The sequence below is a fragment of the Brassica napus genome, chromosome C5, assembly GCF_020379485.1.
Source record: "Brassica napus cultivar Da-Ae chromosome C5, Da-Ae, whole genome shotgun sequence".
NCBI classification, from domain to species: domain Eukaryota; kingdom Viridiplantae; phylum Streptophyta; class Magnoliopsida; order Brassicales; family Brassicaceae; genus Brassica; species Brassica napus.
In genome coordinates this window covers 54062656-54204678 of record NC_063448.1, presented here as the reverse complement: position 1 = coordinate 54204678, position 142023 = coordinate 54062656, and the positions used below count along the sequence as shown (strand labels likewise).

The 142023-nt window shown below is 34.1% G+C and overlaps 18 protein-coding genes and 1 non-coding gene across 24 annotated transcripts in view; 4 read left to right on the top strand and 15 right to left on the bottom strand.

The window, feature by feature from the left end:
- BNAC05G45750D overlaps nucleotides 1-34 on the bottom strand; it is an 884-nt gene extending 850 nt beyond the window's left edge. The window contains exon 1 of the mRNA XM_013840929.3: nucleotides 1-34. This exon is cut by the window's left edge and continues 263 nt beyond it. The gene's annotated coding sequence lies outside the window, so the exon portion shown is untranslated.
- A 3331-nt stretch (nucleotides 35-3365) lies between these two features.
- LOC106401886 (protein trichome birefringence-like 10) lies at nucleotides 3366-6333 on the bottom strand. The gene is made up of 4 exons (XM_013842495.3): nucleotides 5518-6333; nucleotides 4740-5129; nucleotides 4497-4655; nucleotides 3366-3951 (listed from the first exon to the last, which is right to left on the bottom strand). Exons 1-4 carry the CDS (start codon nucleotides 5967-5969, stop codon nucleotides 3573-3575), a joined length of 1380 nt encoding a protein of 459 aa, XP_013697949.2. The 5' UTR covers nucleotides 5970-6333; the 3' UTR covers nucleotides 3366-3572.
- A 6384-nt stretch (nucleotides 6334-12717) lies between these two features.
- Nucleotides 12718-14537, bottom strand: LOC106400195 (probable aquaporin NIP7-1). Its single transcript, XM_013840584.3, has 5 exons — nucleotides 14356-14537; nucleotides 13856-14080; nucleotides 13481-13678; nucleotides 13267-13328; nucleotides 12718-13089 (listed from the first exon to the last, which is right to left on the bottom strand). Exons 1-5 carry the CDS (start codon nucleotides 14491-14493, stop codon nucleotides 12894-12896), a joined length of 819 nt encoding a protein of 272 aa, XP_013696038.2. The 5' UTR covers nucleotides 14494-14537; the 3' UTR covers nucleotides 12718-12893.
- An 811-nt stretch (nucleotides 14538-15348) lies between these two features.
- On the bottom strand, nucleotides 15349-15419 carry TRNAG-GCC. Its single transcript has one exon. It is a non-coding gene; the product is annotated as a tRNA-Gly (tRNA).
- An 85-nt stretch (nucleotides 15420-15504) lies between these two features.
- LOC106399111 (dual specificity protein phosphatase 1B) lies at nucleotides 15505-16861 on the top strand. Its single transcript, XM_048759416.1, has 4 exons — nucleotides 15505-15765; nucleotides 15870-15990; nucleotides 16126-16271; nucleotides 16566-16861. Exons 1-4 carry the CDS (start codon nucleotides 15540-15542, stop codon nucleotides 16613-16615), a joined length of 543 nt encoding a protein of 180 aa, XP_048615373.1. The 5' UTR covers nucleotides 15505-15539; the 3' UTR covers nucleotides 16616-16861.
- Nucleotides 16862-19235: 2374 nt separating this feature from the next.
- On the top strand, nucleotides 19236-22164 carry LOC106399995 (transcription factor MUTE). Its single transcript, XM_013840420.3, has 3 exons — nucleotides 19236-19791; nucleotides 20240-20677; nucleotides 20786-22164. The coding sequence occupies exons 1-3, from the start codon at nucleotides 19696-19698 to the stop codon at nucleotides 20864-20866; spliced, it is 615 nt and encodes a 204-aa protein (XP_013695874.2). The 5' UTR covers nucleotides 19236-19695; the 3' UTR covers nucleotides 20867-22164.
- A 9719-nt stretch (nucleotides 22165-31883) lies between these two features.
- LOC106402020 (heavy metal-associated isoprenylated plant protein 32) lies at nucleotides 31884-34151 on the bottom strand. Its single transcript, XM_013842652.3, has 4 exons — nucleotides 33919-34151; nucleotides 33654-33803; nucleotides 33488-33563; nucleotides 31884-33357 (listed from the first exon to the last, which is right to left on the bottom strand). The coding sequence occupies exons 2-4, from the start codon at nucleotides 33681-33683 to the stop codon at nucleotides 32030-32032; spliced, it is 1434 nt and encodes a 477-aa protein (XP_013698106.2). The 5' UTR covers nucleotides 33684-33803; nucleotides 33919-34151; the 3' UTR covers nucleotides 31884-32029.
- A 2611-nt stretch (nucleotides 34152-36762) lies between these two features.
- On the bottom strand, nucleotides 36763-38670 carry LOC106397019 (probable E3 ubiquitin-protein ligase LUL4). Its single transcript, XM_013837555.3, has 3 exons — nucleotides 38042-38670; nucleotides 37234-37723; nucleotides 36763-37137 (listed from the first exon to the last, which is right to left on the bottom strand). The coding sequence occupies exons 1-3, from the start codon at nucleotides 38521-38523 to the stop codon at nucleotides 37012-37014; spliced, it is 1098 nt and encodes a 365-aa protein (XP_013693009.2). The 5' UTR covers nucleotides 38524-38670; the 3' UTR covers nucleotides 36763-37011.
- Nucleotides 38671-41867: 3197 nt separating this feature from the next.
- Nucleotides 41868-42722, bottom strand: LOC106397020. Its single transcript, XM_013837556.3, has one exon. It carries the CDS (start codon nucleotides 42618-42620, stop codon nucleotides 42000-42002), a length of 621 nt encoding a protein of 206 aa, XP_013693010.2. The 5' UTR covers nucleotides 42621-42722; the 3' UTR covers nucleotides 41868-41999.
- A 1442-nt stretch (nucleotides 42723-44164) lies between these two features.
- On the bottom strand, nucleotides 44165-46746 carry LOC106401438. The gene is made up of 2 exons (XM_013841955.3): nucleotides 46471-46746; nucleotides 44165-46237 (listed from the first exon to the last, which is right to left on the bottom strand). Exon 2 carries the CDS (start codon nucleotides 46235-46237, stop codon nucleotides 44381-44383), a length of 1857 nt encoding a protein of 618 aa, XP_013697409.2. The 5' UTR covers nucleotides 46471-46746; the 3' UTR covers nucleotides 44165-44380.
- A 161-nt stretch (nucleotides 46747-46907) lies between these two features.
- LOC106400473 (mitogen-activated protein kinase kinase 8-like) lies at nucleotides 46908-49811 on the bottom strand. The gene has a single exon (XM_048759415.1). The coding sequence runs from the start codon at nucleotides 49111-49113 to the stop codon at nucleotides 48160-48162; it is 954 nt and encodes a 317-aa protein (XP_048615372.1). The 5' UTR covers nucleotides 49114-49811; the 3' UTR covers nucleotides 46908-48159.
- Nucleotides 49812-50201: 390 nt separating this feature from the next.
- LOC106399113 lies at nucleotides 50202-56875 on the bottom strand. Its single transcript, XM_048759414.1, has 7 exons — nucleotides 55761-56875; nucleotides 55050-55510; nucleotides 53975-54592; nucleotides 52653-53481; nucleotide 52544; nucleotides 51093-51184; nucleotides 50202-50723 (listed from the first exon to the last, which is right to left on the bottom strand). The coding sequence occupies exons 1-7, from the start codon at nucleotides 55806-55808 to the stop codon at nucleotides 50292-50294; spliced, it is 2481 nt and encodes an 826-aa protein (XP_048615371.1). The 5' UTR covers nucleotides 55809-56875; the 3' UTR covers nucleotides 50202-50291.
- A 23365-nt stretch (nucleotides 56876-80240) lies between these two features.
- On the bottom strand, nucleotides 80241-81416 carry LOC125587358 (F-box protein At5g65850-like). Its single transcript, XM_048757625.1, has 4 exons — nucleotides 80975-81416; nucleotides 80831-80855; nucleotides 80630-80747; nucleotides 80241-80540 (listed from the first exon to the last, which is right to left on the bottom strand). Exons 1-4 carry the CDS (start codon nucleotides 81414-81416, stop codon nucleotides 80241-80243), a joined length of 885 nt encoding a protein of 294 aa, XP_048613582.1.
- A 1150-nt stretch (nucleotides 81417-82566) lies between these two features.
- On the bottom strand, nucleotides 82567-85986 carry LOC106399115 (guanylate kinase 3, chloroplastic-like). Of its 4 annotated transcripts, none has more exons than XM_048759413.1 (7): nucleotides 85010-85986; nucleotides 84446-84903; nucleotides 84135-84273; nucleotides 83714-84066; nucleotides 83558-83630; nucleotides 83335-83461; nucleotides 82567-82889 (listed from the first exon to the last, which is right to left on the bottom strand). In XM_048759413.1, the coding sequence occupies exon 1, from the start codon at nucleotides 85847-85849 to the stop codon at nucleotides 85013-85015; it is 837 nt and encodes a 278-aa protein (XP_048615370.1). In that variant the 5' UTR covers nucleotides 85850-85986; the 3' UTR covers nucleotides 82567-82889; nucleotides 83335-83461; nucleotides 83558-83630; nucleotides 83714-84066; nucleotides 84135-84273; nucleotides 84446-84903; nucleotides 85010-85012. The 4 variants fall into 4 exon arrangements, with proteins under 4 accessions (XP_048615370.1, XP_048615368.1, XP_048615369.1 ...); XM_048759411.1 differs by having other exon boundaries at nucleotides 84824-84903; nucleotides 85010-85951; XM_048759412.1 differs by having other exon boundaries at nucleotides 83714-84047; nucleotides 84824-84903; nucleotides 85010-85951.
- Nucleotides 85987-86282: 296 nt separating this feature from the next.
- LOC106400930 (BTB/POZ and MATH domain-containing protein 2-like) lies at nucleotides 86283-88670 on the top strand. Of its 3 annotated transcripts, none has more exons than XM_013841334.3 (4): nucleotides 86283-87011; nucleotides 87088-87436; nucleotides 87908-88184; nucleotides 88265-88670. In XM_013841334.3, the coding sequence occupies exons 1-4, from the start codon at nucleotides 86629-86631 to the stop codon at nucleotides 88444-88446; spliced, it is 1191 nt and encodes a 396-aa protein (XP_013696788.2). In that variant the 5' UTR covers nucleotides 86283-86628; the 3' UTR covers nucleotides 88447-88670. The 3 variants fall into 3 exon arrangements, with proteins under 3 accessions (XP_013696788.2, XP_022559310.2, XP_048615365.1); XM_022703589.2 differs by lacking the exon at nucleotides 88265-88670 and adding an exon at nucleotides 87596-87682 and having other exon boundaries at nucleotides 86295-87011; XM_048759408.1 differs by lacking the exon at nucleotides 88265-88670 and having other exon boundaries at nucleotides 86295-87011; nucleotides 87596-88151.
- Nucleotides 88671-88763: 93 nt separating this feature from the next.
- On the bottom strand, nucleotides 88764-90771 carry LOC106400929 (serine incorporator 3). The gene is made up of 5 exons (XM_013841333.3): nucleotides 90478-90771; nucleotides 90055-90291; nucleotides 89870-89981; nucleotides 89354-89766; nucleotides 88764-89283 (listed from the first exon to the last, which is right to left on the bottom strand). The coding sequence occupies exons 1-5, from the start codon at nucleotides 90650-90652 to the stop codon at nucleotides 88994-88996; spliced, it is 1227 nt and encodes a 408-aa protein (XP_013696787.1). The 5' UTR covers nucleotides 90653-90771; the 3' UTR covers nucleotides 88764-88993.
- Nucleotides 90772-113805: 23034 nt separating this feature from the next.
- Nucleotides 113806-115092, bottom strand: LOC106400280 (probable galacturonosyltransferase-like 4). The gene has a single exon (XM_013840655.3). The coding sequence runs from the start codon at nucleotides 114865-114867 to the stop codon at nucleotides 113821-113823; it is 1047 nt and encodes a 348-aa protein (XP_013696109.1). The 5' UTR covers nucleotides 114868-115092; the 3' UTR covers nucleotides 113806-113820.
- Nucleotides 115093-116770: 1678 nt separating this feature from the next.
- On the bottom strand, nucleotides 116771-124896 carry LOC106401707 (SAC3 family protein B). Its single transcript, XM_013842267.3, is given in 22 exon segments — nucleotides 116771-117061; nucleotides 117063-117312; nucleotides 117315-118743; nucleotides 118872-118989; nucleotides 119066-119723; nucleotides 119726-119951; nucleotides 120052-120144; nucleotides 120225-120318; nucleotides 120395-120486; nucleotides 120568-120795; nucleotides 120895-121104; nucleotides 121206-121306; nucleotides 121472-121719; nucleotides 121805-122017; nucleotides 122217-122429; nucleotides 122659-122781; nucleotides 123077-123241; nucleotides 123587-123679; nucleotides 123840-123932; nucleotides 124095-124187; nucleotides 124325-124405; nucleotides 124669-124896. Coding segments are annotated over 22 exon segments (4962 nt in total). The 5' UTR covers nucleotides 124770-124896; the 3' UTR covers nucleotides 116771-117021.
- A 176-nt stretch (nucleotides 124897-125072) lies between these two features.
- On the top strand, nucleotides 125073-127092 carry LOC125587958 (prolyl 4-hydroxylase 2-like). The gene is made up of 7 exons (XM_048759407.1): nucleotides 125073-125382; nucleotides 125463-125520; nucleotides 125625-125729; nucleotides 126085-126142; nucleotides 126247-126422; nucleotides 126506-126575; nucleotides 126643-127092. The coding sequence occupies exons 1-7, from the start codon at nucleotides 125240-125242 to the stop codon at nucleotides 126936-126938; spliced, it is 906 nt and encodes a 301-aa protein (XP_048615364.1). The 5' UTR covers nucleotides 125073-125239; the 3' UTR covers nucleotides 126939-127092.
- Nucleotides 127093-142023: the final 14931 nt, after the last annotated feature.

The following is a 142023-nucleotide window of genomic DNA, read 5'->3' as shown; positions in this document are numbered from 1 at the left end:
GTTGAGGGTGAGAGAGAGAGGCTAGAGAGAGAAGTGCATGTGGGAGAGTGGGGCCAAAGTAAAGATAGGAGAAATATATAAATGGATCATAAATGGATCACGAAGGAAGGTTTGCACAATGATGCTTTTTTTTTTGTAAACTATACAATACAATGATGCTACTACTTGCAAATCCTTGAGATATTAAATCAAAAGTTCACAACTCACAACAAGAACAAAACACCCATATCTATCTCAACTTATATTTTTCATTATACGTAATAAAATTATAAAATCTCATCCACAAAACCCATCCCTCTCAATCTAGCGTCTAAATCGAACTTCATTTTCTTGTATGGCTCAAAGTTTATAGTTCAAATAATCTCCAATTATGGATGGAACTCCTACACCTACCTTATCCATTGACTTTCTTAGTCAATATCTTCAGATACAAAAAGATAATAATCATATATACTTCCCCTCGTAATATAAATAGGAAATGAAAAGAAAATGTAATTAGTAAATGACCTGCGTAGAAATAAAAACTAAAACTCTACGCAATAAAGACTGAAACTCTATTAGACTTGTTAATCCAAAAGTGTGGGCGACTGTGTGTGCGTTTGATCTAAAATAAGAAAATGTTAATTGTTAGAGCACCTGCAACACAGATTTAAAATAATTCTTAACTGTTCAAAAATTAATAAAATAATTATGTAGGACCCGTGTTTTTAGGTTTTTGTGTCACCAAAGTTTCAAATAATCTTTGCTTAAGGATTCATTCTTATGCAATATCGTCACTGTTTGTGTACCTCGAATGATCATCTCTTTTTTTAGCTTAAAAAATAATAAATAACAATAAAAAAATTTTAATTACTATTTCTAAGAATTTGTGCACAGGTTCACGGTTGCTGATGTCTTTAGAGATAAAAATTTCGCATGACCGATTTGTATAAAATTCTCTTTTCTAAAGATTTATATATATAATAACATAATACATCTGCAAATATATATATATATATATATATTCGTTTTCCAATTTTTTATTTTTTATATTGGTTTTGGAACACACCGTCTAAAAACTTTGAGACTGAATGGAGCGTGGTTGCTTCACATGTTAGTCTTAACTTTATAAGAAGGTGTAATTTTGCGGCCATTTGCATTTTACATCCAATAAAAAAAACGAGAGCACATGTCCACGATGGGTGACCAATATGCATATACCAAACTATATGAAACCATGGGGTCACATTTGATTTGTTTTAACTATTTATCGACATTCAACATGTTAGGAGAATAAAGCAGTAACCTTATTTAGCTTCTGAATTGGAAATACGTTGATGGTTCGTTGTTGGCCTCATGAAGAAAATATTTTCAAACTTTTCTTCAACGAATATGATTGACCTAATAATAATATATACAAACAAGGTTGTCAAACTGCTAATTTGTACCACTTCTTTGTTTAACTAAAACTGCTCATTCAAATTACTCAAAGAACACAGTAACGAAATTGAGGATGCTATGATGTGAGGATTTGGATAGTTGGTGAACTGAATTATGAGGAAATTCACGGGTGAGTCGCATCTGAAGTAGACAATTACGAACATTAAGAATATATATTTTGTGAAGATAAGGAGAAAGAAGAAAACAAAGAAGAATCTATCTACATGATTTGATTCAGTTGGAGTTTTGTTGATACTATTAATGTTATGGAAGTGGGGTCGCACACCGGTCAAGTTGGTCACTTAGAACTAACGATTCCCAGTCAAGGTTTTACGCGAGTCCTCCATTTCTTTATATAATACTCAATAGTTGCTTAATAATACATATTTCAAATAGTTTTCGTCTACGGCTGGAATATTAGAACTAGACTAATCTCTTCAAATTTACGGTCGTCATATAACATCTGTAACTATTAAGACTGAATAGTTATACAAAAAACGTTAGTGTCTTTTTGTATCTATATCTTCTATACGATACGTTCACTCATGCGTACGAGTAACCATTAAAGTGAGAATATGTACATAGATAAATGACATCAACTAAGAAGTGATCACTATTAGACTTCTTGACTCTAACTAAAAACCATGGTACGTATATAACTTGAACGACGTTTGTATTACAGTCAGAGAAACTTATCCGATATTGGATGTGTGTTTACATCATTTACACCCACATAAATATTAAAAGGAGCAAATAATAGAACACCACAAGGTTGTGTCATAGATAAGCTATACTCTACCCTACACCAACACATCCAACTTGCATACTTCACCAGATAAGGCCCAGAAAATCAAACCTAATAAATTGCAGATTAAAGTGAAGTAAGTTTTATCTCTATGTTTTTTTTTCTGTAACTGAAGTTTTATCTCTATGTTTACTCCACCATCCCCAAACGGCCAACGGAATTTGAAAGGGATAAGGGTATAGTATCTGAGAAGAGAATCACTTGGAGAATTTTCAATCTCAGAACACTCACGAGCTTCTTGCTAAGGCTCATGTCATGTCCCGATCACCGACTTGGGTTTTTTTTTCTAGCCTCACCGACTTGTCCTTTGCGAATCATAATTAATGACTAGATTCACTTAAAAGGCCGCTTTGTGATAATTAATATTATATTATTATTATACTATACGAAAAAACAAACATAAAACTTATCCATAAAAAGAAGTCTGGTGCAATTAATGGAATAATTGATGACACAACAAACACTCTTTCTAAAAAGTAGTAATCGAGTAGGGTAAGGATGTTGTGCCGGTGGAAGATCGTGCGGCTGAAGTGGTATGCATGTCTCGTTTGAAATGCAATTAGTTGTATGATTTGAAAGATATTATTAAGCACTACAAGAGAGAACAAAGTGTATCTATTAATATTTTTTATTAGCTACATATATACATGCAAAGTGGAAAATCTGAATCTAGCTAGCTTTGTTAATACAAAAGCATATGCATGTCACTCGTTATGTTCGCACGTAAAAGAAACACCTTTCTCGACAAATGGAAGTGGCCAGAGAGGATACATGCACATCTTAGTCGTATCTCGAACCTAGAAAGATTTACCAGACACAGATCAACATGATCCAGACAGAATCCTTATCTGTTCTTGTAATCAGTTCACATCTTGAATGTTTTCATGAACAAATGTTCAGTTTGAACGTTGTTTCATGAGCCAACTATAGATGTAGTGGATCTTAAGAACTTCATAAATTGTGGGCTAGGCCCAAGAAAAATACCTTCTTTTTTTTTGACACAAACCCAAGAAAAATACCTTATTATCATCTTTCTTGCAATCACATCTATTACTTTAAATAATTGTAAAACTTGCCCTGATCTTTACAATATTTGCGGTCTTTCCCCAGAAAAATGTAATTTATATGAGGTAGCTCAATCTTTGTGTATGAAACTTTAATATCGTTCGAGATTTAATCTTTACAAAGATTGTCAACCTAATTACATATTCCCATCCAATGAAAAATAATCCCTCCATCAAAAAAAAATCACAAACCCTTGAGATCTTTTGAGCTTAGCATCTCCAAGAAAACACTAAGTGCAGAAGGAACAAGAGCTTGTTCTTTGTTCCCCTTGTTCTATCCAACGTCATGACACTGTGACATTTGCTTCCTTGACTCTTCTAGAAGAAGAAGCTTCTTGTTTCATAAACAACGCATACATGAGCTCGTTCCACGTGTCAGGAACACCGGGAAGGCACCAGTGGCTACAGTCTTGGCGATGAAGCGGTGCGGGACCAAGAGGGCCGAGATAGTAAATCGACGGGTGGCCATCTTTTCTTTGAGCAGACATTGCTGTGATGTTCAACGCTTTCAACTTAACAGTTTCTGATCTGTTGGAGTAATGTGATAACGCATCTCCTAGGATCTTTAACTGTTCCCATGTCTCTGATGAAACCAATGAGGTAGTTCCAATCTCAGGTAGTGTCTCCATGTTACATGTTCCTCCCGTTCTCCAATCTCCTCCCCTGTTTTCATACAACGAAGCAGCGCACAAATTGAAACTAAAATCAAAACAAGGAACTGACTTATTACAAGGAGTCCTAGTAAAGTGATATTTAGTTCAGGCCTGCGATTTCGGTTTCGGACCGAACCAAACTTTTGGTTTCTGGTTAACCAATTTTTTTTTAAATAATTCTGAAATTAACCGAATAACATTTTGGTTTTCAGTTTTCAAAACCGAAATTTACCAAAATTTGTTTTTTAAAATGAAAATTCAGTTCAACTCGGTTAAAGTTGGGTATTTTTGGTTAACTTTGGTTATCTTGGTTACGTTTAATTGATTAATGATTAATATCTGTCCAATTTTGGTATATACCAGTTTAATTTGAATATAATTTTTTTAAATAATAATTTGGTTAACTGTTCAGTTGGTTAAACCGAACTGAACCGGTAACCAAATTGATTTGAAAAGCCTTCTGAACCAAAGCGATTTCAAAACCGAAGTGAACCGAGAACCGAAAATTTTGGTTCGGTTCAGAATCCGCGGGGCTCTATATAAAAGTACACAAACCTGAAATGCACAGGGGCGAATGTTCGAAAGAAGACTCGAGTTTTATTAGAATCGACTTCGGTATGTATCCATTTCATAACCGTCTCCAAAGCTCGCTTATACGCATCATCCACATTCATCTTCAACTTCACTTCTCCTCCTTCTTGAAAGTAACATCCCCTGTAAACAGCATTTCAAGATTATGGTCACTGGAAACAAAAAAGAATCAAATAAAACGCTAGAAGATGATGATGAGAAACTCACGTTCTAATAGTCTTCCCATAGTTCCACCAATGCCCCGTATTAAACACCAAAACATCCGCACCTCTCCATTTGCTAGAAGTCCATTCCATAGTGTCCAGCTTCAAAGCTGTCTTAACCTTCTTGTGTGAACCTCTCGGTGGTCTGCCTTGAGGAACCAAGAATGGAGATCTGTAGTACTCCACCGTGCAGTTGTAGTCCTTGAATCTAAACACTAAGTAACCTGTGTGCTTTGTGATGGGACTCCCATTCACTTCATAAACCGAGCTCTCGTTCTTGACAGCAGAAGAGAGTAGACAGAGAAGAGACTCCCATTGGTTCCTTCCTATCGAGTCTCCAACAAACACTAGCCTCTTGTCCCTTAGCTTCTCCAGCATCAGTTTAGCATCAAACCTGTTTCATTAAAGAGAAGTATACTATGAAATGGAAGAGGAAGAAGGGACCATTGTAAAAGATCAAATCAAGAGAAGAAAAGAACAAAAAGGTACTAGCTTTAACAGCTAAAGATGATGACTTTGTTCGCGAGATAAAAAAAAACAGAGCTGACCCCCAAGATTGATCTTATCTTAAGCCGTGACTTTCGGACACAACTGGAGAAAGAGACCATAGACAACAACAAACAAAAAAACTCAAACAAGGCTCTCACTTCACTAATCTAAGATTCAATAACCCTTTTGGTTTCAGAGTCTATAATCTCTAGTAGTAAGGGATAAAGCAATCAAAGAGCAGAAACAGAGTAAGAACAGAGAGACAAAAGCAGAACAGAGTATTCTTCTCTCACCTAGGCAAATCACAGTGTCTAGGTTGCCATCTCCACTGAGTATAAAACAAATCAGACCTACCAAACTCGCTACACCTAAACCCTTCATCGAGAAATCTGCAATCTTTGGATCGATACAGAGGATACGACTCGTCCCAGACCCAGTCTCCGTCGAAGACATCGCACACATCTCCACTCTCCTCTAGAAACCCAACTCTGTTTGAACTAATAGTAGTGCTACTCTTGTTGTTTTCGAGTTTGAGCCAAACGAATCTGTCTGATTTATCAGAAAGGTTGTAGCTTTTCGCCGCGCTTCTGTAATCGAAGTAGAAGAAGCTCCATACGAGACAGAGACCGACTAAGAAGAAGCCCAACACTCCTAGAGACGGCTCGAGGACGAGCCTCGACCTCTTGAATCTCTTCAGAGCTTCGGAGATTGGCTTCTCTTCTTCGACTGGTGAGTTCTTGGACATGTTTTTTGGAGAAATTCAATAAGGCAGAGGCATGTCGAGGATTGTTAATGGCTGAAGCTGCTTTGCTTGGTAACTCAGTTTCGTCTTCTTCTTCTTCTTTTTATTTAATTATGACGAATGATGCGAAACACATGTGTCAAGGAAACGAGGAAACACTCTCATGGGTGGATGAATAACGCTTTTTTTTTTTGTTTTGGAAAAAAGTTTTAATCTTTCTGAAGAAAAAAAAGAAAAAGGTTTGGTTTTTTTTTGTCAGAAAAGAGAAGGCGAAGAAGAGACCAGAGAGCAAAAACAATGGCGATTCGGTTCGAATTCAGACAGGAGGAGGAAGTAGAAGAGAAAAGTCTCTTGTTGTCTTTTTGTGTTCACATTCAACAAGGAGAGAGAGGGGGAAGACGAGTGGCTATTGGTTGAGAATCGTGGGTGTTGAAATATTGATTCATTTATTTCTTATTTAACAAAAATCCAAAAATTAATTAATTCAATTTAGGGAGATTGATTATTTTCTCATTGAATAATGGAAGTAAATATGTGCTAATGTGGTAAGTTTGGATTTTTTTTTAAAATATGGATGTGAATGTTCAAAACTATTTAAGAAGTCAACAGCTAATAATATGACTAGATGCAGTATAAGAGAGTAAATACAGTTGTCACTAGTTCAACAAGACAAATATTCTTGCAAATCTACAAGCAGTAATGGCAAGTTTTTGTTAATTGTGTGTTTAGTCCAGGATTTGGTTTGATATTTTTCCTATATAGATTAACAAGCAGTCAAGCATAATATGACCGAGGTTAGTATAGAACGGTTTAGTGTTTTTATTTATTATTTATTTGAATCTAGATTTTAATCAAATATGTTTTTCATTTCCGTAATATATTATACATACAGTCTGTATGTTTTTTTCATTTGAGTCGAACTTAGTTTAGTTTTAGAAGAATAACCATTTTATTAAAATCAAATATATTTTAAATTGAATCATTTAAATACGGTTAAAGATCCTATCTGTTTTAGTAATCAAAATATATTACTACTAGGATAAGACATGCGCAAGCGTGAATTTATTTGTATATATTATCGATATCTTTATATATATTTGATCATTTTATTTATATATATGCAATGTTTTTTGTTGTTATTATATAATTTATTTCCGATGGACCAGACCAATTTTTATTAAAAATTGTGGAACTAAACTATAATTAATATATTGTGGATTGATCAGATTGGACATTAAACAAATTATGACACAAAAACATTATTTCTTTCCACCGAACACATTCTTTAAAAAAATGAACAATACTGTTTCTACAGCTAAATTATTTTGACATTTATCTTCTATATGGTTTTAAAAGGTTTAAGATCAACCATCGAATTGATACATGTCATTTTAATAGTTTTGTCGTATGCTTAAGGAAAACTTACATTTTTGTAATTTAAAGTTGCTTTAAAATTTTCAAAATATAACATATAAGAAAAAATATAACATATAAGAAAAACATAACATATAAGGTTTCCTCATTTTTGTAATTAAAAGTCGTTTAAAAAAAAATATATAACATGTAAGGTTTCCTCATTTTTATAATTTAAAATCGTTTTAAAAAATTCAGAATATAACATACAAGAAAAAAATCTAATTTTTTTAATTATATGGTTAATACGATTATTTATTTTTTTAATAATATAAAATTAAACAAAAATAAAGAATGATCTAAAAACTGTTATCAAATCTTTATTATTCATAGCCATTAATTATCATATATATATTAATCATATTAGGTAATTCCGTATTTTTTATTTAAGGAAAGAATGCACCCTTCTTATATTTTGGGTTAATATAATGTTCCTTAGTAATTAGATTTGTACCAATATTAAACTGACACGTAAGCTAAATTGATATTCTAATTAAGTGATACGTTTTTTTTAATTAATACAAAGTTAAGGTTACAACTTTTTAAATGATCTTCAAATAATATATCGGATATTATTACTTCGGAGGGTGCCAATATAATAGTTATCGAAGTTAATAGAATACAATATACAACTTACTGACCAAGCAATTAAGCATTTGATCCCCGTATAGTCCAAAGGTTGTAGGGCCCCGGCCTTGACGTTTGATTGCCAACGGTCTCATGCCTTTTGCCAAACAATTTGTTTTAAATACAAGCGTGAACAAGGTTATTGAAAGAGATTTGTCGCCTTTGACCCTTTTCTAATAATTTAGATAAGCATTTACAAGGTGAATTAATGTAGCAAATAGAGGTAGTTGGAGGATGAAGAGTAGCAATTCAACAAATAGAGGCTGTTGATACATACTCAAAACGTGGAACCATATTGAACCCAAATTCTATAACTCAGTGATATTCTTATTTGAAAACACCAAAACCCAAAACTGATATCAATTTAATAACGACTTTTGTGTAGCTAAACTTACATGAACATAGTTTGGTATGCCCAACCTAAAACTATTAGAAAATTAGTTATACACTAGTTTGCTATACCGTACCTAACATTATTGAAAGATTACTATTATTAGGGTCATAGGGTGTATAACAACTCATATATTATTAGTTTAACGAGGAAAATATTTATGTGAAATAAAAGGTGTAGGGACCAATTTAAGATAATGTAATAATAATCAATAGCGTTAAGCATCAAATCATTTTTGAGCATTTTTCCTCTACTCTAGTTCTATCCTCGGAGCAACATTATCCGTGTCCCTAATTTTTAGGTCCTTAGATTAGTTTAATCTTATTTTGATGTTAAGAACAAAAGTTAGGAACAATCCAAAATAATAGGATTAGTGGTAGAATTTTTTTGGTGTATCTTAGCAAATTAATTATTTATTTTAATTAATAATAACATATAAAAGATAAATTTAAAATAAAACATATAACATTAAACTTGAGAAAATTACAGAGGTGAAAAAAAAATTACAAAAAATGATAAAAAAATAAACAAACATTTTATTGAATTCATAGAAACTTAAACATTGTAGTTATTTGGGTGATGTCCAAATTTAGTCCATATATTTTCAACCAAATCTTTTTTTAATTGTTGATGGCCTTGTCTATCCCGAACTTCTGCTCGACGACCCATTGTATTACCGAGATTACAATCAGGAAGCATCGTCACAACAAAAAATTACAAACCATCACAATTACAAACCATCACAATTAGAAAGCATCGTCACAGCAACAAAAAATATTAGTTTACTTTGCGCAAGTATAACAAGCTCTTAATGCAATTCACATGTATATGAACAGATTTAGTCAATCAAAACTATGAGAGAATTATGAACAATTAGCATAAACGCATGAACAATTTTGTTTACTCAATCAAAAGAATTCACATATGAGAAATTTAGCATTAAAACCAACCATACAATGAGAAAAAAAATTACACACCATCACAATTACAAACCATCACAATTAGGAAGCATCGTCACAACAAAAAAAAAAAATCAATCCCAGACGGAGATAGATCAACTCATCAATACTAAGCTCTATATCACAAAAAAAAAATCAAACCGAGACGGAGATAGAAGAAACACAAACCTCGTTTCGACTGGATCGCCGTCGAGAGAGAGAGAATAGGGAGACGCCAAGAATGATTTCCACACCGAAACTCGTCTTTCCCCTACAAACACGATGCATGCAACGAAATCGTCACAACAGATACCAATCAAACCCACATATAGATCGACTTTTAAATCGCAAAACAGATGACAGAGAAGAGCACATACCTCGTCTATATTTGATTTGGTGGAGAAGTCTTCGATTAAACGACTGATCGGTGTCGTCGCGTCGAAAATTGCCGTCGTCGCGTCGAAATCGAGAGAAAGGAGTCGAGACCAAGATTATTCGAAACCGACCTTCGTGTTTCCTCTACCCCTTTCGGGTTTCCAATCAAACCGTGCCACGTGCTCCTTAAGGACGAGGTTGGACACTTCTTAATTAACCCACGTCTCTCTTCTATTCTCTTATTTTTGATTTATTTTCGGCCCGTTTCGCCTAAGGACGGCATGCTGGGACGCCGATAATGTTGGCCTTATCATCACCTATCACTCCTTCCGTCCTTCGCCTTATCAGCTTCGTGAGTCGTCACCTTTGGGCTTTGGTACTGGTGGTGGGATCGCGTTACTAGCTTATGAAATTGTTTTATTTATACCAATATCTCCGAAAATATGTTTATTCGATTTGAGTTTTTGCTATTTCTGGAATTTAACATAAACGAAATGGACCAAACATAAAAATACATAATAAGAAAAAATAATTTTTTTTTAATAAAACACTTCAAGTTATGGTCACATTTCTGTTTTTGTCACATTTCTGTTAAAATCCTATAAAACTCATTGTGCATTTAGTTTATAGTTTATACACATATTTTAAAATATTCAAACACCTATTATAATTTTGATAATTCATGAGTGATTGATTTCTCCAAATGAGATGGAACCATTCTAATAATAATATATTTTACGCAAATAAAATATTAATTCTAAGAAGCTTGAAAATGTCCATGCCCTTTGTCTTAAGGCTTTGTAACACAGCACAAGTCATTTTTTCTTCGGAACAATGGATCACGCGGAAGCAGGGCCGGTCCTGGGCAAAATCGGATGAAACTTTCGCCTAGGGTCCCCAATTTTTTTGAAAAAAATTACATATACATAAACTTTCAAATTTTTTAAAAAAGTCCCAAATTAAAAAAAAAAAAATTCAATAAAATCTGTACAAAAATCGCCTAAGGCCCCCCCCAAATCTCAGGCCGGTCCTGCGCGGAAGCATAGAAAAGAAAAGGAGAGGATATTGCGTATTGGTGAAGCTCAATAATGTATTTGATTTTGATGTTAATAATAATATATGCAAAAAGCATCGTTAATACTTTTCTTAAGCAATGATCTAAAGTTTTCTTCCTTTACTTTTTGTATTGATTTTCCCAAAATCCTAAAGTAATGACAGAGTAGAGGACGGATCTCAATGCTCAATTTCAACACAAGGGATTACTACTCAATTTTTTTTTTGTAACTTATTTACTACTCAATTTTCACTTCAGAAAAGTGGTGGATAGATAACATATGAAAGGGTGTTTCAAAAAAAAAAAGTGTTTCAAAAAAAAAGATAACATATGAAAGAGCCTCCGTTTCTGCTTCCCCTGAGGCTGCTATATGTCTGACAACGGTGGTCGATGGGTTGCATAATTCCAAGTTAACAATTACTATCCATACTCGCAAGAGTGCATGCATATTTTAGTATGCTCTATTCTCATTTTCCAAAATTGTCTACTTTTACAATATGAGCGATCAGATTATTAATACAATTTACTTCTCTATAAATATTCCCACCCATAACATTAATGTTCTCAACCGAGAATTACGTACAGTTCTCAGAATTATTTATAACAATTAAAAGGAGAAGAGAAACTAGATAACTTTTACTCAAGTTAGTGTCATACTATTTTTATAATTGCTTCTTATGATTGAACAATTTCTAGAAATCACCATCTAAATCAATATATATTTAGTCGAAAACTAGTATACATATTCTACCTAAAACACGTGGTTTAAAGATAAAATCAGACTCAGGCACATCATCAATTGATGAGATTTTACTTTTCTTCTTAAATTAGAAATTCTGAAATAGAACTAAATACAATACAGCAACCTAAAACATACTATTCATGGACTACTCACGCTGCAAAATATGAAACAGTCAACAAAATATGCAATAACTCACGTAGAAACAAAAAAATTAATAACATGCATGCATTCATATATAATTGATCATTGTTGAGAAAAGTTTAACACGTAGTCGATACATAGCAGGAAGATGGATATGAAGAAGCTTCTTTAAAGTTGTGTTCTTCTGGATCACTTACTTAACGTGTTCCCTTTCCATGGCTACTTATCATGGTTGTGGTCCTTGTGGAGAAGTTTCAGAGAAGACAATGAGGATGAGTGTGATTGGTGAAGCTTCAAGAAACAAGTTTGGGAACGACAAGAACAAGGTGAAGTTTTCGTTGGGTCGTAAGTTAGTTTATGGTCCACGTCGTAGAGGCTATTAGGGATAAATGTCCCACATCGAATATTAGAAGGGATCATTAGTAATATATAAGATGGATGGACCACTCCACTTATCACAAATTGGTTTTAGGTTGGAAACTCATATAGCTTAACATGGTATCAGAGCCCGATCCATGCAATCCAATCCGATCCATTATCGATCCTACCCAAATTCGGCCCATCGATCCTTGCCCGAACATTCCGAGATTGACGCTCAAAGAGCCATCATCTCGTGGGGACGTATTAGGGATAAATGTCCCACATCGGATATTGGAAGAGATCCTTAGTAATATATAAGATGGATGAGCCACTCCACTTATCACCAATTGGTTTTAGGTTGGAAACTCATCTAGCTTAACAGAGGCTGCGGCCACTAAATTTATAGATGAGGTAATAAATATTTGTATTATAGTCTCGTTTATGTTTCTTGGTATCGTTTAATTCAAATAGTACGGGCACTGTAATAGATTCTTATAACCTAGTGAAAGGATTGGAGGTTTGATATGGATTTCTTGTCATTTATAAAAATATGTAAGATTATTTAGTTCATTGCTTTGCGCGAAAATAAGATGCTCTATGTTTTCATTTGCCTACCTTCTGCATATCATTCTCATTTTTATAAATATGTCAATTTTAATACAAATGCTCTTATATCATATATATTTCAAAATAAGAAAAATGCTTTCATGCATATAAATGGATTCTTGTAAAATATGAATATCCAAGCAACACTAGAATTTAGTAGTAGTCTCAATCGAGGTCCAATATAGACATAATGGGCTATATTAAACGTAGAGTAAAAGTGTTTATTAGTAGAGTAATTAAGGTTAACTTAATTAGATACTGTAGGCTTTGAGCTGAATAGTTAGCGTAACAGGGAAGAGACCGGAGGGGAGTGTGGAGAAGGCCTGCTTTTGAGGCTAATTGTTCTGTATGTCAAAACCCCCATGATGGCTCCGATCACTGGAGCAGTCATGTAAACCCATATGTACTCAAAATCCCATGCCACCACCGCCGGTCCAAGTGATCGTGCTGGGTTCATCGATCCTCCTGAAATCGGTCTGACCATATCGTACGAAAAAAAAACCTTTTAGCATTGTATTCGACTCTATATTGAAAAATAAAGTTTTTAATACAAAATTTTTAGTTATAAATGTACACAAACACAAAATGCAAATTAATGTAACGTCGCATGCAAACGCAAATACATCACACAAACAACAAAAACATATTGGTACCCGGTAATAAGCACTCCAAGGGATATGACTGCTCCAATCACTAACCCCGTCAAGTTACTCAACTGTACAAAAAGGAAACTAAATAACATTAACATACACTTCTTTAAGTGGAGAATGTGGATTTTGAAAGCATACATTATGTACTTTTCTCCAGACCGCATGGATCACAATACTATTTCACTGAACTCATCAGTCTTTTGATCTGGTCACTTACATTTTGATGAGGACCACAATGCAACGCGGATGCTAGAAACACGACAATGCTCGTAGCAACAAGTTCAACGAAAAACGCAGAAACGCAGCTTAGCGCAGGTTTTGTGATCATTAGGTCAGGGTTTACTCCGTAAACTGACACCCCAGCTAACGTTGCCGCCGTTGCCCCCAGCGTTTGCGCCATTATATATAACGGAACCTGACGATAACAACCACGTTCAAGAGCTACTATATGCTATTTATTTTATATTGAAGCGGTGACTTTAATTTAAAGGTATTGACTATTAGAAACTGCTGCTGGTTCCTGCGTTTGCGTTTGCATGTGAAATAGTAGTTCAACGCCTGATGTAAACGAATATGGAGGCATTAATAGTACCTGAGACCATGGAAATCCACCAAAGAGGGCGAAAGCAATGGTGATGGAAGGGTTGAGATGGGCGCCGGAGATGTGTCCAATGGAGTAAACTACGACAACGACCGATAAACCAGCCGTCGCGGCGTACTCTAGCAGTCCGACATGACCGCCGGATAACTGAGTACTGCTTATGACCCCACACACGCTGAACATTAGAATGAACGTCCCCACCAGTTCCGCTATTACCTACGCATTATTGTTGCGGATAAATTAGCATTTATATATTAGAACATTTGTTTTATTTGTCAAATGATTTTGTTTAGTTTTATGCTTTAGCAAAAATATGGGATATAATGACATTTTTTTTGTTTTATGTTTTAGGACATCTAAGTGATATATCAATGTGTATAATATAAATGAACATATAGAAATCGGATCCAAATCTTTGCATTTTCTTATTAATTAGTTTTTGACTTTTTGTGAATGTAACGTGTATATATGTATAAATGAATGAATCTTACAATGCGTAGGGGATTGAGATCTAATTCATAAGGGAGACATCGGAACACTCGTTGTGTTGACGGATCAACATCTCTTAACGAAGATAGAGTTGAGCCAGCTTCTTGGTCAAAGACTCTTGACCGTACCTCAACATTCATGGTCTTCCCTCAAGATGGTGATCAAGGATCGACTGAGGACAGTCACCTGGACTGGCTTTATGAATGATCTGATGGAACAGAAAAAAAGAGAGACAGAGAGAAAAACGCAAAGAAGATGGAAAACGTACTTTTGGTTAAGGAGTTTGCAAAGGAGAGGAAGGTGTTCAACACTTTTCTTGTGTTAATCTTTTTAATCCTCTTTACCAATATTTCTTTGTTTAAGTTTGGTGTTTTGTAAGTCATTCATTTTTCTTATCAAATTATTTTCATTTTTAAATATTATTTGACTCATAAGCATATATTATTTTCCTTAAAAACATAGTATCTGTGCCAATATTTCTGCCTTCAGTTTGGTGTTTTGTAAGTGAACCAAGAAAACAAATTCTTGATTATGAATTTATTAAGATCAAACAAAATGACAAGTGGCTCAAACAAAATTGATGGAATCTTTGAACATTTGAATCCCAAAATATTCGATTTCGAGATCTCACACAAGTCAATACATAGACCAGGCTCTCTTGGTTCCACATCAAACCTTACTTAGGTTTATATAGACAAACATAGGAAATTAATCTATGAGGTTTGTATAACTGTTCTACGAGAAGAATGCTCTTATAGCTCTAGTTCATCATGTCAACCATTTTACAATGTTAGAATTCTGATGTATGTATTTGAGATTGGATTCATTCATCATCTACTATCCATTAATGAACCCTTTTGACATAGTAGTAGTAGTAGTACATAGGCGGCCTTAAAAGAAATTTATCTGGGTCTAATAAATACATGCAAAAAGAGTCCATTGGTTTTGCAGTAAAATGAACGGCCCAACAAAACCAACAATTAAAAAAGAAAAAATGCACCAGCCGGGAATCGAACCCGGGTCTGTACCGTGGCAGGGTACTATTCTACCACTAGACCACTGGTGCTTGTTGTATCATTAAAACACGACTCATTTTTATTAATATTTATTTTCTTTTGTTCGCCTATTTGTTCATATAATCTCGGGGAGTTGGTGAAAGAAAGTAAGACAAGTGGAGCTAGAGAAGATGGAGAAAGTGGTAGATCTCTTCGGAGTGGGAGAAGCCAATACCCAGAAGCTACTCGAAGGAGGCAACGATCTCAGCCAAATCCAAGAGGGACTCTTCATAGGTTCAGTAGCTGAAGCGAACAACAAAGATTTGCTCAAAACCTCCAACGTCACTCATGTCTTAACCATAGCTGTCGCCTTGTCCCCTCCTTACCCTGATGACTTTGTCTATAAAGTCCTCGAAGGTGCCTCCTTTTGACTTTTTTTTTTATTCTTCATTGATCGTGTTCCTCTTCTTGAACTGTAACGTTGTAACCTTTGTTTCGTTTGTTTGTGATTTTGAGGTTAGTTGTTGACAGATCCGAGACGGATTTGACTGTGTACTTCGATGAGTGTTATAGCTTCATCGACCAAGCTATTGAATCTGGAGGTGGTGTTTTGGTCCATTGCTTCATGGGGGTTTCAAGGAGGTGACTTTCTTTCTTTCTTTCTACAACAAAGGGTGTGTCTTGTGTCTTGTGTGTGATATGAATCTTCTAGTTTGTTTTTGTATGTTATGGCAATGAACATGTTACTTACAATTTTTTTTTTTTTTTTTTTTGAAGTGTGACTATAGTGGTGGCTTATTTGATGAGAAAGCATGGGATTGGTTTCTCTAAAGCTATGGAGCTTGTAAAGAGTAGACGACCTCAAGCAATGCCTAACTTTGGTTTCGTTTCTCAGCTGCAGCAGTTTGAAAAATCCATTAAAGGTATATGTGATTGTTTTTTTTTTTTCTCTTTATATTTCGAATCCTTTTGAGATATTTCGTACTGATTCCTAGAGTAGACTCTGTTCTGTGGGTAACATGTTGGAAAAACATAGACTGAAGTCAATTTTTCGTGTTAGTTGTATGGAAAGGTTACAGAAAATTTTAGAAATTTCGATAAATTTTCAGTCTCAGGAGTATTAAAAAACGCTGATTCGGAGATTGAAATATCAGCAGCATCTCATTGTAATCCAACTCGTATTGATACAATCTATGTTTTTTCTTGGTTACACGCAGTGCATGATGAGGCTTCTTCTTCAGTGGATAATAAGGAGATAGTAGTATGAACTCTCAAGAGATTATGAAGAAGTCTCATAATTACCAAAAAATAAAAATAAATCATTGTTTCGTGATTTGAATGATTTTTATTGTGAAACAATTGATGGTGAGTTGAGCTATTTGCCATGTCCATTTGCCTATTGAAATAAATGAAAACACAGTCTATTACAGTCAATATGTTTGAGGATGATGTTGAAATGCACTTTAACCAATCCCAAACCAGATTGAATTAGTTTGGCATTTGGTTTTCGACCCTTGCATATTTCATTACATTCATTGTAAATGTCATTGGATTGTCATTACATAGTTACATATATCACTGACATAAACAACGTGAATTTTCCTAAGAATTAAATCGAAAAAATGATAATCAGAATTTCATAATATAAAGCAAAATGATAATCAGAATTTCATAATATAAAGCACTCTTACTTAAGCTTTGAGTTTCAATTTGTCAAATAGAATACATACTATCAAATTCTCTATGTTTGGTTGGATAAGTTAATAACTGTATACTTGCTTCTTATTGTGCAAACACGTATCTTGAAAATTTGGTTTTTTTTCTTCTGGATTTTCTTATTCTTGCATTGTCAATGAGTATTATATAACGTGATATACCATGGACAAATTGAATAGCGATGCTGGAGTTAAATTACTATACTCCTGAAGTTAATATTTTAATTAAATGGGGGCATGCACCTTTGCATGCCGTATACATATTGTAGCATACAAACATATGTCAAGAATATTTCTTTACAACTTCTACATTGTTGGGACTTAATTAGGGTAGAACTAGTTTTTATTTTCCCCTTACATCTTTTGCATTTGTTATTTAACAATAGCATGTTGCATTCAGGAAAAAGCTATTACGATAACAACATTTTGGTTTGGTTAATGTCACTATAACAACAGTTTTTGGTTATGTTAATGTAGAAGCCGGAAAACCGGACTGACATAAACGATAGAATAAAAAACGATGTTAAGGAAATAAACGAATGTAAAAAACGAATACAAGAACGATAAGAAATCGTATTCGCAAAGAGACATGGAGTCGAGATATGATCTCTTTCCTTAACTCAAAATATTCGCTCCGTTAGTGAGACGGGACTGTACGAATATAGAGTCCCAGGATACAACCATGGCAGACGAATCACGCCTCACTCGTGATCGCCCTATCGAACTATAAACTCTACGAAACACTCTCTAGACTTACGTTGAGGGATCTGGTGATTTTTGTTGCGTAAAAACTTAAAGAAAAATGAAGGAGGAGACGAGTTTTTAAAGAAGAGAAGACGAGCCATTTTCCGTAACTAATGCCGCACGTGCGCACGTTGGCGGAAATCTCGCGAGGATCTCGGAGGCGAGGCGTTACGAAACTTCCTCCGCAAGATCTTTTCTCGTTTAAACTTATCGTCAAGAAGAGAGACAGCGTGTTGTTTTCTAAACGAACTAGATGTTGTTTAAAATAAAATGCATGTCGTTTTTCGGGAATTAAATGGCAAAACGTTGAGCTTAACTTGGTCCAAAAAGAATATTCTTATCGGGCCGGAGGCCCTCCACCAAGGCCCTCCACCAAGCCCAAGCCCAAGCCCAAGCCCAAGCCCAAGCCCAAGCCCAAGCCCAAGCCCAAGCCGAGCCGGACGGCGGCGGCGGCGCGCGCGTGGGGAGCTCTCTCTTCCTCTGAGCTGTTTAACCTCTCATGTCATGAAGACATATATATACTCCTCAAAATCAACTCTCCCAACCAATGTGGGATGTTGTTAACTTCATTTCATTAAAGCCAACAAGGCTTTTTATAAGAACCCATAGGCCCATTTGTTTTCACATTTTGCCATATATTATTTGAGCCACTAGGCTAAATAATTAGGCCCAACAGTTAAAACCTTGTAAATGAAGTCTGGAACATGTATACTTCACAAGTTAAATAAACGAAGCCGAAAATTCAGAATACATCTTTCATTAAAAACAATAAAAATAATAAGAATATCAGTTTTTGGGAGGAATCTTAATGAGCCGTCGAGGTAGCTGAGACTCATGAAAAACCTTGGACAACTTAAGTTTGCTACAAAAGTTATATCATTTATTCTTTCTTGTAGAGTCTATTTCATGCAACTGATCCATAAAAACATTAGCATGGCGTTCCAATTGGATCCACAACGGAGAACGATGGGATCATATATATAGTCAAATTAATATGTTGATTGTACTAATCTTACAAAACCATTGGACAGATGAATCTAGAGTAGGTATCAAAGAATAAGAAAATATAAGCCAGAGATTTGGACGATCATGATGAATCACTTCATATAAAAAGTTACATCATACGTTACTGCTTCTAAATCGTCTGATCTTGGGAGAACTTAATACTTTAACTTTGTTTACATAATGAAAACGTTCAGAGCATGATTATTTGGAGGTTCTTAGGGTGAAGTTCTTAGCGGAATATAAAAACCCGTCTCTTAACTTTTAACTAAAAAAAATAAAAAACGTCACTTAAAACTCTTATTTAAGAGTCGGTTCTTAGTTTTTTTAGTTAAAAGTTAAGAAACGGATTCCTATATTCCACTAAGAACCCCAGTCTAAGAACCTCCCAATAATCATGTTCTAAGTTTCTTTGTTTTGGTAAGGAAATGCGGTTTAAGAATTAAAAAAGAGGCACAAGGGTAGAAACTAGAAGTAAAAGAAGATGGTTCAAAGGCATGCACTCTAGATGAAAATACGATATGTATAAAATCATAAAAGACTTCACGCAGTGAATGTAAATGTAAATGTAAATGTATCCAACTTCACAAACGTGACGTATCTTCGCGTATGCATACCTTTCTCTACTTTGTACTTATACATATTGATTGTAATAAGAAAGAGAGAGAAAGTTAGTAAAGAGACAAAAGAATGTCACGAGACAGTGACATAGTGCATTTATGAATCCTTGGAAAAGAAACTCCGAACCCTAACTCTCTCTCCTTGTTGCGGCTGTATAAATACCACATTATTTTGAAGCATGTGTCAACAAACGTGGAAAGCGATCATCTTCTTCTTTATAGATAAGAACCGTAGAACAGATTTAATTGAATATTAATCAACGATCATGTCTCACATCGCTGTTGAGAGGAACCGAAGAAGGCAGATGAACGAGCATCTTAAATCCCTTCGTTCTTTGACACCTTGTTTCTACATCAAAAGGGTAAGTTTCTTGTTATAAGATCCTTCCTTTCATCATACTCGATTGTATCCAGATTGGGGATTTTTTTTTTTTTTTTGATTAATGATCGGTGATTTTAGTATTGACGTAATTTCAGATGGTCTAATTTGAGATTCTTGAAAAAATTGATTTTTCGGATACTCGAACTTTCTCGAATAGATTCTTTTTCAAGACCGAAAAAAATGATTTGTATTCAAATCAGAAGTTTTAATTTGATTCGTAATGGATCATGCATGGTCATCTTTCTAAAAACGGATATTCGGAACTTACCGATTTTGGTGAAATATATATGTTGTACCTGCCATACTACATATATTCCATATTTCTTCTCTTTTTTTTTTGGTAAAACATATTTCTTCTCTTGTCCTCGAATGCACCAATCTATTCAGATATATATATGATATTGTTTTCGTTGATTGATTGGTATTAGGGAGATCAAGCTTCAATAATCGGAGGAGTTATCGAGTTCATCAAAGAGATGCAGCAATTAGTGCAAGTTCTCGAGTCCAAGAAACGTCGCAAGACACTAAACCGGCCTTCTTCTCCTTATGATCACCAAACAGTCGAGCCATCCATCTTAGCTGCCACCCCTAACGCAACCACCAGAATGCCGTTTAGTCAAATCGAGAATGTAATGAGTCTAATGACAACAAGCACTTTCAAGGAAGTTGGAGCATGTCCCAACTCCCATCATGCAAACGTTGAAGCCAAGATCTCAGGCTCTAACGTTGTATTGAGAGTTGTCTCTTGGAGATTTGAGGGCCAGCTGGTGAGGATCATATCCGTCTTGGAGAAACTCTCTTTTCAGGTTCTTCACCTCAACATTAGCTGCATGGAAGAGTCTGTCTTGTACTTCTTCGTTGTCAAGGTACATATTTATATGTACGTGAATACATATATAATCATAGAACATTAATTTGCATGTGTTTTTTTCTTATATAATTTTGGGCCTAACTAATTAAATTTGCATATGCAGATAGGACTGGAGTGTCACTTAAGCTTGGAGGAGCTAACCCTTGAAGTTCAGAAAAGCTTTGTGCCTGAAGCCATTGTCTAAATCTAGCAACTAAAACCAATGTACTAATTAATGTGCTTCGTTTACATAAGCACATGCACTTAATACTTTGCTAGAAATAAGCTCCTATACCCTTATCACACTTGTATGTTTTTGTTGTGTCCCAACTGAATCGAAGTTGTAATTTTCCACAAATAAATCATCAAAAATTATGCTCACCAGTTTTATGCTTCCATCATGTAACGGAGTCTAATCATTAAATTGAAAATATGATCATTTTTATTAAAGTATTTTTTAATTTTCTTGTTTTTTAAAACGATACACGCTAGTATACACATTATGGTGTTTAAATTTTTTTACTAGTACGCGGAGTCTTATAGTATATGTTTCTAATTTTGTAGGGCGAACAAAAAGATAACAAACTTACGCAAATTATGAATCGTATGGACTTTTAAAAAAAAAACAGAATGTGTGAAGAATTATCTGTAATTCAACAGGATGTCTTCTGCATATGGCTGAGCTTGTGCGATGCACGCATCCTTATTGCAAGCCTCGTCGATAATTTTCCAGCTGAACTCCATGTCTTCTTGGATTGTCAAACTCTCGTAGTCAGGCTACTAGTTTTGGATTAATTCGACGACATTCCCTGGGATTGATTGTCAAAACTTTTCCTTGATCTCTTTTAATTCTATTCATCGTTTAGCCAACTCTTTGGAAGATGCACTTCTTATGCCTCTTCCTTACTCTGTTCGTCGTATACTTGAGCTACAATATGAATTCCATGACACAAAAAAAGGAATCGTGGGTAAGAAAAAAAACATACACAATAGCATGATAACATGTTAAATATCAGTAGAAACTAAATATAGGGATCTCTTTCTTTCGTGTACATGCACGTGATCCCCTTTAATATCTAAATAAATTCGGAGCAAACAAACGATGTTAAAATTACATTGTCTTAATATTCTAAATAGATCAGTACTGTAATTGATCTATGGAAAAATATTGTATATGATGGTTATCTCTTTCTCATTCAACATAATTCGATTTGTTTATCCAAATTAGCCATCCTTATCTAGGATTTTGCTTTTTAAGATGACCAGAGAGTATTGATTAAAAAGAAGAGTCAGTGATGAAATAATAGTTGTTATATTATAAAACACGAAGGAAAAAGCATAGAGAGGGCATAATTAAGTTTTTTATATATAGGGCTTTACCTAAGCTATGCATTACGAATATAATACAGAGTTCCAAAAAGAAAAAAAATGTAATAAGTGACACATTGTATGTGTTTGAAGTTGTTAATGATAATATTCAGATGACAAAAAAAAAAAAGCGCATAAACATAGTAGTTATTGTTATGAAAGTCAGACATTTCCAACGCCGAAAATGTTCAAATAATTAAAAATATGAGTCTTACTATCACTATTTGCACAGTAATTTTTCTTCTATAAATATGGAGTTTTCGATCATTTGTAAAAACACGATTACACCATCCCTTCTCCTTTAATAACACATCCTCTCTTCTTATCAGTGTTATCTTCTTCGTACGGGTATAAAATTTTGCCCTTATTTAAATTCCTGCGATATAATAAAATTTCAGTTCTTTTATAACACGTTATCAGCACGATCACTCTGCGATTCGGTAAAATTTATTTGTATCATTTATACCCTGTTATAATGGTCGGTATATCGCCTCTACTATTTTTTTATATCATGTTATAATGGCCGGAATACCGGCTATATTATTTACTAGTAATTTAATTTATTTATTGGTCGTCAGAGCCGCCTCATATTCTGTTTATTATTTATTGGTCGGCCGAACCGCCTCATATTTTGTTTATTATTTATTGGTCGGCTGAGCCGCTTTATATTCTGTTTATTATTAATTGGTCGGCCGAGCCGCCGTATAATTTATTTATTACTCTGCATTGATCGGCTGAGCCGTCGCATGATTTGTTGTCATAACATAAATATTTTATTGTCATATTTTTTTTTACTTTTATGAAATTTTATAGATTTGATTGACCGTTTAATACGATATTTTCAGACTAATTTTTGGTGCACTCGATTTAACCCCAACGGTCACAAAGAAATTTTTTTCAAAATTTTCCCCTTTCTCCAACGGTTATGAACAGTGTTTTTCACCTATAAATACAACTCATTTTCACTCCATTTCATCATCCAAAACATTTCATCTTCTCTCAAAAATTTCAAATCGCTCTCCTCCGATTTTCCATTTCAAGAAAGATGATTCGCGCACTTTTGTTTTTATGTGCCATTTTTATTTGTGTTTCTATTTATGGTTTATTCGTTGGAGAATTTACTCCGAGTGAATTTAAGATGAATATCGGTTTAATTTTCTTTACATCGCTTCTCCTTGTAATTGCTTGTATGATTAATGTAAACAGTTTTTAAATTATGAAGTTCTAATAAAATTATTATTTTGTGTTTTAAAAATACAAATGGCAAACATCGAGAAACTCCAGTTCCCGGCTCTGAAAGTAACCGGCGAAAATTATGTCAGATGGGTCACAAAGGTGAAACCTTATCTTGTAATAAAAAAGATAACCGAAGCGATAGAAGTCGGTAACAAATCGCCACCCGAGCATATAGCCGAAGCGATTATCTTCCTGAAGAAGCATTTAGATGAGAATCTAACTCACGACTATGGAGACGTTGAGGACCCAGCCGTACTATGGCAAGCCTTGAAAGATAGGTTCGATAATCAAAAGGAAATCAATCTCCCTCACGCTCTTGAAGAGTGGAAAACCCTGAGGTTTCAGGATTTCCAAAGGGTTAGAGATTACAATTCCACTATCTTGAGGATAGTTGCACAATTAAAATATTGTGGTAACCCTGTCACCGAAGCAGAAATGCTTGACAAGACATATAATACTTTCCACAAAGAACACAACGTCTTATCCCGAATTTACAGAAAATGTGGGTACACCAAATTTTCTGAATTGATGGTAACACTCATGTTGGCTGAAAAGAACGATGAGTTACTAATCAAAAACCATAATTCCCGACCTACGGGAGCCAAGGCATTTCCCGAAGTGAATGCTACGGCGGTAGAATATTCGGGAAGGAGAAACCAGACCAACCGAGGTCGTGGTCGGCGTTTCAACAACAAACGTGGAAAGCCTTACTATCCTAAAAGTATTAGATCTAACAAATGGGTTAGATCTGAACAACCTCCTAAAGGCAAAGAAACCGAAGAGGATACCACAAAGAAAAGTGAGACTGTATGTTACAGATGTGGATGTAAGGGACATTGGTCCCGTACCTGTCGTACTCCCCCACATTTGTGCAAGTTATATCAAGAGTCCATAAAAGGAAAGGCTAAAGAGGTGAACCTCACAGAAAATGTTGAAGGGACTTCATACCTTGAATCCTCCGACTTCGCTAATGAGCTGGACTAGATTACTCCTGAAGAGAATCGAAATGCCTATGATAAGAGTATTGAATAGTTTTCAGTATTACCATGTATAATTATTACATTTCTTGTTTTAAACAAATAATGATGTTTTAACATCACCTTATTGTATAATTATTGTGTTTTTCCTTACATGAATGAATTTTATGTTTCCTTTTATATTTATGACAATTTCAGAAATGGATCAGAATGGTAATGAAGCAAAATCCAAGAAACGGATTCGTGAAATATGCATACCAGATAGTGGAACAACGCACACTATTCTGAGACAAAAGAGATATTTCTCTGATATAAAACCAACAAGAATTGTCGTCAATACAATATCAGGTCCTGCAGACGTGATTGAAGGAACTGGTAAAGCAAACTTTACTTTACCGAATGGAACAAAATTTTCCATAAATAATGCTCTATATTCTCCAAGTTCTAAAAGGAATTTGTTGAGTTTTAAAGACATATATCTTCACGGATATGATACTCAGTCTGCAACTGAGGATGGAAAGAAATACATGTATGTAACTTCTGAGAAATGTGGCAGAAAACACATATTGGAAAAGTTTCCAGAGCTTCCTTCGGGGTTACATCATACTTATATCGATGAGATCGAATCAAATCTTGTAGTAGAACGGAACCCAGAAGAGTTCACGTTATGGCATGATCGCCTTGGCCACCCAGGAACTACAATGATGCGTAAAATCATAGAAAGTTCACATGGTCATCCACTGAAAATCCAGGAGATTTCTCAAGGGAATAAAATGACATGTGTTGCATGTTCTCTAGGAAAATTGATCGTAAGGCCATCGCCAACCAAAATCGATAAAGAATCACCAAAGTTCCTTGAAAGAATTCAAGGCGATATATGTGGACCTATACACCCACCTTGTGGACCATTCCACTATTTTATGGTATTAATTGACGCATCCAGTAGATGGTCACACGTTTGTCTATTATCATCTCGAAATGTGGCATTTGCGAGATTTCTAACTCAGATAATCAAACTGCGAGCACAGTTTCCTGATTATACTATTAAAAGAGTTAGACTAGACAACGCTGGTGAATTCACATCCCAAGCATTCAATGACTATTGTATGGTAATGGGAATTGAAGTTGAACATTCGGTTGCTCATGTTCATACGCAAAATGGTTTGGCTGAATCTTTAATTAAGCGTCTGCAATTGATTGCAAGACCATTGATCATGAGATCAAAACTTCCAACCTCTGTATGGGGACATGCCATTTTGCATGCAGAAGCACTCATTCGGATCAGACCGAGTGCATACCATAAGTATTCCCCACTACAGTTAGCGTTTGGTCGAGAACCAAACATTTCCCACTTTAGAATCTTTGGTTGTGCGGTATATGTGCCTGTAGCACCACCACAACGTACAAAGATGGGACCACAAAGAAGATTGGGAATATATGTTGGTTTTGATTCCCCATCAATTATAAGATACCTAGAACCACAGACTGGTGACGTCTTTACAGCACGTTTTGCTGATTGTCATTTTGACGAAAATGTATTCCCAGTTCTAGGGGGAGAAAACAAAAATGTTGGAAGTGATATAAAATGGAGTGTACCATCATTGTTATATCTTGATCCTCCTACTAAAGAGTCAGAACTAGAAGTTCGACGAATTATGCATTTACAGAGTATAGCTAACCAGCTACCTGATGCATTTGTAGATACCAAGACGGTAACTAAATCTCATATACCAGCTGCAAATGCTCCTGCTCGTATCAAAATGCCAAATGAACAAGAAAAGGAGGATGACACACGAGAGCCAAAAACACGCCTGAAGCGTGGTAGACCTGTTGGTTCTAAGGATAAGAATCCTAGGAAACAGAAGAAAGCTGAAATATATGATGCACCCAAAATAGCAGAAAATATTTTGGAAGAAATAAATGATAAGGATTCTGATGAATCAGAGCATCATGAATCAGAGCATCATGAATCGAAAGATAATCATGAGATTTCTATTAATTACATCCATAATAAAAGGATATGGAATAGAAATAAACAAAATGACCTTGATGATGCTTTCTCATATATTGTGTCAAGTGAAATAAATGAAGAAATCGATGATCCAGAACCAAAATCTGTCTATGAATGTCAAAAGAGACATGATTGGGAACAATGGAAAAATGCAATACAAGCTGAACTTGATTCGCTTAATAAACGAAAAGTATTTGGATCTATTGTGCTCACACCTGCAGATGTGAGACCAGTTGGGTACAAATGGGTTTTCGTTCGAAAGCGAAATGAGAAAAATGAGATTACGAGATACAAAGCTCGTCTAGTGGCTCAAGGTTTTTCTCAAAGACCTGGAATCGATTATGAAGAAACGTATTCTCCAGTTATGGATGCCATTACATTTAGATTCTTGATGAGTCTAGCAGCTGATAAAAATCTAGAGATGCGTCTCATGGATGTTGTTACAGCTTATCTATATGGATCATTAGATACTGATATCTACATGAAAGTTCCTGATGGATTTAAAATGCCAGAAGCATTAAGTTCCAAACCTAAAGATGTATGTGCAATAAAATTGCAAAGATCATTATATGGGTTAAAGCAATCTGGACGTATGTGGTATAATCGTCTCAGTGATCATTTAACAAAAGAAGGATATGTGAATGATCCTATATGCCCATGTGTTTTCATCAAGAAAACAATATCCGGATTTGTAATAATCGCGGTATATGTTGATGATCTTAACATCATCGGAACTCAAAAGGAAATACAAAAGGCATCAGACTATCTCAAAGGAGAATTTGAGATGAAAGATCTTGGACAGACACAGTATTGTCTTGGCCTACAAATAGAACATTCACAAAATGGTATATTTGTGCATCAATCCACATACACTAAAAGAGTGTTGAAACGATTTAACATGGATAAATCAACTCCTCTTAGCACCCCGATGGTCGTTAGGTCACTTAATATTGAAAGTGATCCATTTAGACCACCTGAGGAGAAAGAAGAGATACTTGGTCCAGAAGTACCATATCTAAGTGCAATTGGAGCGCTGATGTACCTTGCAAATTGTACACGGCCTGATATATCATTTGCTGTGAATCTTTTGGCAAGATTCAGCTCATCTCCAACTCGAAGACATTGGAATGGGATTAAACATGTTTTTCGTTACCTCCAAGGGACCATTGATTTGGGCTTATTTTATCCTAAAAGTTCAAAAGGTCAAATGGTTGGTTTTGCAGATGCAGGATATCTTTCAGATCCACACAAAGCCCGATCGCAAACAGGATACGTTTTTACGATCGGAGGCACTGCTATATCTTGGCGTTCCCAGAAACAAACGCTCGTGGCTACTTCTTCAAATCATGCTGAGATAATTGCACTACATGAAGCAAGTAGAGAATGTGTATGGCTGAGATCAATGAGCCGACACATCTGTTCAAGCAGCGGGATTGGCGAAAATACGGAGCCAACTATTCTATATGAAGATAACGCCGCATGTGTTGCTCAAACGAAGGAAGGATATATCAAAAGCGATAGAACGAAGCATATTCATCCGAAGTTCTTCTCATACACTCAAGAGCTCGTGAAAAAGAAAGAGATTGAAGTAAGATATGTCCAATCATGCGACAATGCAGCTGACCTCTTCACAAAATCACTTCCGACTTCGATATTCAGAAAACATGTTCGTAACATTGGAATGCGTCATCAGAAGGATCTATGACTGCTCATTCGAGGGGGAGCTTACGTAGTTGTACTCTTTTTACCTTACTATGGTTTTTCCCATTGGGTTTTCCTAGAAAGGTTTTTAACGAGGCAACAAAGACGTTAAGCGAGAGCGGAGAGTGACACCGGTCCCCAAGGGGGAGTGTTATGAAAGTCAGACATTTCCAACGCCGAAAATGTTGAAATAATTAAAGATGTGGGTCTCACTGTCACTATTTGCACAGTAATTTTTCTTCTATAAATACGGAGTTTTCGATCATTTGTAAAAACACGATTACACCATCCCTTCTCCTTTAATAACACATCCTCTCTTCTTATCAGTGTTATCTTCTTCGTACGGATATAAAATTTTGTCCTTATTTAAATTTCTGCGATATAATAAAATTTCGGTTCTTTTATAACAGTTATACATTAATGGACGCATTACTGAGTCAATCATACACATTACAACAACAAAGTCTTTTGGATCATAAAATAATAGGTTTAATACAATGGTAAGATACATAATAATTGACGCATGAACATATAATGTATTATTTAATGCAGAACGAGCATAATGTTGATCATTATCCCAAAATGTGCCACATTTTGAGTTGCTAAACAAATATTATTTATATGCTTTACATAAATCAATATTGACCCAACAAAAAATCTCACTTCCTATCATTATTAAACTCATGTTCTTTCTAAATCCTACTTTTATATATGTTTTACTTGCGCCGGTGACCGCGTTCGTGTCCTTCTGTTCACTCTCGCTCAAATTTCGTTATAAGGAGTCTAAACTTTAGTGGATATATACAAACGAAAAATGATATTAGCACCCACACCCTTAACTTTTCGGCCGTTACTAATTAGCTTGTATATTGAATTTCTTTGTGTCTACATATAAAAACGTGTACGAGCTTATATGCGTAGATTCTTCTTGAATACACCCACATTCTTCTTGGATTTTAGTGTCGGTGTCCATTTGCAATTTGCATAATCAAGTGAACAGCAAAACCCATAACAAGGTATTTTAAGAGCACCTCCTTGGAACGGTGTTCTACCCATTGAAATTCTAAATTTGTATATATTATATATGTGTATATAGTTGTAGAGTACATTATTTGTTTTAAGAGATTTTAGAACTTCAATGAATAGAATCCCACATATACAATATATACATATAATATATGTAAATTTAGAACTCCACAACTACATACACATATACAATATATACATATAATATATGCAAATTTAGAATTCCAATGGGTAGAACCCCATTGGAGTTGCTCTATGTTTAGCCAGTAAAGCCTTTAATAAATGAATATTGTTGAATTTCGACAAAAAAAAAAAAAGAATATTGTTGAATTTCCTATTACTTCGTTAATGAGGATTATTAGGTAGAGGAGATTAGTTAACATGCATGTGAGAAAGCGTGTGGCTCAATTATTGATTTGTCATCAAGGTTAAGTTTAGGCAGTAAAGCCTTAAAGTGGTCTTTGCTCGCTTCTGATGCTACCTTCACATGAGCAATTCAATCTTAATTTTCATCAACTTTGATGTTAATCAAGTTCACGAACTAAGGATTTATACATATATCAGCTTGGGAATAAATTGAGGAATATGGACAAACACAGTGAATGTCAAGCAAAAGAAGGCAAGAGGAGAGATAGTAAGATTTTCAAATTTGGACCAGTAACTTACTTTTGTAAAGCATCTTTCTATATAACTTTTTATATTCCTTAAATAGTGATTGATATTCAAAACGCATCTTTTTAAAAACTTTGTCAACGTGATGAATTTAGGATTTATCAACAAAATGGAATTTGTATATGACGCTGTGTAATGATTGAAGATGGTGAAAATGGATAAATCAGGTGCTCGACAATTATTAAAACAAAACTAGTTGAGCCTGGTTCTAATCATTGTTTAGTTTTGAAACTTAGTGCTAATCGAACGGCTGAGATTCAGAGTTTACATGCTTAAACATGCGGATGATTAACAAGTCACTCACGCTGCTGAGTTGACAACACATTAATGATATTATCGGCTAAATATTTCAGTGAGATGTCGATAACAAAAGGAGGAAAGTAAATAAATAATTAAAAGGTGTAATTGCTTTGATCAAAAAAGGTGTAATTGCTTTGATAAAAAAAAGGTGTAATTTCAAACTATTGGCCCAAAAGAGGAAAAGGAGAAAATGATGGGTGGTTTTGTCAAATACATGTACAGGGTTATGATTAAGAAACAAGAGTAACCGAGGCTGGGGGATAGAATTAGAGCTGAAACCAAACAACGGATGAACAAATGTCGAATCTCGAGCTGCTCGCACACTTTGTCGCTCACTTTTATTACTTGTCTTCACTTTTCAACTCTAAAAGCTCAATTTCGGGGGATCTAATCAATGCAGAGTACTGGAAAAGTATAGGATACCCTGAACACACTTTACTATACAATATACAATACAAAAGAAGTATTTAAAGAAATTTCAGTAGTTTTTGTAAAGGTAACAAGACAACCTTGTAAGAAAAGAAAACATTCAAGTTTAAAAGTTACATCTGATCATATAAATGTTTTTTCATTTCCATGTATTTTTATATTTTTTCTTATTTTTGGAAACATAAATTTCAATATAAGAAAAATACATCCAGGAAAATATATCTATATAGTGTATTTATTGGATCAAATCACTAGTAGTTTTTCATATATTCCCAGTATAGTTTAAAAAATCACTTCAATTTGCTTTTGTCGGTATATGTATTTCATGTTTGATACATCATCTGCGTGTATGTATTTCTTATATCAGCATGAGAAAATAGATCTATACAAGATAAAAAAGTATGTCAGCCAAAAAGAAAAAATGTAAGCGTAATAAGCAGCAGCCAAAAAGAAAAAAATGTAAGCGTAATAAGCAGAATCTAAGGCGAATCCAAATAAAAAATCTGCATCAGTAAGTTTGTGTGTTATGTAAACGAAGCATAGCGAAGATAAGACGTACGCACTTCTGAACAACTCTACTGACGCTACACTTAGCTGCCACATAGCCTTTCATTTAACTCCTTCAACTGTTCTCTAGGCGGGCCCCATTATCATCAATGTGACATCATGCATGATATATAATCATCATCATGATCATGCATGCATGATGATGATGGTATCTCTCTTCATCTCCTATGTTTAGTCTTGGAAGAAAGTTTGAATACTTAACTAGTAAAGATTGAAGACTATCACTCCACATAACGCATAATTTTTAATATTTTGTGGAGTAAAGTAATGATTGTTATTGATTTGGTTTCTCTATAGTGATCGATAAGCTAACCAATAACCACACCGCCCAATAGTGTACCGTGACTAACAACGGTTACGTCGGACGTGAACTTGTGATAGAGATTGATGACCAGTTTTTATGTACTAGGTAGACAAATGTAACGTGATCACGACTCAGTTCTTATTATTATTATTCACAAAATTAGTTATACGTCGTTGTAGTCAGATTATTATTTACCTTGTTTTTCTTCTTTAAAGAGTATTCTTTTTTTTCCAGTAACAAAAAAAAAAAGAGTTTTCCTTTTTAACTTTCCAGTTAGAAATGCAACCAATAGGCTGACTTTTCCTCATCACTTTCTTTTTTTACCTTAAACTAATTCGTCTATTTAATTCAGAACTAATTAATAATAACAACAAGAAATTAAAGCAAGATCCATATATAGTGGAGGAAAAGGATCTTTATTATGTAGTCCGTGGGACACAACTCCAATTCCATTATGACTCCGTATCTTCTTATTTTATACGACTTTTGTCAAATATAAAAATATGTTAACAAATACCAAACGTATGAATATTCATATCTAATCATGAACCAAATCTGCTCATCGCAATTCCGTGTGTTCGTTATTTTATTGATCAGCAAATAAAAAGTCACCATGAAAGGAGAAAACAACTTCAATATAACTTGATCATATATTATAATTCTACAAAACTATCACAAACTTGGAAAACACAAACAACCTAAAAGAGAACTTAGGATTTGATCCGTTGAAGACAAAAGAAAGGATACACAAGTTTTATTTCTGGATAATTTTTAATCTCACATAATATCGCAGCTTGACGTGTTCTCATCGCTAAAGACATGAGAGTACTGATCATTCCCATGAGGTGGATATGGATACGGGTACGGATACGGGTTTGGATATTGGTGCGGCGGGTGCGGTGGCATGTAGTTAACTGCCGGTGGCGGCCTTGCGTACATCATTGGTTGGAACCGCTCGTTTCCCATGGCACGTTGCTGGTTCATAACCGCTGCTAAATACTGTTGCTGTTGTTGCTGTTGCTGCATTTGCATAGGGTCTGGCCCGGCTCCTTGGAAATAACCAGGTGGTACGCCACCGCCTGGACCGGTTGCCGGTAATCCTTGAACCGCCGGAATATTACCCATCGGACCACCCATACCCATTGGACCGCCCATTGGCATGCTCATGTTTTGTGGTCCTCCGCCTCCCATGGGACGGAAACCGGCTGGCAGTCCTCCCGCCATGGGTCCACCACCTCCACCTCCACCTCCGCCGCCATTACCCTTCTTTCCGGCGTTTGGACCACCGCCATTTTTACCATCTTGTGGATGTCCACCGCCACCACCACCGTTTTTACCACCGTTCTTGCCTCCGCCCTGGTTTTGATTCCCACCGCCACCAGGAGCACCTTTTCCACCGCCACTGCCTCCGGGACCACCTTTACCACCGCCGCCGCCGCCGTTTCCACCGCCGGGACCACCTTTACCGCCAAGATTAGCGTTCTTCTGAGCGTTCATCATCATCTGCTGAGCGTTAGGCATCATCATGTTAGGCTTCATCTTATTAGACGGAGGAGGGAGATCACCAAACTCGTCGTCATCAAACTCGTCGTCATCGTCAGTGAACTCATCATCAAACTCGTCGTCATCAGTGAAGTCATCATCATCATCATCCTCAGGAACATCAAACTTCACTCCTTTCTGGTTCTTGTTCGGAGGAGGAGCAGCGCCCTTGGAATCCTTCAACTGTGGAGGAAGCTTCAGATCTTGAAACCCTTTCATCTTCTGGATCTGTTGAAGCTGCTGAATCTGTTGTGGATTCAGTTGCTGTCCCATCTTCGGCGCATTACTGTTACCTCCGCCTCCTCCTCCACCGCCACCGCCGTTCTTTGGACCTTTATTGTTGTTGTTATTGTTCTTTCCACCGACACCTTTTCCATTGTCTATCTGCATCCCTTTCATCTGATTGGCCAACTGATTCTGATTGTTGTTGTTACCCTTTGGAGCTCCCCAGACTTCGGCATGTTTACCAGATTTTGCAAGCTTTTTGATGAGAACTGAAGGATCTACGTTCCCGGAGACAGTCACTTTCCCTTGGTCTGAATCAATCTTGGTCGTGAAAACACCTGAGTTTTTTTTTTTGTTTCAGACAAAACACAAAATGAGTTTCAAAGACTTTTGGTCAACAATCTTGACAAAAATCTAAAGAAAGTCAAACGAGATTTTTTTAGTTTGATTATTTTTTGTTTCTTTTACCTTCGATTTTCTGCAAGATTTTCTTGACTTTCTGCTTACATCCATCACAGTGTATGTTCACTTTAAGAACACAAGTCTACAAATAAAAATTCACAGATTCATGAGAAGATTATTTTGTTAGAAAAAAATAATATTCGGAAGGAATCAAAGAATCGGTTAAACGAACCTGGATCTTCATAAACTCTTCTTTACTCATTTTTTCCTCAACAGTATGGTGAAATAAAAAAAGATTAGTGTACTGATGAAACTCAAATCTCTTTCTCTCTCTTTATTACCAGATCTGAGAAGACTACTCCTTGTACTTCCAAACTAAAATCTGGACAACATAAAAACCAAGAAAATGTTATTTTAGCACATTCAAGGACACAATAAGGGAACACATCACTGCATATACAAAAATATTCAGATTATGTGACATCTGAGGAAGATACCTTTCCTTGAAACAAGAAAGAAACAGAGAGCGCGAGAAATGCGAGAAGAACTTGAAAGAAGGAAGAAAATTTTAGACTTTGCAGCAAGTTGGTGAACATTAACTTCTCCACTTCATCTTTTTCAGAGTCAGAGAGAGAGAGAGTGGAGCAAAGTCTGCTTCGGTTTAATAGAAGAAAGAAGTGAACAATAGTATAATATTATCTTATGTATTTTGTTAGCTTAAGCTTAGACAAAAAAAAAATATTTCACGCAATTCTTTCTATTAAATAAGAGAAAATTCAATTTTTTTTATTAAATTAACTTTATATGTAATAGTCATGTACAGACAATAATATTTCCTAAATCTTAAGCAAACTAGACATGTGTATATTTTCTAATTTTCTAATTTTTATATATATATAATCACAACTATAGGTTGGAAAACCTAAAAAACGAATGACAAGATAGAAAATTAGTTAAACTATACCAAACACAACAAATATCCGCAATTATTCTGGTAATTAGTATAAGCTGAATACATTATAAAATATTACTTGTAACGAAAAAACAACCTTGTATGAAATTAAGTGTTAAATAGAAGTCTACATTGAAAAACAAATTTGGTTATAATATAAGAATAGAAAACGGAGAGTGGGTCTGGGTTTATGATGAAGGCCTCGTATTTCATATACTATTGTAGACATAATCACGTTTTCTGCCAGATCTCAATAGGTTTCTCTTATTTTAAAGTGTACATCTCAGTTACTTTTTGATATAACATTCATTATTCTAGCTACGATATACATTTTTATTTTCAGATACTTTTCTTCGACGCATTTACCACTATCATTGCTCCTCGTTGTTGTTAAAGGCTAAACATAACATGAAACACAACTCTCTTGCCTATCTTTTCTTTCCTTTTGGCTTATAATAATACTATCTTTAAGAATTCACATTTTTCATATAGATGAGCATTTAAAGTGACCTAAAATAAAGTTGATCGTCTAAAAAATATAATGATTTTTCCTTTGGTAAAAAGAATGGAATGGTTTTCTCGGTGAAATATACTTGTATTTATTTGATTTTATTACTATCACGTTTTTGACTAAATCTGATCAAATAATATAAAATTTTAAGATTAGGATCTCTAACCCTTGTTTGATATGATGGTTCTTCAATTATTGATAGCAAAAAATTAAACTATAAGAAGCATAATATGCACATTCGGAAAGTTCCAAAAAAACATTGGGTTAAAAAAACTGGCATGTTGAGATTAATAATTGGTTTTTGTCGTTTGAAGTTTTGCCTAATCTAAATAGCTGTTGATCACATGAGTGTCTCTGCACATGACATGGCTCTTCTTCTTCTTATTCACAAAATGACATTATATTCTCTTGAAGCTTTTGTCCGATTCTCTTCTCGTGCTACAATCTTTTCCTTTGGATTCGTTTTCAGTCTCATATATTGGGAAAGTGAATTATTGTACGTTTGGGACTCTAAAAGGTAATATTTCTCATCGACGTCACCCTTGATAACAATTTATTTTAGTCATTTAGTATGGAGATAAAACAATTTACATATTTAGATTAAAAAATTAATACATGAACTTTCTATAAGAAAAACAATTTACATCAACCAATTGACTGTTAGTAAATATGATTATTATCTATATATAGTTCAGATTAGTCTAGCTTTTTTTTGGGTCGAACCTTTCATTACTTGCATCAAAAGAAAAGAGTTTACACCAAAGGTGGATTAAGAGATACATTAAGGGCTGATTTAGCTAATCTATCAGCAGCTTCATTCTGAGTACGAGGAATAAAAGAAAAGGAGATAGAGTTCAAGGATCGACTTATCACGCCAATGTCGTGGAAGATGCCTTAAATAACAGTCACAGAAGAGTTTCATGTGATGAGATCCGTGAGACTTTTACAATCTGTGACACAAAATAAGTCTTTGAAACATGCATTAATAGCATAGGAGATGGCATCTTTCATGGTCAGTGCTTCTGTTACCATAGCTGAGGCGACGAAGCGCCGGTGAGAAGAGCTCTGGAGCAGTGTAGCACCTGACTGGCTCTTTGTGATCCATCACATTCCTCCCCTACCAGTCGCATCATCCCAAGCACCGTCAGAGAAACATTGCACGGTTGTATTTTAGGTCGGTCACAAGACGACGGTTCTGAGATGGGCGGGCGGGGGGGGGGGGGGGGGGGGGGGGCGGGCTTTGATGTTGTTGTCGAAGGCTTGAGAGGCTGAGCCAATTGTCATTCTCGGCCATCTTTGATAGTCTTTATGATAACTTTATTTTCATTAAAAATCTTTTATTCAAATTCCATTTGGTTCCTACTTGTCCATAAGCTCCAAAGTACCCAAGGAAACAGTGGTTTGAGAGATTTGAGGGGGAGGGAGATTTACCATTCGTTGTCCATAAGCTCCAAAGTTCTGATTAAACTCGCTAATACCAACATATAACTAATCAAAATGAAGACTTTTCTCATTTCAAAAAAGTTCGAACATTCTCTCAAAAGAATGGAACTACAATTTTTTTAATTTATTCAAAGGGACCTTTTTTTTTTTACTTTTAAGCATAAACTCAGTGGGAAACATTCTTTTTCATCCGCCAGCTTTTCTCCAATGAATGTTTTAAATTTATAGCTTAATAGGCTAAAAGCAGAAAATGTTCTTCCTCTTCAGCTTCAGCTAATGTTTTAATCTCTCTTCTTTTTGAGTTTATGCATAAGACCAAAGTTTTTAATGTTCTCTACTAATCTTTGACTTTCTCGAGAAAAGGGTTAAATGATAACAAACATATGAAAGTATATAATTATAACAAACTCTTGTAGAATTATAGCTAAGTAACTCTACAAAACCATTCAGTTACACACAGAGTTGATTGTTGAGAGTGTGTGGAATTTATCCAAGAAGACAAAGATAATACATGAAAGCTGTTCTAGCACAATAGCTATACATATACTAATATTTATAATTTCCACATACAAATCTTTAACACAAACAAATCTATATGCGGTATGAAAGTTACACAACAATGATCCAAAACACATATTCGGATATAGAAGACTTCCAAAAAAAAGAAAGGGAAAACCTTCTCCTTCAAGTAAAGTGTTGTTCATCACTACTGTTCACGTTGATCTCTAAGAGCTCCTCGATAGGGTGTCGACAAATCGGACATTTGTTCGACTGAAGCCTCAATTCTTTCGCACAGTCACTACACATGCACTGCAAAGACCAACGTAAAGACACTATTAGACGTCAGGACAAAGCAAACTCGAAAGCACTTCTCTTGAAACTTAATTGTATAAAAAAAAGCTTTACCAAGTGTCTACAAGGCAGCACAGCTGTGTCCTTAGCCTCAGTCATGCAGATAACACATTCTTTACCCGAACCACTGTCCTCTAACCCCGAGGATGCACCTTGATTACTCGATCCATACAGCTCACGAAGTTCATACCGAACTCCTTCGATCCAAAGAATCTGCTTCACAACTTTCACTCTGAAAGATCCGTCCCTATCTTTCTCAAGAACCGCTTGAGTGACTTGCTTATGAACTGATGACTGCTCTGACATTTGATTTTGAGAGATTAACGTCTCAGCTGATATAACAAGCGGGTACACATCTTCTTCTAAAGGTTTTGAAAGATCGTCAAGAGCGAAGAAGCTCAGGTCGGATCCTGTCCCTGAAGGCTGTAGAAACTTCTGTCCAGGACCTTTCTGAAAAGAGAACCTTGTCGGTGGATAAACCTCTGGAAACTGCGGGATAAACGTGCAGTTTGGTTCCTCCTTTGCAAAGAAGGTGATAGTGAAACTGAAAAATGAAATGAGAAGTCTCAATATAATCTTTAAACTGATCAATACCATTGTTCTAAAAATCGGACCTAACCGAAACATTTTTCAGACGATTCCGTCTACGCATTAAAAAAATAATGAGATAAACCGTCTAACTAATGCCTAGCGATTTTTTTTTAACATTGATCAATACAAATCATATAATTTCGTCCTAATTATGACTCTATTTTTTTTTTTGAACAACCATTATGACTGTAACACCTAAAAATTCAATCACATTTCATGCTAATTGTCATGGATCAACTTATAACAAAGCCAGATCGGGAATATTATATACCTGCCGTGGAAAATGGCATCAAAGACGAAGGAAACTAGATGGTGGCCAGGGACTAAATCGTCTACTTCGAGCCTCACCGTATCTCTATGCACGTTGACATCGTTCCTCACCTTCTTGGCGTTCTGATTCTCCACGTAAGGAGGTGGAAGAGGCTGCATTTGCGTTTGAGGCTGAGGGGGACAGACAAATCCAGGTCTCATCGTTGGACCCCACCAGTTGGGTTGAGCTGTGGTGAGATACTGAGGATGCTGAGGGTAGTAATGGTAAGGATGACCGTAGGAACAAGAGTTGATCTGTGGCGGTGGTGGTAGAGGTGGAGGGATGTGGTAAGTGGAGTAGTTGTAGTCATAATGCGGTGGAAATGGCTGCGGCTGAGGAGGAGGAGGAGGGTCGAGGTAATAGTAAGGCGGTGGAGGATGGTGGTGGAGGAGGTGACGGCGGTTGTTCTGTCGTCTTCTGTTGGTGCTAAAGGAGATTCCCATCGGTGATAAGAGTCACAAGACAGAAAAGCAGAAGAGAACTGAAGAAAAAAGATTTGGAAGACAGACAGATGTGTAGTTGAAGTGTTGAGATTTGGTGATGCCTTTTTGACTTTTTTTGGTTTTTCTTTTACTTTTGTCTTTCTTTTTTTTAAAACCGATGGGATGAAACATGTGTTCTGTTCGGTTTGTTTTTTAGCTTTGGTTTGTTGATTGGTTTTGGTTTATGAAAGGGTAATATCATTCATTATCATAATCTTATTGTATTTTGTTAATTTTACTAACTTAATCTGTAATATTTATACAATGATCTAATTCTTAGTTTTCTTTGCCTACCAGCAATGTGTTTTGGTAGCCAAATGTTTTATTGTTGTAATATTGATAGTGTTAACAACAATAATTTTACTAACTTAATATGTAATATTGTTGATGGTTTTTTATTGTTGTTATATAAATAACTACGATGAAATTACAATTTTAGATTGTGGTGAGATTCAAATATGCAACAATTAGTATTTACAGTTGTGTCGGAATGGATTGTTTACAGTAAAATTACAAACAAAAAATGTTTTTGTGGGAGCTGATATAGAATCTCGTGTCAACCATTGAGTAACAAACATTCTTAGTTGTTTTTTTGTTCTTTTGGTTAGTACTGCTAGTCTGCTAATAATTCAGTGGAGAAGCTTTCAAAAAGTAAATGGATAGCTTTCAAAGAAAAACTGTAGATGGAGCTGGAGAACAGACACACTACAAGCAGGTATTCCTCTTTCATGTGGATTTGGTTCTTTATTCATTAACATGTATTTCGATTATGAGATGGTTTGATCTCATGTAATGATTTTCTTAAGAGTTTAAAGATAGTATGACAGCTAAGATTGAACCAATCATAACGGTCTGCAAGAAGAAGAGTGAACGCTGAACGAAAGTCTCTTTCAAACTGGATTTAAACTAGGTAATATTCGCCATGGCTTGTTTAGACAAGGACGTGGTTGCGGTGATGAGTAAAAGAGTGTTTGAGATCACTAGTTGTTTCAGGAGGATAAAGGGGCATTACATGGTGAAGGTTATGCTAAATGGAAAACAAATCGAACTGAAATCATTTTCTCAGTTTGTTGATCGATACCTAACTCCAGCCAAGGAAAGGTATGTTGTTGTATGAAAACTCATTCTTAATCATCTATACTGCAATAAATACCATATGTGTCTTACAAATTTGTTTTGATATTTTGATTTTTGTGTGAATTATGGTATATATGGATTGAAATGAAAGATAACAGATTTATATGAGTTTAAGTGAGAGAAATTTTCAACATGTATGTAATTTAAAAAAAGAAAGAAATTCTTAATGATGTGTTTACTTATGTTATAAAAAGTCAGATTTTTTTCAACTGCATAGCCAAGACCAAGGATGGCACACACATTGATTATGTGACTCGACAAATGACAAACTACATTAATTGTGTCTTACTTGAACAAAGCTAATGAAGGCACCAATCTTCAGCACAGTGATGTGAAGGAAGCTCTCCTGTTATTTGTTAACTGCCTCATTAATATCCCTCTTTGATTCTCAAACAAAAGAGTTACTAACTCTTGCATACTTTCTAAGAAAAGGTTTGTTATTCATCTATATTGATATTGTCTTTGTTTCTTTATCAGTGTTATATTGCCTTTGTTTCTTCATTTATTTTTTTGGCTATGCAATTTGCTTTGCTTTTATAGATATAAATATGTTAAACTTTTATGTTCTTCATCATAGTGGCAAATATTGTGGCTAAGCATTCGCTATCACGAGGAAATTTAGGGCAAAGAAACTAGTTACCTAAAAGCCACCAAAAAAGCTAAGAGAGTCCAAGTTGAGAAATTAGAGGATACAAACGAAGCTTGGAGGGAAGAGCTCCCTAGACTGTACCTTGATTTTGTCCCAAGGCAAATCTGCTAAAACCATAACTATAAGTGGATTTGATCTATCACATACACCTCTTAGTTGTTACTTTCTCATCCGTGATGGTCCTTGAATGTTCAGATTGCAAGACTTTGTGTGGTGGGTCTCCTTCAAAGAAACTTAAACCATGTGTTCTGGCTAGTTTGGTTTTCATTTTCGGATTGTTGATTGATTTTGGTTTATAAAAGGTATAACATGTGTAGTATATATACAAATATCTAATTTTTAATTTATGTTTCTACCAGCAATGTGTTTTGGTAGCCAAAACTTTCACCGGACTTTCCACTGGTAATGGTGTTTCATTGTTGTTTTGTTCATTCGGTTATATAGATAACTGAAGTTACACTCTTAGATTGTGGTGAGATTCAAATATGCAACAATTAGTATTTACAGCTGTGTCGGAATACATTGTCTACAGTATAGTTTTAACCAAAGAGATGTTTCTATGGGAACTGATATGGATCACATTCTTAGTTTATTTTGGTTAGTACTGCTAATAATGCAACGGAGGAGCTTTCAAACAGATAAATGGTTAGGTTTTTAATTTTCTTGGCAACTTTGACTTTGTAAATTTTCCACCTAATCTCTCACTAACTATCGTGTTGATGTTACTCAAAAGTCAACTCTACAACTATAGAGAATATGTATAGATACTATAATAGAGTTATGTTTTTCCAAGTCTGAACTTACATCTCATGCGGAAAATCGATTTTTTAGAACTTTAAATATGTAAGTCTCATCAGCCATCATGCATACAAGTTGCACTGATTCTTTGTTGAGCTTAAACCGAAAGTATAGTGCATCAAACATTTGACGTCGGATAAAATATAACATGGCACGATTGAATTAATTTATTAGTGCTCTACCAAAGTGGAGAGGATCTGAAGAAGGTCATTATTTTGCCTGCCATCAAAGCACCTCATCACTGAGTTTTGTTGCCTTTCTCCAACGAGAAAACAAAAAACAACACAACGCATTATTGATATCATCGAGAAATGTGTAAAGATAAGATCTCTCTAAATATTTGTTTTTCAACAAGAAAGAAGACCAAAGACACCTAGAGGAATAGTCTTCACTATTTCATCACTATTAGGAACTTAAAAGAAACTTTCTTGAATTTTTTTATGAACCCTTCATAGATCATTTGTGTGATTTTTTTAACATAGTTCAAACTTCAAAGATTATTCATGGACCATTCATGTGAATATATCCGTAACACTTATACTATTAAACTATTAACCAAGTTGTGTTAACTTGCTGTCATCTGTTTGTTAATGTTTTTCTTTCACTATATATATATTCCTCAACTACTACACAGTCCAGCTAAGTAGATCTAGTTACCTCTTTTAGTAAGAAACTAATTAGTGATGACATTGTGTAATCCAATAAATCCAAGATCAACAAGAGTCAATACTGGAGATGGAGTTTCATATAGATGGATACATGCATCATGTTTCATACAATGAAATACATATTTAGTTATTATATGTGGTACTCATAATTATATAGAAGTAATCAATAATGAAAAATTTCAAAATCAACACAAAGCAGAAGCTCTGTCTCTCTTCTCAACAGAGACACAACCTCTCTGTAAATCCTTAAAAACCCTAATCTCCGAGCAATCCCTAAGATCATCGAGACTCACGTACTGTTGCTTCACCATCTTTGACAAGTCCGTACCGGTCTCATGAACCCATACGTACGGTAAACACGTGTCGTCGTAGTACAGCCATCGACGTCCTTCCTGGTCAGGAACGTAGGCTCTGTGGAGGCTACTGTGCCTGAGCTTTTTGGAACGTCCCGGTTTGAGAGTGTGGACACGTTTAAGGATCGACCCGACTCGAATCTGAAGCTCCACGGGACGATCAGAGAGGTTCCAGAAGCGGGTGGAGGAAGTGGTGATAGAGCAAGGGAGTAAGTGTGCCCGGTCTCCACAACCGCCGTAACATTGTCGGAGGAAGAGGAGGAGAAAGCTGAGCCTTGGGAGCTTGTCTTTGATAGACTCTATCATCTCTTTTGTGAACTTCGCTTTTGTTGTTTTCATCGTATCCATTTTTTTTGCTCTCTTTCTTCTCTTATGGTTCACGAGAGTGTGGTGTTGGATTTTGTGGTGTGATATATATGCGTGTGCTAAATAGTAACGCAAGAGTACTAACATCACTGTGTTCAAATCTGAATTATTAGAAAAAAATATATTGTTCGTACTATTGATTGTTAATAATTGAGTAGTACCAAAATTATAAGTTGAACAAATGGAACTTCCGTCGAACCAAAAACTAAATTTAGTGTGACAATTCGAGCGAACTTATCTAAAGTTTTGAAATATTATTATGATAAACTTTACACTTTTGAATTTCTTTTTTTCATCTAATTCAAAATTCAACGGAACCAACAAAAAATGCTGAATTAAATTGAACAAAATGACCGATATATTTCAGTTTGGTTTTAATTTTTCTTGAATCAAAAACCATAGTAAACATGATAGTCGAGTGTCCATTCTTGTTTTAGTCTTATAGACCATATCTAATTCTCAAGTCTTATATCCCAGATTAGTATAATTTCGACTCAAAATTTTCGAACAACGAAAAACATTAAAATACAATTTTAATATTTAAGATTCAGCGACGTTTATCAGAAAAAGATGCTTCTCATATCAAGCCATAAAATCTAAGAATACTTATCGCAAAGATTTGGAAACAGATTAGATTCATGTGGCGAAGGAAAATGTGAAAATTGGTGTGTGGGTAGCCGGCCAATAATCAAAGGACGGCGACAAATACTTCGTTGTTTCTCTTTAAAGAAAACAAGTTGATATACCTCGCTTCCTCCTTATGCAAAAGAAAATAATATATATATTTTTCTATACAGCCACACACACAGCATAATGAAGCAAGGAAACTTTAGTCTCTCTTTTGGTTTCTAATTATCTCCTTTTTATTCTAATTATAGGCTTTACAATGAGAAAGATTGTTCATCTGATCTGACCCAAACCGAAATGATTCATCCCCTGCATTATTATTCTTGACCAGTCCCTGATTTTTCGGCTCATCCTTTGTTCTTTTTCTTTTCTCGTATATTGCCTTTAACCCTGGAGAGTATTATTATATGTAAGAAATAATGATTCTATTTTGTTTTCCCTCATTTTTTTTTCTATATTTTATACAAACCAACAAAGCAACACTTACTACACCTTTGCAGTTTATACTATACATAAACAATGAAGTTAACATTAGTGACACTATCATTTCCCTGATGATCAATATCAGGAAGGAGCATCTGTTCCAAACATTCACTAATTTTGATATTTTTGTGTGGGGGGAGGGGGGGGGGGGGGGGGGGGGGGGGGGGGTAATTTAAAGAAAGCAGTTAATGGAATTACCATTATATGTGACCAAAGATTAACTATGCTTGATAAAATCCGAAGAAGATCAAATCGATTTCGATGCAACTGACTGAAACAGTGTAGTCCTCCAATTTGGCAAGACAATTAAAGTTTTTCCGATCCTTCATTTGAATTCTTTTATCAACCTACTGACTGATTGTCACTTGGAAAGCTCTAAATCCTAAATGTCGATTCCTAGAAGTTCGTACTTTCAAGTCCAATACATGTATAAAAACAAGAACAGGCTGATGAAAGACAGACAAGCTACTTCCAATTTCAAAGCCAGTTTAAAGATGTACAATGTTCAAGACTAGTTCCACTAATAAAATTTTGAAATTTTTATTACCAGAAAAAATGATTTACCAAACATTCGCTGTTCCAATCTCTCTCGCTATTCATACATTATACAATACAAACTCAAAGCTTCAGTTGAGTTATTCCAAATAATATTTGATCTATACTCCAAAAAATAATATGAAAAAGTTTACACATAAATAAAGAATCCGCCTCCTAAACCCAAGCTTTAATCATCATCCCTATCTCACACACAATGCATTCAGCAACACGTGAATAAGCATCACGTCCACAAAGTACTGATGCCCAATCTCCCCATCCCTCCACCGCATTTTCGCCGGAGTTCTCCCGTAATGAACTCCATCGTTACACCTATTATCATAATGCCACGGATAAGTCATATCAAAGTTATCCACCACGCTTGTGACCAACCCCGCATCCCTCATCTTCTCCAAAAACACACCGTTAAACGCCTCCATTTTGCTCGGATTAAACGCCAGCAATCTAGCGTAACCACCCGTCGCGATCGTGTTCCTAAAAATCACTTCAGGCGGCTTCAGTCCCCTGCTTTTGACCCCGTCGAACACTTCTCTCCAAAACGCAGCTGCCGTCTCAGCTCCCTTCTCAAACGCTCTAATGCTATGCCAGTGAATCCCATCGTGCAGACCAGAGTTCACGAACATAGCATCCGGAACACGGTCTTCTTCGGAGAAGTACTTCTTGAGCAGCTCTCTAAAGTCTTGGTCTTTGAGCGAGTCAAGTCCCTGATAGTTCTGCGTCTCGTTCCAGTGACCGTTGAAGATACTCGTGATCCTCACCGTCTCTGATTCATTCTTCGGGTTGGAGAACTTCATGTCAAACCTCCTCGGCACAGCGGGGATCTCCGGATGACCCAAAACAAAGTTCAGCATGTTTCTAATCGAATCGACATGATTTGAATCCCCCCAGAAGAAGAGCCACTTGTTCTTCAAGCAGCCCCAAGCCGTCTCCCCGGAGAACATCTTGAAAGAGCAATGGGTGGAGTAAACCCACCCATTGCTCTCTAAACCTCCAACCGCCCCTTCGCACCACGGTTTCCTGCAAGGGAAACCCGCGGGGAGACAGCGGTAACGGCCGTCGTTGCTGATCTGGCAGCTATCGTTCTTCCCTAACCTTATCCATCGTCCTGACCAAGCGTCTCTAGTGAAATCGGATCTTTTACACGACCGGAGCTCCGGGAGAGAAACGTCAGGCTTCTTGACGAAACGTAACCGGACGTCGCGGAGCTTCTTGTCGAAGCCTAGACGCGCGGTGCTGAACTTGAGTCCTTGGTAATGACGGAAGAGTAGAATCACGGTGAGGTTGAATTCTCCGGCGAACTCGGGATGAACCTGCAGCGACATCGAGTAGGTCCCGTTGCCGAAGTCTTTCACCGGCGGCCTCGATTTCCAATTCTCCCCGGATAAGTCTGTCTCGAAGTAGTCCCCGCCGATGCAGACGGCGGCTTTGGATTCGTCTAAAGCTTGGAACGTGAACACGTGGATCTCTCCGGCGGTTAGAACCACCGGATCAACCCCGTCGACGCCGGGGAGGGAGATCTCGACGGTCTTCGCTTCCCTGCACGGCGCTCCTCCCGGAGCCAGCCAGTTTCTCATTAGATTCGCCGTGAAATTTTTCTCCGGCTCGGCGGTTATCCACCGGAGTTGGACGCGTGTCGAGTTCTTAGTGAGATTCGCCGTGAAATTCTTCTCCGGTTCGGCGGTTATCCACTGGAGTTGTTGGACACGTGTCGAGTTTGTAGTGAGATTCGTCTTCTTCACGTTCAGAACCGTCGTGAGGTTTTGTCGGTGAGGTTTGTCGGAATCTAGAAGATGAGGTTTTAATGACGGCGAAGGGGAAGGGGAAGGAGAGGGAGAAGTGCTGACTCGAAGGGAGTATGCGTTGAGTCTCCACGGCTGCACGAAGGTTTGGATGGAGCAACCGTCGATGCTCCAGACGACTAACATGAGGAAGAAGACGAGTGTTGTAAGAGCACCGAGACGCCATCGAAGGAGAGGACTCGGGCGTAGTGTCAGTAACTGGCTCTGAACCGGAGATAGAATCGCTCCTTTCTCCGGCATCTTGAAAGATCCGACCAAAAACAAAACAATTTAAGTAAATAAATCTGAGAAATAAAAAAAACTCCGACCAAACTAGAAATCAGTTCAACGACAAAGGTTAGTTCCAATGTGAGTTCTTTTCTTTAGTAAAGGTAAAGCTTACGGTTTTAGATTCTCTATGTCTTAGAAAACATTAAAAGTCAAAAAGCCTTATTAGTTTAGAATAAGATTAAACCAAAACATTAAAAACTTACTCTAAATGCTTCAATGATGGCTACTTTCTCTTCTCAACTCGTAGAAGACTGATGATGATGAATGATTCACGCAATCCACAAAAGAACAAAACTGGGTCACCTAGATTCACCAAGAACTGCAAATACTCCCAGTAGAGCTTTTAAATCGTCTTCACAAGTGGTAAATTCTCATCTAAACATATCAGATATATCATTTAAAAATTAAAAAAGGGAATAAACAAGGGAAATTGAATATTGGACAGCTAAAAGTTTGATCTCCAGAAAAATTTAGGACATGACAAGTGCAGCCAAAAAAGCGTTTTAATGGAGGTGGAGAGGGGAGAAAAAGACAATCTTTGTGTCTGGACGATAATATCCTTGCTGTTCCAGTGGAATTACCATGACCATGGGCCGATGAACGCGCTAGATAATGGACCAGCGAGGCAGCGACATGTGGACAACCAAGCGATTTCAGTAGTCGCGTCGGTGTGGTGTTGGGGGTGTTTTTGTCATTTCCGTTTGATATTTAATTTGTGATGTATGGTGGTGATTGGCGTCACATGCTAATGTTTTGTATTGTCATTGGCCGCACCGCCGCTCCAATTTATCTGCAGGAGGCAACTTATTATAAAATTCTATAGAAAAGTAATTTGGGAATAAAAGTAGATTTGTTTTGTTTACAAAATTGGATCATAAAATAAATAAGAGGAGATTGGGTAAAAGAAAATCAATTACTTCCAAATATAAAATCAAACAGTAATTATTTTATGACAAATCCAATTTAGATATTTTGGCTAAAAGGATTGAAGCATGATGTTATAGTTATCGAAAGGTATTATAACAGTAGGTGTCTAGCATTACCTAACAATTTTAGATACGATAATATAAAAATATGTTTTCCTTACCTTAGATTAGTATTGGTTTATTTTTCAATACATTTTAGCTTAATGAAGTGTATATTATCTGGGATTTATATTCTGAGATTGGTTCATGAAAACTTTCTTACTCAATATACTTTTAGGTTGGTTTACATAGACATTTGTTTTTTACCATTCCCTGTAAAAAAAACTATAACCATATACAGTATAATAAAACAATGTGTAAAGAATAAACGGATTTGCATGGCGTCTTGGTCTTGAGCTAACAAGTCAGCCCAAGAGAACAAAATCATTCACAACCTTGAGAATGTGTTAGCATTCAAGAGTAACATTCAAGAGTAATTTCACATATATTCTTAAAACATTCAGTATGTGGGTTATTGCAAAGAGAATTTACTCACATAATAGTAAAATTGACATAGTTGTATTGTATCAAATACAAAACATAGTAACATGGGAAACCATACAGAATAAGGCAGTATTATTGAATAAGCTTGTCACTGCATGAGTAAACCAAATCTGAGAAATAATTTTTACTCACAGGCTTACAGCCCTTAACTAGTGTTTGGTTTGTTAGGAATAAACTATATGAATCTGAAAAAAATCTCATTCAGTAAAGACCATTGTTGTCTTTTTCGTTTGTTATCATGTTTTTAAATAAAACTTGAAGAAACCTAAAATATACAAAGAGTGCAGATCTCCAATGTGGACACCCTTATAATATACATCTTTTTTACAAGAGTAAAATCAAAATATAGGTCTGATTGACCAAGAATCTATTGAGTTCTTCTCTTAAATAAAACACAAGAACTTCATAGATGTATCCCTAACCCTAATCTTGCTGGAGAAGAAAAGGGTGGCCGAGAAGCTGTGAAGCTGTCCATCTCTCGCTAGGTTTCTTGCGTAAACAACAATCAATAAAACTCTTCAACTCTTCAGAGCATTCCTCAGGAGCTTTCGGTGATTCTCCAGAGCACACAGCGCACATAAGCGTGGCCCAATCTGGTTTCTCTCCATGAGGAATCAGAGGGAAGTGACCGACCAAGATCTCCAGCATGGTCAGACCAAAACTCCAAATATCTCCAGCGTAAACGTTTGATTTGTCTTCCTCCGAAACATCAGCAGCTTCACTGTCGAATCTCTCGGGGCTCATATAGGCGCACGTGCCGGTGAACGTGTTGCTTTTGTCTAACGACTTGACCATGATCTTGCTCACTCCAAAGTCTGCGATCTTGACCTCTTCTCTCGAGTTACGTAGCAGGTTCGCTGGCTTGATGTCTCTATGAACAATCTTGAGCCCATGCAAGTAACTTAACCCTTTCAAAACTTGACGTGCGATCAAAGCTAGCTGTTCCTCTTTGACGACGTTGCCACGTAGAGACTCTAGCGTGCCTAGGTCCATGTACTCCATCAGAATAGATACTTCTCCGGAAGGTTTCTCGTAGATGTCGTGACACTTTACAACGTAAGGAGAGTCGACAAGGCGGAGGATCTCTATCTCGCGTAGGAGTTGGTGGCGGGAAGTAGAATCCATGTCTTCTTTGACCTTCTTCAACGCGTAGGTCGCCGAGGTTGTCTTGTGGCTGACTTTGTAGACGGTTCCACCGCTTCCAAAGCCTAGAACGTTGACTCTCTCCAAATCAGAAGCAGAGACGGTGTTGCTTGTGTTGGACGTAACTGTTGTGGAGGCTGTTGCGATGGGGATGAAGCAAGGGAGGGAAGTGGAAGGAGCTTGTGGAAGAGAAAGCTTGAGATTCATGAATCGATTGTTTCTAACCAAAGCCATCGTGTTTCTTGTTGTTTAAGGATTGATGATCTTCGAGAGGCTAGGGCGTGTAGTGAGTGGAGACTTTGTACATGAGAGTGGCTGGCTCTTAACTAGTTGTATATAAACAAAACATGTTTCCTTATTTTCTTAGTGATTTTGTTATCTAGTTTAGATTTTTCAGTATTATCCTTACATAATAATCGTTTTGATATAACGGAACATAGAATCAGATTTTTATTACATTTTCCTAGATTCAGGTTAGATTTAGAATTCAGTTTATTTTAAACAATATTTTTTAACCAAAATATTAGGATTCTCGAAAATCTAAGAAAAACACGAAAAAATGTCAAGTTAAAAAGCTTTAAATAAAAGAATGTCAAGTTTGTTGAGTTTTGTTGTCATATAACTATAAAGATATAGATGATGTATTTCGTAACAATTTAAAGCTCTAGTATTACCTTCGGACAATTTTTTGTCATCGAACAAATGTTTTTTTTGGCATAAAAAAATATTGTTTGTAATTAATTAAACGTATGAATTCTTAATGAAGTTCTTAAAATATATTCATTAGATTAATTTATAAATGCAAAAAGTAATAAATAGAATAATACACGAGTATTTCAAAGAAGAGAAAAAGACAAAATAGCACTATATCATGTTTTTGTTTCCAAACTAGCACTCAAAGTCAAAAGTCACAAAAATAACACTTAATGTTTTATCAAAAGTCACAAACTTAGGGTTTACAGTTAAAGGGTGGGGTTTAGGATTTAGGGTTTAGGGTTTAGGGTTTAGGGTTTAGGGTTTAGGGTTTAGGGTTTAGGGTTTAGAGTTTAGGGTTTAGGGTTTAGAGTTTAAAGTTTAGGGTTTAGGGTTTAGAGTTTAGGGTTTAGAGTTTAGGGTTTAGGGTTTAGAGTTGAGAAATGAGGTTTTGGGGATAAGATTTCAAATTTTGAAAAATAAAAAAATTAAAATTTTCAAAGGATAAACTTAGAAAAGTGTTATTTTGGTCATTTTAGTTTTTGAGTACTATTTTTGTGATATAAACTTAGAAATGTGCTATTTTGGAGATTTGCCCTAATACTCATGTAGAAGTAAATAAAAGAATATTTTCATAATTATCGCATTTTTTCTTCTTACAAATATGTAATAGTTATAGTCATTGGTCCCGAGAGTTTCCAAACAAGAAGATATGATACTTATGGTTGATCTTCCTTGAGCAATGTTACAGCCAACTCAGCCAACCAATGAACCGTTCTGCTATGGCGGCTCACACCAACCGTGCCCGAGAAAACGTCGAAGTTCTCAAGCTCAGCCGTAGTTTCAAGAACCTTCTCCAGCTCTCTCTCCATACCCAAATCTCTAAACATCACAACGTTCTCCACGTCATCTTCCATCATCCATATCGCCAGCTCAATCACAAACCTCCTAATTCTTGGAACTTTAATCGCTGGCTTGTCATGTTTCTTCAGAATAGCAACCAGCGAGTTCGCCAGTTCTTGCTTCTTGATCCCTGAATCTGTCAGAGCAACGTGTGCTTCTTCTGAACTCATGAACTTGAAAACTTGTGTTGCTAACCCTAGCATCACTTCTTGTAGTTTGTTGTCTCCTGATGTTATTGATTTCAACACCTGCAAGAAAATAAAAACCTTTTTGTGAGATTTTAGCGGTGATATAACATATTGAAAAATGCATTTTAATAGCACCAAATCAATTTTTTTTTTCAAAAATTAGCATGCAAAAAAGAAAATTCCCAAAATAACATTTATTAAAAATCATAAATAAATATATTTATATCTATTTAGATTTAAAGTTTAATGATTAAAGTTTAGGGTAGTGTTAAAGTGTAAAAATTAGGAAATGAGGTAATTTTGTGTGTTTATTGATAATAAATGTTATTTTGAAAAACAAATCTCTTAATTTCCGTGACAAAAACATAAAAAAATGTTGTTTATGAAACTTGCTCGAATATATTATTCACACTTTGGGCACATACTCACCGTGGGAGCTGCTGCTTTAATGAACATCAGGTCTATAAAGCATTCATGTCCTGAGTACATGCACAAGTTTCTCAACACTCTCGCAGCATTGACTAGGGATGTTAATATGGGCTCAACGTGACAGGGTTAGCCCTAACCCTGCAAACCCATTTGTAACCCTAACCCTCATTTTTTAAACAGGGTTTAAATAGGGTTGGCCCTAATAGGACCAGGGTTTAAATTCTAACCCTTTTATTTTGATTCACACAACTATTATACAATATTTAATAATGTTTTTCATCAAAAAAAACTTAAAGTAGAGTTTTCTCGCCAAAAACTGAACAACGAAATTTTCCGTCGAAACCGCAAAATCGAGTTTTCAACTAAAACAACAAAATCGAGTTTTCCTTCCAAAAACGCAAAATCGAGTTTTTCGTCAAAACTTCGAAATCGAGTTTTCCCGCCAAAAAATCAAAATCGAGTTTTTCGCCAAAACCTCAAAATCGAATTTTCCCGTGAAAACGTAAAATTAAATTAAGTTTTTTTGGAAAACCCGTAAAACTCAATTTCACGGTTTTGGCGGGAAAACTCGATTTGCCGGTTTTGTAGGGAAAACTCGATATTGCGGTTTTAGTTTTGGCGGAAAAACTCGATTTTGCGGTTTCAGCGGAAAAACTCGATTTTGCGGTTTCAGCGGAAAAACTCGATTTTGCAGTTTTGGCGGGAAAACCTGATTTGTCGGTTTCGGCGGAAAACTCGTTTTTGCTGTTTCGGCGGGAAAACACGATTTTGTAGTTTTCGGCGGGAAAACTCGATTTGCCGGTTTCGGCGGGAAAACTCGATTTGCCGGTTTCGGCGGAAAAACTCGATTTGCCGGTTTCGGCGGAAAAACTCGATTTGCCGGTTTCGGCGGAAAAACTCGTTTTTGTGGTTTTGGCGGGAAAACTCGATTTTGCGGTTTTGGCGGGAAAACTCGATTTTGCGGTTTTGGCGGAAAAACTAGATTTTACGGTTTCTGCGGGAAAACCCGATTTGCCGGTTTCGGCGGAAAACTTGATTTTGCTGTTTTGGCGGGAAAACGCGATTTTACAGTTTTGGCGGGAAAACTTGATTTGCCCGGTTTTGACAGGAAAACTCGATTTTGCGGTTTTTGCGGTTTTTGCGGGAAAACTCGATTTTGCGGTTTTGGCGGGAAAACTTAATTTTGTGGTTTTGGTGGAAAAACTCAAATTAGGTTTTGGCGGAAAAAAGCACAATTTTTTTTTTGACGGAAAAATTTTATTCTTAGTTGTGGAGCAAAAACTCGATTTTGCGATTTTGGGAGGAAAACTTTTGATTTTGATGCTAAACAAATTGGAGGAAAGAATCATATGATATCTTAATTTTTCTAGTTTTATCTTTAAAATTTAAGAACAAAAATAAATGAAATATTTTTTTCAATTAAATGAGTTAACCCTGGTACCAGCCCTAACCCTTGATTATAATAGGGTCAAAATAGGGTTGGGTTAAAATAGGGCTGGGCTTATAATAAACAAAAGAGGGCTGGGCCCTAACCCTGTAGTTAACATCCCTAGCATTGACACGGACCAAAGGAACCTCAAGTGCATCCACAAGTCTTACCAACACTCCAAGCTTTAAAATGTGGACGCAGTTGCTTCTACTTTCCAAAGCAAGCATAGCTATAGCTTCACCTGCAGTGATTCTAACCCGGCTCTCATTCACATCCCCATGTGCCTTGCTTTTCAAGAAAATGTTGAATAGCTCTTTCAAGACACCTCCAGTTACACCAATTCTCTCCCTTGCCTCTGTCTCAAGAGCGAGGAAGCTCAGAATCTCAATCCCAAGCTTCTGAAGTTTCGGGTATCTCACTCCATGACGCAGTACATCTCTCAAGTTACTGACTGTGAAAACGATCTCCGAGATTTCTCTCCTAAGACACCTCCCAGTGTTCCCACTCATGCTTACCAACATTTTCACTAGCTGCAAGGACCGTTTCACTGTCAAGACTCGTGACAGAACCATCTCTGCGTTCTCATCTTTCAAGAGTGTTGCATCGGTGTGCATGAAGTCAATAATCTTTGGAAGAAGTCCTCTCGTGTTGCCTATTTTTCCACAGTTGTCATGATCTCTGGATAACTTCTTTAGAATCAAGAGGCCTAAGTTGTTGAACCTACAGTAATCGTACTGTAGATGATGGTCGTGTAAGATTTTCTTCTCTCCAATCTCGTCAGGAGCTTCACCTAAAGATCTTGTGTTCTGCAACAGTGATGATATCGATTCCATGGCACCAGAGATTCCAGATACTCTTAGAGAGTTCTGTTTCTTGCCAGCTAGCTTTGATAGTATCTCAGCTGCTGATCTTCTAATCTCTTCTTCTTGCATGTCTTTCCAGTTCAACATCTCCACCAATCTGGACAAGAAAACTCAAACTTAATACTATGAACAAATGACTTTGGGTCCGGTTCTTCCGATTTTTCGGTTAATTTAAGTTAAAAATAGGATAATTCTAGTGTTTCAAAAAAATAGATATCCCGGATTTTCAGATAAAAAAATATCATACAATTCAGATAATTTAAAATATTTTGGATAACAAAAATATTCAGACGATTCATTTTTTGGTAATTAGGTTTATAAATAATAAATTTGAAATATTTGATTATTTTGAATAGAAATATAGTTAATATTTACAATTATATATCTATATATTATAAAAATTCAGGTACTTATTCGGTTCGGTTCTCAATTTAGTTACGATTTGGTTATGTTTTTCAGTTTTAGAGATATAGGATATGCTAGAACATCCAAATCCGAACCCAATCTTGTTCTTCGGTCCCGGAAAATGTGTACATGCCTAATTTTAAGTATGTAAAATGCATGCAATCTTAACATGGTTCAGGTCAAACCTTTCAATGACAGGCAAGTTGATTCCTATCTTCTCAAGCGTATCCTCAGCAAACCGCTCATTCACAGCAAACTGCCTGAGAATTCTTGCACCTATGAGCTGTTCATCTGGGCAGCTAGAGCCCAACAGTTCCATAGCAAAGCTGACCATATCCATCTTAACCCCATCAAAGATGCTCCCATTCACAGACTTTGAGTAAGCATCGTAGAAGAATCTCTTTATAGAGACCAACCCAGTAACACCAAAGCCACAATCTTTAGTCACATTCTCAAGCAAATTACACACACTGACCTGCCACTCCCAGTAAGCTTTCTCCGCAAGAAACAGCAACGCCTCGGCAAGGGCCAGCGAGTAGAAGATGCTTAGAGCGGCTTTTCTGTTCCTTTTGTCCATCTCTCCGTCATGAACCTCTCCGTAGTTGTGTCTGACGAGCTTGTATGAGGACAGAGCCACGCAGGCGGTGGCTGAGAGTAGCTGGAGCCAGTAGAGAAGACGGCTCACGTAGGTTGAGATGTAGAGCCATTTCGCGTAGGGAAGCAGAGGAACATCTGAGTTTTTCCATGTCCGAGGGGTTTCTTGGCTTAATCTGCTTTCGAGGATTGGCTTCAAGACTCCTCCACTACAGAGTAAACAACAATCTTGACTCGAAATCAAATGTTAAACCCAATGTTCTAAAATGTGGCATAGACTCGGTATAATCAACCGTATCATTTTATAATGTTTTATGTAGATTTAATGCGAATAATGACATTTAGACCGACTAAAGCTATTAGTTTAACTTTTTGAAAATTAATATTAAATTTGTAAATTTATCACTTATTAATTTAAACATATTTTTTTAACTTTTATAGTTTGAAACTATTTTATATTGTTCAATTATATTTTTGTACATAAAAACTTATATTTGAAGTATATTTCATATTCAGTTTTCTAAAATTAGTGTATATATATTAATTTATAATTAGATTTTATGTAAAAATATATGTATCAGCATATGAATAGGTGACAGAGGTTTACGTAGAATATTAGTTAACCGTAAATTGGAGAGTCGGTTCAAGTTCGGTTAAGCAACAAACCTGATTCGTTTTAAATTCCTGAGAAGCGAAACAGAGCTTGCTTGTAACGCACGGAAGCTACTGATTCCGACGCCAGCAACAGTCCACGTGGCCTGGTGCTGCCACTCGAGCTCGTGGCTTCTGCTGAAGATGCGAGTGCCTTCGACGAGGAGGATGACGGTGATGAACCAGAAATCGGATTTCTCGAGGGTGATGGCGAATCCGCCTAGCAGAACCACCGTGGCCCAGATGAAACCTAGTGTTCCGAGGCAGGTAGCGACTTTCTCGATGATCGCAAGGCGGAGAGCGAATAGTGTGAGCTTTTGCTCAGGCGGGGATGATGATCGGTGGAACGCGATCGCGGAAGAAGCAGGGGTAGCGTCTGCGGTTTCGCCGCTGTCTCCTTTCTCGACGCTGTTTCTGAAATCTAATACGGTGTCGCTTGAGCCTCGCGCTTCCTCCAGCTTGTGGAGCTCGAATACCTGTTTATATATTTAGATTTTTATTCAAACTTAAATCACATAGAAACATTATTCTACAAAAGAATTACATAGAAACATGCATAAGTGGTTATATACGACTTAAAATTAAGATTTTTGTATACAACAAAATATTAATATTTGCTACATTCCGAATTCTATTGAGATATTACTTGTGCTTATATATGATTTATATTGATGTTTAAAATATAGCAAAAAACTTTTGTTTTTGTAATATTAAGAAAATAAACACCTGCAAATGGATGCTCCGATCGTCGTCTCCAAATTTCTCGGAACCCATTAGACCTTGCGATAATATTCCTATCCGTTTGACTGTTTTTTATATATCTTTTTATTTTGTGATTAGTTGATAATGAATACAAACGAGAAAAGGCAGGACTATATATATTGCACATGTTTGTGTGTAAGAGAGATTATGACGAAGAAAAGGCAAAGAGTGGAGATGAAGTTACCAATGAGGCAATTTTTGAAAAGGAAGAGTACAAGAAAGTGTAACTTAGGATTGCTGTTTATTTTTCTGTCACTTCCTTTTATAAGTTAATGAGAAAAATGTTTCTAAGCTTTGTTCCAATCATTATATCAAGAAGATATTTTTTTATTTTCTTCCATTGAAAAACGTCAACTAACTTTACGAGTATGTTGCTTGACTTATATATCTATCATTAAAGCCGCCTCTAAGCCTTTTATGTTGCCTTGTGTCACATACAAACCAATCTTTAACTCGTTATTGTCCTTAACAAGCAATAAAAACTGATTAACGTATCCACACCACTAGAGAACTATGTTATCATCTTTATACAGATATATCAGGTAGCTAGTAAGCGACTAAATATTTCTTAGTTTGAAGAATGTTCGGTAAAATTGCATGTTGCTAATTAATTTCTGTGTCATGGGTCTCTTTCTGAGACTTTCGATTTGGATCAAACTGTATAATCTATTTAGGAGAGGAGGTTTCTGATCATATGCATCTCATAAATAAAAGGTAAAGATGAACTGTAGCCTCCAATCAATGTAATAAAATTGGATATTTAATATTTTATGTTCAGATAAATCACGAATAATTGGAAATTTAAAGAGTTGACGTACGCAACTAGAATAGTGTTACTATTAACTAATCATAACCAAATTATTAATTGTTAAGTACTTTGATGATGGTTTATGGCGGTGACTTGGCAAGTCCAAGTTCCAGCACAACTCTTGCTGTGTCAAGCTCAAAGGCATTTAAATTGGGTCATCATCCTTACCATACTAAGCTATGAACATCCTCAACCTTTGTTCTATGAGAAAATTTGTCAGAGTACAATAAACAAGGTTCCGAAATTGATACTACTATTCAAGGTTAAATCAATACTAATTGATACTACTATTCTCCACAATGCTCAAGAACATTTAAGTAACATGATTAACAAACCAATACATTTTTTACTCAATCAATCTGAAAAATCAAACAAATCGAGACTCAATCAACAAGTCAAAAGGCTAATAATATATGTTGTTAAGAGGCTCAAACAAAAGAAGACAGCTAGCATGAGCAACACCATGACCTAAACCACCAGCTGCAAGCAAATGACTTGAATAGTATTAGCTAGGAACTTCGATAAATAAACAAGAATTGCGTGTAGTTATATAATAATTAGAAACATAAGTTTCCTCTCTGGCCCGATTATCGAGAAACCAGATCTGAGAACAATTTTCGACGCCGGCGGCGCTCGCCGGCGTCGTCTTTGCTCCTCCTCCTCTCTGCTTTGCCCCGACGACGCTCTCTCCTCACTTTGCTCGTTTCTACACTCTGCTTTTGTCATAGTTCGTTCTCTTACATTAATGGCGACAACATAATTTATGGTTGTTGAGCGCGTAACCACCGGAACAGGTGGCTTCTCCTGGGATTCCGGGAAGGCCTTGTTACCTGGTCCGTTATCTCTCTGCTCCACCCCGTCTGGTCTCGTCATCTTCGCGACCCACAGCCACCTCCGATTTGAAGAACTTCTTCGGCGCCTCCCCTCTGTTCATTTGCAACACCATTTCACTGCCTCAGCCTCCATCGAAAAGGCCCTCCTTGTCCGTGAGGGTCCACTGATTCGCCGACCAGATCCGAAAGATTCCGGCGAGGACAATCCCTCAGCAACGATTGTCTTTTATCCCTCCTCCGCCAGCAACTCCACCATCTTCGACAACCACCTTTGCCTCGCCACGTCTTGTCTTGCTTGGTCGGATGTCGACAAACAAGATTCAAAAGTTTGGGCCATGCCCATTAAGAGTGTTCTAAAGATTTCGGTTGTGTTCTCTGAGGTCTACTGTTCAAGCTTTATGTCATATATATCTTTATTGAAGATTTTACCGGTCATTGCATCGGAACCGTTACTATCTCGACCACCCTCCTCTTCCGAGGAGAAGACCTTACCACCATTTCCTCTTCCAATGGAAAGAGATGATTCCTTGGCCTCGTTGCCGAGCGTTTGTTTCAGTTTCCTCATCGGCTTGCTATCTTGCGGAGCGGTCTCTACGGGACCAGAAGATGCAACCGAGAGTATTTCGGTATCTCTCGTAGATGAGGTCTGGACCTCAACGTCACATTATGTGACTATTATACTGCTGTCCGACGTTGTCGTGAAAGCTCCCTCGGCGCATTCAAGCATCGTTTTGAATTCGCTGTCATCTTCGGTTGAAGACCTATCTTGTTTAGTTTACTTATGTGTTGTATTTTCGGCTTATGGCCAAAGAGGATGGATAATTCCCTCTTTCTATTGTATGGAAGAAGTTTAAAGTTTGAATGAAAGTAAGTTGTGTTTCAAAAAAAAAAACAGCGTGTGTTTCAAAAAAAAAAAAAAAAACAAGAATTGCGTACCTAGGTCAATCCGCAGCTTCTTAGTGAGAGAATTTGAGACTCAGCGAATGAATACAAGACATCCTCAAGCCTCCCTCAGTATAGTAACAACACAGTTTTTAAAAGCAAGCCTATACAGCCAATCTTACTTTCATACATGTAAACCGCAAGATCAGATTAACAAAGGACAACAAGGCAGATATATTCCAATTACGATGTGCCAGTGTACATAGCTAAGTCCAATATCAAAAGTAAAACAATTTGTAGCTATTGTCGAAAAGTGTAATTAGTGGTTAACCAAATAACAGTGTGGGAAGTAGACAACAGTTTCGAAAACATAATCTAGAACAATCATTGCTCCATAACCACTGAAACAAGAGCAGAGATGAAAAACATGGTAGTCGGTAGACAACTGAAAATATTCATTCCGAGAACTGAAAAAGTTATAGAAGACACACAAAAGCAGTTGAAAGATAACTAAGACCACATGATCGACAAGACAAGAACTTAAGAGCTAGCACCCGTTACAAAATCCTAAAACAATTCCATAATCTTGGCGTCCTCGACATGGTTCAGAATTACGTGAGCTTCGGAATCCTTCTTAAACGCTTCAATTCCCTGGATTTCAACTCTTGATATATCTTCGCTGACGAAATTGTAGTAGTAAAGGTAGGATGGAAAGCGCGGTGACAAAACAAATTAATTCATTTGTAGCAGTAACTCCAACAAAGTCTAAGGACTCCTCTACAGCTCCGTCCTTCCACATAGGAAGTAGATTGAAAATACGTCTGGCCCATTCATGTTTTTCAGGGTCTTTTAGAATCAAAACTTTCTTCACTATCAAAGCGTCTGGACCTTACTGAAGCCAATTTACCTTGGAAGTTTATCAGCTTAAACATTCCTCCTTCCGGGGGTTTAACAAAGCTGTACTTCTCAGATCTGACATCAAAGCAAACCAGCATTCGAACAGAACTGGAAACCGCAGTGTAATACAAAACCCCATTGATGCATAAACCTTCTTCCCGCGGAAAAGAATGAGGTATGCCACATTCAGCCATCCTCCATGTCATGTTCCTAGTTCCCAACGTGAGAACCTGATGCTCCTCTACCATCTCGGTCAGTCATTGCCAACACCTTGTGTTGTTTCTTAATGGGATCATGATGGAACCCAAGGACTTAAAAAAAACAGGTAATAACAATTTTCTCTTCATATATTTTCATAAGACAATAGTCTCTTAAATACATTAGAAGTACGTACAATAACTGTAACTAAACAAATGGGAAACGTGAATGAATGGGAGACAATCCTAGAATATAGGAGACACACGTTACCACATCCACATCTCTAACCAAGTCAATCTTGATTTACTTTGGTTACCCTTTGGTTATGATCTTATCAATACTCCACCCTCCAAAGAACCTTGTCCTCAAGGTTCAACACAGCATGAACAGCTTTTAGGAACATGTTATGTTTCTTCTCCATAGCAACATCGGACTGCTCAAACTTCTTATCACGTAGTGGTGGTGGTCTACCAAAGACTGGTTCATCTTTGATGACACATGCCTCGACGTCACTGTTACGTCCACGATCAAATGGGTGTTTCCCATAATTACCAAATGAAACAGGCCGTGTAGGGAGCTGCAAATAACTGAATCCACACCCATGCTTGCAAGAGTTTGACCGGTTAAAGATTGTGGCCAGAAAAGTGTGATGGTGACGTCTTTGTTCCGGTGGTGATGTCTTTGATTGACCGATTGATAGAATCGGGTAAGACGAAACCGTTTGTGACGAACGAGATGCAGTACCATCACTGGCTCCTCCATCACCAGCTTTCATCTTTCTCACTATCTCCACCATATGATTTATGGTTAGCCTCAAGAATCCTAAAACTTTCAGTCATAGAAACCTTCATTTTTTGGAACTCAGTGCATTTGGTGGAGGAGATTGATCTTGAATTCTTCAATGCACTCTCGTGTGTTTCCCATATATATATATTTTTTTTTTTGGATAGAAGTTTTGATACCACAAATTGTGATCCGGATCAAAACAGAGATAGGAGTTTTTGATACCACAAAGTGGTCCGGATCAAAAACAAAAATGTGCTTTGATGCCAATTAAAGCCCCTCCTCAAAGCTAAGAGAGTTTGCTCTGATACCAAATGATGGAACTCAAAGACTTAAAAAAACAGGTAATAACAATTTTCTCTTCATATATTTTCATAAGACAATAGTCTCTTCAATACATTAGAAGTACGCACAATAACTGTAACTAAACAAATGGGAAACGTGAAGGAATGGGAGACAATCCTAGAATATAGGAGACACACGTTACCACATCCACATCTCTAACCAAGTCAATCTTGGTTTACTTTGGTTACCCTTTGGTTATGATCTTATCAGATCATACCCTAGAAAGCCTGTAAACCTAGTCCTCTTCGTTGTCTTCATTTTGGGTAAAGGACTGTCTCGTGATCAATAGCTGCGGGCGAGCCAGCGATCTGGTGAAGAACAAGTCCGTGAAGTCTTGACGGCGAACTATTGAAGCCCACCGCTTCGACACAGCGACATCTCGCTATAGACTGTAGTGGCAACCTCGAAAATATCTCTATGACTACTTCGATTGGGATCTCCGACCAGGATTCCTCGTCAGCATTAAGTAGTCGTGGGCTGTGCCGAGTGATGGTTTGAGGAACTTCCTCCGAGAGGTTGCGCCGCCGTGATTTCATGGAGGGGAGAGACACTTTGCTTTTTCAATCGTAAATATGAAAGTTACAGTTCGTGCCGTTTTAGTTTTGTAGGTGGGGGATGTCATTTAAGATGGTTTTGGAAAGTGGCAAAGCTTCACGACGACCAAGACCGTCGTTTCTTGCATAACAGACACGTGTTAACCATTGCCGTCCCTATTAGTTGTGAGGTTTAAATGCAAATTAAGGAAATGACTAAACCCTCATCAGAGGCAGTGCTTATGGCTTTGGAAAAAAACGCAATGGCCCCATCTTTCCATCAAAAACTAAGGGCCCCAATTTTTCAAAATGCATTGGTGGTATGTATACATTTTATTATTTATATATAAGTATTCTCTCTTTAAAATTATGTTCTTTTAACTTTCATATCATTTTTCTTAATTCATTTAAAAATATATATACTGTAAATGATATTTCACATTGTAATTTACATTACACATTATAGATATAGTAGAAACTGAAAATTATAATAAGATTATGCATATTTTAATAATTCAAATGAAAATTATTTTATAAAATTAAAATATATAATGAGTGATAAATTTCTCTCTCTTGTAATGATATTTTTTTAAAACAAAAATCACAATACGATTTTATTATTTTCTAATATGAACTGTATTTTTTTAAAAAAAGATATTTATATTATTTTATTTATTTCATTTTTGGTATAAGATATATGTTTTCAAAACTTGCCTTAGGCCCCGACAAATCTAAGCAGGACACTGTAAACACTGGTCACGGCACTGTGATCTTTTCAATATTCCACATTCTCCCCTATATCAATCTATGTGAAGATATATTTTGTGTCAGAACGTAATTACTATTCCCATACGCCTAATAACTATTCACTAAGACTACTGAAGAAAACAAAAACCTTGGTAAATGAATCGTAAAGGCAGCCGTTTTAGATCTCAAAACACATTTACTAGGAGTAGGCCTGGGATTTAAATCTAAAATCTGTTATTTGATTCGGGATCCGTTCCGATCTGGCTTAAAAAACAGATATCCGGAAAGTCTGGATCCTAATTCAGATAGTGATTTTTACAGATTTGAGGGAACTAGATACGGATCCTAATAGTAAAATTATAGGTCCCGATATCCGGATCTAGATCCGAACCTATTATATATTTTAAAATATTTAAAATTTAATTATACTTATATATGTATAATATATATATTTTTATATAAAATAATTTAAATTTTAAGTGGTGTTATTCAATTATGTATTTTAATAGAGTTTAAATATAAGTAAAATTTACCGTTATTCGAAATGATTATTCTAAATTATGTTTTAAAATATAGTGTTATTAGATATGGAATTTACAATCTAATTTATAATTTGGTGTTATTTAGTGAAAGATTTAAATTCAGTTTTTAAAATCTAATGTTATTCAACTTCAAATGATTTGTGGTGGATTATCATGAACAAATTATTGAAATCAAAATCTAAGGTATACTGCAGAGATTTTAGAATTCTTTAACTAAAAGCTATGTTTAAATTTAAAATTCTGATAGATTACAAAACTTGACAACTGATTTTAAATGACTGATTGAATAACACCCCTTTAGTTTTATTCAATTTCAATATTTTTTATTTAATAAAAAAATAAATAGGTTAAATAAATTAAATAAATCGCTTAGTAACTAGTTTTTTTTAAAAAAAAAATTAAATAAGGATCTGGATATCCGGGAGTATTCAGATTTTAATCTCGATATCCTAACCTCAGATATCTGGAGCGCCCAAATCTGGATCAGTATTGCAATTTTACGGATCCGGCAAATCTAGATCCCAATCTGAATATCTCAAAATACTTCAGATATCTCATCCGTTTCAGGCCTAACTATGAGTGAAGAGGAAAACGAAATATGACGGAGCAATACGGCGAACCCACCACTACCACCTTCTCTTGTTTCACCATCACCACCTTCAACTATAGAAACTCCAACTAAGAGCATCTCCAACTATGACACCAAATTTTGCTTGAAGGCTTAAAGCACATTTTTTACGTGCATTAAAGGTGGAACGGGCATGGTGTCAACTATGTGTCTCGGGAAGCTTATTGAATTTTTCAGTAAATGATTTATATACTAAAGCCTATAATATTTAGTGTTGTTTTAAAATTTCTAAACACATTCTACATTTGTATTAATGTATATTAAACTCTCTTGACATCGTTTTATTTTTTTGTCAATTAATTTAGTAAAACTTCATAATACTCCCAAAATTGGTGGATTAACCACTATAAAATCGCTATTTTCTATAAAAACAGAGACAACAAAGGTTTCAAACCTCTTTGACCTTCATCATATGTTAGTGAAGAATGCAACTATGCATTAAAACAGTATTTTCATATTTTTGAATTTTTCTCAAAATTTATTTGTTAACCCCTTACGAAAATATTGAGTATTTCGGTAAATGTTCTATGTACTGAAGCCTATGATCTTTAGTGTTGTTTTAAAATTTCTAAACATATTATAAATTTGTATTAATGCATATTAAACTCTCTTCATGGTACATGGGCATCGTTTTAATTTTTTGTCAATTAATTTAGTAAAACTTTATAATAATCCATAAATTGGTGGACTAACCACTATAAAATCGTTATTCTATAGAAAAACGGAGACAACAAAGGTTCCAAACCTCTTTGACCTTCGTCATATGTTAATGAAGGATGAAACTATGCATTAAAACATCGTTTTCATGTTTTTGAATTTTTCTCAAAATTTATGTGTTAACCCTTACGAAAATATTGAGTATTTCGGTAAATGTTCTATATACTGAAGCCTATGATCTTTAGTGTTGTTTTAAAATTTCTAAACACATTTTACATTTGTATTAATGTATATTAAACTCTCTTTCATGGTACGTGGACATCATTTTAATTTTTTTTCAATTAATTTAGTAAAATTTCATAATACTCCCTAAATTGGTGGACTAACCACTATAAAATCGATATTCTCTAGAAAAACGGAGACAACAAAGGTTCCAAACCTCTTTGACCTTCATCATATGTTATTGAAGGATGCAACTATGAATTAAAGCAGTATTTTTATATTTTATTTTTTTTTCTCAAAATCTATGTGTTAACCCCGTACGAAAATATTGAAATTTTCGGTAAATGCTCTGTATACTAAAGCATATGATCTTTAATGTTGTTTTAAAATTTCTAAATACATTCTAAATTTGTATTAATGTATATTAAACTCTCTTTCATGGCACGTGGGCATCTTTTTAATTTTTGTCATTTAATTGAGTAAAACTTCATAATACTCCCTAAATTGGTGGATTAACCACTATAAAATCGTTATTCTATTGAAAAACAGAGACAACAAAGGTTCCAAACCTCTTTGACATTCATCATATGTTATTAAAGGACGCAACTATGCATTAAAACAATATTTTCATTTTTTTTGAATTTTTCTCAAAATCTATGTGTTAACCAACCCCCTACGAAAATATTGAGTTTTTCGGCAAATATTGCTCTATATACCGAAGCCTATGATCTTTAGTGTTGTTTTAAAATTTCTAAACACATTATACATTTGTATTAATAAATATTAAACTCTCTTTCATGGTACACGTGCATCGTTATAATTTTTTGTCAATTAATTTAGTAAAATTTCATAATACTCTCTAAATTAGTGGATTAAACACTATAAAATCGCTATTCAATAGAAAAACGGAGACAACAAAGGTTCCAAACCTCTATGACCTTCATCACATGTTAGTGAAGGATGAAAATATGCATTAAAACAATATTTTCATATTTTTGAATTTTTTTTTCAAAATCTATGTGTTTAACACCCCTACGAAAATATTGATTTTTTCGGTAAATGCTCTATATACTGAAGTCTATGATCTTTAGTGTTGTTTTAAAATTTCTAAAAACATTCTACGTTTATATTAGTGTATATTAAACTCTCTTTCATGGTACGTGGACATCATTTTAATTTTTTGTCAGTTAATTTAGTAAAATTTCATAATACTCCCTAAATTGGTGGACTAACCACTATAGAATCGCTATTCTCTAATCAAAACGAAGACAACAAAGGTTCCAAACCTCTTTTACATTCATCATATATTAGTGAATGATGAAACTATGCATTAAAACAGTATTTTCATATTTTTGAATTTTTCTCAAAATCTATGTGTTAACCCCTACGAAAATATTGAATTTTTCAGCAAATATTGTTCTAAATACTGAAGCCTATGATCTTTAGTGTTGTTTTAAAATTTTTAAACACATTTCACATTTTTATTAATGTATATTAAACATTCTTTCATGGTGCATGAGCATCGTTTTAATTTTTTGTCAATTAATTGAGTAAAACTTCATAATACTCCCTAAATTGGTGGACTAACCATTATAAAATCGTTATTTTCTAGAAAACCGAAGACAACAAAGGTTCCAAACCTCTTTGACCTTCATCATATGTTAGTGAAGGATGAAACTATGCATTAAAACAATATTTTCATATTTTTGAATTTTTCTCAAAATCTGTGTGTTAACCCCGACGAAAATATTGAGTTTTTCGGCAGATATTGCTCTATATACCGAAGCCTATGATCTTTTGTGTTGTTTTAAAATTTCTAAACACATTATACATTTGTATTAATGTATATTAAACTCTCTTTCATGGTACACGGGCATCGTTTTAATTTTTTGTCATTCAATTTAGTAAAATTTCATACTACTCCCTAAATTAGTGGACTAATCACTATAAAATCGCTATTCACTAAAAAAAACGGAGACAACAAAAATTCCAAACCTCTATGACCTTCATCATATTTTAGTGAAGGATGCAAATATGCATTAAAATAATATTTTCATATTTTTGAATTTTTTTTCAAAATCTATGTGTTTATGATCTTTAGTGTTGTTTTGAATTTTTCGGCAAATGGTACTGAAGTCTATGATCTTTAGTGTTGTTTTAAAATTTCTAAAAAAATCTACATTTGTGTTAATGTATATTAAACTCTCTTTCTTGGCACATGGGCATCGTTTTATTTTTTTATCAATTAATTTAGTAAAATTTCATAATACTCCCTAAATTGGTGGACCAACTCTTATAAAATCGCTATTCTCTAAGCAAAACGGAGACAACAAAGGTTTCAAACCTCTTTGACCTTCATAATATGTTAGCGAAAGATGTAACTATCCATTAAAATAGTATTTTAATATTTTTGAATATTTCTCAAAATCTATGTGTTAACCCCTACAAAAATATTCAATTGTTTGGGTAAATGCTCTATATACTGAAGGCTATGATCTTTAGTGTTGTTTTAAAATTTCTAACACATTCTACATTTGTATTAATGTGTATTAAACTCTCTTTCATGGTACATGGGCATCGTTTTATTTTTTTGTCAATTGGTTTAGTAAAATTTCATAATACTCCCTAAATTCGTGGATTAACCACTATAAAATCTCTATTCTCCAAAAAAACCCAGACAAGAAAGGTTCCAAACCTCTTTGACCTTCATCATATGTTAGTGAAGGATGCAACTAGGCATTAAAATAGTACTTTCATATTCTTGATTTTTTTTAAAAAAAATCTATGTGTTAGCCCCTACGAAAATATTGATTTTTTTGGTAAATGTTCTATATACTGGAGCCTATGATCTTTAGAGTTGTTTTAAAATTTCTAGAAAAATTCTACATTTTTGTAATAATGTTTATTAAACTCTCTTTCATGGTACATGGACGTCGTTTTTTTTTTTTCAATTAATTTAGTAAACCTTCATAAAACCCCCTAAGTTGGTGGACTAACCACTATAAAATCGTTATTTTCTAGAGAAACATAGACAACAAAAGTTCCAAACCTCTTTGACCTTCATCATATGTTATTGAAGGATGCAACTATGCCTTAAAACAATATTTCATATTTTTGAATTTTTCTCAAAATCTATGTGTTAACTAACCCCTACGAAAATTTTGAATTTTTCGGTAAATGTTCTATACACTGAGGCCTATGATCTTTAGTGTTATTTTAAAATTTCTGAACACATTTTAAATTTGTATTAATGTATATTAAACTCTCTTTCATGTTACACGAGCATCGTTTTAATTTTTTGTCATTTAATTTAGTAAACCTTCATAATACTCCCTAAATTGGTGGATTAACCATTATAAAATCGCTATTTTCTAGAAAAACGAAGACAACAAAGGTTTCAAACCTCTTTGACCTTCATCATATGTTAGTGAAGGATGAAACTATGCATTAAAACAATATTTTTATATTTTTAAATTTTTCTAAAAATCTGTGTGTTAACTAACCCCTACGAAAATATTGAGTTTTTCGGCAAATATTGCTCTATATACCGAAGCCTATGATCTTTTGTGTTGTTTTAAAATTTCTAAACACATTATACATTTGTATTAATGTATATTAAACTCTCTTTCATGGTACACGGGCATCGTTTTATTTTTTTGTCAATTAATTTAGTAAAATTTCATACTACTCCCTAAATTAGTTGACTTAACCACTATAAAATCGCTATTCACTAGAAAAACGGAGACAACAAAGGTTCCAAACCTCTATGACCTTCATCATATGTTAGTGAAGGATGCAAATATGCATTAAAACAATATTTTAATATTTTTGAATTTTTTTTCAAAATCTATGTGTTTAACCCCTACGAAAATATTAAATTTTTCTCAAATTCTATGTGTTAGCTAACCCCTACGAAAATATTGAATTTTTCGGTAAATGCTCTATACACTGAAGCCTATGATCTTTAGTGTTGTTTTAAAATTTCTGAACACATTCTACATATGTATTAATGTATATTAAACTCTCTTTCATATTACACGGGCATCGTTTTAATTTTTTGTCATTTAATTTAGTAAACCTTCATATTACTCCATAAATCGGTGGATTAACCACTATAAAATCGATATTTTCTAGAAAAACGGGGATAACAAATGTTCCAAACCTCTTTGACCTTCATCATATGTTAGTGAATGATGAAACTATGCGTAAAACAGTATTTTCATTTTTTTGATTTTTTTCTCAAAATCTATGTGAAGGATGCAACTATGCAGCTACGAAAATATTGATTTTTTCGGTAAATGCTCTATATACTGAAGCTTGTGATCTTTAGTGCTGGTTTAAAATTTCAAAACATATTATACATTTGTATTAATGTATATTAAACTCTATTTCATAGTACATGGGTATCGTTTTAATTTTTTATCAATTAATTTTGTAAAACTTCATAATACTCCCTAAATTAATGGACTAACCACTATAAAATCGTTATTCTCTAGAAAAGCAGAGACAAAAAAGGTTCCAAACCTCTTTGACCTTCATCAAATGTTAGTGAAGGATGCAACTATACATTAAAACAATATTTTCATATTTTTGAATTTTTCTCACAATCTATGTGTTTAACTAACCCTTACGAAAATATTGAATTTTTCGGTAAATGTTCTATATACTGAAGCCTATGATCTTTAGAGTTGTTTTAAAATTTCTAAACACATTCTACATTTGTATTAATGTATATTAAACTCTCTTTCATGGTACGTTGGCATTGTTTTAATTTTTTGTCAATTAATTTAGTAAAATTTCATAATACTCCCTAAATTGGTGGATTGACCACTATAAAATCGATATTCTCTAGAAAAACGGAGACAACAAAAGTTCCAAACCTCTTTGACTTTCATCATATGTTATTGAAGGATGCAACTATGAATTAAACCAGTATTTTCATATTTTATTTTTGTTGTCAAAATCTATGTGTTAACCATAACCCCCTACGAAAATATTGAAATTTTCGGTAAATGCTATGTATACTAAAGCATATGATCTTTAATGTTGTTTTAAAATTTCTAAATATATTCTACATTTGTATTAATGTATATTAAACTTTCTTTCATGGCACGTGGCATCTGTTTAATTTTTGTCAATTAATTTAGTAAAATTTCATAATACTCCCTAAATTGGTGGATTAACCACTATAAAATCGTTATTTTCTTGAAAAACAGAGACAACAAAGGTTCCAAACCTCTTTGACCTTCATCATATGTTATTGAAGGATGCAACTATGCATTAAAACAATATTTTCATATTTTTAAATTTTTCTCAAAATCTATGTGTTAACCGCTCCTACGAAAATATTGAAATTTTCGGTAAATGCTATGTATACTGTAGCATATGATCTTTAATGTTGTTTTAAATTTTCTAAATACATTCTACATTTGTATTAATGTATATTAAACTCTCTTTCATGGTACATGAGCATCGTTTTAATTTTTGTCAATTAATTTAGTAAAACTTCAAAATACTCCCTAAATTGGGGGATTAATCACTTAAAATCGTTATTTTCTAGAAAAACGAAGACAACAAAGGTTCAAAAACTCTTTGACCTTCATCATATGTTAGTGAAGGATGAAACTATACATTAAAACAATATTTTCATATTTTTGAATTTTTTTCAAAATCTATGTGATAACCCTACGAAAATATTGAATTTTTAGGCAAATATTGCTCTATATACTGAAGACTATGATCTTTAGTGTTGTTTTAAAATTTTTAAACATATTTTACATTTGAATTAATGTATATTAAACATTCTTTCATGGTGCATGAGCATTGTTTTAATTTTTTGTCAATTAATTGAGTAAAACTTCATAATACTCCCTAAATTGATGGATTAACAATTATAAAATCGCTATTTTCTAGAAAAACGAAGACAACAAAGGTTCCAAACCTCTTCGACCTTTATCATATGTTAGTGAAGGATGAAACTATGCATAAAAACAATATTTTCATATTTTTGAATTTTTCTCAAAATCTATGTGTTAACCCCAACGAAAATATTGAATTTTTCAGCAAATATTGCTCTATATACTGAAGCCTATGATCTTTAGTGTTGTTTTAAAATTTATAAACACATTTCACATTTGTATTAATGTATATTAAACATTCTTTCATGGTGCATGAGCATCTTTTTACTTTTTGTCAATTAATTGAGTAAAACTTCATAATATTCCCTAAATTGGTGGACTAACCACTATAAAATCGCTATTTTCTAGAAAAACGAAGACAACAAAGGTTTCAAAACTCTTTGACCTTCATCATATGTTAGTGAATGATGAAACTATGCATTAAAACAATATTTTAATATTTTTTAATTTTTCTCAAAATCTGTGTGTTAATCCCTACGAAAATATTGAGTTTTTCGGCAAATATTGCTCTATATACCGAAGCCTATGATCTTTAGTGTTGTTTTAAAATTTCTAAACACATTATACATTTGTATTAATGTATATTAAACTCTCTTTCATGGTACACGGGCAACGTTTAATTTTTTGTCAATTAATTTAGTAAAATTTCATAATACTTCCTAAATTAGTGGACTAACCACTTTAAAATCGCTATTCACTAGAAAAACGTAGACAACAAAGGTTCCAAACCTCTATGACCTTCATAATATGTTAGTGAAGAATGAAAATATGCATTAAAACAATATTTTCATATTTTTGAATTTTTTTTCAAAATCTGTGTTTAACCTCTACCAAAATATTGAATTTTTCGGTAAATGTTCTATATACTGAAGTCTATGTTCTTTAGTGTTGTTTTAAAATTTCTAAAAACATTCTACTTTTGTGTTAATGTATATTAAACTCTCTTTCATGGTACATGGGAATCGTCTCAATTTTGGGTCAATTAATTTAGTAAAATTTCATAATATTCCCTAAATTGGTGGACTAACCACTATAAAATCGCTATTCTCTAAGAAAAACGGAGACAACAAAGGTTTCAAACCTCTTTGACCTTCATAATTTGTTAGTGAAAGATGTAACTATCCATTAAAACAGTATTTTCATATTTTTGAATTTTTCTCAAAATCTATGTGTTAACCCCTACAAAAATATTCATTTGTTTGGATAAATGCTCTATATACTGAATACTATGATCTTTAGTGTTGTTTTAAAATTTCTAACACATTCTACATTTGTATTAATGTATATTAAACTCTCTTTCATGGTACATGGGCATCGTTTTAATTTTTTGCAATTGATTTAGTAAAATTTCATAATACTCCCTAAATTGGTGGACTAACCACAATAAAATCACTAATGTCCAGAAAAAACAGAGACAAGAAAGGTTACAAACCTCTTTGACCTTCATCATATGTTAGTGAAGGATGCAACTATGCATTAAAACAGTATTTTCATATTCTTGAATTTAAAAAAAAAAATCTATGTGTTTGCCCCTACGAAAATATTGATTTTTTGGTAAATGTTCTATATACTGGAGCCTATGATCTTTAGTGTTGTTTTAAAATTTCTAGAAAAATTCTACATTTGTAATAATGTATATTAAACTCTCTTTCATGGTACATGGGCGTCGTATTATTTTTTTGTCAATTAATTTAGTAAAACTTCATAAAACACCCTAAATTGGTGGACTAACCACTATAAAATCGTTATTTTCTAGAGAAACGGAGACAACAAAAGTTCCAAACCTCTTTGACCTTCATCATATGTTATTGAAGGATTCAACTACGCCTTAAAACAGTATTTTCATATTTTTGAATTTTTCTCAAAATCTATGTGTTAACTAACCCCTACGAAAATATTGAATTTTTCGATAAATGCTCTATACACTGAGGCCAATGAACTTTAGAGTTGTTTTAAAATTTCTGAACACATTCTACATTTGTATTAATGAATATTAAACTCTCTTTCATGTTACATGGACATCATTTTAATTTTTTGTCATTTAATTTAGTAAACCTTCATATTACTCCATAAATCGGTGGATTAACCACTATAAAATCGATATTTTCTAGAAAAACGGAGATAACAAATGTTCCAAACCTCTTTTACCATCATCATATGTTAGTGAAGGATGCAACTATGCATTAAAACAGTCTTTTCATTTTTTTGATTTTTTTCTCAAAATCTATGTGTTAACCTCTACGAAAATATTGATTTTTTCGGTAAATGCTCTATATACTGAAGCTTGTGATCTTTAGTGTTGGTTTAAAATTTCAAAACATATTATACATTTGTATTAATGTATATTAAACTCTATTTCATAGTACATGGATATCGTTTTAATTTTTTGTCAATTAATTTAGTAAAACTTCATAATACTCCCTAAATTAGTGGACTAACCACGATAAAATCGTTATTCTCTAGAAAAGCAGAGACAAGAAAAGTTCCAAACCTCTTTGACCTTCATCAAATGTTAGTGAAGGATGCAACTATACATTAAAACAATATTTTCATATTTTTGAAATTTTCTCAAAATCTATGTGTTTAATTAACCCTTACGAAAATATTGATTTTTTTCGTAAATGTTCTATATACTGATGCCTATGATCTTTAGTGTTGTTTTAAAATTTCTAAACACATTCTACATTTGTATTAATGTATATTAAACTCTGTTTCATCATACGTGGGCATCGTTTTAATGTTTTGTCAATTAATTTAGTAAAATTTCATAATACTCCCTAAATTGGTGGACTAACCACTATAAAATCGATATTTTCTAGAAAAACGGAGACAACAAAGGTTCCAAAACTCTTTGACCTTCATCATATGTTAACTAACCCTACGAAAATATTGAATTTTTAGGCAAATATTGCTCTATATACTGAAGACTATGATCTTTAGTGTTGTTTTAAAAATTTTAAACACTTTTTACATTTGTATTAATGTATATTAAACATTCTTTCATGGTGCATGAGCATTGTTTTAATTTTTTGTCAATTAACTGAGTAAAACTTCATAAAACTCCCTAAATTGGTGGATTAACAATTATAAAATAGCTATTTTCTAGAAAAACGAAGACAACAAAGGTTTCAAACCTCTTCGACCTTTATCATATGTTAGTGATGGATGAAACTATGCATTAAAACAATATTTTCATATTTTTGAATTTTTCTCAAAATCTATGTGTTAACCCGTACGAAAATATTGAATTTTTCAGCAAATATTGCTCTATATACTGAAGCCTATGATCTTTAGTGTTGTTTTAAAATTTCTAAACACATTTCACATTTGTATTAATGTATATTAAACATTCTTTCATGGTGCATGAGCATCTTTTTACTTTTTGTCAGTTAATTGAGTAAAACTTCATAATATTCCCTAAATTGGTGGACTAACCACTATAAAATCGCTATTTTCTAGCAAAACGAAGACAACAAAGGTTCCAAACCTCTTTGACCTCCATCACATGTTAGTGAAGGATGAAACTATCCATTAAAACAATATTTTCATATTTTTGAATTTTTCTCAAAATCTGTGTTTTAACCCCTACGAAAATATTGAGTTTTTCGGGAAATGTTGCTCTATATACTGAAGCCTATGATCTTTAGTGTTGTTTTAAAATTTCTAAACACATTATACATTTGTATTAATGTATATTAAACTCTCTTTCATTGTACGTGGGCATCGTTTTAATTTTTTGTCAATTAATTTAGTAAAATTTCATTAAACTCCCTAAATTGGTGGACTGACCACTATAAAATCGATATTCTCTAGAAAAACGGAGACAACAAAGGTTCCAAACCTCTTTGACCTTCATCATATGTTATTGAATGATGCAACTATGAATTAAAGCAGTATGTTCATATTTTAAATTTTTTTCTCAAAATCTACGGGTTAACACTCCTACGAAAATATTGAAATTTTCGGTAAATGCTCTGTATACTGAACCATATGATCTTTAATGTTTCAAACTTCTTTGGCCTTCATAATATGTTAGTGAAAGGTGTAACTACCAATTTAAACAGTATTTTCATATTTTTGAATTTTTCTCAAAATCTATGTGTTAACCCCTACAAAAAATATTCAACTGTTTGGGTAAATGCTTTATATACTGAAGCCTATGATCTTTAGTGTTGTTTTAAATTTTCTAACACATTCTACATTTGTATTAATGTATATTAAACTCTCTTTCATGGTACATGGACATCGTTTAAATTTTTTGTCAATTGATTTAGTAAAATTTCAAAATACTCCCTAAATTGGAGGACTAATCACTAGAAAATCGCTATTCTCCAGAAAAAAAGGAGACAACAAAGGTTCCAAACCTCTTTGACCTTCATCATATGTTAGTGAAGGATGCAACTATGCATTAAAACAATATTTTCATATTCTTGAATTTTTTTAAAAAAATCTATGTGTTAGTCCCTACGAAAATATTGAATTTTTTGGTAAATGTTCTATATAGTGGAGCCTATGGTCTTTAGTGTTGTTTTAAAATTTCTAAACACATTCTACTTTTGTAATAATGTATACTAGATTAAGATCCGCGCCTTGTGCGGGATAAACATTATATATATAAATTATTTTATGTATTATATGTTCTTACATATTATGAAATAATAAATATATATTGAATAATTAAAAGTCAGTAACTATTGCATGTATAATTAAATTGGTACGAACTTATAAATCAAATTTATTAATCCAATCAATTTTTAAAAAAATTTGATAGTATATGTAATTAAATTTAAATGATATTAACATACATAGTATATTTTTAATATTAAAGTCTATTAAATGATGTTTTATACTCATATGTTTTTTTGATCATGTGTATCTTTAATAGCAAAAACTTTAAATTACTGATAACAAAATTTTCATTGTGCGATTAATAATTTTTATAATTTATAATTTAAAAAAAAATATCAATGTTAGTTCAATACTTTTATCAAAAACAATTATTCAAAGTAAATTTTGAAATTAAAATATTTATTAATTCAATATGGTTTATAGTTTAATTTAGAATGATATATATACATATCTATTTTAAATCTTAATGATTAATTAAATTAAACTTTTATTTATAGGATTTTGTAATCATTTGTATTTTGTCATAACAAAATTTTTTAATCATGGATCGCAAAATTTGAATGTGAGACTTTTAATAGTTTTAGTAATTTATAGTCGTTTTTTAAAATTCAAAATATAACATATAAAGAAAAATCTAAATTTTTATAATATGGTTATTGTGATTTTTTTAAATTATTTTAATAGTTTCAAATTAAACAAATTTGATAGAAGATACATTATTTTTTTTATCAGATCTTTATTATTCAAAATTATTAATTGTCATATATATTTTAGTCACATTAGGTAATTCTGTAATCTTTATTTAAGAAAATAATAAATGACCTTAATAATGAATTAATTATTAGTTTAATAAAAAACTTATTATATAATTAGATGGACCAACATATTTCTCTAATAATTCTAATAATCATCCTAGTGATGACACGTGTCTACAAAAATAAATTGTAATGTTTCACAAATACTATATAGGGGATTAAACTCTCTTTCATGGTACATGGGTGTCGTTTTAATTTTTGGTCAATTAATTTAGTAAAATTTCATAAAACTCCATAAATTGGTGGACTAACCATTATAAAATCGCTATTTTCTAGAGAAACGGAGACAACAAAAGTTTCAAACCTCTTTGACCTTCATCATATGTTATTGAAGGATGCAACTATGCGTTAAAACAGTATTTTCATATTTTAAAATTTTTCTCAAATTCTATGTGTTAGCTAACCCCTACGAAAATATTGAATTTTTCGGTAAATGCTCTATACACTGAAGCCTATGATCTTCAGTGTTGTTTTAAAATTTCTGAACACATTCTACATTTGTATTAATGTATATTAAATACTCTTTCATGTTACATGCACATCGTTTAAATTTTTTGTCATTTAACTTAGTAAACCTTCATATTACTCCATAAATCGGTGGATTAACCACTATAAAATCGATATTTTCTAGAAAATGGAGATAAAAAAGGTTCCAAACCTCTTTGACCTTCATCATATGTTAGTGAAGGATGCAACTATGCATTAAAACGGTATTTTCATTTCTTTGATTTTTTTCTCAAAATCTATGTGTTAACAACCTCTACAAAAATACTGATTTTTTTCGGTAAATGCTCTTTATACTGAAGCATGTGATCTTTAGTGTTGGTTTAAAATTTTAAAACATATTCTACATTTGTATTAATGTGTATTAAACTCTCTTTCGTGGTAAATGAGTATCGTTTTAATTTTTTTCAATTAATTTAGTAAAACTTCATAATACTCCCTAAATTAGTGGACTAACCACTATAAAATCGCTATTCTCTAGAAAAGCAGAGCCAAGAAAGGTTCCAAACCTCTTTGACCTTCATCAAATGTTAGTGAAGGAAGCAACTATACATTAAAACAGTATTTTCATATTTTTGAATTTTTCTCAAAATCTATGTGTTTAACTAACCCTTACGAAAATATTGAATTTTTCGGTAAATGTTCTATATACTGAAGCCTATGATCTTTAGTGTTGTTTTAAAATTTCTAAAAACATTCTACATTTGTATTAATGTATATTAAACTCTCTTTCATGGTACGTGGACATCGTTTTAATTTTTTTTGTCAATTAATTTAGTAAAATTTCATAACACTCACTAAATTGGTGGACTGACCACTATAAAATCGATATTCTCTAGAAAAACGGAGACAACAAAGATTTCAAACCTGTTTGACCTTCATCATATATTATTGAAGGATGCAACTATGAATTAAAGCAGTATTTTCATATTTTAAAGTTTTTCTCAAAATCTATGTTTTAACCCCCTACGAAAATATTGAAATTTTCGGTAAATACTATGTATACTGAAGCATATGATCTTTAATGTTGTTTTAAAATTTCTAAACACATTCTAAATTTGTATTAATGTATATTAAACTCTCTTTCATGGTGCATGGGCATCATTTTATTTTTTTGTCAATTAATTTAGTAAAACTTCATAATATTCCCTAAATTGGTGGATTAACCACTATAAAATCTTTATTTTCTAAAAAAACGGAGACAACAATGGTTCCAAACCTCTTTTACCTTCATCATATGGTAGTAAATGATGCAATTATGCATTAAAACAGTATTTTCATATTTTTTTTAATTTTCTCAAAATCTATGTGTCTACGAAAATATTGAATTTTTCGGTAAATGTTCTATATACTGAAGCCTATGATCTTTAGTGTTGTTTTAAAATTTCTAAACATTTTATACATTTGTATTACTGTATATTTAACTCTCTTTCTTGGTACATGAGCATCGTTTTATTTTTTTGTCAATTAATTTAATAAAACTTCATAATACTCCCTAAATTGGTGGACTAACCACTATAAAATCGTTATTCTCTAGGAAAACGGACACAACAAAGGTTCCAAATCTCTTTGACATTCATCATATGTTAGTGAAGGATGCAACTATGCATTAAAACAGTATTTTCATATTTTTGAATTTTTCTCAAAATCTATGTGTTAACTAACCCCTACGAAAATATTGAGTTTTTTCTGTAAATGTTCTATATACTGAAACCTATGATCTTTAGTGTTGTTTTAAAATTTCTGAACACATTCTACATTTGTATTAATGTATATTAAACTTTCTTTCATGGTACATGGGCGTCGTTTTAATTTTTTTCAATTAATTTAGTATAACTTCATAATACTCCCTTAATTGGTAGACTAACCACTATAAAATAACTATTCTTTAAGCAAAACGGAGACAACAAAAGTTCCAAACTTCTTTGACCTTCATCATATATTAGTGAAAGATGTAACTATCCATTAAAACAGTATTTTCATATTTTTGAATTTTTCTCAAAATCTATGTCTTAACCCCCTACGAAAATATTCAATTGTTTCGGTAAATGCTCTATATTCTCTAGAAAAAACGGAGTCAACAAAGGTTCCAAACCTCTTTGACCTTCATCATATGTTAGTGAAAGATTCAACTATGCATTAAAAAAGTATTTTCATATTTTTGATTTTTTTTTTTCAAAATCTATGTGTTAGTCCGTACGAAAATATTGATTTTTTTGGTAAATGTTCTATATACTTGGAGCCTATGATCTTTAGTGTTGTTTTAAAATTTCTAAACACATTCTTCATTTGTAATAATGTATATTAAACTCTCTTTCATGGTACATGGATATCATTTTAATTTTTTGTCAATTAATTTAGTAAAACTTCATAAAACTCCCTAAATTGGTGGACTAACCACTATAAAATCGCTATTTTCTAGAGAAACGAAGACAACAAAAGTTCCAAACCTCTTTGACCTTCATCATATGTTATTGAAGGATGCAACTATGCCTTAAAACAGTATTTTCATATTTTTGAATTTTTCTCAAAATCTATGTGTTAACTAACCCCTTCGAAAATATTGAATTTTTCGGTAAATGCTATATACACTGAAGCCTATGATATTTAGTGTTGTTTTAAAATTTCTGAACACATTCTACATTTCTGTTAATGTATATTAAACTCTCTTTCATGTTACATGAGCATCGTTTTAATTTTTTTATCATTTAATTTAGTAAACCTTCATATTACTCCATAAATCGGTGGATTAACCACTATAAAATCGATATATTCTAAAAAACGGTGATAACAAAGGTTCCAAACCTCTTTGACCTTCATCATATGTTAGTAAAGGATGCAACTATGCATTAAAACAATATTTTCATATTTTTGATTTTTTTCTCAAAATCTATGTGTTAAACCCTACGAAAATATTGAATTTTTCGGTAAATACTCTATATATTGAAGCCAATGATCTTTAATGTTGTTTTAAAATTTCTAAACACATTCTACATTTGTATATTAAACTCTATTTCATGGTACATGAGCATCGTCTTAATTTTTTGTCAATTAATTTAGCAAAACTTTATAATACTCTAATAAATTGGTGGACTAACCACTATAAAATCGATATTTTCTAGAGAGACGGAGACAACAAAAGTTCCAAACCTGTTTAACATTTATCATATGTTTGCGAAAGATGCAACTTTGCACAAAAACAGTATTTTCAAAATATTGAATTTTTCGGTAAATGTTCTATATACTGAAGCATATGATCTTTATTGTTGTTTTAAAATTTCTAAACACATTCTACATTTGTATTAATGTATATTAAACTTTCTTTCATGGTACATTGGCATCGTCTTAATATTTTTTCAATTAATTTAGTCAAAATTCATAATACTCCCTAAATTGGTAGACTAACCACTATATAATTGATATTCTCTTGAAAAACGGAGATAACAAAGGTTTCAAACCTCTTTGACCTTCATCATATGTTAGTGAAGGATGCAACTATGAATTTAAACAGTATTTTCATATTTTTAAATTTTTCTCAAAATCTAGTGTTCCCTACGAAAATATTGAATTTTTCGGTAAATGCTTTATATATTGAAGCCTATGATCTTTAGTGTTGTTTTAAAATTTCTAAACACATTTTACATTTGTATTAATGTATATTAAACTCTCTTTTATGGTACATGGGCATCGAGAGATTCAACCTTATTGACTCATCTGAAATGTTAGGTTATACCAAAAAACCTTAACATGAAATTCATAATCCTGAGAAAGTGTATTATGAATTTCATGTTAAGTTTTTTTGGTATAACCTAACATTTCAGATGAGTCAATAAGGTTGAATCTCTCGAGTCACAAATGTTGCTTGACATGCTTATAATATAGCCCCCAATCATTGTAACAAAATGGATATATAATACACTAATTGAATGTTCAGATAAGTCGTCATAAATAACTGGAAATTCAAAGAGTTGACCTACGCAGCTAGAATAGTGATTATGTTATGGGGGCGGTGACCTGGCTGTGTCAAGATCAAAAGGCTTTTAAATTAGGTCATCATCCTTACCATACTGAGTTATGAAAAATCTTGAACCTTGAAGATATCAAGTACAAATAAACATGTAAAGTTAAGGCTAATTCAAAACTAACTGATACTACTATTCTCCACAATGCTCCAGAACATTTAAGCAACATGATTAATCAAATTGTGAGGATGATCATACCATAATCTATCCATGTAAAGTGTAAAGACATGATAAGATAAATCAAAACAACATTCCTTGTAAACACAGCGAGAGGATTCACCAGAATTTTCATTTGCATAAAGATACCAGAATTGAATCTTCTGTGATTAAACCGTATCAGAATATGTGCCACAGGCAATAGATACCTGCAATAAACCATCATGGAAAACATTAAAACACTACATAAAAAAACATGTGTTAATAATATCGCGCAATTCCGACAACATAAGTTCCTAAAGATACCGTACCTTCACACACACCATCAAATCCTAACAACCCTCTGGTGAACTCTAGATTTCTCCGCATCGATAATAGCTTCCACGCGGCTAACCGCATCATCAAGCCTCCCTTTCGCATTAACCACAACGTAATCAAAGCTCTTCAAATGCCTAAACTCTTCTCTCGACGTCGCCACTCTAACAAGCAACTCCTCCTGACAAGCTTTAAGACCAAGGCAAACAAAAATCTTAATACTATTCTTGATCGAGATACTGTAAAAGCCCATTAATATCATATCTTCTTTTTCCAGACAGAAAAAGTCCACAACTGTGTACTGTCCTACCTAATAATATATATAGACTAACACAACAGCAGCAGTCAACCTATGAATTTTAACTAAGAACATTCGATAAATAAACAGGAATTGCGTACCAAGGGCAATCCGCAGCTTCTTAGTGATAGACAGTCGAGGCTTTGAGACTCCGCGAATGAATACAAGAGATCCTCAAGCCTCCTTCGGTATAGTAACAACACAGTTTTCAAAGCAAGCCTGTACAGCCCATCTCACTTTCATACACGTGAACCACAAGATCAGATTAACAAAGGACAACACGGCGGATAGATTTCAATTACGATGTGCCAGTGTACATAGCTAAGTCTAATATCAAAGTAAAACAATTTGTACATATAGTCAGAGAGTGTAATTTGTGGATCACCAAATAATAGTGTGATACAACACTTTGGGTAGAGTAAAGGATTGTCTAGTGCTAGGGTTACATATCACAGTCACACGTTGTTTTTTTCTGGTAATGGTTTCACTTTCCTTTAAGATCCGATCATAGCTTATACAGAAAAATCCATTGAGAGGACTAGATATATGATGGACGCTCACATGATGATCGACGGTTATAGGAAGAGACGTATTCTCACGTGGCTGAGGTGAGGAGAAGAAGAGAAACTCACTCTCTTTTGGTAAGGCGAACAATAGCTTCGGTCGAGCCAGCGATTTGGTGAAGAACAGGTCCGTGAAGTCAGGACGGAGAAGTATCGAAGCCCAATGCTTTGATACACAACGACATCTCGCAATAGATTTTAGTGGCAACCTCGAAAATATCTCTATGGTTAGTTCGATTGGGATCATCGACGAGAACTCTTCAGCATCAAGTGGTTTGCTGATGGTTTTAGGATCCCCCGCGACGTTGCGCCGCCGTGATTCCATTGCTGGAGGGAGACGTTTGATTCTTCCTACGATCGTGAGATTGATTAATTAAAAGTTTAAAACCCATCCGACTTTATATACATGTGAAAGGTACACTTCGTGCCGTTTGGTTTGATTGAAACGACGTGTCGTTTGTCAATTTACAATACAAAACGGTGCAGCGTTTTCTGACTTTAAAATGGTTTAGAAAATATAAGTGTATTATGAATTTCATGTTAAGTTTTTTTTTTGGGTATAAGCTAACGTTGATTGGCTTTACTCTTTTCAGATGCGTCAATAAGTGTCTTGTTCGTTTGGTTGCCGCAGTTTTCGGCGTCGGTGTCAGCGTCGGCGTCGTTTGATTGTTGTTCGTTTTGCAGACGCTGACGCCGATGCTGACGCTGCCGCAAATTGTTGTTCGTTTCGAAGCCGCAGGAAGTTGACGCCGACGCCGATGCAGGAAGCAGATTTGGGTTGTTCGTTTGACTAACGCTGCGGCTATTTTCATTTATTCATATTTTATTTTTAAAAAATTGTAAAATTATATTTTAAATAAATAAAATGTAGCTTAAATATATTTACATCCATAAAAATATTATATTTACTTGGTAATATATTTTGGTCAAATAAACATGTATAACAATATTTTTTGTCTTAAATCATAAGCTAAATTAAAACAAAAATAATACTTCAAAATATTTATCACAAACAAAAGCTAAATAATACATGAAGTTGGTTGATCAAAACAAAATACATCAAGTCTTAAATAAATATCATATATAAATGATAATCAAAGTTATAAGCAAAGAAAAACCAAATCATTAACTAAAACATTCAGGGGGTGTATTGAATAGTGTTTTGGTTTTGTTTTAAAATTTTCTATTTTTCAACTAACAATTTTCTATTTTTATTGAATATGACATTTATCTAAAGTCACTTAAAATCACCTTCAATCCACAGTTATTCAATTAACAATTTACAAAAGCAAAATCAAATCCACTATTATTCAAGGATAAACAATTTTAAAAAGAAAAAGCTATGAAAAGGATTTGAAGTAAATAACATGTGAGAAGCAGCTAGATAATTTTAGATGATCATTGGTTCGAATCTATTTTTTTGTTAGATTGCAGTTGCACATCTAATAATACATGTACGTTTCATCTAAAAAATATTGGTCATAATCTATTCTTGAGATAAAAGTTTCAATTATTTTACCATAACATACACTGATACACACAAAACCAACTTAATGTTTAAAACATTCATCTCCCAGAATCAGCTATAGATCCACCCGTAAACCCTTTAAAGACAGAGAAAGAATATGACATCCCTAATTCGCTAAACCCGTCTTGGAGCCCAAGTATCATCCCACTCCCAGAAAAGTCCAAAGGAGACAAATCAGGTAACTTTGCATCTCCTCTTAGATATTATAACACTTGTCTCATACTTGGTCTAGCCCTTGGGTCCGGGTTTGAACTTGAGAGGGTCTGAGACCTGAAAAAAAAAAAATAGAAAGAATAAGCAATGAGACCTTACAACTTCACAATCAACAGACCTTTAGAACTGGCAAATGACAGTACACGTTTTGTGATTTAAAACCACTCGGAAAGAAAGCTTATCAGACAGTACAAGTTCAACGGCAGTAATCATCATAAATCCATCAACAGAAGAAAGGAAGCTTACGAAAGTAATCATTTGAGTTATCAGACACAAGTAATCATTTGAGTTACCAGACCATCACTAGCATCAATGTTTTAGAATATATCTCAGAACACAAAAGGTAGTGTGAGCTATCAGAGAAATGACATACATTTGCAATAGCAACAGTCAACAGCTAGGCATCACAGGAACCAGCATCACGAAATCAAGAAACAAATAAACAGAATCATACATCATGGAACACAGAAACAGATAACTTGTAATGGTTCTCGGATGTTACCTAGAAGTACTTGTAATGCTGTAAAACCGTGGGGCAGTTGCAGACTTTCTTTCTTTGCAACGAACTCCAACACCTTCACTATCTGGAAACAGAGAGCTTCTGTAACTTGGACGATCTGCTGCTCAAGCTGCAACAAACAATACAAGAATCATTCATGAATGAATTCAAAAGAAAAAAAACTATTGTTTCTTTCACAGTTTCTAATAATCCTTTTGTCACTTACATTGAACAAATCCTGAAGCTTTGCCTTCAATGACTTGTACTCAATATCCACCTGCTGCAAACATCTCACACACCTGAAACAAAGATTGTTCCCCAAATTAGTCTCAACAACAAAAACATGAACATAGCAGAAACATGAGATCCGAAATGAGCTTACCCTTATGAGAGTAACAACACTCCTTGAAGGTAACACAAATCCTCGAGAGCCAGTAGTTCTGAGAGAGTCTGAGCTTCAGAGGGTTGTCCAGAGAGGGAGAGCCTGAGAGGTCGAGCTTGAGAGGTTCGTCGAGAGGGAGAGCTGAGACGAGAGAGATGGAGAGAGGCTGAGACCAGAGAGGTCGATGAAGAGATTCGAGAGTGAGAAGAGATGGGTTTTCGTCGAGATCGAGAGAGATGGAGAGAGGGGTCGAGATCGAGAGAGATGGAGAGAGCTCAAGCACAGATCGAAGGATGCCTCAATGGAGAAGAGGCTGAGACGAGATATCCGAAGGCTGCGTCAAAAAGGTAAAGCTGCGTCTAAATCGAATTAGGGTTACGTAAATAATAAAAAACATTAAGGGTATATGTGTAAAACAAACCTCAGACGCTGACTTTTTATCGCACGACACTGATTTTTTCGGCGTCTGACGCGAGAACGCAGCGTTTAGACGCAGACGCAGTACCGGCGTCAACGAAACGAACAAGATTTTTTTAAAAGATTGACGCCGACGCAGGTACCTGCGGAAACCAAACGAACAACAGTAAGGACTACTCTCTTGAGTCACAAATGTTGCTTGACATGCTTATAATGCATTGTATCCCCACCCCCAATCATTGTGACAAAATGGATTATATATAATACTACAATATGTTCAGATAAGTCATTAATAATTGGAAATTCATGACTTACCCATGAACCAAATAATTAATGGTTAAGTACTTTGATTATGGTTTGTGGGCAGTGACTTGGCAAGTCCAGATTCCAGTACAGCTCTTGTTGTGTTAAGAGCAAAAAAGGCTTTTAAATTGGGTCATACTAACCTATATTGAACCTTGAAGACATCAAGTATACAAATTAATAGGGCCTGCCATCTTGTAAAGTTAAGGCTAAATCAATACTACTATTCTCCGCAATGCTCAAGAACATTTAAGTAACAGGATGTAACCAAATTGTGAGAATGATGATAACATAATCTATCCATGTAAAATGTAAAGATATGATAGATTAATCAACAAACAAAACCAAAAAAAAAAACAATCCTTGTAAACTCAGTGGAGGTAGTATCACCAGAATGAAAAAAAACTTTTTGTTCTGTGATGAAATCATATCTGAAGTCAGCGAGCAATACGCCACAGAGCAATGGATATCTGCAATAAACCATCATGAAAAAACATTAAAAAAACATGTGTAAATCTCGTCGCAATTCCGACAATCATAAGTTCCTAAAGATGCACACTTAAACAAGACACACACCAGTCAAATCCTGACAACCCTCTGGTGAACTCTAGACTTCTCCGCATCAATAATAGCTTCCACGCGGCTCACCGCGTCATCAAGCCTCCCTTTGGCATTCACCACAACGTAATCAAAGCTCTTCAAATGCCTAACCTCTTCCCTCGCCGTCGCCACTCTCACAAGCAACTCCTCCTGGCTCTCCGTCTTCCTATCGACCAACCTCTCCACCATCGCGACCTCGCTCTCCGCCACCAAGAACACAAACACCGCGGAGCTACCGAGTATCCTCCGCAGCGTCTGCGCTCCCTGGATGTCGACTCTGAGGACGATGTCCTCCCCTTTGGACATGGACTCGCGGATCTGCTTCTTGGGGATGCCTTTGTACTCTCCGTAGACCAAGGCGTATTCTAAGAGCTCGTCGTTCTCGACCATGGAGAGGAAGTTGTCTCTGGTGACGAAGAAGTAGTCTTTGCCGTCGACTTCGCCGGGGCGCATGGGGCGGGTAGTTGCGGTGACGACGAAGTGGAGACGTTCGCGGGATTCTCGGAGCTTGTTGATGACCGCGTCTTTGCCGACGCCGCTGGGGCCGGAGATGACGATGATGAGTTGGTTGGGAGGGGGGATGATGGGGGAGGAGGTGAAGGGGGAGCCGAGGTGGGATTCGAGAGAGCGGAGGGTTTCTTGTTTGGTCGGAGATGGGATTGGTGATGGATTGGTGTCGGACATTTTGAAGGAGGAGAAGGAGAGAGTAAGAGGAGATCGACGGAGGGAGCGAGGGAAAGGGAAAGGAGGAGACTTTATGGATTTGGGGAAGATGACGGAGGAGCGAGAGAGAGAGGAACAGAACCGGTGAAACATTAGAGGGTTAAAGGAGAAAGACTTCTTCTCGATGCTTCTTCTCTTTAGCAAAATATAATCTAGGGCTTTTACTTGTTCAATTGTCTCTTCTTTATACTCTCTGTTGTTCCATCAAGATTTAGTTTTTTTTTTAGTGTTTATACATATTTTTGACCCAAAAAAAAATGTATAAACATTTTAGAAAAATACATTAAATTACTGTAACAATTTTTGATAATTTCTAACCAACAATAATTTAATAAATTTCAATTAATTTTTTTAAAAAATTACAATTTTTCATTAGAAACACACAAAAAATGTAATTTTGTGGAACACTTTTTTTTAAACAATTTTTTTTAGAAACATCTCTTCTAATTTTAGTTTTTTTTTCTTGGTTATTTCACAAATTCTCCCTTTTTAAAAAAGCTTTTATTTCATTTTTTTTTTCTGTTTCAAGTTCATTTATATATCTTCTAACCTACCAAATGGATGTGGTGAAGTTAAACACGATAATCAATCAAAAGTCTTCCTCTTTCGCATTCCTCTCGTCGCCGTCGCGATCCGCCACGATTCAGCTCCGATTACCGGCGATTGAGTTCTGATTCCGTTAAAGCCCCCATTTCGTTTCTCGTTCTTCGCTCTCAGCTTCTCTAATTCGAGACCCTGATCTCGCCTATCATCTCCGATTACCGGCGATTATCGGCTTCATCCGAAATTCGAAGACTTGGGTCCTGCAAGGATACTTACTCCGACGAAGAAGATCGACGAAAGATTCAATTTTGCGGTCTCGGATTTGTTCGATGGACGCGATTAGGGTTTGCGCGGAGGTTCCCGGATCTTCGAAATCGACCACGGAGACCATCAACGGCTCGCACGAGTTCAAAATCAGCGGATACTCTCTGGCCAAAGGGATGGGGATAGGCAAATACGTGGCCTCCGATACCTTCACTGTCGGTGGATACTCGTGGGCGGTTTACTTCTACCCAGACGGGAAGAGTCCAGAGGATAACTCTCTCTACGTGTCTCTCTTTATAGCGCTTGCTAGCGAAGGAGCTGACGTCAGAGCTTTGTTTGAGCTGACGCTCGTTGATCAGAGCGGTAACGAAAGGCATAAAGTGCATAGCCATTTCGGTAGGACTCTCGAGAGTGGGCCTTATACTTTAAAGTACAGAGGGAGTATGTGGTGAGTGTAAAGTCTCTACCTTTGTACTGATTTGTTTATGTTTTCTTCATTGTTAATTGGTGGTTACTTGGTTTAGGGGTTACAAACGGTTTTTCAAGAGGACGCTGCTTGAGTCATCTGACTACCTCAAGGATAATTGTCTTTTGGTTCGGTGCTGTGTTGGTGTGGTGAAGTCGAGCACGGAGGGGCCGAGGAGTTATAATATCCCTGTGCCGGTTTCTGACTTGGGTTATCAGTTTGGGAAGCTTTTGGAAAGTGGGAAAGGAGCTGATGTTACTTTCCATGTTAATGGAGAGAGGTTTCTTGCTCACAGAGTGGTTCTCGCAGCTCGTTCTCCCGTTTTCAGGGCGCAGCTTTTTGGACCCTTGAGAAACAAAAACACCAAACGCATTAATATAGAAGACATTGAAGCCCCCATTTTCAAGGTCCTTCCTATTTGACTTTCTTTCTGATTCAGTTCTGTTGGTTCCTTAGAATGTGTCTTAGTAGTTTTAGTTCCAGTTGTTATAAGGTCATTATAGGAAGAGATAGCTTTTCTTTGTTCCTTGCCTTTTTCTCGGGTGAGTGATTGTGATGTGATACAGGCTATTCTGTTTGCGAGTGTACAACCCGGGACCTTTTCTCCTGGGGCGCTGCTCTTGTTCTCAAATATATAACTCACCCGGGATAAGGTTTTATCTTTCTGCTTCTCTTCTGATTTGCATGAATCTCTGTTTCTTATTACATTCCTTAGACTTACTTGACTGCAGAATCTTCAATCTTCAGATTCTAGTAATGCCTGCTTTGCATTGTAACGTTAGTCGATGTGCTGAGTTTAAGGTTGAGGGTGCAGACTGTTATGCTGATACGAAAACTCTTCTCCTTTTCCTTTTGTTATGTTGTGCTTTGGTTTGCAGATGTTCCTTCATTTTATCTACTGGGACGAATTGCCTGATATGGAATACTTAATGGGCACAGACTTGAAATGGGCGTCGACTCTCGTGGCTCAGCATCTGCTCGCGGCTGCAGACTGTTATGCTCTCGAGCGGCTTAGAACAATCTGCGAGTCAAAACTCTGCGAAGTAATCAGCATTAACACGGTTGCAACCACCTTGGCTTTGGCAGAGCAGCATCATTGTTTCCAGCTGAAAGCTGCATGCCTCGAATTCATAGCTCTGCCAGCAAATCTGAAAGGTAAAAAGCAAAACATCATCACTTTGATCATATCATCATTGAAATCTGAAACGGCCCTTTATTTGTTATTTTTTTTTTAGCTGTGATGGAAACGGATGGGTTTGATTATCTGAAGGAAAGCTGCCCGGGCTTACTAAGTGAGCTTCTGGAGTATGTGGCTAGGCTGAGTGAGCATTCTTTAGCATCGGCATGGAATCGGAAAGAGTTTTATCCTGATGGTTGTGACGTAAATGGGAGACGCGTCAAGCAGCGGTTACACTGAGGGAGAGAGACTGATGATGTTGGAGCCATTTGGTAAACAGGATTGTAGAAGAGTCCACAGAAGATTTGTGCATTTTGTCATTTGTAAAAGGATTAGTGATTGTTCTGTACGTGTTGTTCAGCAAGTAGAGTGAAATGTCCGTTTTTTGTATTTTTAGTTCTTTGGCCCCCAAAAGATTCTGTAACCAAAACCACTTCTCTCAAGGAAAAGTTCTTGCAACTTAAGTGATGAATCAAGAGCTTGGGTTGGTTCTCATTAACAGAACATAACAGTATGACAAAGCTTCCAAGAACACTACCAACATTCAAGAACAATCATAAACAGAACCATTCACTACATAAGACAAAGGTTAAAGGTTCCAAGAACACAACCAACATTCAAGGTCTTTTACTTCATGTTTTTAATTACAAGTATATAGAATATGATAAAAAAGCTACATACACTACCATTACAAGACCATACCCATTTTTAAGTTGCTAATACATAAACATATACTTACATTCACCACATTATACAAGTGTTGCCCTTTACTGACCAATATTGCAATTTAGTAGAACTCACGATCCGGAAGGATGAGCGGTGCGATGAGTGTCCAGATGTAGAGTGCAGCCGTGACCCAACCGGTGCAAATCCTGACCCAAACCGAGGTCCATCCCACGTCGATCAGAGACGCGCTCTCTGATGAGTCAGTCCATCCAGATAGAAGCATTGCCGCGTACATGCTTGCCAGCGCAAAGATTATATGGAAGAAAGAGTATGAGTAACTCACAGGCCGTGCCTCGGCTTCACCGTTCTTCTTCCCATCCTCAGGGTCTTCTAACAATGCCTCCTTCCCACCTGGACACAACGTTTCAAGCAAAACAGAAGAAACTAATGCCTAAGCGTATTGAGGAGTTTGAGGAAGTACCTGCTCTGGGAGATGATGGTGGTGAGAGGAATGTGGTGGAAGAGCCAGCTCTGAGGGCGGAGTAGAGAACAGAGAGAACTGTAGTGAGCATTCCGAGCGTTAGAGTACTAGCGGTCACTGCCTTGGATCTGTTAAGTCCATTGCACACGTAGTCGTGTGGTTCGCTAGAGAGACCCGTGTAACAGATATAAGCACAGTAAACGGATATAACCGAAGCCGGTAAAAGGCTGCCATTCACCGCAGGATGTAAGGCAACAATGGCGAAAACAAAGGCAAGGATCATCGTCATGACGATGAAGAAAACATTTAGTCCACAGTCATGACCAGACGGGTTGAACCACATGAACAGGACTCCTGAGAAGGCGTATGTGGCAAGGTAACACACGATAGATATGACAAGCAGAGCGATGTACCTACATAAAGAAAACCATTATGTCAGAAATTTATCATCGATCAAACTTCAAAAAAGGCTAAATAAAAGGATAATGGTATAAACACAGGGCAGGTTGAAGATACCATTTCCTTTCATCCTTCTCGACCCAAGAATCATTCCAGCTATGTGTAGCATCTAACAACAAGACCACTTGAACCAACAGAAATGCTCCAGCACCAAACTTTGATAAGATTCCTGAAAGAATGTATAAGCACTGAGATTAACCGCATATATGGCCTTTCTCTCTATATATAAACAAAAGACTTACCATAAACTGAGATGATAACATTTGGGACAAAGAACATGAGGACAACAAGAAGAAACCAGACAATCATCTTCACAGGCCATCCACCATGATGCCACGAGTCACGCCTATCGTTCTGGTCTTTCACACCAATCATGATCAAAGCGTAAATCGCAAAGAAGAGGAAGTTCCCAAAGCTCACGCGAAGAACCGCTTGCTGCTGATACCATTCTTTAGTATATGAATCCGAAGTGTTTATCCCTGCCCAAAAACAGAGATTCACATATCAACCTGTTGCAGCTACAAAGAAACGAAATTTCTAGAAACAGAGAAACCCTAATTTCGAAATTGATGGTTTCAATTCCAAATCATCGAGTCTCTCTTAAGCTAAAAGGAGGCTACTTTCTACAAACCCAGATGGAGAATTGAAAGGATCAGAGAGCGTACAAGGGAATTTCTCGAGGAGCGGAGCGGCGGTCTCGCGGAGAATCCAAGAGACGACAAGGGAGGCACCGAAGAGGCCACAATAAGCGATCCTCGCCGATTTCCTCGAGATCCCGGAAGCCACCGACGAGCACAACCCACACGTCGCCGACGCACAGCAACAAGCTAAGCACGACATAGTTTGATTTCCGAGGATTTATTTTTTTGTTTGTGATTTGACTATCTTCTTCCTCTGTTCTGTTGCTTGTGTGCCCAAAGGAAGAAGAGATGAAAAGTTTCTGGAAATTACATAATCAGACACTAACAAATGAAAGGATCAATTTAATCCATTTTCCCATAAACTTCATGTGCACGGTTTGACGAACCGGGATATTAGGATTGAATCGGTTTGATAAGACCGAGATCAAACCCAAAACCCGGAAATTAACGAAATTGGTTTGGTATATGAACTTTAAAAAATTTAGAGATTTTATAGTTACTAGGTAATTTTTCTGTGCTCATGCACGGGTATAAATATTTATAAAATAAATATATTATAATAATTGATTGTTATTTATTTTTAATTTTAAATTAATTTATAATTTGTATGCATAATTTATATTGATAATATTATATTACTTTAATTAGACATATGATTTTAGATATGTTATATCTATTAGGTTTTATTATTTTTACAGTCAATTTAGTTATCATTTGAGTATATTAGATTGCATATTTTTTTCTAAATTCAACTATAATTATTTTTTATTTTAAATATATTAAAATTGTGATTTTTCTTATTTGCATTTACGTTGGTTGTTATTTTAGATATGTAAATATATTTAAGGAAGATTATGTATAACTTAAGATATATTGTACTTAGAATGAAATATAAAATAAACTAAAGTGTTTGATTCCAAATTACGTAAATTAATATAACGATAATATTCTACAGTCTCATGCATATATATAAATTTTACAAAAGAACTAAATTATAACAGTTAGTTAAATTTCTATTTTCATTTGTTAATATGTTTTGAGTCATCCTATAATTTACATTTATAAAATAAATTATTATTATAAAATTATATATATATTATTATTGTAGTTAAATCTATGATTTTGTAAGTTGGATTGGTCGAGTCACTCATATTGTGAGTATATTGAATTATATATATTTTTTCAAATTCAAACTGAAGTATAATTATTTTATTATAATTAAGTAAACCAAATTAATTTTATGTATCATTTAAATGTGCATGTAGTTTCATAATATTTATCAAGTTATATGCTGATTCTTTTTAAAAAAAATATCAGAAAATAAAACGATGATCAATATGAAGTTACATACATAAGTAACAAATATATTTGGAAGTTCGTGAACACATATTAATATTTAAAATAATTAGAATATTTTATAAATTCTAAATAATTTTATGCCTTAAATTTATTAAACGGTAAACATAAATTAATTTTAAATAATTGAAAAATGAGGATTCAGATTTGCTTTGGTATTTTAATTATAGTCATATTAAGTTCCACAAACATAAAAGCATAAAATTTAAAAGTAAATTTAATATTATGAAAACAAATAATTTTAATAATTATAAAATATAATATATCTACCTTGTTAAAGTATATAGTGTTGTGTTATTTTAAGATCAAAAGATGTTTATTGTTAATTTTTTTTTTAATATCTCCTAAAATAAGCATTTTAAAAAAATTGTGTGATTGTATTTTAAAAATCATATTATATAAGTAAAATATAATTTATAGATTTCTTTTTGCTGTAATTGAAAGATATTATAGTCAACTAAATATGTGAAAAATAAATAAAACATTTCAATAATAATAATTATAAACTATTGTTTTGTCAATTAAACATATATCAGTTTATGTTACTTAATTATTTTATGTAATCATCTAAGAAAATAGATAGATATATAAAAATTATTTCTATTACTTTGAAAATATATATTTTTGTATTGTTTAAAATTATGTTTTAAAATAAATAATATTTCTTTGAAATCACATTATATGCAAATATATATTTTCATCTAAGAAAATATAGATATAAAGAATATTTTATTACTTCAAATGTATATTTTATGTTATTGAAAAACATTTTTTAAATAGAATATTTCTATTTTGTGAACTTTCTTTTTTAATGAAATCATATTTTATATACATATATTTTCGTTTTTAAATTTGTTTTTAAACCTTTATAGATGTTTCCTTTTTTATTATATATGTTATTTGGAAAATTTAAAAAAGGAAAATATACAAGAAATTCAATAATAGTATTTAAATGTAATATTTTAATTCACTAAAGGTATCAGTGTAATCAAACCATCGTGAGAGTTAACGCGAGCGTAACACATAAGAAACTGAGTTGTCAAATAATATTATAGAGATTGGTTCTAGGTTCTTAGTACAATTCATTATTATTGGTTAGTACGTTTCTAAAACTGATTGTTATTGTTTTGCAAATTTATTAGCGTCATTGCTATTGGTTTGAGTTTTTTGTAAAATCTTTTCAAATCCATTTCATTCGAAAAGGTTTTTTTAGTTAATTCTTTAATTTTAAGTAAATGCATTGTAAATTATATTTTATTACAGAAAATTCATGCTTTAAAATCCCAGATCAGAATCTATATGTAATTATTACTAGAATATCAAAGGATGCATAAAAGTAGGAAAAAATATGTATTACCTAAACATGTTTATATATCCTAATTAGATTATTATACTAATAAACTAGGTGTTTTGACTGCACATGCGGGCATAATCATCTTACGAATATTTATTAGTTTATATTTTATTAATTCAAATTTTCTTGAAAAATTTAAATCAAACATCAAATTTTTTTTATATGACAAAGTTTCTCATCAAAAAAAATATGCTTATCATTGAGTCAATTTTTTTTAAACACTCACATATTAAAAATCTTTTAAAAATCTTTATACAGATGTTTTTTTTAATTAACATTTAATTATAATTTTTAACTTTATAATAGAAAAAATTATTTCCAAATAACAACAAAATATATATATAGCAATAAAAATAAGAATTATTTTATTTTTTTAATTTTAATTTACAATAAATCAATAATTCCACCAATGTTTAGAAAATGTGTAGGAGATCTCTTTTTTAAAAAAAATATTCATAATTTTTTCTTTATAAGTTTGTTTCTTTGTATGTTTCTCATACGACATATAATCGAGTATTTCTTTGGTATCGATCGAAAATAAACCTGAGCTTTTGTGGTAACACATATTAGCATAATTTACAATTGTTAGAAAACTTATTTTTAAACTAAATACTTAAATAAATAAAGCAAAATTTATTTAAACTAAACACTTAAATAACAATTGTTAGAAACGTATTTTTAAACTAAATAAAATTCAAAAATATGTAACTTTTTAAATAAATAAAAATATATAATCTTTGCATCACATATAAGAGAAGAATCTTTTTATATAATATTAATAAGATAATATCAAATAGTTGTGTAGAGATGACAATTATCATATTTTTCTTAAAACGGTTTATTATTTAATATATAATATTATTAAAATGTATTTCTTAAAATTATTGACTCACCTAAAATGAAATGTAATTTTTATATAATAATAAATAAAATAATATCAAATATTGTGTATCTGAAATATTGTAATGATCATGTTTCCAAAACTGTTTATTATCAAAATATATATATATGAAAACTATTGACTAGGCCTAAAATTATAGAGAAAATGACAAATCGGCAAATTCACTTATCAAATAATAGTATAGATAGATATTTTTGTTTTGACCTTTAATTGCGCAGTTAATTTGGTCAAATATAATTCTAATGTAATTACTAAGGATACAAAATATCTTTGTGTGTCTCCATGTATATATACAAACAATGGTGATGAGAAAATATTCAGCACGAACTAAACAAAACAATTCACACAAGAAAGCATAAAAGTCATTTATTAAATTTTGCATCATGAAATCTGCTACTTTGTTTGTGGTTTCTTGTGTTCTCATGTTCTTCGTGCTGCATAATACAAAAGGTAATATATATATATATATATATGTATTTTTTTTTTCGATTGGTTACTCACGTAATTAAAAAACATTGTGAAGGAAAACGTTTTATACAAACTTGTATTTATTGCATTATCAATTTCCTTATCCACCAGCTAATCGTTTGTTGTTGATATATAAAATAGTGGAGGCAAAAGATCGTGCCCCTGAAATTGTTGTCCACCTTACGAAGGGGATATGTCATGAAGATCCAACCATAGCTGCCAAGCAGAGCCGGACCTGTACATAGTGTTACGAAACATTGGGATGGGGCCCCCACTCTATGGGCCCCCACTTCTAAATTTTTTCTATATGTACATGTATGTATATTTGTATAACTAATGTGATGTATACAACGTTGATAACAGAAGTTTAGTTGTGGAGATGTCAATGGAATATTAGGTGGGCCATGGGTAGTTATCGTTTTAGTGATAATAAATCATTTTCTTCTCTCTTTTTCCTCCTGGACCAAACGTACTCAGGTAACATTTCACTAAAAAAGTTAAAAAAACTGAAAAAATTCTTGGTTTTTAGGTAGAATTCAAAATTGTAACTGATTTTAAAGTAAACACTTTCTTGTCTATTAAGATGTATAATAATCAAAATCTTTGTATTTTTTCATGGCAGTATTTCATAGATAATTTGATGTAAATTATACTTTATATAAACAAAACATATATGCTTTATTTACCACACAACCAAAGTAATTAGAATTTTGTAGAATGAATACATCATCAATATCCAACCATCTCATAGCGTATTGTGATCTTTATATATAATAATTACTTAAAAAAAATTTTTTTTAAAGAACCTGCTAATTATTTTAACTATGCAATTAAAACCAAACTAGATTTTGACCCGCACTTCGAAAGCGCGGGTTTTATGGGTTATATACGAAGTTGGATATGAGATAGTATTTTGAGTATATTGTGTATTATTATGTTATAAAGTCGTATTATATCGAATACAGAAATTTGTTTAAAATTATATAACTTATGAATAAGTTTATTCGAGATTTTTTATAAACACTCTTATGTAAGTATGAAAATTTTACCTAAATTTGATAAACGAACCAAACCAATACGAAATACATGTTGAGATTCGGGATTGGGAAAAAGTACCTATTAGATTTTTTTGAACCTGCGGGTCTCTGTTGGACTCCGAGTACCCAAAGTACCTAGAATGTTTTGTTCATATTATGTATATTTGAGTAATTCATATATGTTCTCAGTATAAAAATATTATTGTAAATTTTGGATTCGCGTTTTCTGCTATAGTTTCAGGTTTTGGATAAAATTTCAAATTTTAAAAAGATATTTAAAATATTGGATATTTTTGGTTCTTGGGTAAGATTTTGGTCTTTTAGATATTTAGTTATTTTTGATATTTGTTTGATTTTGGGTATTTTTCGTGTTTTGATTTTTTTGGCTTTTCGGATTCTTTAGATCTTTTTGTTCTAAATACTTGAACCAAGCTAGGCTCATTACATAGACAAATTACATAGTAAATTTACAGATACTTGAATTATTGATTCAAACTGACCCGATCTGTACAAAAAAAAAATTCAAATACCTAGTTGGATATAAATACCCAAGACCCAAAGAATTTGGACCTGAAAGAAACCGATTTATATTTGACCCGAACCCGAATGCCCAAATCTAACCTTTCATTATATTTTTGTGCATTTTATAAAAGTTACATTTCTTCAGTTGGTGAAACTTAAGATTTATTTGAGAAGTTTTTGGCTAATTTAATAGTATAGATTTGTAGGTTTTTTGTTGAGCAGTAAAAAAAAAATTTGTTGGGTTTTTGATAATTTCAAACTTACCTTAAATACTAAATTGTTATTTATCAATAAAAGAAAATTAGCATAATATATAATTTTTAAACCTATCTTAATTATGAAGTTAATGAGACATATTTAGAGAAGAGTATAATAAAGTGTACGTGATATTATATTTTCGTGAACCAAATTTATGTGGTCGTATATATATATGGTATAATCTTTTCGTTTACAAAAAGATATGAGTCTAATAAATAAAAGTTTTGACTAAATGATTGTTAGAAAAATTTAGGGTAATATATTGTTTGTCCAATTCAAAGCAATACCAAAATATTATTATTTAATGAAAGGTTCTAACAATCTTTTTAAGTAGATTTATTTAAACTCTTTCCCTTTTAATAACATTGATTATTTTTAACACGTGGAAGATGATTGTTAGGCACAAATAAACCCAAGAAAAAATCTGTTGGATTAGAGTGCGAACTGGTTTCTGGTTTTCTATATTTCGATTTTCGGCTTTAGAATCAAGTTTTCTTATGTTCCGGCTTGAAAAATAAAACTTCTAGTTAAAATAATTTAACCAAAATTCTGCCAAAGATCACCTATATCAACAAGCTGAAAACCTATAAGAAGGAAGACTATTTGAAATACACGACTTTTACTATAACCAGACAACTCAATCTTAAATTTTTTAACTCCAAAACTATTACGAAATGTTAATTTGCCATCGTGGGCGTTGCCGTTGATCTCGATATGACGGATGTTGACTCTGATAGTTAAATCCCACAACTCGTATTTATGTGTAATTTTAGCAAAATAGTGATACATGTTAGGCGGTTCATTGAAGATTTGTTTTGTTATAGATTTATTTTTTCAGAGAATCAACTTTTTGTATGCCTTATTTCATTTATCTTATGATTTATTTCGCTTTTTGCCCATTTTTATAAGATTTAACATTTAAAATGTCATTATATCTATAAGATATGCAATAAAAAAACCTAATGAACAAAATAGCTATTGTAAACAAATCCAAATAATGTCTAAAAACCTAATTCATTATATTTATATTTTATCTATATAATTATATTTTAATTAATTATATTTTTATGATTAGCTAAAATAAAAATAATTTAATCCATAAAATTAACACATAGTTAAACTATTAAAATAATATTTATTTTATTAGTATATATATATCATTATTGCTTTGTCTTTAGCAAAGAAAAAAAATTAATAAAAATCTAGAGAATCTATAGCAATGTATATAAAACATTGATAAAAATTTATAATCAGAATATATACTAGAGAATCAGCGTCACTTTTAAAACTATCTAAAACTTTTTAAAAATTCAAACTCTGCACACAAGAGGCAGCCACGCACTAATGGAGACAGGGCCGGCCCTGAGATATAGGGAACTGTATGCGGTTTTTAAAAAAATTCCAACTAAAAATTTTTTTTGGTAAATTTTAGGAGTCTAAAAAAAATTTTTGAGGGCTTTTTTCTATGTAACTTTTTCCAAAAATTTTGGAGGTCTAAGGTCAATGTTTCGTTAGGCTTTTCCCAGGACCGGCCCTGTGGAGATTACGATGAGTGAAAGCCGGAGAGAAGATGACAAGGAGGAAGCCTCACCGGAACCTGACGAACTTCCTCCAGAGATCATCGAAGAAATTCTTATCCGACTTCCAGCGAAATCAATCGGGAGATTCAGGTGCGTGTCAATGTATTTTAAACTCTCTTTCACGGTACATGTACATCGTTTTAATTTTTTATCAATTAATTTAGTAAAACTTCATAATTCTCCTTAAATTGGTGGACTAACCCCTATCAAATCGCTATTTTCTAGAGAAACGAAGACGAGAAAAGTTTCAAACCTCTTTGACCCTCGTCATAAGTTAGTGAAGAATGCAACTATGCATTAAAACAGTATTTTCATATATTTAAACTTTTCTCAAAAAATATGTGTTAACCCCTACGAAAATTTTTCGGTAAATGCTCTATATACTGAAGCCTATGATCTTTATTCTTGTTTTAAAATTTCTAAACACATTCTACATTTGTATTAATGTATATTAAACTCTTTTTCAAGGTACATGAGCATCGTCTTAATTTTTCGTCAATTAATTTAGTAAAACTTCATAATACTCCCTAAATTGGTGTACTAACCACTATAAAATCTCTATTTTCTAGAGAAACGGAGACAACAAAAGTTCTAAACATATTTGACATTCATCATATGTTATTGAAGGAAGCAACTATTCATTAAAACAGAATTTCATATTTTTGAATTTTTTTTCAAAATCTATGTGTTAGTCCTACGAAAATATTGAATTTTTCAGTACATGTTCTATATACTGAAGCCTATGAACTTTATTGATGTTTTAAAATATGTAAACGCATTCTACATTTGTATTAATATATATTAAACTCTCTTTCATGGTACATGGGCATCGTTTTAATTTTTTTCAATTAATTTAGTAAAACTTCATAATACTTCCTCAATTGTGGACTAACCACTATAAAATCGCAATTCTCTAAAGAAACGGGGACAACAAAGGTTCCAAACCTATTTGACCTTCATCGTATGTTAGTGAAGGATGCAAATATCCATTAAAACAGTATTTTCATATTTTTGAGCTTTTCTCAAAATCTATGTGTTAACCCCTAAGAAAATATTGAATTTTTCGGTAAATGCTCTATATACCGAAGCCTATGATCTTTAGTGTTGTTTTAAAATATGTAAACACATTCTATATTTGTATTAATGTATATTAAACTCTCTTTCAAGGTACATGTGAATTGTTTTAAAAAAAATTTCAATTAATTTAGTAAAACTTCATAATACTCCCTAAATTGGTGGACTAACCTACTCTAAAATCGCAATTTTCTAGAAAAACGGAGACAGCAAATGTTCCAAACCTCTTTGACCTTCATCATATGTTAATGAAGGATGCAAGTATGCATTAAAACAGTATTTTCATATTTTTGATTTTTTTCTCAAAATCTATTTGTTAACCTCTACGATAATATTGAATTTTTCGGTAAATGCTCTATATACTGAAGCCTATGATCTTTAGTGTATGTTTAAAATTTATAAACACATTATACATTTGTGTTAATGTATATTATACACTCTTTCATGGTACATGAACATCGGTTTTATTGGTACATGAACATCGGTTTTATTTTTTGTCAATTAATTTAGTAAAACTTCATAATACTCCCTAACTTGGTGGACTAACCAACTCACTATAAAATCGTTTTTTTCTAGAGAAACGGAGACAACAAAAGTTTCAAACCTCTTTGACCTTTATAATATGTTATTTAAGGATGCAACTATTCATTTAAACAGTATTTACATATTTTTGAATTTTTCTCAAAATCTAATTGTTAACCCCTACGAAAATATTGAATTTAATATACATTAATACAATTTCTCAAAATACATTTCTCAAAATCTAGGTGTTAACCTTCCAATTTCGGTAAATGCTCTATATACTGAGACCTATGATCTTTATTGTTGTTTTAAAATTTCTTAACACATTCTACATTTGTATCAATTTATATTAAACTCTCTTTCCTGGTACATGAGCATCATTTTAATTTTGTTTCAATTAGTATAGTAAAACTTCATAAAACTTCCTAAATTGGTGGACTAACCACTATAAAATAGTTATTTTCTAGAGAAACGGAGACAACAAAAAGTTCTAAACCTCTTTGACCTTCATTATATCTTAGTGAAGGAAACAACTATTCATTAAAACAGTATTTTCATATTTTTGAATTTTTCTCAAAATCTATGTTTTAACCCCTACGAAAATATTGAATTTTTCGGTAAATGCTCTATATACTCAAGCCTATGATCTTTAGTGTAGGTTTAAAATTTCTAAACACATTCTACATTTGTATTAATGTATATTAAACACTCTTTCATGGTACATAAGCATCGTTTTAATTTTTTGTCAATTAATTTAGTAAAACTTCTTAATACTCCCTAAATTGGTGGACTAACCCACTATAAAATCGCTATTTTCTAGAGAAACAGAGATAACAAAAATTATAAACTTCGTTGACCTTCATCATATATTATTAAAGGATGCAAATATTCATTAAAACAATATTTTTCATATTTTTGAATTTTTCTCAAAATCTACGTGTTAACCCCTACGAAAATATTGAATTTTCGGTAAATGCTCGATATACTAAAGCTTATGATCTTTAGTGTTGTTTTAAAATATGTAAACACATTCTATATGTGTATTAATGTATATTAAACTCTCTTTCATGGTACATGGGCATCGTTTTAATTTTTTGTCAATTAATTTAGTAAAACTTCATAATATTCCCTAAATTGGTGGACTAACTACTATAAAATCTCTATTTTCTAGATAAACGGAGACAACAAAAGTTCTAAACATCTTTGACCTTCATCATATGTTATTGAAGGATGCAACTATTTTTTAAAACAATATTTTCATAGTTTTGAATTTTTCTCAAAATCTATGTGTTAACCCCTACGAAAATATTGAATTTTTCAGTAAATGCTCTATATACTGAACTCTATGATCTTTAGTGTTGTTTTAAAATATGTAAACACATTCTATATTTGTGTTAATGTATATTAAACTCTCTTTCATGGTACATGGACATCATTTTAATTCGTTTTCAATTAATTTTGTAAAACTTCATAATACTCCCTAAATTGTGGACTAACCACTATAAAATCGCAATTCTCTGGAAAAACAGAGACAACAAAGGTTACAAACCTCTTTGACCTTCATAATATGTTAGTGAAGGATGCAAATATGCATTAAAACAGTATTTTCATATTTTTGAATTTTTTCAAAATCTATGTGTTAATCTCTACGATAATATTGATTTTTTCGGTAAATGCTCTATATACTAAAGCCTATGATCTTTAGTGTTGTTTTAAAATTTCTAAACACATTCTACATTTATATTAATGTATATTAAACTCTCTTTCATGGTACATGGGCATCGTTTTAATTTTTTGTCATTTAATTTAGTAAAACTTCATAATACTCTCTAAATTAGTGGACTAACCTCTATAAAGTCGCAATTCTCTGGAAAAACGGAGACAACAAAGGTTACAAACCTCTTTGACCTTCATAATATGTTAGTGAATGATGCAAATATGCATTGAAATAGTATTTTCATATTTTTGAATTTTCTCAAAATCTATGTGTTAACTTCTAGGATAATATTTAATTTTTCGGTAAATGCTTTATATACTGAAGTCTATGATCTTTAGTATTGTTTTAAAATTTATAAACACATTCTACATTTATATTAATGTATATTAAATGCTCTTTCACAGTACATGAGTATCGTTTTAATTTTTTGTCAATTAATTTAGTAAAACTTTACAATACTCCTTAAATTGGTAGACTAACCACTATCAAACCGCTATTTTCTAGAGAAACGAAGACGACAAAAGTTTCAAACCTCTTTGACCCTCATCATATGTTAGTGAAGGATGCAAATATGCATTAAAACAATATTTTCATATATTTGAACTTTTCTTCAAAAATATGTGTTAACCCCTACGAAAATATTAAATTTTTTGGTAAATGCTCTATATACCGAAGCCTATGATCTTTATTGTTGTTTTAAAATTTCTAAACATATTCTACATTTGTATTAATGTATATTAAACTCTCTTTCATGGAACATGAGCATCGTTTTAATTTTGTTTCAATTAATTTAGTAAAACTTCATAATACTCCCTAAATTGGTGGACTAACCACTATAAAATCGCTATTTTCTAGAGAAACAGAGACAACAAAAGTTCTAAACCTCTTTGACCTTCATCATATGTTAGTGAAAGATGTAACTATTCATTAAAACAATATTTTTATATTTTTGAATTTTTCACAAAATCTATGTGTTAACCATTACGAAAGTATTGAATTTTTCAGTAAATGCTCTATTTACTCAAGCCTATGATCTTTAATGTAGGTTTAAAATTTCTAAACACATTCTACATTTGTATTAATGTATATTAAACACTATTTCATGGTACATGAGCATAGTTTTAATTTTTTGTCAATTAATTTAGTAAGACTTCATAATACTCCCTAAATTGGTGGACTTACCACCCACTATAAAATCGCTATTTTCTTGAGAAACGGAGGCAACAAAAGTTTCAAACCTCTTTGCCTTTTAACATATATTAATTAAGCATGCAACTATTCATTAAAACATTATTTTCATATTTTTGAATTTTCTCAAAATCTAATTGTTAACCTCTACGAAAATATTGAATTTAATATACATTAATACAATTTCTCAAAATACATTTCTCAAAATCTAGGTGTTAACCTTCCAATTTCGGTAAATGCTCTATATACTGTGGCCTATGATCTTTATTGTTGTTTTAAAATTTCTTAACACATTCTACATTTGTATTAATTTATATTAAACTTTCTTTCATGGTACATGAGCATCATTTTAATTTTGTTTCAATTAATATAGTAAAAATTCAAGAGAAACGGAGACAACAAAAGTTCTAAACATCTTTGACCTTCTCATATGTTAGTGAAAGATGCAAATATGCATTAAAACAGTATTTTCATATTTTTGAATTTTCTCAAAATCTATGTGTAAACCCCTACGATAATATTGATTTTGTCGGTAAATGCTCTATATACCAAAGCCTATGATCTTTAGTGTTGTTTTAAAATTTATAAACACATTCTACATTTATATTAATGTATATTAAACTCTCTTTCATGGTACATGGGCATCGTTTTAATTTTTTGTCATTTAATTTAGTAAAACTTCATAATACTCTCTAAATTGGTGGACTAACCTCTATAAAATCACATTTCTCTAGAAAAACGGAGACAACAAATGTTACAAACCTCTTTGAACTTCATAATATGTTAGTGAAGGATGCAAATATGCATTAAAACAGTATTTTCATATTTTTGAATTTTCTCGAAATCTATGTGTTAACCTCTAGGATAATATTTAATTTTTCGGTAAATGCTCTATATACTAAAGCCTATGATCTTTAGTATAGTTTTAAAATTTATAAACACATTCTACATTTATATTAATGTATATTAAACTCTCTTTCACAGTACATGGGCATCGTTTTAATTTTTTGTCAATTAATTTAGTAAAACTTCATAATACTCCTTAAATTGGTGGACTAACCCTTATCAAATCGCTATTTTCTAGAGAAACGAAGACGGCAAAAGTTTCAAACTTCTTTGACCCTAATCATATATTAGTGAAGGATGCAACTATGCATTAAAACAGTATTTTCATATTTTTGAACTTTTCTCTAAAAACTTGGGTTAACCCCTACGAAAATATTAAATTTTTCGGTAAATGCTCTATATACTGAAGCCTATGATCTTTATTGTTGTTTTAAAATTTCTAAACATATTCTACATTTGTATTAACGTATATTAAACTCTCTTTCATGGAACATGAGCATCGTTTTAATTTTGTTTCAATTAATTTACTAAAACTTCATAATACTCCCTAAATTGGTGGACTAACCACTATAAAATCGCTATTTTCTAGAGAAACAGAGACAACAAAAGTTCTAAACCTCTTTGACCTTCATCATATGTTAGTGAAAGATGTAACCATTCATTAAAACAATATTTTCATATTTTTGAATTTTTCTCAAAATCTATGTGTTAACCCCTACGAAAATATTGAATTTTTCAGTAAATGCTCAATTTACTCAAGCCTATGATCTTTAGTGTAGGTTTAAAATTTCTAAACGCATTCTACATTTGTATTAATGTATATTAAACACTCTTTCATGGTACATGAGCATCGTTTTAATTTTTTGTCAATTAATTTAGTAAAACTTCTTAATACTCCCTAAATTGGTGGACTAACCCACTATAAAATCGCTATTTTCTAGAGAAACGGAGACAAAAAAAGTTCTAAACCTCTTTGAACTTCATCATATGTTATTGAAAGATGTAACTATTCATTAAAACAATATTTTCATATTTTTTAATTTTTCTCAAAATCTATGTGTTAACCCCTACGAAAATATTGAATTTTTCAGTAAATGCTTTATTTACTCAAGCCTATGATCTTTAGTGTAGGTTTAAAATTTTTAAACACATTCTACATTTGTATTAATGTATATTAAACACTCTTTCATGGTACATGAACATCGGTTTTATTTTTTGTCAATTAATTTAGTAAAACTTCATAATACTCCCTAAATTGGTGGACTAACCAACTCACTATAAAATCGCTATTTTCTAGAGAAACGGAGACAACAAAAGTTTCAAACCTTTTTGACCTTTATCATATGTTATTTAAGGATGCAACTATTCATTAAAACAGTATTTTCATATTTTTTGAATTTTTCTCAAAATCTAGGTGTTAACCCCTACGAAAATATTGAATTTAATATACATTAATACAATTTCTCAAAATACATTTCTCAAAATCTAGGTGTTAACCTTCCAATTTCGGTAAATGCTCTATATACCGAGGCCTATGATCTTTATTGTTGTTTTAAAATTTCTTAACACATTTTACTTTTGTATTAATTTATATTAAACTCTCTTATATGGTACATGAGCATCATTTTAATTTTGTTTCAATTAATATAGTAAAACTTCATAAAACTCCCTAAATTGGTGGAATAACCACTATAAAATCGCTATTTTCTAGAGAAACGGAGACAACAAAAAGTTCTAAACTTCTTTTACCTTTATCATATCTTAGTGAAGGAAACAACTATTCATTAAAACCGTATTTTCATATTTTTGAATTTTTCTCAAAATCTATGTGTTAACCCTACGAAAATATTGAATTTTTTGGTAAATGCTCTATATACTCAAGCCTATGATCTTTAGTGTAGGTTTAAAATTTCTAAACACATTCTACTTTTGTATTAATGTATATTAAACACTCTTTCATGGTACATAAGCATCGTTTTAATTTTTTGTCAATTAATTTAGTAAAACTTCTTAATACTCCCTAAATTGGTGGACTAACCCACTATAAAATCGTTATTTTCTAGAGAAACGGAAATAACAAAAATTCTAAACTTCTTTGACCTTCATCATATGTTATTGAAGGATTCAACAATTCATTAAAACAATATTTAATATTTTTGATTTTTTCTCAAAATCTACGTGTTAACCCCTACGAAAATATTGAATTTTTCGGTAAATGCTCGATATACTAAAGCTTATGATCTTTAGTGTTGTTTTAAAATATGTAAACACATTCTATATTTGTATTAATGTATATCAAACTCTCTTTCATGGTACATGGACATCGTTTTAATTTTTTGTCAATTAATTTAGTAAAACTTCATAATACTCCCTAAATTGGTGGACTAACTACTATAAAATCTCTATTTTCTAGATAAACGGAGACAACAAAAGTTCTAAACATCTTTGACATTCATCATATGTTATTGAAGGATGCAACTATTTATTAAAACAATATTTTCATATTTTTGAATTTTTCTCAAAATCTATGAGTTAACCCCTACGAAAATATTGAATTTTTCAGTAAATGCTCTACATACTGAAGTCTATGATCTTTAGTGTTGTTTTAAAATATGTAAGCACATTCTATATTTGTATTAATGTATATTAAACTCTCTTTCATGGTACATGGACATCGTTTTAATTCGTTTTCAATTAATTTAGTAAAACTTCATAATACTCCCTAAATTGTGGACTAACCACTATAAAATCGCAATTCTCTAGAAAAACGGAGACAACAAAGGTTACAAACCTCTTTGACCTTCATCATATGTTAGTGAAGGATGCAAATATGCATTAAAACAGTATTTTCATATTTTTGAATTTTCTCAAAATCTATGTGTTAACCTCTACTATAATATTGAATTTTTCGGTAAATGCTCTATATACTAAAGCCTATGATCTTTAGTGTTGTTTTAAAATTTCTAAACACATTCTACATTTATATTAATGTATATTAAACTCTCTTTCATGGTACATGGGCATCGTTTTAATTTTTTGTCATTTAATTTAGTAAAACTTTATAATACTCTCTAAATTGGTGGTCTAACCTCTATAAAGTCGCAATTCTCTAGAAAAACGGAGACAACAAAGGTTACAAACCTCTTTGACCTTCATAATATGTTAGTGAAGGATGCAAATATGCATTAAAATAGTATTTTCATATTTTTGAATTTTCTCAAAATCTATGTGTTAACCTCTAGGATAATATTGAATTTTTCGGTAAATGCTCTATATACTGAAGCCTATGATCTTTAGTATTGTTTTAAAATTTATAAACACATTCTACATTTATATTAATGTATATTAAACTCTCTTTCACAGTATATGGGCATCGTTTTAATTTTTTCTCAATTAATTTAGTAAAACTTCCTAATACTCCTTAAATTGGTTGACTAACTCCTATCAAATTGCTATTTTCTAGAGAAACGAAGACGACAAAAGTTTCAAACCTTTTTGACCCTCATCATATGTTAGTGAATGATTCAAGTATGCATTAAAACAGTATTTTCATATATTTGAAATTTTCTCCAAAAATATGTGTTAACCCCTACGAAAATATTAAATTTTTCGGTAAATGCTCTATATACTGAAGCCTATGATCTTTATGGTTGTTTTCAAATTTCTAAACATATTCTATATTTGTATTAATGTATATTAAACTCTCTTTCATGGAACATGAGCATCGTTTTAATTTTGTTTCAATTAATTTAGTAAAACTTCATAATACTCCCTAAATTGATGGACTAACCATTATAAAATCGCTATTTTCTAGAGAAACAGAGACAACAAAAGTTCTAAACCTCTTTGATCTTCATCATATATTAGTGAAAGATGTAACTATTCATTAAAACAATATTTTCATATTTTTGAATTTTTCTCAAAATCTATGTGTTTAACCCTACGAAAATATTGAATTTTTAGTAAATGCTCTATTTACTCAAGCCTATGATCTTTAATGTAGGTTTAAAATTTCTAAACACATTCTACATTTGTATTAATGTATATTAAACACTATTTCATGGTACATGAGCATCGTTTTAAATTTTTGTCAATTAATTTAGTAAGACTTCATAATACTCCCTAAATTGGTGGACTTACCCACTATAAAATCGCTATTTTCTTGAGAAACGGAGACAACAAAAGTTTCAAACTTTTTTGACCTTTATCATATGTTATTTAAGGATGCAACTATTCATTAAAACAGTATTTTCTTATTTTTGAATTTTCTCAAAATCTAGTTGTTAACCTCTACGAAAATATTGAATTTAATATACATTAATACAATTTCTCAATATAAATTTCTCAAAATCTAGGTGTTAACCTTCCAATTTCGGTAAATGCTCTATATATCGAGGCCTATGATCTTTATTGTTGTCTTAAAATTTCTTAACACATTCTACATTTGTATTAATTTATATTAAACTTTCTTTCATGGTACATGAGCATCATTTTAATTTTTTGTCAATTAATTTAGTAAAACTTCTTAATACTCCCTAAATTGGTGGACTAATCCACTATAAAATCGCTATTTTCTAGAGAAACGGAGATACCAAAAATTCTAAACTTCTTTGACCTTTATCATATGTTATTGAAGGATGCAACTATTCATTAAAACAATATTTTCATATTTTTGAATTTTAGTCAAAATCTATGTGTTAACCCCTACGAAAATATTGAATTTTTCGGTAAATGCTCGATATACTAAAGCTTCTGATCTTTAGTGTTGTTTTAAAATATGTAAACACATTCTATATTTGTATTAATGTATATTAAATTCTTTTTCATGGTACATGGACATCTTTTTAATTTTTTGTCAATTAATTTAGTAAAACTTCATAATACTCCCTATATTGGTTGACTAACAACTATCAAATCGCTATTTTCTAGAGAAACGGAGACAACAAAAGTTCCAAACTTCTTTGACCATCATCATATGTTAGTGAATGAAGCATCAATGCATTAAAACACTATTCTTATATTTTTGAAATTTTCTCAAAAACTATGTGTAAACCCCTACGAAAATATTGAATTTTTTCAGTAAAAGCTCTATATAATGAAGCCTATGATATTTAGTGTTGTTTTAAAATATGTAAACACATTCTATATTTGTATTAATGTATATTAAACTCTCTTTCATGGTACATGGACATCGTTTTAAATTTTTTCAATTAATTTAGTAAAACTTCGTAATACTCCCTAAATTGGTGGACTAACCACTATAAAATAGCTATTTTCTAGGGAAACAGAGACAAAAAAAGTTTCAAACCTCTTTGACCCTCATCATATCTTAGCGAACGTTGCAACTATGCATTAAAACAGTATTTTCATATTTTGATTTTTTTTCAAAATCTCTATGTTAACAACCCCCTTCGAAAATATTGAATTTTCGGTATACTGAAGCCTATGATCATTGTTGTTTTAAAATTTCTAAACACATTCTACATTTGTATTAATGAATATTAAACACTCTTTCATGGTACATGAGCATCGTTTTAATTTTTTGTCAATTAATTTAGTAAAACTTCATAATACTCCCTAAATTGGTGGACTAACCCACTATAAAATCGCTATTTTCTAGAGAAACGGAGACAACAAAAGTTCTAAACCTCTTTGACCTTCATCATATGTTATTGAAAGATGTAACTATTCATTAAAACAATATTTTCATATTTTTGAATTTTTCTCAAAATCTATGTGTTAACCCCTATGAAAATATTGAATTTTTCAGTAAATGCTCTATTTACTCAAACCTATGATCTTTAGTGTAGGTTTAAAATTTCTAAACGCATTCTACATTTTTATTAATGTATATTATACACTCTATCATGGTACATGAGCATCGTTTTAATTTTTTGTCAATTAATTTAGTAAAACTTCATAATACTCCCTAAATTAGTGGACTAACCCACTATAAAATCGCTATTTTCTAGAGAAACGGAGACAACAAAAGTTCTAAGCCTTTTGACCTTCATCATATCTTATTGAAAGATGTAACTATTCATTAAAACAATATTTTCATATTTTTGAATTTTTCTCAAAATCTATGTGTTAACCCCTACGAAAATATTGAATTTTTCAGTAAATGCTCTATTTACTCAAGCCTATGATCTTTAGCGTATGTTTAAAATTTCTAAACACATTCTACATTTTTATTAATGTATATTAAACACTATTTAATGGTACATGAGCATCGTTTTAATTTTTTGTCAATTAATTAAGTAAAACTTCATAATACTCCCTAAATTGGTGGACTAACTACTATAAAATCTCTATTTTCTAGAGAAACGTAGACAACAAAAGTTCTAAACATCTTTGACCTTCATCATATGTTAGTGAAAGATGCAAATATGCATTAAAACAATATTTTTGAATTTTTGAATTTTCTCGAAATCTATGTGTTAACCTCTACGATAATATTGAATTTTTCGGTAAATGCTCTATATACAAAAGCCTATGATCTTTAGTGTTGTTTTAAAATTTATAAACACATTCTACATTTATATTAATGTATATTAAACTCTATATCATGGTACATGGGCATCGTTTTAATTTTTTGTCATTTAATTTAGTAAAACTTCATAATACTCTCTAAATTGGTGGACTAACCTCTATAAAATCGCAATTCTCTAGAAAAACGGAGACAACAAATGTTACAAACCTCTTTGAACTTCATAATATGTTAGTGAAGGATGGAAATATGCATTAAAATAGTATTTTCATATTTTTGAATTTTCTCAAAATCTATGTGTTAACCTCTAGGATAATATTGAATTTTTCGGTAAATGCTCTATATACTGAAGCCTATGATCTTTAGTATTGTTTTAAAATTTATAAACACATTCTACATTTATATTAATGTATATTAAACTCTCTTTCACAGTACATGGGCATCGTTTTAATTTTTTGTCAATTAATTTAGTAAAACTTCATAATACTCCTTAAATTGGTAGACTAATCCCTATCAAATCGCTATTTTCTAGAGAAACAAAGACGACAAAAGTTTCAAACCTTTTTGACCCTCATCATATGTTAGTGAAGGATGCAAATATGCATTAAAACAGTATTTTCATATATTTGAACTTTTCTCCAAAAATATGTGTTAACCCCTACGAAAATATTGAATTTTTCAGTAAATGCTCTATTTACTCAAGCCTATGATCTTTAGTGTAGGTTTAAAATTTTAAACACATTCTAAATTTGTATTAATGTATATTAAACACTCTTTCATGGTACATGAGCATCGTTTTAATTTTTTGTCAATTAATTTAGTATAACTTCATAATACTCCCTAAATTGGTGGACTAACCCACTATAAAATCGTTATTTTCTAGAGAAACGGAGACAACAAAAGTTCTAAACCTCTTTGCCCTTCATCATATGTTATTGAAAGATGTAACTATTCATTAAAACAATATTTTCATATTTTTGAATTTTTCTCAAAATCTATGTGTTACGAAAATATTGAATTTTTCAATAAATGCTCTATTTACTCAAGCCTATGATCTTTAGTGTATGTTTAAAATTTCTAAACACATTCTACATTTGTATTAATGTATATTAAACACTCTTTCATGGTACATGAGCATCGTTTTAATTTTTTGTCAATTAATTTAGTAAAACTTCTTAATACTCCCTAAATTGGTGGACTAACAACTATAAAATCTCTATTTTCTAGAGAAACGGAGACAACAAAAGTTCTAAACATCTTTGACCTTCATTATATGTTAGTGAAAGATTCAAATATGTACTAAAACAGTATTTTTATATTTTTGAATTTTCTCAAAATCTATGAGTTAACCTCTACGATAATATTGAATTTTTCGGTAAATGCTCTATATACTAAAGCCTATGATCTTTAGTGTTGTTTTAAAATTTATAAACACATTCTACATTTATATTAATGTATATTAAACTCTATTTCATGGTACATGGGCATCGTTTTAATTTTTTGTCATTTAATTTAGTAAAACTTCATAATACTCTCTAAATTGGTGGACTAACCTCTATAAAATCGCAATTCTCTAGAAAAACGGAGACAACAAATGTTACAAACCTATTTAAACTTCATAATATGTTAGTGAAGGATGCAAATATGCATTAAAATAGTATTTTCATATTTTTGAATTTTCTCAAAATCTATGTGTTAACCTCTAGGATAATATTGAATTTTTCGGTAAATGCTCTATATACTGAAGCCTATGATCTTTAGTATTGTTTTAAAATTTATAAACACATTCTACATTTATATTAATGTATATTAAACTCTCTTTCATAGTACATGGGCATCGTTTTAATTTTTTGTCAATTAATTTAGTAAAACTTCATAATACTCCTTAAATTGGTGGACTAACCCCTATCAAATCGCTATTTTCTAGAGAAACGAAGACGGCAAAAGTTTCAAACCTCTTTGACCCTCATCATATGTTAGTGAAGGATGGAACTATGCATTAAAATAATATTTTCATATATTTGAACTTTTCTCCAAAAATATGTGTTAACCCCTACGAAAATATTAAATTTTTCGGTAAATGCTCTATATACTAAAGCCTATGATCTTTATTGTTGTTTTAAAATTTCTAAACATATTCTACATTTGTATTAATGTATATTAAACTCTCTTTCATGGAACATGAGCATCGTTTTAATTTTGTTTCAATTAATTTAGTAAAACTTCATAATACTCCCTAAATTGGTGGACTAACCACTATAAAATCGCTATTTTCTAGAGAAACAGAGACAACAAAAGTTCTAGACCTCTTTGACCTTCATCATATGTTAGTGAAAGATGTAACTATTCATTAAAACAATATTTTCACATTTTTGATTTTTTCTCAAAATCTATGTGTTAATAACCCGCTACGAAAATATTGAATTTTTCAGTAAATGCTTTATTAACTCAAGCCTATGATCTTTAGTGTAGGTTTAAAATTTCTAAACACATTCTACATTTGTATTAATGTATATTAAACACTCTTTCATGGTACATGAGCATCGTTTTAATTTTTTGTCAATTAATTAAGTAAAACTTCATAATACTCCCTAAATTGGTGGACTAACCCACTATAAAATCGCTATTTTCTAGAGAAACGGAGACAACAAAAATTCTAAACCTCTTTGACCTTCATCATATGTTATTGAAGGATGCAACTATTCATTAAAACAGTATTTTCATATTTTTGAATTTTTCTCAAAATCTATGTGTTACGAAAATATTGATTTTTTCGGTAAATGCTCTATATACTGAAGCCTATGATCTTTATTGTTGTTTTAAAATTTTTAAATACATTCTACATTTGTATTAATGTATTAATGTATATTAAACTTTCTTTCATGGTACATGATCATCGTTTTAATTTTGTTTCAATTAATTTAGTAAAACTTTATAATACTCCTTAAATTGGTGGACTAACCACTATCACATCGCTCTTTTCTAGAGAAACGGAGACAAAAAAAATTTCAAACCTCTTTGACCATCACCATATGTTATTGAAGGATGCAACTATGCATTAAAACAATATTTTTGTATTTTTGAACTTTTCTCAAAATCTATGTGTTAACCCTCACGAAAATATTGAATTTTTCGGTAAATGCTCTATATACTGAAGCCTATGATCTTTAGTGTTGTTTTAAAATATGTAAACACATTCTATATTTGTATTAATGTATATTAAACTCTCTTTCATGGTACATGGATATCGTTTTATTTTTTTGTCAATTAATTTAGTAAAACTTCATAAAACTCCCTAAATTGGTGGACTAACCACTATAAAATTGCTATTCTCTAGAGAAACGGAGACAACAAAAGTTCTAAACATTTTTGACCTTCATCGTATGTTAGTGAATGATGCAACTGTGCATTAAAACAGTATTTTCATATTTTTGAATTGTTCTCAAAATCTATGTGTTAATCCTTACGAAAATATTGAATTTTTCGGTAAATGCTCTATATGCTGAAGCCTCATCAGTGAAGAAGAGTCAACTTCTTTGATTTTAATTCAGTGGAGCAGCATAGCAAGCTCGGAATCTCTTACAGTTGCTCCTTTTACTCCTAGCTAAATCGAGACGTGCATGATCTTATCCTGGGGTAAAATTTCTTCTGTACCTCAACTAGGGTTTGAGAAGGAGAGACATTATATATGAACAACCCGTAACGGATTCTAACAGAATCAGATCTCTAGAGAAATGAATTCAATCCTCCAGTTTCGCAGTAATACTACCCTATATACAATATTACACGTCGAAGCAAAGAGAGGTAGAACAAAACAAACATGAAACGAAGGAGAAAAAAAAAGTCCATCTGCATGATATACCATCCCACTACCAAAGCTCAATGCACAACGTCTTGTTTACGTTAAGAGTTTGTGTTACAAAATCTTTCTCTCTTGGTTTCTCTTTTTTTTTTGCTACACTTGTTTTTTTGGCTCTCTTCGATCGCTCCATGCATGGATCGTCTCCATCTCCTAGTATATATATGTGCCATCTTCTTATGTTCTTTTTTGCCTCTACTCTTCTAATGAATGTCTTGATGAACGGTACAGATCATACGGAGCCCAAAGATGATCAACAATACAAGGCTTTCTCGAATCTAATCTTAACCATGGCTTCCCTTTCCCACTCCAATGAAGAAGACTTATCGGACCTGGATGCAACGTTCTACATTTCCCTTCAAAATTATCACCTCCTAGACCATGCTGGTTCCACCGGTGATCAACAGCTTTTATATCTCCGGCGAATATCAGCAAGAACGGAGGCAATGATCCCAAATGGTATATCCTCTTCTGCTTCTGTACCGTCATCCACTCTTCTACCTTCTGTGTGTACATCCCTCTCCTCCATTTACCAACGTCCACGACCATAACGCCCGTGTTGAAATAACACGGGCGTTTTCCTTCAAGGACTTTGACTAGTTCCGGGTCCGACCAGAAAGCTTTTGTGAAATAGTAGGTGAAGTTCGCGTGGCAGTACTCTGGAGCTGCCACGACTTTACCTTCCATCTCTACATGCCATAGCTTCTCTATGTCGTCGACCACAACAAGGTCCGAGTCTAGGTATATGATCCGGTTGACGCTGGTAGGAATGATATCCGCGAGGTAGATTCTCGCGTAATTTAAGGGTTGATCAAGTGCTTGTCTGATGGACTTGGAGATTTTGCTGCGGACTAGGTTTGGGTCGAACGTATAAATCTTAAAGTTTAGGTAAGGAAAAGTTGATTTGATGCTGGAGAAGAGGTCGTTTTCGAAATGAGGAAGGGAGAGGAAATGAAAAGAGAGGTTTTCAGGACAAGTTGAATGTTGTAGGAGAGACAAGACAGCAGCCATTGTTCCACGGAGGTAGTTTGTGTCGAGAGTCATGGCTATATGAATCTTATCAGCCTCACATTGATCACCGTTTCTGAAAGCTGGGGCTTCTCTGAATACAGGGAGGGTTGGAGCAGAGGGCTTATGGAGAATGACTCCAACACGAACCGCGGTTGAGGAGGTTGTGAACAAGAGGAGGATAAAGGACAGGAGGCCAAGGAGTTGTGTGTAGGAGAGGCTCCTTGAGGCCATCCTGAACCTGATTCTCAGGTAAAGTCTTTTATTTTTATTTTTTGGGTTTTTAAAAAAGGTTTATTACAATTTAAAAAGATGAATAGTTAATAGAGGAGCCATTGGTAGGGAGGGGCTAGAATAAAGGGTTTTGAGGAGAGGCTTGTTTTATTAGCAGTAGGAATGTGAGGAAGAGATTGAAGTTCGGAGTGTTTTCCACACAATCTTTTGTCACAAAAAATCTATTTCCTTTGAAATAGAGAAGAAGAGAAGCCGGTTGTCTGATTAAATTGGGGAGAGTTTTTAGATTGTGCTAATCAATTTGCTTTGCTGTCGTTCAGTTGATTGTGCCGGCGGTTATTTTTTTATAAAGTTCTAAAATTAGAATAACAATTTTGTTCTAAAATTGTAAAGCATATGGTTTTCATGTAGTTCAAGAAGAAAAAAAAAAACAAATGTTCTTATAAAAATAGATCTAGATGTTTCAAGTCTCTTCACTTAATTTGGTAACCATCTTGCGATAACATCATACCAACTGAACTAGTTAAGAAAGTGTGTGAGACTCACTCCACATTTCAAAAATTAAGAAAAATGTGTATGTTACTTTCCATTCTTCACGCATGCCATGTCATTCTCATATAAATGTATTAACCAAATCTGTGGAAAGTCGTTGAATTTCTAAAGTGCTTCAAATACTAAAGGCTTGTTGGCTTCCCAAAAAAAAAAGAGACCAGAGATGCATGCTTACACCAACACGAGTCGTTATTGTGACAGTTTCTTCAAGTTCAATTAAAAATATATTTGCAAAGGAAAACTGAAAATCGATACCGCCCAATATATGCTAAAACAATAGTTTAACTAATAAAATACATGTAATAAAAGGATAACTAGTCCGGACGAGGTAGTTTAAGTGGCAGGACGGACCTGTGGTGGCAACCACCATCCGAGTTCGATTCCCTCCCCATGCGGAAACTACTCTGCCTCTTCTGGACACCAAAGCGGTACTGGGTTCGATCCAGCCCAGGTAAAGCCCTCCCGGGTGAAGTGGACCGCTGCCTGACCGGGACCAGGGGAATGACCCGCGAAGCCGGGAACCCCTGGAATATCAAAAAAATAAAAGGATAACTTAAACAAAGGCGCTAGCCTCTACACTCAAGGTTCTCTCCGACAGTTTAACGCTCATCCGAGTTATCGCCGGCAATTTTCAGTCAAAAGAAATCATCGGAATTGTGAAAGACATTCGATCGATTTCTTCTGAGTTTGTAACAATTTATTTTTAGCGTTTTTCTAGTTTAACTAAAAAGGCTATTCAGCCTTTCTTATTTTGTTGGGTTCTTTGGAGCTCAATTCAAATTAGTTTTCTCTGATGAAATATTTCAGTGACAAAAAAAAAGCATTCGTGGAAGGGAAAAATATCATAAAAAGACTGCAGTATATTCTGTGCTGTATTTGAGTGCAGTGCATGAATTTTTGCGTGCACGTGCTACTGGTAGAAAGACAAGTTGCTTCTTTTAGTAATAATACTATCTATATATATGGTAACAAATGAAAAAGATCCCAAACCGAAGAAACGTAGCTGTCACGCAAAGGAGTGATGGATATGGGGCCACTGGCTTTAACTAGGTCCTACGATTCCTTAACTTTTGGGTATGTGATCAGCTCATCTCTCGTGGTTGTGGGTCCTCCACTTACCAAAGTGTTTTATCCTACTAATTATCATCAAGACCATTAAAAGCCAAAATTACAGTTGAAGACTTGAGTGATAGTAAATCTACGTGTAAGAAAGGCCCAATAGAGATATCAAGCAAGCCCATTATGCCATTTATTAACTGAAACGATACTTTCGTGAAAGCTTACCGGGTCAGGAAAATGTTTGAGATACCCGACCCGCTATAGAAGGACAATGATACGAGAAAAGTTTATCTCGGGAAAACAAGTCATCGATTTGTCAAAAAAATCTTTGTTTGTTTTACAAAGCGGAATCATACAAACTGTGGTTACAACATGAGAATAGGACAGATGATATCACAATTATCCCTGTACAGTTAAAAAACCTGTGTAATGAATGATGATGATGGTTGTTTCTTCTGTACTCTCTCTCTATGTCACAGATTCAGCATATATAGCAAAGTTAAAGTAACAACAACATTAAACGCCAAAAGGGATGAAGAAAGTTCAAAAGTAAATGCAGAGCTTCTTGGCTATGCTGTTCTGTACATTTCTCCAACAGTTTATCTAATCTCTCACTCTCTCTACCCTTCACCGTCTTCTTCTCCGCAGCTTCTTTTCTTTTAACAGCTAACTCATCGTCCTCAGTTATCATCATATCAATCCTTCTCGAAGCTTCTCTACTCTTCTCCAACATTGACTCATCTATGTCTCTATGATCATCAACAAGCCTCTCTGTCTGAACATATTCTACTTTAGGAGACGACTTCAAGGGGGTGCAGCTGATTTGGACCATTGCTTTGGACGAGAAGATTGGTACGATGCATCTTCAGACAAGAACTTATCAGCATAGCTTGAAGCTGATATGGCGAGATCAGACTTCTGTACGTAAGCTGAGGAAGAAGACGAATCTAGCACATCCATTATCCGCCAGTTGAAGATCCTCTGGAAGATCCCGATCCATCTCGGGATGATATGGTAGTAGCTTGAGTTATGGAGTTCGAGGGTAGTGTTTCTTTGTAACATCACTCCCGCTTCTTTGCTGGCTAACGAGTCTCCCATAAGATTGCTTGTCTGTGTCAAGTACTCAACTAAGCATCCCTCAAGCCGTTGCGTATGCTTCTCTATCTCAGCGCCTGAAGCACATCCTAGTGTTAACCATGTCAAGTCATCTTCAAAATATGGAAGCTTGCAGTTCTCGAGAACGGAGTTGAATTGTTCGATGCTCTCTGCACTGCTCCAGTCTAGTTCAGGTAGATACCTCTTCGCCATTAAATGTTCTTTTCTATTACTGTCGAGCAACATTGTCTCAGGGCCAGGCCAACAGATCGGATTTGCTTCAGCAGCAGAAGTGATGTTTCTTTTAGATGTTTCCAGCGCCTCGTTGAAGGCTGATATGCATATGTTAGGACCAACTTCCTGATCCGACATCTGCTTAAGCAACTCTAGAGAAAAACTAAAATGCGTCAGAACAAGTTCCCGCGGTTTAACGTGATGAAGATTTGGTAGCGGAGGTGAATTTCCCGCAAGCCATTTGAGTCCGTCCCTTAGCCGCGAATCGCTGAAAAAACGAACTTCGTGTCCCTTCTGGGAGTAATTAGCGATAGAAACGACGGTGAAGCTTGCTATCTTTGATTTGTTGATATCATGGAGGCCTAGCTCAGAGACGAGATTTGTATCGGGACCCACGCTTTCTCCATTGCTTGAGCTGGTTAGAACGAGAAGGGGAAGGAGTGAACGGTTAGGTACTGATTCGAGAATGCGGTTAAGATGTTCTCTCTGGAGATTCAGAGGGATGCTTTTAGATGCAAGGAAGAGAACTGCACTTGCACCACGTGGATCATTATCAGCTTCTACATCCCTAGCTACTGAGAGACAGCATCTGGAATCTGAATCAGACCCACTTGCAACCCATTTATTCCATACCGACACACCGGGAGATGAAAACAGTAGATTATCATCGGAGATACTATGTTCTGTGTCAGGGATAAGCTTTGATGATAACCATCGACTGGCTGCTGAATGTGTATCTTGACTTGATGAGTCAACTGATTTAATCTGAGTACATAGGATGACCTTCCACCATATGCATTTTGAGTCAGGATTCCTTTCGACTAATATATCAGCAACCACATCTGAAATATTCAGCCTTGACCATGATTTTTCCCGTTCTTCAAATCTCCTCTTCATCGCTTGATCAATGTCAAACTCACCGCACGCCCTCTAGTGCTGTGTATGACGCGAGAACCGAAATTAGACTACCAACCTCAACAGTAAATGACTTAAAACACTTTTATTGCTCCCTTGACAAAAAGCAATGACCAGCACATGTTACAGGGAAGAAAACTGAAACTTACATCAGTTTTGCTGAGTCGGATAGGAGTGCCCAGGGTTAGAGAATTCAGTGCAGCAGCTGCAGCTAACTGTCGACGCTCCCGCAATTCACTTTGACGTGAAGACCACCGCTTCCATAATCTGTGAAAATTTTAGAAAAGAAAAGTTAAACAAAAAGTAACATAAACCAAGAATCAACTTGCATGAGCTGGTAGACCTTATGATCAACTTGAGCTTAGCCTTCGCCACTTCCTCTTCATACTGACTTGTGATGTCCTCATGTCCATCCTCGTCTTCCTGTTCAATGTCATCGAAACCCTCTTCCAAGGTAACAGTCATCGCAGCTTCAGGTACTGATTCTTCCAAAGCAGATATGTTTTCTACACGCGTTGGAGACTCTGAAATGGTAGTTACAGGCACACTCTCCATAGGCATAGACTTCGGACTTTGTTGCAAAGTAGGTCCATGCACTAGATTCGTTTGCATGTGCACTGCAAACGGACTTTGTTGCAAAATAGAACCGGGCACAAGATTCGTTTGCATATGCTCTGCAAATGGAAATTTAATTTCCGCGGGAGATGTACTAGTGTGGCCGCCATTAGGTTGTTTCTTCAAATTCAAGGATTCAGCTTGAGGAAATCCAGGAGAATGAAATTCACCAGCCGGTGTAAAGTGATTTCGGTTTTGTTGATCTACTGCTGGTTTTACATCAGATGGCCGCACTGGATTTATAACAGATGTCCTCACTGGCTTGTCCTCCTCCAGTAAGAGGGAAGTCTTGGAATCGGTCATTACTTTATCAACTAGACGCAGTGATGTTTGTTTCTTAAGACTTTGAGGAGGCGGTGTTTCCTGTTGATATCCTTTATTTGCTTTGTCGGCAAGGATGACAACGGAGAGGGAGCAAAAACATCTTCTTCTATCGATGGAGCAGAAACATCTTCCACAATGGTTCTTGACTTTTTCATGTGAACAAGTTTGGAGCATTTTGTTTTATAATCCTTATCAGCATGGAGAAACAGGTCACCCTTTACCATGTATGGCTCTTCAAACACTTTTATCGAAAATCCATGGTACTCCAGCAGGGCTTCTATGTCCTCTTCCTGTATTCCATCACCGGAAGAAAAATGTAACACCTCTAGCAATTTCTCTGTGATAGACCACGAAAGAGATGCATTAAGTGGCAAACAGATGGAAAATTACCTCCATCCCTATCCACTTTGAAGTATCTGAAACTGGGAGACCCTGATTATTTAGGAGACCCGCGTGCAGAGAAGTAAGCGCATGAGTTCTTAGCTGATGAAACATTTTAAAACTTAGATCTCGGTGAATTAACCACACACCAATACGGTAATTCACCACAAATAAGCGCCTACCCTTGAAAAATGAGCATGCATTAGACATGCTTGAAGATAACTTGCTTTTCGTGCGAGGCGAAAGAAGGCAATGAAGTTGCCAGTTCTACCAGCTCTGTAATTGCAACAACTGGTTTTAGTACTTAGATCACATTAACAAATGAACACCCAAAACAAGTTCAAGGAACTACCTGGCTACACTGCGGGCAAAGAGAACTTCTGAAGTTTGCCTTATTTCTGGAGTCATGTTGGCAAGATCAAGAGAAAGCTCAGACGGTTCAACCTAACAGGAAGAATTTATAGTCAGGTTAAGAATATAGCACAAATAATTTGACCGCAAATTTCACCCAAAAAAGATACTTACCTTGTAGCCAGGGTGCTTGTCGAGTTTGAGAAGAGCATAATAGCCACGGAACTCTTTTTCTGTAGGAATAGTTGTTCCTCCCTTCCTGTGATCATCATACATTTGAAACAACTCAACAGATGTCTTGTTCATCTGCTCAATATTCAGGTGTGCATCAAACCCCTCCGAAAAGCCCTCTCCTTTAGTATATTCACATAGCTCATGCATTGCAATGATGTGAAGTCTTATCTGTAACAAGGAAATCAATAGTAAGAAACACACATTCAACACAGAACATCGCTTATCATCATGTTTAATGGGCTCTATATAAGATCAGAAATCACAGACCATTTGCTCCAGTAAAGTAATAGCTTCTCGGTTGAATATATGTTGCATTCTTAGATCCATTCGAATAGCTCTCATCCTATCCCATAGGAAATTATACATGCCAAGAAAGTTTTCATTGTAAGGGCGGTAACTCAGCAAATATTCCATAGTATTCTGCAGGATTGGCATGGGTCGTATCAAAATGGCTTCTCGCTCCGCCGTCCTGGTATACTATACAAAGGCAGATATACAACATAGTGAATGGGTGGTCTAGCATATGTCATCTTAAGAAAGAATCTGACGCTTAATTGATTTGAAAAAGGTAAACTTACTTTCTTCACAGCAAGGGATTTGCTCGTCTGGTTCCTATCTCCATCCACACGCTCATAATGGTCCAAGTCACCCTTCTTTTCACGCTCCCCCCGTTCTGACTCTGAGAAGATGAAAAAAAAAGTTCCTCAATACATTTGTTCTACAATCACATTACTCCCTCGAATTAGATATCAATTGTTAAACTCATTTCTTTTCTAATCAGATTAAATAACCAAAGACTACACTCAGCTGTCGTTTTATAAGCATGTCTCAAGCTTATGCTTACCAGGACACATGTCAGGGCATAATCCAACGATAAGAGAAGGCTGCTCCGAGCTTTCAAAATCAGACAAAGCATCTCCCTTGAGGACATCCCTATTTGATTCCTGTGAATTGAATATTTGCTTGTTGTCCAGAAGCTTCACAGTTTTATTTACAGCTGATTTAGCAAGTTGAGTATCAACAGGTCGGGCTGGAACAGGGTCCAGTTCACCCTTGAAGCGGGCCAGTCTCTTTGCCCTGGCTTGCTCTTCTCTGTAGAAAATGAACAAAGTTCAGAAAACTTAAGAACTGGTTCACACATTAATACAAAGAGTCAGTACTGTGTGGTTTAATTTACCCTTCAGTAAAGCTTTGAGAAAGAAAAGAGTTTCCCTGGATATCATCCTCCACTGGATAAAAAGGTGGAGATCTCGTCCTTTTTGTTGCAGGTGAACTACTTGTCTTAACCGCATTACTGAAATTATTTACAGAGGAGGACTGCCCAGTAAATTGGGAATCTGAGCTTCTTGAAAGCATAAATGACTTTGTGCCAGGAGGAGATGTCGATGACCTGTCATACAAACAGCATGTTTAACTAAGAGCAAGTTTAAGGCACATCCAACCAGACAGAGACTTTTTGCAAGAACACTAAGATAAAACTGCAAGAGACATAATCATGACTTCACAGGTTAGCAGTGTAATATTTTCATGTAACCATTTAAATTTAAGGTAAGTACGCTTATACTCCAACTTGCTAAAGATAAAAGTACCTTCGAGTATCATCTTGAGAAAATACAGGGTTGTTGTGAAGAAAACTATCAGAAGGTGCTATAGCCGAAGATTTTCTTTTTGTGGCTTCCTGGATTTCAGCTGCTTCATGTGCATAAGGGAATGAAGAGCTTGGGCTCTGTTCCTGATGGATCAACCGATTGGGATTGATCCTCGACCTCACCGGATTATTGTCCGCGGAAGAGGGAGAGCGTCTACGAAAACATGAGAAAAGGTACCAGGACGCAAGTTTCAGAAATCAGCAAGACGACAAACTTATAATCAGTATAGAAATCAAGGAAGAAAAGACACATGCATGGTTCAAATTACTATATATAATAACACATTTGAGATATTTCATGACATCTTCTTTTTTACAAACAGCAAAAGAGGGAGGGATAGACCAAAACAATTATGACACCGACAAGAGGATAAAAAGCTTACATCCAAGTTTGACTAGATGACTGCTGGAAATCATCTACCAATCTGCCAATCCCAAAACCTGATCCTGGCGAATGGTTTCTTCGAGAAACCCCTAAACTCCGATCAGGAAGAACATCTGAACGACTGCAATTAAAGGTGAGGATTTTTAGATTGAAATTAGTTACATCAAAAATCATGAGATCACCAAACATCACAGCCATCCGTGTGTGAAAATTCATTTTCTAACACCATAACCACACATTAAACTTTTGAAATCCGAAAAAGAACAGTACATAACGCATAACACAGAAGGTGTACAAACTGTCGCAAATGGACAAATGTTAAGAAAGCCAAGGATATGATAGTGCTACAGAACAGGCATAATGTCTAGAGCCTGCTGGCATAAATGGCCTTCATCTAAAGGAAAGGCATAAACAACCTTTTCCTTTTTGAATCTTGTGATCGACCAATCTCAACAACATCAGTTCCACTTCTGGAAAGAGTGTGTGATGTACTAGCTGAAGACGTGGCTAGACTACGTTCACTATGATCCTTTTGGAAATTCCTAGATTCATCATGCCCAAACTGAGGATTTAAAGTAGGCCTGCGAGGAAGAACGAAGCACGTGAGATTCAGGGAACTCGTCCAGAAGAATCCAACAGTTTGTTCCTAACGTATATAAGCCAAATCCATAAGGCATTCAGATGATCTGGGCGACATGATCTCGTTTTGTTTTCAAAGCCCCTGCAATAGTAATCCCTTATCCATAAGGCATTCAGATGGGCAGAGGAACCTGTAGCACTCCGCCAAACCCTGCTCTGTCTTCCTACTGCTATTATACGATCTAATGCAGGAAACTGAAATAATTTGAATTGTGTAATCAACACTGCTGCCAAGCTGTGGACATGACAGTCTTCTAAGTCAGAAAATATCACATGTAAACTTTTACCTCTGAACTCCAGGAAATTGGTAAGGTCTCACAGAGGGGATTGGGCGTGGAAAAGCTTCTGGACCCCAATGTACATTGACAGGTCCGGGGCTCCTGAAAACATCGCATTTAACTGTTCCATTCAATAGATTCAAGCAGAACTTTTACCAAAACGTATATAACTTGGCTAATCCCATCACCAGATTATCAGATCAGAACTTTCCCAACACACTTAAGGAGGGAAAAAGAAGCCATAAGAATAAGAATTTCTAACCTCTGAGTTCCACCAGGTCGGTAAGATTGTCCTGAGGAGTGTGAGGGATTTTGAAAAGCCACAGGTGGTGATGTTCGATTCATTGCAGGACTACTGCAAGCAAGAAAAAACATAACAATTTAAGCTAGAATCTAAACAGAGAAGAAAACCAGAGAGTACAAGAAAAAATTAATAATGAAACGAGTAACCACCCTAACATCATCATCAGGCACATAAAATCTAAAAGATCAAGCCATACATTTAAGAATATCTAACCTTTGTAGTCCACGTGGTCAGTAAGGTTGCCCTACAGAGGGTGAAGGGTTTTGAGAAGCTGAAGGAGACGGTGCTCGCTGGATTGGAGGACCACTACAAGCAAAAGTTTCGATACGCAGGTTAGAACGTGAAGGACATAGGAAGTTAATAAAATGCTCATGGCTAACAAACAACCTAACACTCTCTCGGATATAAAGAAACAGAAGCTGTAGAGCTAGGTCTAGTCTAACCTTTGAATACCACCTGGTCCAAAAGATCGTCCTGCATACCCTGAATGGTTTTGATATGTCGGTGGCTGAATCGGAGAATCACTACAAGACAATCCCCCCAATTCACATGGTTAGAATTCAATTCAAGGAAAAGAGAGCACAAACCTAAGATTACAAACAACACCAGCAGCTCCTCCTAAGGAAAACAGCAAGAAAACTTACAAACTACATTCGGAATAAGCAACTGAGGTTCAAAACCTGAAGCTAAGAGCTGCCTAGGTGATACTTTCGCGTGATCCTAAGCGTGAAATCAATCTAAGAACCCTAGGCATAGCTACGTACATAGGGAATCGAAGAACACACACCTGGTGGATTGAGTAGGATCAGAAGCGCCGAACGTTGTAAACGACGACGGCTTGGAGCTCATCGCCGGTCCTACATCTTTCCCGAAAGGCTTAAACGCCATCTCCTTGATCTTTTTAAGCTCCTTCGTTCACATTCTTCGCCGGCTAAAATCAAAACCAGACAAAAAAAAAAAAAGGAATCGAGTTTTCTGTTTCTCCGTCGGAACTTCCCGGCGAGGATGATTTAGCTTTTACATATACGACGTCGCTTTAAGGTTTCGAAAGTAAAATGGGCTTTTTGTTTTAAATGGGCTTTGGTAGAGTAAGCCTTGACTCTTTATTTTAATGGGCTTTATCGCGGGAAAGCAGCCCAGAAAGAAACAATTATTTTTTTTTATGAACATTATTCCTTTTGAAGACATGATTGCAAAACGACGTGCGCATGTCGCCGCCATCTCATTAGGTAGAGAGCCATCAACTTTTCACGACCGTTGACATTTTTTCCGATAAGAACGAAAAAAAAAAAAAGAAGTAAAATCATTCCCAATTTTTCGATCTCTCTACGTCTTCTTCCTTCTTGACCCAAGAGCTAATGTCAATGTCTCGCCGCGGATTGATTAGGATGTTGCTCGTCGCCGTCTTCCTCGTCATGCTTCAGTCATCAACTGCTCTGATTAGTTCTCCGAGTTCTATCATCAACCCTTCTAAAGTCAAACAAGTTTCTTCAAAACCCAGGTCTGCTTTTTCCTCAATCCTAAGTAAAGTTGGAAAGCTTTGAGTCTTGTCTGATGAATCGGTGTTTTTTTTGTCTTCAGGGCATTTGTGTATGAAGGTTTTCTAACGGACCTGGAATGTGATCATCTGATCTCCCTTGTAAGTGTGCTCTCACTATTTAAATTGTGAGCTCAATTGTGAATTTTTTCTCTCTTCAATGTGCTAATTCTCAGTTTCTGATTTTTGGTTTTCTGGGGAAAAAGGCGAGAGAGAATCTGCAGAGATCTGCGGTTGCTGATAACGACAATGGGGACAGTCAAGTCAGTGACGTTCGGACCAGCTCCGGCACGTTTATCTCCAAAGGAAAGGTGACTTGTTCTTCTTTCATCTCGCTGTCTTTCTCCAATAGGCATTGGTCTTTTTGATTCTTATATTATGAAAATCGCTTTAAATCTCTGTTGCTGATCCTGATAATAATGGATCTGAAAAGTCAAAACCGAAGAGTTTACACACATATTAGATTTGATTTTGCGTTACAATGATCATGTTTTTGTATGAATCTTTCTAAATAAACCTCCTGGATCTTGATTTGTCATTTCTGCTTAGTGCTTACTTCCCAGAGCTAGTTGTTTGTCAACGAAGTTGTATCTATGATGATCAATCATGGTTTATGTTTTTTGTACTATTAGATCTTCATGTAAAGCTTTATTTGCTTAATCACAGGATCCTATTGTTTCCGGTATAGAGGATAAGCTCTCCACATGGACATTCCTCCCAAAAGGTAACAAAAACATTTCTGAACGGTTTAATTAGTGATTCAACCTCAACTTTTCAGAATATATTAGTATTATTGTTTCGAAGGCCTTTACACTCTCTGGTTAACAGAAAATGGAGAAGACCTTCAGGTGCTAAGATATGAGCACGGTCAAAAATACGACGCTCACTTTGACTACTTCCACGACAAAGTCAACATCGCCCGTGGTGGACACCGCATTGCAACCGTTCTCATGTATCTCTCCAATGTCACAAAGGGTGGAGAAACTGTTTTCCCTGATGCAGTGGTTTGTATTCCCACTTACATCTTTACAATGAACACTCTCTGTAAGGTTTCTCGGTTCTGTCTGATGAAAACTTTTGTCTGCAGGAGTCTTCCCGCCTCAAGGTTTCTGTAAGCAAAGACGACCTTTCTGATTGCGCAAAGAAAGGAATTGCTGGTGAGCTATTATTATCTCTGAGAGTGTTCTAAAACATGTTTTGATTCACTGTGTTACGTTTATTTAGTGAAACCGAAGAAAGGAGATGCACTGCTGTTCTTCAACCTCCACCAAGACGCAACCCCAGATACATTAAGCCTTCACGGAGGCTGTCCTGTGATCGAAGGAGAGAAATGGTCAGCGACCAAGTGGATCCACGTGGACTCGTTCGATAAGATTGTGACGCATGACGGTAGCTGTGCGGATGTAAACGAGAGCTGTGAGAGATGGGCGGTGCTTGGAGAGTGCGCAAAGAATCCAGAGTATATGGTGGGAACTCCAGAGCTCCCTGGAAACTGCAGGCGTAGCTGCAAAGCTTGTTAAAAAGTTTAAATTTATGTGTTCTCTGTATGACTGTACCATTAAGTTTTCTTTATTGATCGAACTTTGTTTTGTAAACTTTTTGTTCCTTGATGAGACCCTCTTGCCCTTGAATCAGTTAACTCTTTCTTTATCAATGGACTATCCATTTCAGTTACGTCTATAAATGTGAATATGAGATCGTTTTCTGTCTTTTGCGTGTAGGTTAAGCTATTCAAAGAGCTATTTATTACATTAATTATCGGCTTTTCCATTACATAATACGATTTATTTTAGAATAAATCATTGTGTTTGAAACGTTTATTAACTAACTCATTTCCTCGACTTGGCTTACTTTCTTGCAGTTAATATAAATCCATGACACAAAACATGGAATAAGACATGAGTAGACAGTAAACGGATATTAACAGCCAAATATTTAGCAAATGGATAATAGTTTATTGTTGATTTTTTTATTAGGTTATACTTATTTTCACTGTATGTAAATACTGATGCAGTTAAAAATTAGAAGCAATAACATGTGATGGCTTTTTGGTTGTTGCTCGCTATCCCATTTTCAGTTTGTTATGGTTCCGCTCTATTTCGAATTTATTTTACGGCTTAATCCGAATGTAAATTTCTTTTTGGTTGTCGAATTTGCTTTTTGGGTTTATCCTTGCTCCTCTTCAGACGTTGAATCTCTTCTTAAAGAAAAAGAGTCAAATCATTGTGTTTTGTTTGGATTCTTGCGTTTCTTCCTCTAGTGAAAACAACAAGTCTTTCTCTATGGTTGTGAGTCGTATATGATGAATTAACTATAGAATCACAAATTTAATAAGAAGTCCTTCTCTTATTCAATATCACAAAAGCTCAAATCACAAATCACAATTCAATAATCATATTATGCAACACAATATGCATCTCCATATATATAGCTTCGATATTTTCTATTCTCAATAGTATTAACATAAATCATATTTCCTATTTCTAAACATAACTCCAAAGGAGAATAGGAAACTTGTAATTCAAGCTTATCCAACATACTCCCCCTTAAGCTTGAAATCATCTTCATTCACAACTTTAACTCCAGTTAGATCACGCATTTCTCTGAATTTTATTCTTCCAAGTGACTTGGTGAGAATGTCTGCTTTCTGTTCACTGCCAGGGATATGATCGACTTCAATCTGCTCGTTCTCGACACATTCTCGTATAAAATGAAATTTTCTGTGTATATGCTTACTCCGGCCATGAAATACAGGATTCTTGGACAGTGCAATCGCAGATTTGTTGTCGACTTTAATGACCACACGCTTGCTCTCTTTGCCGACTGCCTCACTTAGAAGTTCCTGCAACCAGATTGCTTGTTTTGCAGCTTCAGTTGCTGCCATGAACTCAGCTTCACAAGATGAGAGCGCCACTATTTCCTGCTTGGTAGAGCACCATGTGATATGACTATCACCAAGATAAAATATGTGACCCATTGTACTTCTACCATCATCTATATCAACATTATGAGAGCTTTCACTATAACCCATTATTTCAACACCTCTGTTACGCAAGTAACAGAGTCCATACGAGCAGGTACCGCGAAGATATTTAAGAACTTGTTTCAGAGCTGCACCATGGGAACTTTTAGGAGCCTGCATATACCGGCTAAGAACTCCAACACTAAAGGACAGGTCTGGTCGTGTGTGGAGTAAATAGCGGAGACAACCAATGGTTCGACGATACTCCCTCTCATCGATGTTCTCTTCATTAGGTGACTTGGAGAAGCTTGCGTTTAACTCCATTGGAACATGACACGGATTACAGGAGCCCATCTTGGCTTCTTCAAGTATTCGTTGAGCATACTTATCTTGTTTAAGAATAATACCTTCCTTGAGTTGCAACACTTCTATCCCCAAGTAATAAGTTAACTTTCCAAGGTCACTCATCACGAATTTACTTGCCATCTCTTGTTTAAACTCTAGTATACCTTTTAGTGAAGATCCGGTAACTAGAAGATCATCTACATAGACCACAACAATAAGCAGCTCGTTCCTGTCTTCTTTGCGGTATAATGACGGTTCTTTTGAGCATCTCCTAAAGTTTAAACCTCGTAGTATTTGATTTAGCTTTATATTCCAGGCCCTGGGCGCTTGTCTCAGACCATAGAGAGCCTTTTTCAGCTTGTACACTTTGTGTTCTTCTCCGGTAACAATAAAACCTTCTAGTTGATTAACAAACACTTCTTCCCTCAGCTCTCCATGAAGAAACGCAGTTTTAACATCAAGATGGTGTATCTCCCATCTATGTGATCCTGCCAAGGCGATGATCAGCCTGATTGTTTCAATCCGAGCCACCGGAGCAAACACCTCGTCAAAATCAACACCGTGACGCTGAACGTATCCTTTAGCTACTAACCGGGCCTTATACTTATTGATGGTTCCATCAGCATTGCGTTTAATCTTAAATACCCACTTCAAACCAATTGGTTTCACACCTGTGGGTAGCTCCACAAGATCCCATGTGTCATTCTTCTCTATTGAGAAGAGTTCATCCTTACAAGCATCAATCCAAACTTTCAATTCTTTAGCTTCACTAAAGCTCCACGGCTCATCGTTTATAATCATTAACAGGTGCTCACTTTCCACTTCCGAGAGCAAAACGTAATCATCAAGATAAGAAGGTTTAGTAGATACCCTTGTTGATCGTCTAGGTTGTGGTTGTGAGTCTTCTTCATCGCTATCATCATCATCATCATTCTCATCATCTTCAATGACATCTTCATTATCTCCTACGGTATTGGAGGCTTCACTTTCTGGTAGTATCTGATTCGAGCTCCTTAGGTCTACCGTAAAACCATCAGTTGCAGCCACGTTTCCTTGTTTCGACCAGCACCATTCCTTTTCTTCATCAAACACGACGTCTCGGCTCACCACAATGCGTTTAGTTAAGGGGTTAAGTAGACGGTAGGACTTTGATCCTGGCTCTGTAGAGTTATGGATCTGTTATCCAACTTCTTTCTCCCAGCAGTTTCTGTTCTCGCGTAACAGACGCATCCGAATACTTTTAAGTGAGAGAGATTTGGTTTTCGATTTCTCAAAGCCTCATAAGGTGTCATCCCTTCCAAAGATCTCGTCGCAACCCTGTTGATCAGGTATGTGTCGTGCCTTAGTGCTTCACCCCAGAGATGATTTGGCATGTTCATATGTTTAAGAATACTCCGTGTCATCTCTAACAGCGTTCGATTACGACGTTCTACTACCCCGTTTTGTTGCGGGGTATAAGGTGATGTTAGGTGACGATTGATGCCATGTTTGTCGCAATAAGATTGAAACTCAAGAGAGACGAACTCGCCTCCTCTATCTGTCTGTAGGGTCTTTATCACAGCTCTTGTTTCTTTCTCCACAAGTATCTTAAACCGTTGAAATTTTTCAAAAACCTCGTTCTTCTCCTTCAACAGCACTGTCCACATGTATCGCGAGTGGTCGTCAATGAGAACAAGAACATGTCTCTTGTGGGCTGGTGTTGGCGGTGTGATAGGTCCACAGAGGTCTGCGTGGATTAGTTTGAGTATCTCGGGAACTCTATATGAAGTTGCTTGTGGAAAAGGCTTCCTGGTTTGTTTGCCCCTTAAACACGAAACACATGTCTCATTGTTATGAACCTCACTCTTCACGCCATAAACAAGTTCCTTGTTAATCATCCTTCTCATTGTCTCTTTGCTGATGTGGCCCAATCTCGCATGCCAGAGTGAAGAGTCCTCACGACCTGCTACTTGCAAGCAATGAACGTAATCTACAAGTAACGTGACTTTGTATAGACGATTCTTTGCCCTTTTGGATTTGATCAACAGTTGTCCCTGCTTATCACGTAGCTTTAGTGTATCATCCTTCATGTTTACTTCACAACCCGCCTTAGTAGCTTGTCCTAAACTAAGGATATTGCTTTGTAGTGCAGGTATGTAGTAAACATTGTTTAAGATTCTTTTCATTCCTCCATTGATCAGGAAGCGTACTGACCCTTTTCCCATTATATCAATCCGAGAGTTGTCTCCAAAACGTACTTTTCCGGTGATGGTTTCATCAAGTTCATGGAAGAACATACGATTTCCACTCATGTGGTTGCTAGCGCCGTTGTCTAAGTACCATACATCTCTAGTATCTGAATCAGTCTCGAAAGCACTAGGGTTCACCTTATTCTCGTTTAAATACACAACCTCGTTCATCATTAGAGCGTCGGTTTCTTGAGTATCTTCATCCTTCTTTTCGACCGCCTCTTGAAGTTTTAACTCTTTATCGGGACAGTCGGAGGCGTAATGTCCAAGCTTATCTCATTTAAAGCATGTAATGTGTGAGGCATCCCCTGTAATTTGTCCTTGTTTGTAAGCCTCTCTTTGTTGTTGAAAAGAGCTATAGCGGCCGCGACCTCTACCTCTCCAACTTGTTCTTCCGTCGCGACCTCGTCCTCGGTTTCCATAGCTGTTTCCATAGCCTTCGTGACTTGATTCAGAACTTGCATACATCAACTTGCCTGAATCATCATATGTATCTTCTTCTTCCTCAGCAATTCTTTCTTCGTAAGCTTTTAGCCTACCAACGATATCGACAAAACTCGTTGTTCTAAGATCAAGAACCTGCTCGAGTGATGCGACCATGTGAATGTATTTTTTCCTCGGCAAACTCTTTAAAAACTTCTTAACAAGTTTTGACTCTTCTATTGTCTCTCCTAAGGAGGTAGATTTTGAAGAGATTTCTGAAAGCTTGCCGACAAAGGTATCAATCGCATCACTATCCTTCATCTTAATTCTATCAAACTCTGCCATTAGAGTTTGTAGTCTAGCTTCTTTAACTCGTTCAGCTCCAACGTGTCTTGCTTTGATTGCATCTCACACTCCTTTTGCTGTATCTATATCACCAACTTGCAGGATCAAAGCTTCCGGTATGGATTGGAACAGAAACGCAATCGCCATATTATTTTTCTTCATATCTTCGGTTCCAGGGTCTATTGATTCCCACACTTCACTAACCTTAAGAGCTATCTTCATCCTCATGGACCAGACAGTGTAGTTTGAGGTAGTCAGCATAGGAAACTTTATGGAGGCACGTCTGGCATCTTTGTGTAACACAATCTCCCCTTTGTCGTCGCTCATGGTTTGTATGTAATCGTCAAGATTCTTCGTTTGGCTCTGATACCAAATATAGAATCACAAACTTAATAAGAAGTTCTTCTCTTATTCAATATCACAAAAGCTCAAATCACAAATCACAATTCAATAATCATATTATGCAACACAATATGCATCTCCATATATATAGCTTCGATATTTCCTATTCTCAATAGTATTAACATAAATCATATTTCCTATTTCTAAACATAACTCCAAAGGAGAATAGGAAACTTGTAATTCAAGTTTATCCAACATTAACTCGGTTGATTTGGAGTAGATTAAGCAGAGCTAGAACTTTAATTCGAGGGTGTATTTGAATCTATTGAGAGTTCTGCATGAGCATCAAGATCCCGATAGCGAACAATGCATGAGGACTTTCGATGGTAAATTCGAAGAAGGCCTCAATGTTGCTGATATGTGTGGTGTGGATTGGATCTTCGATCACCGTTGAGGTGCCATGTCCAAGACACGTGTTAACTAACCGGATCTTTTCAATCCTAACTCCCAAGTGTTAAAACGTCAAGACACGTCGTACCATGTCCAAGATACGTGTTACCTCTCCGGTTATTTTCTAACCTAGTGTTAAAACGTTAAGACACGTGTTTACTATATTAATCATATCTCTTGGGGGTATAATCGGGTTTGTTTTGGACTATCTGTTTTCATCATGTACATGTATGTCTTTCTCAACAATAACAACAGCATGAAGGTCACGAAGTTAAAAGACAAAAAGCAATATAGATAATCTGAGTGTAAGAAAACAAGGGGAGCATCATTGCTTGGATTAGCCCTGTTTTGTCTCTGTGACACCAGCAATAGCCTGCAAACAAAATATGACTTCACATATTTTGTTTCTTCCTGTCAACCCGATGTAACTAAAACCAGATTGGATGCTTTCATGTTTTGATTACAGAATGTCTCAAACGTACTCATAAAGAAAAACATAACTCCCCTAAAGTCTTATCTCCAACCGTGTACGCACTAGTAGTTTCTAAATCCATACACATCACCTTGGTATGAAGAAACTTGATCCTACATAAGAGGATAGAATGCTAAGCAACGCATGTCATCGGCTAGTATTAGCCTGCCATACCCATCGACGCCCCATGACTTCTTCCACGAATTTTGAACAATTAAGAAGTCTTGGCCATCTTCAGTGCGTCCACGTGCCATTACAATCAACGCATGTCTGTTTTCTGAACCAACAACATTTCTAATTCTGTATAATCCCTGAAAAGTAACAACAGTAGAATAAAAATCAGAGGTCTTGTTCATAAATATCACAACAAAACTGACATTAAACTTACGTTTTTGAGTGCCCTGAACTCATCATCCACGTCAATTATAATTCCAACCGGAGAAGTCTCAAGCTGTGCTGAGATAAAATTCATACTTGCAGCTTCCTTACTACCGAAATTCCAAGACACTGTCTTTGTCTTATCAGGATTAGCCTGCGAGAACCACAAATGAATTTAGAATCATGTAATAAAGAAATAGTTAAATAATTTACACTTGAGATAAATATGTGCTCACATGGGGTGTGGAGGGCACTTTCTTGATCCCAGGACTTTGAAAACTCTTTTCAAATTTGGTAATTTCCTTGTCATCTTCTTTTGTTTTGATTTTGCTAACCAGGTCTTCAATAGAAATTTGAATGAATGATACGGGCTTTACAACAAAAATGTTGTGCGCAGCTTCAATTAATCTAAGCCAAAACGATAGCCCAGCAGATGGCTGAGAGTTTTAAATAACGAAAACAAGTTAATTTGATATAAGATTATCATCTATAATAATCAATGCTAATGTGATTATCAAACTAAGTTTTACCTTCTCGTTGCTCTATCATGGGCCCTATTAACCCATAAATCAACCTCCAATCTTTGAGTATGTTATATCGACCAGCAAACTCCTAAATATAATATCAAATCAAATTTGAAATCACATTTTGAACACATACAAATCATATACCACCAATATACAGCGAATCTGAAAGCATATAATATTGTGTATGTCAACTATAGAAAATACAAATCATATACCAAGAAAGCAAATAGGAAGACAAACAGGTTGATTTGGTTGGGCTTGTGCAGCAGCTGCTGCCTGTTGTTGTGCTTCAGCTCTTCTTGCCGCAGCAGCTCTTCTTACAGGTTTTGAGAATAAATAAAAAAAATGAGGTGAAGAAACATTACCAGTTAGCGAGAAGGAGGGACTTGGAAACCCTAATAGACCCACCGAAACAAGGAAACGAAAGCTCAATCAGAGATTTAATTTTCACAAGTTCTCGGAGATATGAGGACGAAGAAACAACGAAAGATGTGTAAACATTACCAGTTATCGACGGCACAGACGGATGAGTTACAAAACCCTAATAGACCCACAGAAACAAACAAAAAAAGCTCAATAAGAGTGTTTCCGATGAAGAAAGACGGAAAGAAAGAGAATGTAAACATTACCGGTTAGCGACGGCGCAGCCAGAGAGAGAAGGAGAGGTTCCAAAGCCCTAACAAAAAGACCCACAGAAGCGAAAAGCTCAGTAAGAGATTTCCACAAATGAAGGCAATGTCTAGAGAGAGAGAGAAAGAACATTACCAGTTTGCGAGAGCGCGGCCAGAGAAGAAGGAAGGGGTTTTAAAACCCTACACAGACCCACTGAAACGAAAAGCAAACCGCCTTTCTTCCTTTTTTGGCCAATTTTGTCTGCTTCTTCTTCTTTTTGTTCGCCTCAACTTATCCACTTTTTACTCGCTTAAACTTAATTTTTCATATGTTAACGTTAAAAAATTATATAGAAAAAGTTAACGAGACCATCAATATATTTGTATGTGTAATATCTACTACACATTGAAAAAAAAAAAGTTTATCTAAACATTATTTGTTTTCACAAGATTATAACTTTTGCAATGGATATCTTAACTTTTACACCATCGGATGTTAGTAGAAAAATGTTGTTTACTTTTTTTCTTTTTGCTTTGTAAGATTCATGAAAATAATGAGCTTTCGAAAATAAACAGATTCATGAAAATAATGTAAAACTAACTTGGTAAAAAATTTAAACTTAATTATGTTCATCGAAGAAAATTAGGAAGCCAATTAAGAGACATGTGTAACACCTAAGCTCAGCATTTTTTCTGATATAGAGACTACTTTCCTTTATTATTGATTTTTAAGTCCTATATACCAAAAACCTAATTTAGTATTTGAGTCTACAAATAATCACAGACTTATTTATCGGAACGTGTAAGAGGATCACGAGTAATCTAACTATAATAATCAAATCACTTTTCTGACAATACCTAAACCCCTAAATTTGATTAAAAAAAAACTAAACCCCTATTATTAATTTTTTTTTATCAGCAAATAAATCCCTATTTAAAAGATAGTAATCATAGATTTTTTTTTTTAACAACAGATAGTAATCATAGATATATAAGGATATATATATACGTTACACACCACAAAGCAACGCCCATTTCTTTTTATTTCACGATCAAATCAAGCATGTCCGTAAATATATTTTCAAGCTCACTGGTATCACTATTGACGTCTATTTCATTTGGCTAAGAATCTCAGAATGAATGACTCTTGATATACTTTTTCAAGTGATTAACCGTTCAAGTGTTTGTACATTTGCATCTGGTGAATTTTTTCATCTCATTTGGGAAAGGGACTGCAGAAGAGGTATGTATGTATATATAGTAGCGGATATTAAAAAAAATATAGTGTGATATTTACTTCTTTTTTTTTCAGTTGTTGTGTTATGTTCAATTGCCAAGCCAGAAATACACTTTACTTGAGTTAATATGAATACAATTGTATGATAATTTGAACTTCTATATTAAAGTAATTTTGTTCTAAACAGAAATTAAAACTTGAATTTACTGTTAGCTATAAATAATAAAGAACTGGAAATAATATCATTTATTGTCACAACTATATAAATTTCACTGTTTAGTGATATAAACATGTGTACTCTTAGAAGTATTTAATCATATTTTTTCATAAAATACACGAATTTTTTAAATACTACTAATAAATAAAAGAGAAAAAGACAAAAATAGCACTAAATCAAGTTTTTGTTTCCAAACTAGCACTCAAGGTCAAAAGTTACAAAAATAGCACTTAATGTTTTATCAAAAGTCACAAACTTAGGGTTTAGAGTTAAAGGGTGGGGTTTAGAGTTTAGGGTTTAAGGTTTAGAGTTTAGGGTTTAGGGTTTAGGGTTTAGGGTTTAGGGTTTAGGGTTTAGAGTTTAGGGTTTAGGGTTTAGGGTTTAGGGTTTAGGGTTTAGAGTTGAGAAATGAGGTTTTGGGGATAAGATTTCAAATTTTGAAAAATAAAAAAATTAAAATTTTCAAAGGATAAACTTAGAAAGATGCTATTTTGGTCATTTTAGTTTTTGAATGTTATTTTTGTGATATAAACTTAGAAATGTGCTATTTTGGAGATTTGCCCTAAATAAAATCATACATATTTATCTAAATGTATATATTAGTGACCTGATGAATTGATTGTTATATTTATCTTAAATCATTGTTCTAAGGTGGAAATAATACGTAAGTGATATCAAAAGAACGTGCAGTACATTTGTTGGAAAACCAGTTGGAAATTTATTATTCATAACAGTAATAAGAAAGAAAATTAATATACATGAACGATCCAAGACATCAACGATTATGCAATGCATAATCATATCAAATATAAGTTGACGAAAATTCTGTCAAATGTGAATAAAATGGTTCATAAATATTAAAGGTGGACAATATAATGACCTTTCTTTTAACAACCCGGTGTACAATGACCAAGAATTTAATTTATATGGAGGAGGTCATGCATTCTTACGTGATAGAAACTGAATCATACATTATATACTGATAGTTAAGCATACAAAACAAGAAAAATATAAGCCATGCGGGTCAAGTGACCCCCTTCCAAGTTCCAAGTTCCAATGAATAGGCTTCGCTACTGGTTTTGCTTATTACGAGTACACTAGCTACTTACTAGTTAATCATCATAATCTATGTAAGAGCGAGGATTAAAATATCAAAAAGTTTCGTTCGTAGAACAACTTAAATCCTAAACTCCGCAGATGGGAGAAAAATGGGGTTTCACGTAAGTAACTATGGTCTACAGTCTATACTTGTCAATTTGTTGTAATCACGTCGTATCTATTTTCGTCTTGGTTAACTATATATCTGTAGAAGCTCTATTTTATACATTTATACACTGCAAAATACATTATATATATAGAGTGGTCATATATAGTTTATAGGCTCTCAATTCTACCCCATATATGTTTTTGCTTATAAGTCGACAAAAAGAATGTTTTTGCTTAGTTTTCAAACCTTAGAATAGCGTTCATCTTCTGCCACATATATCTTTTCTCCCCCCCTCTCTTTTATATTCATTTGTTTGTTTAAAAGTTACAACTATCTTAAAAATAGGTAGCATAAGGCAACCTACATCTTAAATCCAGAAATCTGATTTTGCCAATAGGTAGCATAAGGCAACCGATATCTTAAAAATATATAATAATAAATTATGTATATGATTTTAGTATCATATGCATGATTCTCAAGTCGGTATAGTTTAGTGCATGGATTATCAACTATTCAATTTGTGTTGAAATGCACGTGTGGATACTGGATAGCGTGCTGTTTAAAGTAATACACGCGAGATACGTTGATTTCTTAATTTTTCTATAAGTTACGCTCACACATGCTTATGAAGGATGCGTTTAGCTCATATGGATATATGCACGTCATTATTTTGATTTCCTTAAATTTTTCTATTAACTTATTCACACACATGCCTACGAAGGGTGCGTTTAGCGCATATGTATATGTACGTCTTTATTTTGTTCTTTTACAGTTCTCTTTCGTTAGCACCAGTTCTCTTTCGTTAGCACCTTTTCTGTATTTTTTTAGTCTTGAATATCGATAAACGAGCTGACAAAACCCAGAAAACAGCTTGTTGTTTGCCCGTAGGTTATTACACACATAAATTCAGACTTCCTATAAACTTTCTATCAGTCAATTATCTGACGGAGTAGGATAAGAGAATCTCAAGATTTGTGTAGGTGTCACGTATTTCCTCTTTATTATGATACGTAACGTCAATAAAGGAACTCAACAAATTGACCTCTCCGTGATGTTACATGTGACAGCCTTCCAATATATTTTTAGGGTCAAAACTTTTCTCTTTAGGATAACCTGTATTTTTCGTCCACCAACTGACATACTATCCAACCTTGTAATACGACACAGTCCTCGTTCTAGGTTACCAAAAACCATCAAATTTCATATATTTTTCGTTTGTTCTTGTTGAACTTTAAATAACTGAACTAGCTAGCTAATTAAAATGTTTTCCAAGTGGTTTCATATCCCCTAGCTGAGAGATATCAAACCGTAACCTGATGTTTCATTTATTAGTAATCATTCCATGTGTTGTCCACAAAAAAAAAGTAATCATTCCATGTTTTCACATTGTTTTCCTTTTCTTCTTCTTCTTCTTCTTATGATATCATATACCACATTTTGTATTTACCTTAACTAAAGCTTTGTCCACACTAGCTACACTTATAGATTGTTTTTGTATGCGAGTTTTATTATGTTTGTAAGGTGAGTAGCTAACTAGCAAGGTAAAATTTCAAAAGTTCGATCGTATCCACATTACAAAGTTTAACCAGTATCACATTTGCTAGTTAAATACATGTTATTGCATTCATATATATGAAGTAGATTGGTAAAAGATCAAGGTTCTCACTTAGTAGTTTAGAAGCCCCTGAAGCTTTTACTATTTTTTCAACCTTGAAACTAGTAACAACTATAGACACGAACTTAAGTCAAAACCAAACACAGAACAAATGAAGACTTCGTATTCACAAATCTAGATCCAATGAAACAAAAGACAAAAATATTTAGAGCAATAAACTGTACCAGAGAAGGCATGGTTCAATTCACGGTGGTTTAATGAAGAACTAGATTTTGACCCGCGCTTAAAAGCGCAGATTTTTTTTGGATTATAGAAAATTTTTATATGAATTAATGTTTTGAGATTGTTATACATTATTATTTCAGATTTTATCTGTATATTTTTATCTAACTTTTTCATACGATTCGACAGTTTGTCGGACCTGAAAAACTAAATCTGAAACCAACCCGAAAATACAGATGCAGTTCGGGTATGAGTCATGGGCAAAGTGTCTATTCAATATCTTATACCGTAAATCTCTGTTCCAGTGTGGGTCCTATCCGAGACTCGATCGGGTATCCAAAATACATGGAATAATTTGTGTATATTAAGTATGTTTGGGTATTTCATATATGTTTTCAACATTACATATATTTTTAAGTTTTTGGTTTGGGTTTTCGGTTATAGTCTGGGGTTATTGGGAAAATATCAATGTAAGAAAAATATATTTTGAAATATGTTACTATATATTTATATTTAATAACATATATGTATAACCGTATAATGTTAAAAGTAAATTATGTTGCCAAACGTTTGAACCATGTAAGTGTAAAAAGATTATGTTCTAGGCTTAAAAACCAATTGACCCAAATTAATTCTAATCTATAATAGATGAAATATAAAAAACAAAGATAAATTAGTTTGTGAACAAAAAACAGAAGATAAATTAGCTCAAGTCAAATTTATACTAACCACCTTCAGCAGTCAGCTTTCTCACCAACCTTCTAAGAACCAAAGTGAGTGTTAATGGCGCCATCCAGAGTTTCCTTCGGTGGCACTCCACAACCTTGCTGAAATATGTTACAAACGAATAAACCATTAAGCACTCAATACAAACTCATGTTGATAGGAGCAAGGTTCTTCTAGAAAATTGAGTAGTCACATGACCTGCAACAATAGATATATAAACATATGAGTTTCATTCTCTTGCACAAAAAAAAACAAAATATTTGCTTCCCCATCGTGTCTTGGAAAACCATTAAGGACAGTTCAAACCAAAATTTTAGTTAGACTAAATTTTGTTTACTGTCAATTATATATATCTGGTCCTGAGCTTAAGACCCAGCAGCCTTAAATACCTCCTAAGCCAACTTCTGTTGCTGATCAAACTTTGAATCCACTCTAAGAGAGGTTTCATCTAACGATCAGTCTCTATATACTAATAATCAAAACCAGATTTATCTACTAAGGCAACTACATTAACAACTAAAGTTCTTTAGCTCAACTTGATTCATCAAACGGCCGTAAATTTTATATAAATTTGCTATCCAACCAATCACAAATCAACCGACCGAACAAAAATGATCCGAGAATGAAACTAAGGAAACGTTAAAACACCTTTAAATACCTCTGCCATTGAACCTGATGTCCCTCTGCAAATTGACGTCGTACGTCTGGTCACTAATTTAGAATCTGCATATGTCACCACTAATCGACAGCTCCAACGCGTTGTAATCATAGGGAAGATTAAGAAGTGCTAAGTAAGGTCTGGATTCTTCGGAAACCCAGAAGCCTCGACTCGACAATGTCTCCGTCGGCTAGGGTTTTACTACTCGCTACCAAATGAAGATGATGAGATACGCAAACAAAGTGATCGCCTAGAATAAAAATTGTTTTGTTATAGAGGAATGGTCAGACTAAATCATGAAAATCATTGTATAGATTTGGTTTAGTAATATAAATCTCAAAGTCTCAAAAACGAAACCCAGTTTCGTGGTGTATGAAACATATATATAATTAAAATAATAATTGTGTATAGTTAGAGTAAATAATTGTTGGACCAAAAAATAATAAATAGTTTAGATAGTTTAACAACCTTGTTTAAGTAGATTTTTTAGAATTCTTCTCTTTTAATAGTATTGATATTAATGAAGAATATTGCGTTATAGGTTTTCTACTATAGAAATTTTACGAGGCTCCTAGAAACCATTTCAGTTAAGAATAATTATAAAAATTAATTGCAACCATATGTATATGCTTGTGTTATTACTTATGTTTGATATTTATAAAAATTGAACTTAATTTTTTTTTGAACTTAATATTTCAAATACAGTATTTGATTAAATCTTTTTCAAAAAAATACAGTATTTGATTTTCCGATATAGTACTTTTGATGTTAATTTATAAATTTATAAGATTATAACATGTCAAAAAATTGATTTTGATTTTGATTTAACAATTTTTCTAAGTTGAAATGTTAAAAATTTAAGCTAAAAAGTAAACATGCGATGACCAGCTCACAATTCTTTATATTTAAATGGGAAACGCAGTAACGTATCAGACATACGATGGTCAACTCAAAAGCGCATGATTATATTTTTTTGTAGACTTGTAGTGTATCACCAGAGGCTCCATAAAGTTGATTAACAAAAAAGTAATAGATTATTATAGAACTGCAATGCATGTATATGCTAAATCAGTGTGGGGGGTCAACTGACCCAATGATTTTCTTAAAAACAAAATACTGCTTGTAGTTTTACTGTAAATTTTAATAAAATGTTGTAATATTAGCATGTTGACCTCTCTAATATTTTCTGAAAGTCAGTTCGAACCCAAAATTTTCCAAGTCAATCATTTTTTTTGTTGTCCAATGTCTAAGTTTTGATATTTAACTTTTTCAATAATCAAACACATTTATTTTTTGTTAATACTTCTTGATATGATTATTCTTTTCTGCAGTATTATAAATATTTATAATACTATATAATGTCAAAAACTTATAATACTCGAAGATTATGTTTAATAGTTATATAAATTTATATAATCATAAATTGATGTTATAATCATGTAAAAAATTGATGTTGACCCCGGTAAGTATTGTGGCTGTCTCCGTCACTGTGTTAAATGATCGTCGAACTTAGAAAACCTGCTAGGTCAAATACTCAAATTTATTGAACTATATATGTTGTATCAAGGGAAACAATGTAATACATTAATGGAAAGGTTGACGACAAAAAAAATGATCATCGAACTTGAGCAACTCTTATG

Coding starts and splice junctions, on each gene's coding strand:
- LOC106401886 (XM_013842495.3), bottom strand. CDS start 5,969: ATGTCCAAGAACTCACCAGTCGAAGAAGAGAAGCCAATCTCCGAAGCT. Junction 4,656..4,739: donor TATGGGAAGACTATTAGAAC/GTGAGTTTCTCA, acceptor TGCTGTTTACAG/GGGATGTTACTTTCAAGAAG. Junction 3,952..4,496: donor TTCGCCCCTGTGCATTTCAG/GTTTGTGTACTT, acceptor GTATGAAAACAG/GGGAGGAGATTGGAGAACGG.
- LOC106400195 (XM_013840584.3), bottom strand. CDS start 14,493: ATGAATGTTGAGGTACGGTCAAGAGTCTTTGACCAAGAAGCTGGCTCA. Junction 13,329..13,480: donor ATTGTGGTCCTCATCAAAAT/GTAAGTGACCAG, acceptor CTTTTTGTACAG/TTGAGTAACTTGACGGGGTT. Junction 13,090..13,266: donor CTTGGAGTGCTTATTACCGG/GTACCAATATGT, acceptor CGATATGGTCAG/ACCGATTTCAGGAGGATCGA.
- LOC106399111 (XM_048759416.1), top strand. CDS start 15,540: ATGGAGAAAGTGGTAGATCTCTTCGGAGTGGGAGAAGCCAATACCCAG. Junction 15,766..15,869: donor TGTCTATAAAGTCCTCGAAG/GTGCCTCCTTTT, acceptor TTTTGAGGTTAG/TTGTTGACAGATCCGAGACG. Junction 15,991..16,125: donor TTCATGGGGGTTTCAAGGAG/GTGACTTTCTTT, acceptor TTTTTTTTGAAG/TGTGACTATAGTGGTGGCTT.
- LOC106399995 (XM_013840420.3), top strand. CDS start 19,696: ATGTCTCACATCGCTGTTGAGAGGAACCGAAGAAGGCAGATGAACGAG. Junction 19,792..20,239: donor CTTGTTTCTACATCAAAAGG/GTAAGTTTCTTG, acceptor GATTGGTATTAG/GGAGATCAAGCTTCAATAAT. Junction 20,678..20,785: donor TGTACTTCTTCGTTGTCAAG/GTACATATTTAT, acceptor TTGCATATGCAG/ATAGGACTGGAGTGTCACTT.
- LOC106402020 (XM_013842652.3), bottom strand. CDS start 33,683: ATGAGTAAAGAAGAGTTTATGAAGATCCAG. Junction 33,564..33,653: donor AAGAGTTTATGAAGATCCAG/GTTCGTTTAACC, acceptor TTTTATTTGTAG/ACTTGTGTTCTTAAAGTGAA. Junction 33,358..33,487: donor AATCTTGCAGAAAATCGAAG/GTAAAAGAAACA, acceptor AAAAAAACTCAG/GTGTTTTCACGACCAAGATT.
- LOC106397019 (XM_013837555.3), bottom strand. CDS start 38,523: ATGGGAATCTCCTTTAGCACCAACAGAAGACGACAGAACAACCGCCGT. Junction 37,724..38,041: donor GATGCCATTTTCCACGGCAG/GTATATAATATT, acceptor TTCATTTTTCAG/TTTCACTATCACCTTCTTTG. Junction 37,138..37,233: donor TGCTGCCTTGTAGACACTTG/GTAAAGCTTTTT, acceptor TGGTCTTTGCAG/TGCATGTGTAGTGACTGTGC.
- LOC106397020 (XM_013837556.3), bottom strand. CDS start 42,620: ATGTTAGTACTCTTGCGTTACTATTTAGCACACGCATATATATCACAC.
- LOC106401438 (XM_013841955.3), bottom strand. CDS start 46,237: ATGCCGGAGAAAGGAGCGATTCTATCTCCGGTTCAGAGCCAGTTACTG.
- LOC106400473 (XM_048759415.1), bottom strand. CDS start 49,113: ATGGCTTTGGTTAGAAACAATCGATTCATGAATCTCAAGCTTTCTCTT.
- LOC106399113 (XM_048759414.1), bottom strand. CDS start 55,808: ATGGGTTCCGAGAAATTTGGAGACGACGATCGGAGCATCCATTTGCAG. Junction 54,593..55,049: donor AGGAATTTAAAACGAATCAG/GTTTGTTGCTTA, acceptor TTTACTCTGTAG/TGGAGGAGTCTTGAAGCCAA. Junction 53,482..53,974: donor AACTTGCCTGTCATTGAAAG/GTTTGACCTGAA, acceptor TTTCTTGTCCAG/ATTGGTGGAGATGTTGAACT.
- LOC125587358 (XM_048757625.1), bottom strand. CDS start 81,416: ATGGAATCACGGCGGCGCAACGTCGCGGGGGATCCTAAAACCATCAGC. Junction 80,748..80,830: donor GCTATGTACACTGGCACATC/GTAATTGAAATC, acceptor TGGGCTGTACAG/GCTTGCTTTGAAAACTGTGT. Junction 80,541..80,629: donor GAAGCTGCGGATTGCCCTTG/GTACGCAATTCC, acceptor ATATATTATTAG/GTAGGACAGTACACAGTTGT.
- LOC106399115 (XM_048759413.1), bottom strand. CDS start 85,849: ATGTTTCACCGGTTCTGTTCCTCTCTCTCTCGCTCCTCCGTCATCTTC.
- LOC106400930 (XM_013841334.3), top strand. CDS start 86,629: ATGGACGCGATTAGGGTTTGCGCGGAGGTTCCCGGATCTTCGAAATCG. Junction 87,012..87,087: donor AAGTACAGAGGGAGTATGTG/GTGAGTGTAAAG, acceptor TACTTGGTTTAG/GGGTTACAAACGGTTTTTCA. Junction 87,437..87,907: donor TTGAAGCCCCCATTTTCAAG/GTCCTTCCTATT, acceptor TTTGGTTTGCAG/ATGTTCCTTCATTTTATCTA.
- LOC106400929 (XM_013841333.3), bottom strand. CDS start 90,652: ATGTCGTGCTTAGCTTGTTGCTGTGCGTCGGCGACGTGTGGGTTGTGC. Junction 89,767..89,869: donor GAGAAGGATGAAAGGAAATG/GTATCTTCAACC, acceptor TTCTTTATGTAG/GTACATCGCTCTGCTTGTCA. Junction 89,284..89,353: donor ACCATCATCTCCCAGAGCAG/GTACTTCCTCAA, acceptor CGTTGTGTCCAG/GTGGGAAGGAGGCATTGTTA.
- LOC106400280 (XM_013840655.3), bottom strand. CDS start 114,867: ATGGCCTCAAGGAGCCTCTCCTACACACAACTCCTTGGCCTCCTGTCC.
- LOC125587958 (XM_048759407.1), top strand. CDS start 125,240: ATGTCAATGTCTCGCCGCGGATTGATTAGGATGTTGCTCGTCGCCGTC. Junction 126,143..126,246: donor ATGGACATTCCTCCCAAAAG/GTAACAAAAACA, acceptor TCTGGTTAACAG/AAAATGGAGAAGACCTTCAG. Junction 126,423..126,505: donor CTGTTTTCCCTGATGCAGTG/GTTTGTATTCCC, acceptor TTTTGTCTGCAG/GAGTCTTCCCGCCTCAAGGT.